The sequence below is a fragment of the Tachyglossus aculeatus genome, chromosome 6 (genome assembly GCF_015852505.1).
Source record: "Tachyglossus aculeatus isolate mTacAcu1 chromosome 6, mTacAcu1.pri, whole genome shotgun sequence".
Taxonomy (NCBI): domain Eukaryota; kingdom Metazoa; phylum Chordata; class Mammalia; order Monotremata; family Tachyglossidae; genus Tachyglossus; species Tachyglossus aculeatus.
This window is the reverse complement of record NC_052071.1, coordinates 45,933,005-46,054,105: the sequence shown is the minus strand read 5'-3', so window position 1 is coordinate 46,054,105 and position 121,101 is coordinate 45,933,005. Positions and strand designations below refer to the sequence as shown.

The following is a 121,101-nucleotide window of genomic DNA, read 5'->3' as shown; positions in this document are numbered from 1 at the left end:
CCGGGCAACCGCCCTGCGGCCGCGCGGGAAACGGCCTTCCATCCATTCATCCATTCATCCATTCATCCATTCACTCAATCGTCTTTATTGAGCGCTGACCGCGTGCAGGGCGCTGGACTAAGCGCTTGGAAAGTCCAAGTCGGCAACAGATAGACATGGTCCCTACCCAACGACTGGCTCACAGGCTAGAATCTATCTATCTGTCTATCAATCAAACAATCAATCAGTCGTATTTATTGAGCGCTTACTGTGTGCAGAGCGCTGTACTAAGCGCTTGGGAAGTACAAATTGGCAACATAGAGAGACGGTCCCTACCCGACAGTGGGCTCACAGGCTAAAAGGGGGAGACAGAGAACAAAACCAAACATACTAACAAAATAAAATAAATAGAATAGATAAGTACAAGTAAAATAACTAGAGTAATAAATATGCACAAACATATATACATATATACAGGTGCCGTGGGGAAGGGAAGGAGGTAAGATGGGGGGATGGAGAGGGGGACGGGGGGGAGAGGAAGGAAGGGGCTCAGTCTGGGAAGGCCTCCGTCATTCATCCCTTCTCTCCCCCCCATCATCATCATCATCAATCGTATTTATTGAGCGCTTACTATGTGCAGAGCACTGTACTTAAGCGCTTGGGAAGTACAAGTTGGCAACATAGAGAGACAGTCCCTACCCAACAGTGGGCTCGCAGTCTAAAAGAAAACACTGTTCTAAGCACTGGGGAGGGGAAGCAAAGTAATGAGGTGGTCCCATGTGGGGCTCACAGTCTTCATCCCCATTTTCCAGATGAGGTAACTGAGGCTCAGAGAAGTTAAGTGACTTGCCCAAGGTCACACAGCAGACTTATGGCGGGGCCGGGATTCGAACCCACGACCTCTGACTCCAAAGTCCGGGCTCTTTACACTGAGCCACACTGCTTACCCCCTTCCCTTCCCCACAGCACCTGTATATATGTATATATGTTTGTACATATTTATTACTCTATTTATTTATTTATTTTATTTGTACCTATCTATTCTATTTATTTTATTTTCTTAGTATGTTTGGTTTTGTTCTCTGTCTCCCCCTTTTAGACTGTAAGCCCACTGTTGGGTAGGGACTGTCTCTATATGTTGCCAACTTGTACTTCCCAAGCGCTTAGTACAGTGCTCTGCACATAGTAAGCGCTCAATAAATACGATTGATGATGATGATGATGATCACCTCGCCCCCTCCTACCTCACCTCCCTTCTCTCCTTCTCCAGCCCAGCCCGCACCCTCAGCCCCTCTGCTGCTAATCTCCTCCTCCTCCTCATCATCATCAATCGTATTTATTGAGCGCTTACTATGTGCAGAGCACTGTACTAAGCGCTTGGGAAGTACAAGCTGGCAACATATAGAGACAGTCCCTACCCAACAGTGGGCTCACCGTACCTCATTCTCGCCTGTCCCGCCATCGACCCCCGGCCCACGTCCTCCCCCGGGCCTGGAATGGCCTCCCTCTGCCCCTCCGCCAAGCTAGCTCTCTTCCTCCCTTCAAGGCCCTACTGAGAGCTCACCTCCTCCAGGAGGCCTTCCCAGACTGAGCCCCTTCCTTCCTCTCCCCCTCGTCCCCCTCTCCATCCCCCCCATCTTACCTCCTTCCCTGCCCCACAGCACCTGTATATATGTATATATGTTTGTACCTATTTATTACTCTATTTATTTTACTTGTACATATCTATTCTATTTATTTTATTTTGTTAGTATGTTTGGTTTTGTTCTCTGTCTCCCCCTTTTAGCCTGTGAGCCCACTGTTGGGTAGGGACTGTCTCTATATGTTGCCAGCTTGGACTTCCCAAGCGCATAGTACAGTGCTCTGCACACAGTAAGCGCTCAATAAATCCAATTGATGATGATGATGATGTCTATTCTATTTATTTTATTTTGTTAGGGTGTTTGGTTTTGTTCTCTGTCTCCCCCTTTTAGCCTGTGAGCCCACTGTTGGGTAGGGACTGTCTCTATATGTTGCCAGCTTGGACTTCCCAAGCACTTAGTACAGTGCTCTGCACACAGTAAGCGCTCAATAAATCCGATTGATGATGATGATGATGTCTATTCTATTTATTTTATTTTGTTAGGATGTTTGGTTTTGTTCTCTGTCTCCCCCTTCTAGACTGTGAACCCACTGTTGGGTAGGAACTGTCTCTATATGTTGCCAGCTTGGACTTCCCAAGCGCTTAGTACAGTGCTCTGCACACAGTAAGCACTCAATAAATCAATAAATCAATAAATTCAATTCAACGAGAAGCAGCGTGGCTCACTGGAAAGAGCCCAGGCTTTGGTGTCAGAGGTCAGGGGTTCAAATTCCGGCTCCGCCAACTGTCAGCTGTGTGACTTTGGGCAAGTCACTTCACTTCTCTGGGCCTCAGTTCCCTCATCTGTAAAATGGGGATGAAGACTGTGAGCCCCCAGTGGGACAACCTGATCACCTTGTAACCTCCCCAGCGCTTAGAACAGTGCTTTGCACATAGTAAGCGCTTAATAAATGCTATCATTAATAAATACGATGGATTGATTGATTGATAGATCATTCATTCATTCACTCACTCACTCAATCGTCTTTATTGAGCGCTGACCGTGTGCAGGGTGCTGGACCGTCTCTATATGTTGTCGACTTGTCCTTCCCAAGGGCTTAGGACAGTGCTCTGCACACAGTAAGCGCTCGATAAAGACGATTGATTGAGTGAACTTTATTGGGAAAATGCAGATCAAAAAGTTTGAAGGTTCCCAAAACAGCATTCGGCCTTCTGTACGCATGGAAAAATAACTGCTCCTGTATATATGTATATATGTTTATACATATTTATTACTCTGTTTATTTTATTTGTACATATTTATTCTTTTTATTTTATTTTGTTAATCTGTTTTATTCTCTGTCTCTTCTAGACTGTGAGCCCACTGTTGGGTAGGGACCGTCTCTATGTGTCGCCAACTTGTACTTCCCAAACGCTTAGTACAGTGCTCTGCCCACAGTAAGCGCTCAATAAATACGATTGAGTGAATGAATGAATGAATGGACAAAGCGCTTCGAAAGTACACGTTGGCAACAGAGACGGTTCCTACCCAACGACATTGTAAAATGGGGATTAAGACTGTGAGCCCCACGTGGGACAACCTGATCACGTTGTAACCTCCCAAGCGCTTAGAACAGTGCTTTGCACATAGTAAGCACTTAATAAAATGCCATTATAACGACAGGCTCACAGGCTAGAATCTATCTATCTATCTATCTATCTATTTTTTCTATCCGTGGCTCAGTGGAAAAAGCCCGGGCTTTGGAGTCAGAGGTCAGGGGTTCAAATCCCGGCTCCGCCAACTGTCAGCTGTGTGACTTTGGGCAAGTCAGCCACTTTGTACATATTTATTACTCTATTTATTTATTTTGCTTGTACATATCTATTCTATTTTATTTTGTTAGTGTGTTTGGTTTTGTTCTCTGTCTCCCTCTTTTAGACTGCGAGCCCACTGCTGGGTAGGGACTGTCTCTATATGTTACCAACTTGTACTTCCCAAGCGCTTAGTACAGTGCTCTGCACACAGTAAGCGCTCAATAAATGCGATTGATGATGATGATGTAAAATGGGGATTAAGACTGTGAGCCCCACGTGGGACAACCTGATCACGTTGTAACCTCCCCAGCGCTTAGAACAGTGCTTTGCACATAGTAAGCACTTAATAAAATGCCATTATAACGACAGGCTCACAGGCTAGAATCTATCTATCTATCTATCTATCTATTTTTTCTATCCGTGGCTCAGTGGAAAAAGCCCGGGCTTTGGAGTCAGAGGTCAGGGGTTCAAATCCCGGCTCCGCCAACTGTCAGCTGTGTGACTTTGGGCAAGTCAGCCACTTTGTACATATTTATTACTCTATTTATTTATTTTGCTTGTACATATCTATTCTATTTTATTTTGTTAGTATGTTTGGTTTTGTTCTCTGTCTCCCCCTTTTAGACTGCGAGCCCACTGCTGGGTAGGGACCGTCTCTATATGTTACCAACTTGTACTTCCCAAGCGCTTAGTACAGTGCTCTGCACACAGTAAGCGCTCAATAAATACGATTGATGATGAAGTCACCACTTCTCTGGGCCTCACTTCCCTCAGCTGCAAAATGGGGATTAAAACTGTGAGCCCCCCGTGGGACAACCTGATCACCTTGTAACCTCCCCAGCGCTTAGAACAGTGCTTTGCACATAGTAAGCGCTTAATAAATGCCATCATTATTATATATATATGTATATGTATGTATATGTGTACGTGTATATATATATATCTGTACATATATGTATATGTGTGTATAGGATCACCTGTATATATGTTTGTTCATATTTATTACTCTATTTTACTTGTACATATTTACCATTCTATTTATTTTATTTTGTTAATATGTTTGGTTTTGTGGTCCGTCTCCCCCTTCTAGACTGTGAGCCCGCTGTTGGGTAGGGACCGTCTCTCTATGTCGCCGACTTGGACTTCCCAAGCGCTTAGCCCAGTGCTCTGCGCACAGTAAGCGGGCAATAAATACGGTTGAATGAATGAGCGGGTGGGCGTGGCCTACGGCGGATTAGGGGGCGTGGCCTCGGCGGTGGGCGTGTCCAGGGCGTCGGGTCCCCCGGCACGTGGGGCAGCTGTTTCCATTCCCCCCACACACACACTCGGCCGCTTCGGAAGAGGCGAGGCTGCGCCCGCGGCGCGTGACCTCAGACCGCCCCTCCCCCACCCCCGCCCACGCTCCGCGTCACAGGCGTTGCCGGGCAACCGCCCTGCGGCCTAGCGCGAAACTGCCTTCCATCCATTCATCCATTCATTCATTCATCCATTCATCTATTCACTCAATCGTATTTATTGAGCGCTGACCGTGTGCAGGGCGCTGGACTAAGCGCTTGGAAAGTCCAAGTCGGCAACAGATAGACACAGTCCCTACCCAATGACTGGCTCACAGGCTAGAATCTATCTACCTGTCTATGTGTCTGTCTATCAATCAAACAATCAATCAATCGTATTTATTGAGCGCTTACTGTGTGCAGAGCGCTGGACTAAGCGCTTGGGAAGTCCAAGTTGGCAACATGTAGAGACGGTCCCTACCCAACAGTGGGCTCACGGTCTAAAAGGGGGAGACAGAGAAAAAAACCAAACATACTAACAAAATAAAATAAATAGAATCATCATCATCATCATCAATCGTATTTATTGAGCGCTTACTATAGATATGTACAAGTAAAATAAATAGAGTAATGAATAGGTACAAACATATATACATATATACAGGTGCTGTGGGGAAGGGAAGGAGGTAAGATGGGGGGGATGGAGAGGGGGATGAGGGGGAGAGGGAGGAAGGGGCTCAGTCTGGGAAGGCCTCCTGGAGGAGGTGAGCTCTCAGTAGGGCCTTGAAGGGAGGAAGAGAGCTAGCCTGAGCTTAGCTATCTATCTATCTATAATGATAATAATAATAATGATTGTATTTGTGAAGCGCTTACTATGTGCAAAGCACTGTTCTAAGCGCTGGGGGGATACAAGGTGATCAGGTTGTCCTACGTGTGGCTCACAGTCTTAATCCCCATTTTATGGGTGAGGGAACTGAGGCACAGAGAGGTTAAGCGACTTGCCCAAAGTCACACAGTTGACAATTGGCAGAGCCGGAATTTGGACCCATGACCTCTGACTCCAAAGCCCGGGCTCTTTCCACTGAGCCACGCTGCATCTATCTATCTATCTATCTATCTATCTATCTATCTATCTATCTATCTATCTATATCTATCTATCTATCTATATGTATATATGTATATCTATGCATATATGTATATGTCTGTTTAGAATCACCTCTATATTCATTCAATCGTATTTATTGAGCGCTCACTGTTTGCAGAGCACTATACTAAGCGCTTCGAATATATGTATCTATCTATATAGATATAGATATCTATAGATGTAGATATAGATATGTCTATGTATACACACAGATATCTATGTGTGTATATATATATATATATCTATAGATAGATAGATTCATTCATTCAATCATATTTATTGAGCTCTTACTGTGTGCAGAGCACTGTACTAAGTGCTTGGGAAGTACAAGTTGGCAACATACTGAGAAGGTCCCTACCCAGCAGCGGGCTCACAGTCTAGAAGAGGGAGACAGACAACAAAACAAAACATATTAACAAAATAAAATAAATAGAATAAATATGTACCAGTAAAATAGAGTAATAAACATGTATAAACATCATATATACCTACAGGTGCTGTGGGGAGGTGAAGGCGGTAACGCGGGGTGAATGGGGAGGAGGGGGAGAGGAAGGAGGGGGCTCAGTCTGGGAAGGCCTCCTGGAGGAGGTGAGCTCTCAGTAGAGCCTTGAAGGGAGGAAGAGAGCTAGCTTGGCGGATGGGCAGAGGGAGGCCATTCCAGGACAGGGGGAGGACGTGGGCCGGGGGTCGATGGCGGGACAGGCGAGAACGAGGCCCGGTGAGGAGATGAGCGGCGGAGGAGCGGAGGGTGCGGGCTGGGCTGGAGAAGGAGAAAAGGGAGGTGAGGTAGGAGGGGACGAGGGGATGGATGGACAGCCTTGAAGCCCAGGGTGAGGAGTTTCTTCCTGATGCGTAGGTTGATTGGTAGCCACTGGAGATTTTTGAGGAGGGGAGTAACATGCCCAGAGCGTTTCTGGACAAAGACAATCCGGGCAGCGGCGTGAAGTAGGGATTGAAGTGGGGAGAGACACGAGGATGGGAGATCGGAGAGAAGCCTGATGCAGTAATCCAGACAGGATAGGATGAGAGCTTGAACGGGCAGGGTAGCGGTTTGGATGGAGAGGAAAGGGCGGATGGTGGCAATGTCAGCTGTGTGACTTTGGGCAAGTCCCTTAACTTCTCTGGGCCTCGGTTACCTCGTCTGTAAAATGGGGATTAAGACTGTGAGCCCCACATGGGACAACCTGATCACCTTGTATCCTCCCCAGCCCCTTGTATCCTTGTATCCTCCCCAGCCCCTAGAACGGTGCCTTGCACATATCAATATCAATAGAACGGTGCTTTGCGCTTATCAAATACCATCATCATTATTATTATTATTATGCCCAGAGCATTTCTGCAGAAAGATATTCCGGGCAGCAGAATGAAGTATAGACTGAAGCAGTGAGAGACAGGAGGATGGGAGATCAGAAAGCAGCATGACCTAGCAGAAAGAGCATGGTCCTGGGCGTCAGAGGACCTGGGGTCTAATTCCAGTCCTGCCAATAGCTTGCTGTGCAATCTTGGACAACTTCTTTTTGCCTCAGTTTCCTCAACTGTAAAATGGAGATTAAATCCTATTCCCTCCTACTTAGACTGTGAGTCCCATGTGGGGCAGTGACTAGGTCCAATCTGATTAACAGTAAACGCTTAACAAATAGAATGACAGCAAAAACAGTAATAATAACGGGTATCGAATCTCCAGTTTACAGATGAGAAGACAGCACCGAGAAAATTAAGTGACTTGTCAAGGTCGCACAGCAGGTGAGTGGTAGAGGCAGGATTAGAACCCAGGTCTTCTGACTCCCGGGCCCCTGCTCTTCCCACAAGGCCAATTCTTCTAATTTTTTTTCTTATGATATTTGTTACGGACTTACCTTGTGTCAAATACTGGTCTATGGTCTCAAATAGATGCAAGTTAATCAGGTTGGACAAAATCCCTGTCCCACATGGGACTCAACGGCTTTGCCACTTGCCCACTTTGTGACTGGGCAAGTTACTTAATCTCTCTGTGACTCAGTTTTCCCATCTGTCAAATGGGAATTAAATGCCTGTTCTCCCTCCCATTTAGACTGTGAGCCTCTTGTGAAATAGGAATTGTCTCATATGATTGTGCCATAAATGCCCCAATATTTAGCAAGGTGCTTTCAACACAATAAGATTTAAAAACTATTATTAATTATTGTTACTACTACTATTATTACAAAAATTAATTCTGCAGAAGAACATGAAAATCCTATATCACTTCATTTTGGGGGGATCCCTAAGCAGTCAGAGGATGGACCGAAACCAAGTAAAAAATCATGGGCTAAATGTAATATTAATGAATGCTTAATATTAACATTATTAATAACACCATCGGTAAAGTAATATTAATTTTTTTTATTTTCTGTAGACTATATCAGCAAATATCTAAGCTCTCTGAATTAAATTCATATTAAAGAGCACGAATGAGGAATTTCTGATAATCTGAAGAGGTAAACCAATTTAGGACTCTTGCAAGTCGCTAGTATTTCTCTTGAGGAATTACACTGTGGAATATGGGAGGCGGTGTCACAGAAAGGCTAACGGCTAAATCTCAAACAGCACGTGATCATCTTTTTCTAGAGCCAAAAATAATTTTAATTTCCCCTTTGTTCAATCCAAAACAAAAACACCCTTTAACCTTTGCAGTAAATTACTTATTCCTTCCTGTGGACATGGAGAATTGTGTGCCGTCACAGTCTTCTCTTGGAAGGGATGCTAGTGATCACTTCTTATCAGGAACGTGATCCACAGCACATAGCTTGCCTTGAGAGATGATAAGCTAAAAGGGAATCTATAAAAAGAACCAGGGTATTTCACATCTGATGCACGTCTGATGAAGAGCAATAATAATAATGGCATTTATTAAGCGCTTACTATGTGCAAAGCACTGTTCTAAGCGCTGGGGAGGTTACAAGGTGATCAGGTTGTCCCACGTGGGGCTCACAGTCTCAATCCCCATTTTACAGGTGAGGTAACTGAGGCCTAGAGAAGTTAAATGACTTGCCCAAGGTCACACAGAAAAGTGGCAATTATAAAGGACAGTAAAAATAATATTACTGCATCTGAAAGTTGTCGTTCTGCAGACACTAAATGATACGTGGTGAGCTGCATAGCAGAATGAGCACGGGCCTGGGAATCAGAGGACCTGGATTCTAATTCCCGCTCCACCATTTCCCTAATGCATGCCCTTGAATGAGTCACTTCACTGCACCTCAGTTTCCAGGTCTTTAAAATGGGTATTCAATAGCTGTTCTCCCCTCTACTTAGACTGCGAGCCTCATGTGGGACAGGGACTGATCTAATTATTTTGTATTTATTGCTGTACTTAGGTTAGTGCTTGGCATGTAGTAAGCACTTAATTGAACAAATATTATTATTATTATAATGATGGTATTTGTTAAGCGCTTACTATGTGCCAAGCACTGGTGACTGATTGTTTTTTGGGCCAATCACTTACCTAAACCCAAGAACAAATTAGTGGAACATCAGAGACACTCCATAAATCTAGAAAGACTTTTTAATAGTTGAACTTTATTCACACCAACTTCTCAAACACCTTTTGAAAGAATTGTTAAGGGACTGCTAAAGAATGATAATATTCTTAAGCAAAATATCAATAATTATTAGAATGATTAGGTTAGGAGCAAAATTTCTTCTCAAATCAAGTGGTAAAGAGACAGGCAGGGAAAAGCATCCTTTTGTGTCCACACCTAGGGGTCTTTGTTGGGTTTTACAAGACTCAGACTGCCTGAGTACAGAACAAAAGAGATTCCACATTAGGAGCCCAATTCTTTGCAGTTTAAGAAACTGGGATTGGTAACTGATAAATCAACAATCTAGTTCACTTGGAATCACTCATTTGGAAGCAAAGCATCCATGCTGGGGCATTGTTTCCTTGGATGCTTTCTGGTTGGCATGGGACTATAATAATAATAATGATTGTGGTATTTGAGCAGCGCTTACTATTTGCTAGGCACTGTACTAAGCGCTGGGGTAGATGCAAGCTAATTAGGTTGGACACAGTCCCTGTCCCCCATGGGGCTTACAGTCTCAATTCCCATTTTACAGATGAGGTAACTGAGGCAAGGGAGGTGAAGTGACTTGCCCAAGGTCACACAGCAGCCAAGTGGCAGAGCCAGGATTAGAGCCCAGATTCTTCTTTCATTCATTCATTCAATCATTCATATTTATTGAGCGCTTACTGGGGGAAGGGCACTGTACTAAACCCTTGGAAAGTACAATTTGGCAATAGATAGAGACAATCCCTGTGCAATAACATGGGCCGTGTCCACTAGACCACGGAGTATGCGAAATTGGGAGCGGTTGCCAGCATTCCTCTTCTCTCCCTGTTTTTCCCACCAGCTCCCAGGATTCTTGGGACTACCCTGAGGATACCTAGGCCGACATTATGTTTGGAAGATGGACCTGGGGTGGAAGATTTGTAACTCAGGTTTCTTTGCTGACTTCAAGGTTCAGGGCATATTGGCTCAGGTGTGAACCTAATTCTCCACCCCTTGATAAAATTGTGTCAGCAAGGTGATCGATCTACCCAATGCAGGTATCCGGCTTGGAATGGGCAGAGTGGATCCGTGGCAAAATCTGGTGTAGATGATGAAAATTCACGCAGCAAAGACAAATTCACCTTGTGTCGTTAACGTTAATTATGTTTACTCAATTATCCCTCTACCACGCTAATGAACACCCAGCGTGACTAAATATTGTGACTTCAGAACTAGAAAATGGTGTTACCAGATTGAAGAGTATCCCAACAAAGACAAATAAAGAGTAAATATTTTTCAGTTCACCTGAGCTACAAGGAGTGTAATGTTTATTCACAATACACAGAGCATCTGGTCACATATGTTCTATTTTCCTTAGTGAAAGGAGATGTACCAGGGCTATTCAGACCCGAGAATACCAGCTGACGTTGAACAGCTCACTCCAAGTTGCTACTGCAACAGTAATCATCGGCTGTTTCAGGTGGGACATTCTTCCAAGTTCCGTAGGAGTCGGCCTTCCTTTGGAGTATACAGGTTCTTTTCAAATTTATCTTCAATAGTTTCCAAGTTTCCCCTGACTCCTTTTTCCCCTGGGTTTTGGAGTCCATTGTTGTTTCTTTCTCGGGTTGGAGGAAGACTCTTTCCTTCCTTCCTCTTCCTTGAAACTATTCATTCATTCATTCATTCAATCGCATTTATTGAGCGACTGTGTGCAGAGCACTGAACTGTGCTTGGGAGAGTACAGTATAACAATGTAACAGACACATAATAATAATAATCAATCGTATTTATTGAGCGCTTACTGTGTGCAGAGCACTGTACTAAGCGCTTGGGGAGTACAAGTCGGCAGCATATAGAGACGGTCCCTACCCAACAACGGGCTCACACTGTAGAAGGGGGAGACAGACAACAAAACAAAACATGTAGGCAGGTGAACATGTAGACGGGTAAACATGTAGACATGTAGACACATCAGCCCTCCCGTGCCACTCTGACCACCTCGTGACTTTGGCATAACATCAAGGTGCTCGTTTTGCCGACATAAAGGGTGCTGGCAGGTTGACTACGCCATCCTGTAAATACAGCACAACATACCTTACCCTTTAGAAACAGTGAAGAAGCTAATTCATATATGGTGGGGAAAACGTGAACAAAAAGGACAGCGCACCTGCTCAAAGAAAGCTAGGCAATTGAGGAAATTCAGTGAGGTAAACTCTTACTTCCGAAAGACGTGAAGTCAATCAATCAATCAGTAATAATAATGATGGCATTTATTAAGCACTTACTATGTGCAAAGCACTGTTCTAAGCGCTGGGGAGGTCACAAGGAGATCAGGTTGTCCCTCGGGAGGCTCACAGTCTTAATCCCCATTTGACAGATGAGGGAACTGAGGCCCAGAGAAGTTAAGTGACTTGCCCAAAGTCACACAGCTGACAATTGGCGGAGCTGGGATTCGAACCCATGACCCCTGACTCCAAAGCCCGTGCTGTTTCCACTGAGCCACGCTGCTTCAATACAATACAGTACAACAGAGAACAATATAACAGAGTTGGTAGACATATTCCCCGCCCACCAGGGGTTTCCAGTTTAGAACGGGAAACAGACATTAAAATAAACTATGGATGTTAAGCGCCGTGGGTGGGGCTGAGGGTGGGGTAAATATCAAGGACTGAACACCTGCAGACTCAAGTGCATAGGTGATGGAGAAGGCAGAGGAAAGAGGGCTTAGGAAGGGAAGGCTTCTTGGAGGCGATGTGATTTTAATACGGCTTTGAAAGTGGGGAGAGTGATGGTCTGTTGGATATGATAGGGGAGGGAGATCCAGGCCACAGGGAGGGTGTGGATGGAGACTCAGTGGCAAGATAGACGAGATCAAGGTACAGTGAGTAGGTTGGTGTTAGAGGAGTGAAGTGTGCGGGTTGAGTTATAGTTGGCGATCAGCAAGTTTAGATAGATGGGGAAAGCTGACTGAGAGCTTCAAAGCCGATGGTAAGAAGTTTCCGTTTGATGCGGACTTGGACTGGTAACCACTGGAAGTTCTTGCGTAGTGGGAAGATGTGAGTGGAATTTTGTTTTTTAGAAAAGGGATCCTGGCAGCAGAGACTGAATGAGGGGATATAGGAGGCTGGGAGCTCAATGAGGAGGCAGAGGCAACAGTCATGGTGGGATAATAATAATAATAATAATAATAATAATAATAATGGCATTTGTTAAGCGCTTACTATGTGCCAAGCACTGTTCTAAGCGCTGGGGGGATACAAGGTGATCAGGTTGTCCCACTTGGGGCTCACAGTCTTAATCCCCATTTTACAGATGAGGTAACTGAGGCCCAGAGAAGTTAAGTGACTTGCCCAAAGTCACACAGCTGACAAGTGGCGGTGCCGGGATTTGAACCCATGACCTCTGACTCCAAAGCCCAGGCTCTTTCCAATGAGCCACGCTGGGATAGGATTTATTACTCTATTTTATTTGTACATATTTATTCTATTTATTTTATTTTGTTAGTATGTTTGGTTTCGTTCTTTGTCTCCCCCTTTTAGATTGTGAGCCCACTGCTGGGTAGGGACTGTCTCTATATGTTGCCAACTTGTACTTCACAAGCACTTAGTATAGTGCTCTGCACACAGTAAGCGCTCAATAAATACGATTGATTGATGATTGATTGATTGATTGATTGATAAGTGCTTGGAACAGCAGAGTAGCAGTTTGGATGGAGAGGGAAGGGAGGATTTTAGCGATGTCTTGAAGGTAGAACCGACAGGATTTGGTGACAGGTTGAATGTGTTGGTTGAATGAGAGAGATGAATCGAAGATAATAATAATAATAATAGTAATGATAATAGTATTTGTTAAGTGTTTACTATGTGCCAAACACTGTTCTAAGCACTGGGGTAGATACAAGGTAATCAGGTTGTCCCTCGTGGGGCTCACAGTCTTAATCCCCATTTTACAGATGAGATAACTGAGGCACAGAGCAGCTAAGTGACTTTCCCAAAGTCACACAGCAGACAAGCGGCGGAGCCGGAATTAGAACCCACAACCTGTGACTCCCAAGCTCATGCTCTTTCCACTAAGCCACACTGACTGGCCACTTTCTGTGCCCCTGAACGTTTTTCACAATCTGGAATTCAAAGTTGGCTTCACAAACTCCGTCCTCTCCTGGTTCTCCTCTTATCTCTCCGGTCGTTCATTCTCAGTCTCTTTTGCAGGCTCCTCCTCCCCCTCCCATCCCCTTACTGTGGGGGTTCCCCAAGGTTCAGTGCTTGGTCCCCTTCTGTTCTCGATCTACACGCACTCCCTTGGTGACCTCATTCGCTCCCACGGCTTCAAATATCATCTCTACACTGATGGCACCCAGATCTACATCTCTGCCCCTGCTCTCTCCCCCTCTCTCCAGGCTCGCATCTCCTCCTACCTTCAGGACATCTCCATCTGGATGTCTGCCCGCCACCTAAAGCTCAACATGTCCAAGACTGAACTCCTTGTCTTCCCTCCCAAACTCTGCCCTCTCCCTGACTTTCCCATCTCTGTTGACGGCACTACCATCCTTCCCGTCTCACAAGCCCGCAAACTTGGTGTCATCCTCGACTCCGCTCTCTCGTTCACCCCTCACATCCAAGCTGTCACCAAAACCTGCCGGTCTCAGCTCCGCAACATTGCCAAGATCCGTGCTTTCCTCTCAATCCAAACCGCTACCCTGCTCATTCAAGCTCTCATCCTGTCCTGTCTGGACTACTGTATCAGCCTTCTCTCTGATCTCCCATCCTCGTGTCTCTCCCCACTTCAATCCATACTTCATGCTGCTGCCTGGATTGTCTTTGTCCAGAAACGCTCTGGGCATGTTACTCCCCTCCTCAAAAATCTCCAGTGGCTACCAATCAATCTGCACATCAGGCAGGAACTCCTCACCCTCGGCTTCAAGGCTGTCCATTACCTCGCCCCCTCCTACCTCACCTCCCTTCTCTCCTTCTACAGCCCACCCCGCACCCTCTGCTCCTCTGCCACTAATCTCCTCACTGTGCCTCATTCTCACCTGTCCCGTCTTCGACCCCTGGCCCACATCCTTCCCCTGGCCTGGAATCATCAATCATATTTATTGAGCGCTTACTGTGTGCAGAGCACTGTACTAAGCGCTTGGGAAGTACAAACTGGCAACATATAGAGACAGTCCCTGCCCAACAGTGGGCTGCCCTCCCTCTGCCCATCCGCCAAGCTAGCTCTCTTCCTCCCTTCAAGGCCCTACTGAGAGCTCACCTCCTCCAGGAGACCTTCCCAGACTGAGCCCCTTCCTTCCTCTCCCCCTCGTCCCCCTCTCCATCTCCCCATCTTACCTCCTTCCCTTCCCCACAGCACCTGTATATATGTATATATCTCTGTACGTATTTATTACTCTATTTATTTATTTATTTATTTTGCTTGTACATATCTATTCTATTTATTTTATTTTGTTAGTACGTTTGGTTTTGTTCTCTGTCTCCCCCTTTTAGACTGTGAGCCCACTGTTGGGTAGGGACTGTCTCTATATGTTGCCAACTTGTACTTCCCAAGCGCTTAGTATGGTGCTCTGCACACAGTAAGTGCTCAATATATACAATTGATTGATTGATTGATTGATTGAGCCCGCGAAGGAGACTGAGAATGAACGGTTAACGTCTCTGTGCTTCAGTTATCTCATCTGTAAAATGAGGATTAATACTGTGAGCCCCTTGTGGAATGTGGACTGTGTCCAACCTGATTAGCCTGTGTCTGCCCCAATATTTAGTATAGTGCTTGGCACATAGAAAGCATTTAATAAATACCATTAAAAATGTTGCAGATGGTATTACTATTGCTATCACTACTATTATGTCCCTCCTAGTAGAATTGAAGAGATGGGACAGAAGGTCAGAAAACCTGGGTCTCCACTTAGGAGACATATGAAAAACATTTCCTCCTTGGGTGGGGTGCTTTCTGTGCTGACACCACATTAAAATTCCCGTGCCAAAGAATGAGAACATCAAAAATTAGTTCTTAGCAACCATGGTTTAGAAAGGAAAGAGTAAAGATATGTGTAGTTGCACTGGAGACTCTGATTTTGTTGGTAATAAAATGATAATAATAATAATAATAATGACAATAGTAGTATTGTTAACTGATTACTATGTGTCAACCATCATCATCATCATCATCAATCGTATTTATTGAGTGCTTACTATGTGCAGAGCACTGTACTAAGCGCTTGGGAAGTACAAATTGGCAACATATAGAGACAGTCCCTACCCAACAGTGGGCTCACAGTCTAAAAGGGGGAGACAGAGAACAAAACCAAACATACTAACAAAATAAAATAAATACCAGTTAAATAGTTCAGATAGTAGTCCCTGACTCATGGGGAACCAGGGGGTGTGGCGGGAGATCAGAGTTTAAGTAGTAGGGAGAGCACGTATTGAATCCCTATTTAACAGATGAGAAAACTGAGGCATAGAGAACTTAAGCTACTTGCCCAAGGTCTCACAGTAAACAATTGAAAAATCCCTAGGCCATGCTCTTTCCACTAGGCCATACCGCTTCTCTATTCTCAGACATTTTTGATGGCGAGCAGGGAAATAGCACATGAGCCACTAGAAGAGGATTGTAGCCAATACGTGGAGAATCTCCAAATGCTCAAATCCAGAGAGATGGCTCTTTTGGAGGGACAAATACCATGTTGCCAGCTTAGAGGGTGTGGGGAGCTCTCCTTCCTTTTCTTCACAGATTGTGCTCAAGTCCCTTGTCACATACCTGAATTCTCCTCCCACCAATCAATCAACTAATGATATTTACTAAGCACTTCCTGTGTGCAGAGCCCTGGGCTAAGTGTTTGGGGGAGTACAGTACAATGGATTTGGTAGACACCATCCCTGCCCTCCAGGAGCTCACAATTGACCATGTTTCACAAATGAGTTCTCATTCAGAACTCGGGGGAAGAGACTGGATATAAGTGCAAAGGAGCTCTGAGGTTGGTTCTCCAGCAAGCAGGGAATTTTTAAAAAGTGGGGGGGTTGAATCGTGATATTTTGGGGTACCGCCCAGATTTGTGTGTGTGTGTGTGTGTGTGTGTGTGTGTGTGTGTGTTGTGTTGTGTTTTTCATGCATGCACTCTCTTGCCCAAGTCCTGCCTCTGTCCTGGAATGCCCTCCCTCCTCTAATATGACAGACAAGTACTCAAAGCCTTACTGAAGGCATATCTCCTCCCAGAGGACTTCCCTACCTAAACCCTCCTTTTCTGTCTTTCCACTCCCTTTGGCGTCACCCTGACCTGCTCCCTTTATTGATCACCCCCCAACACCAACCCCACAGCACTCATGTACATATCGATCTCCCTCCCAAATTGTAAGCCCATTGAGGACAGGGAATGTGTCTGTTTATTGTTGCATTGTACTCTCCCAAGCGCTTAATATAGTGCTCTGCACACAGTAAGCGCTCAATAAATGCTACTGAATGAATGAATGATTTGAAGAACCCAAAGGAGGGAGCAGAGAAAGAGTCTCCCCCTGGAATAACTTCCTTACTAATATCCCAGACTGAGTCCCCTTTTTCCTCTCCTCCTCCCCATCCCCCCACCCTCTGTCCTACCTCCTTCCCCTCCCCACAGCACTTGTATATATTTGTACAGATTTATTACTCTATTCATTTTACTTGTACATAATTACTATTCTATTTATTTTGTTAATGATGTGCATATAATAATAATAATGATGGCATTTGTTAAGCGCTTACTATGTGCAAAGCACTGTTCTAAGCGCTGGGGGGGGGGATACAATGTGATCAGGTTGTCCCACATGGAGCTCACAGTCTTAATCCCCATTTTTACAGATGAGGTAACTGAGGCTCAGAGAAGTTAAGTGACTTGCCCAAGGTCACACAGCAGACTTGTGGTGGAGCCGGGATTCGAACCCATGACCTCTGACTCCAAAGCCCGGGCTCTTTCCACTGAGCCACGCTGCTTAGCTATAATTCTATTTATTCTGACGGTTTTGACACCTGTCTACATGTTTTGTTTTGTTGTCTGTACCTTCTAGACTGTTAGCCCGCTGTTGGGTAGGGACCGTCTCTATATATCCAGTGCTTAGAACAGTGCTTTGCACATAGTAAGTGCTTAATAAATGCCATCATTATTATTATATGTTGCCAACTTGTACTTTCCAAGCTCTTAGTACAGTGCTGTGCACACAGTAAGAGCTCAATAAATACGATTGAATGAATGAATGACTCACATGCTGCAAGCAGACCAAGCACAAAAACCTGGAACAGGAAAGAGGAGGGACTGGGAATTCAGTTGTCGAAGGAGCCGGAGACCGTAAAATAATACTCGTATTGTTCTCAAAACCAATTATCTCAGAAAATAAAACAACTTGCCAAAATTTTGTCCCCCAAAATCCGGCTAATGAACAATCTGGTTTTGTTTGATTCTTACCACAAAAACTCTCTTCCCGCTTCGACCCCACCTCCGTAGGTGTGTTCAATAACAGTAGCTCTTTCAGAGCCTGGTGCACAAACACATATGTTTCCTGTGCTGATACAATTAAAACCAATAAATGATTAGGGGGTGAGTTGGGAAGAGGTGGAAGCTGGGAGGGATAGCAATTTGTTAGAGGAGAAGCGGCATGATGTAATGGATAGACCACAGGCTTGGGAGTCAGAGGATGTGGGTTCTAATCCCGGCAACGCCACTCGTCTGCTGTGTGACCTTGGGAAAACCACTTAACTTCTCCGCACTTCAGATACCCATCTGCAAAATGGGGATTATTACTGTAAGCCCCACATGGGACAACTTGGTTACCTTGTATCTACTCCAGTGTTTAGAACACTGCTTGGCACATAGTAAGTGCTTAACAAATACTATTTATTATTATTATTATTATCTGCAAAATGGAGATTAAGACTGTAAACCCCATGTGGGACAGGAACTGTGTCCAACCCAATTTGCTTGTATCCACCCCAGCGCTTAGTACAGTGCCTGGCTCATAGTAAGCACTTAACCAATACCACAATTATTCAATCAATCAATCAATCGTATTTATTGAGCACTTACTATGTGCAGAGCACTGTACTAAGCGCTTGGGAAGTACAAATTGGCAACACATAGAGACAGTCCCTATCCAACAGTGGGCTCACAGTCTAAAAGATTATTATTATTATTATTATTATTATTATTATTATTATTAGAGCCTGCCTTGTACTGGATTGGCTATGGCAGCTATACCTTCTTAGTGAAGGACTTTGGCCTCCTTAGTCTTAGAAGCGTGGCAGAGAAGCAGCGTGGCTCAGTGGAAAGAGCACGGGCTTTGGAGTCAGGGGTCATCGGTTCAAATCCTGGCTCCACCACTTGTCAGCTGTGTGACTTTGGGCAAGTCACTTAACTTCTCTGTGCCTCAGTGACCTCCTCTGTAAAATGGGGATTAAGACTGTGAGCCCCCCGTGGGACAATCGGATCACCGTGTAACCTCCCCAGTGCTTAGAACAGTGCTTTGCGCATTTATTAAGTGCTTAATAAATGCCATTATCATTACTATTGTTATTATCAAGGTCAACTTTGGAAAGCACTGGACAATTAAGTCATTCGTTGAAAGCTGAACAACTAGTTAGTGGACCAAAGAATCTTTGTGCAAGTCATGCTAATGCGAATTTAGTGAACCTTAAGTGAATTTGGTAAATACACATACCACTCCTTGAAAATGGATTCTTTAATCTTCGGCAAAGAAACTACAGTAGCATTTGCTTAATCGATCCAAATATTCTATGTTTAATGCTTCTGCGTCTGTTTTACATGCTTCATCTTCGCCTACATCACACAGAGAATTGTGATACTGCTCCTGGGATTTATAACACCCCGTTGTTGGGTAGAGACCGTCTCTATATGTTGCCAACTTGTACTTCCCAAGCGCTTAGTACAGTGCTCTGCACACAGTAAGTGCTCAATAAATATGATTGAATGAATGAGTAACAGAGGAAGATAGGCAAGAGGGCAAAGAGGCATAGGTGAGCCAGAAGTCTCCAGGAACAGTGAAGCAGTCTGGCTTAATGGAAAGACCAGGGGCATGGGAGTCAGAAGACCTGGGTTCTAATCTTGGCTCTGCTACTTGTCTGCTGGGTGACCTTTGGCAGGCACTTAACTTCTCTGTGCCTCAGTTACCTCAATTGTAAAATGGGGGTAAAGACTCTGAGCCCCACGTAAGACACAGACTGTGTCCAAGCTGTTTATCTTGTATGTGCTCCAGGGCTTAATACAGTGCCTGGCACACAGTAAATGCTTAACAAATACCATTAAAAAAAAGTGAGCTTATGTAGATGAGTCAGGTCATTTTAGCATTGAATATAATCAATTCATTCATTCATTCACTTATATTTATTGAAGCTTACTGTATGTAGAGCACTTTAGTAATCACTTGGAAAAGTACAGTACAATAATAAACAGACACATTCCCTGCCCATGATGAGCTTACAGCCTAGAAGGGGGGAAACAGACATTGATATAAATAAATAAATTACAGATGTGAATATAAATCATTCAATTGTATTTACTGAGTGTTTACTGTGTGAAGTGCACTGTACTAAGCGCTTGATAGAGGACAATATAATAGTTGGTAGACAAGTTTTCTGCCCACAACGAGCTTACAGTTCAGACAGACATTAATATAAATAAATTATGGATACGCACATAAATCCTATGGGGCTGAGGGAAGGGTGAATAAAGGGGGCAAATCCAAGTGCAAGAGTGACACTGACAGGAATGGGTGAAGAGGAAATGAGGGCTTAGTCAGGAAAGCCTCTTGGAGGAGATGTGCTTTTATAATAAGGCTGTGAAAGTGGGGCGAGTGATCATCTATAGGATATGAAGAGGGAAGACCTTGCAGGCCAAAGGTCGGTCGTGAGTGAGAGCTCGGTGGCGAGGAAGACAACAACAACGAGGTACGGTGAGGAGTTCGGCATTAGAGAAGCAAAGTTTCCAGGCTGGATGGTGGAAGGAAATCAGGGAGGTAAGGAGGTAGGAGGGGGCAAGGTGATGGAGTGCTTCGAAGCCTACGGTAAGGAGTTTCTGTTTGATGGGGAGGTGGTTGGGCAATCATCATCATCATCAATCATATTTATTGAGCGCTTACTGCGTGCAGAGCACTGTACTAAGCGCTTGGGAAGTACCAATGGGCAATGACTGGAGGATCTTGAGGAGTGGGGAAACGTAGAGTGAACATTTTTGTAGAAAGGTGATCTGGGCAGGAGAGCGAAGTATGGACTAGATTGGGGAGAGACAGGCGGCAGAGAGGTCAGCCAGGATGTGAAATAGTAATCAAGGCAAGGATTTGTTTTGTTTTGTTGTCCGTCTCCCCCTTCTAGACTGTGAGCCCGTTGTTGGGTAGGGACCGTCTCTGTACGTTGCCAACTTGTACTTCCCAAGCGCTTAGTACAGTGCTCTGCACACACTAAGGGCTCAATAAATGCGCTTGAATGAATGAATGAATGAAAGGCAGGATTGGATAAGTGCTTGGGTATACTGGGTTTTGTCTGTTACGATCTCTTTTATCAGCCCTGTTTTATCTTTTTATTTTCTTTCTCTTTTATAAGGACAGGTTTTGCTCCTACAGGAGAAGGGTTTTTGGGAGTTTTTTTAAAAGCAATTCACTTGAGCTATTTCAACCTCGGGGACATGATTGTGTTACTTGGTGACCTGTGGCCTCATCAACAAACTGTCACTTCAGGGACCAATGTGTCCTTACCACACCATCACTACTTCTATTTGTGGGTGAAGCAGAGAAGCCGCATGCCTTAGTGGAAAGAGCCCGGGCTTGGGAGGCAGAGCTTGTGGGTTCTAAGCCCAATTCTACCACTTGTCAGCTTTGTGACTTTGGGCAAGTCACTTAACTTCTCTGGGCCTCAGTTACCTCATCTGTAAAATGGGGATTAAGACTATGAGCCCCACATGGGACAGCCTGATTACCTTGTATCTACCCCAGCGCTTAGAAGCACATAGTAAGCACTTAACAAATACCATTATTATTATTATTATTATTATTATTATTATTATTATTTTCAGGGGGTAGGGAGAGGTTTTGGAGGGACTGCTGGTTTCATTCCCTCTCTCCAGGGAGCTACAGAGTTGTAGAGAGCCAAATCTAGCTCTGGGTACAGTATGGTATAATGGATAGAGCATGGGCCTGAGAATCAGAAGGTCATGGGTTCTAATCCCAGCTCTGCATTTGTCTGCTGTGTGACCTTGAGCAAGTCACCACACTTCTCTGTCCTCAGTTACTTCATCTGTAAAATGGGGATTGAGACTGTGAGCCCTACATGAAATAGGGACTGGGTCCGACCCGATTTGCTTGTATCCACCCCAGCGCTTAGTACAGTGCCTGGTACATAGTAAGAGCTTAATACCACAATTATTGGGTGCCTCCAAACTCAAATAAATCTGCCAGGGTCCTACAGGTTCTGGACTCCAGCGGGATATGGAGAGAGGAAGTGGTTGAAATCCTCCAACATTCTCCTTCCCTGGAAAGGAGCATGGATGGAGACCTTTAAGTCACAGCCTCTCTGGCCTCTACGAAGCTAAGGCTCCTCAGACTTGGAGCTGCACTTCAATCTGTGATCTTTGAGCATCTGACATTCACCCCACTCTCAGCCCCAGTGTATCTGTCTACCAACCCGATTACCTTGTACCTCCCCCAGCGCTTAGAACAGGGCTTGGCACATAGTTAGCACTTAACAAACACCATCACTATTATTATAAATGATGTGTTATTTATTTATATGTTAGATTGTGAGCTCATTGTGCGCAGGGAATGTGTCTACCAACTCTGTCATATTGTCCTCTCCCCAGGCACTTAGTACAGTGCTCTGCACACAGTAAGCACTCAATAAATACCACTGATGATGATCACGGTAACTCCTTAGGAACAAACAACTGAGGGAGGTTATGGAGGTTTTTTTAAAAATCTCAGTGCACAAAAAGAATAGACAATCATTTATCCTGAATGACTTAGGAATTCGTGTGCCTAAAGGGAGGCAGGGACTTAAACCAATTGATTTTTTGGGGTAGTAGCTCTATGTTTCTATATTACAGGACTATGTGAGGGTAATTTTTAGATGTTACACACAATCCTGTTTTCAGCGTTAAGAGAAGTAGCTTCTAAGGGCAATTTTCTCAAAATGTATTTCCTGCTCTGTCCTCTACCGTAGCTTCTGTTCCTCCATTATTGAAGGAATGTCGGGAGATTGCCAAGTCAGAAGCACTTTGATTCTTACCCCATCCCTACAGCACTTATGTATATATCTTTATATTCTACTATTTCCTCTCTCTGTAATTTATTTTAATTCCTGTCTGTAAACTGCAAGTTCCTCGGATAGCATCCGCTAATACTACTGTATTGTACTTTCCCAAGTACTTAGTATCTTACTCTGCACATAGCAGTTTCTTAGTAAATACCTTTCATTGATTCATAGAGATTTGGGTCCCCCAGTGGAGCTGTATTGAGAACCTAATCCCAGATTTTAAGGCCTCAATCCATATTGATTCATATGCTTTGATGCATCCATTCAGTAGGGAAGCAGCATGGCCTAGTGAATAAAGCATGGGTTTGGGAGTCAGAAGGACCAGGATTCTAATCCCGGCTCTGCCTCTTGTCTGCTATGTGACTTTGGGCAAGTCACTTCACTTCTCTGTGCCTCAGTTACCTCCTCTGTCAAGTGGGGATTAAGACTGTGAGCCCCATGTGGGATAGGGGCTGTATCCCTAATTAATTAACGTAATTAACTTGTATCTACCCCAGCACTCAGAACAGTGCCTGGCCCATAGTGAGCACTTAACAAATACCATTAAACAATGCATACTTAATGCTTTTTAGTGAGTCCCCATATAAATATAATGATTTCCAAAGGGTTTCCCCCTTCCATGCCCACATTCTTTACCCTTTCTCATTTCTTCTTTGGAAAGTTCCAATCGGTAGAAGTTTGTTGATGCTATCGGTGACCCAGTAATCAGATGTAGCTGTTCTTTATCACGTCAGACAGATCCTACACCAACTACTGAGCAGCCAATTAGCATCTACTGTCTTGGCTTCTTCCTTCTTCGTGGAGAAAAGCAAAAAAAGAAAAGAAAAGAGCTCTCACATCAGACTGCTTTAGGGTGACCCTGGGAAAACAGAACATTGAGTGCCAAAAACCAATCAATTATCCATCAGCCCTGCAATCCCTGCAATGAATTCGATGTAGCAGTAACTAGGGGGGCATTGAAACAGAAAGGCCACTGGTTCATTTTCATGCTGCTCCACTCCCTTCCCTCACCCCTCCGTGCTGTAAAACGAGGAGTGTAATTTCGTGGTCTGAGCCTCATTCTTTGGAACTCTATGGGAAAATTCCTGCGTTGTGTCACCGAACACTGGATTTCACAGCCCAGAATGCCAGCTGGCCAGTATCGAACGCCCGCTGAATGCAGAGCACACAGAAGTGCTTCCATAAGAGAGGTGAATAATGCCATAAGCATCTGCCATCTGAGTGTGAGGGAGATCCTCAGAAGAAAGTGCTGTCATTTAGATCGGAGAGAGAAGCCCGTAAGTCAAGAAATCTGACAGAAGGAAGTAGCTTCACAGATGGCCGAGGTGATGTTTCCCCTCCAAAGAAGGGGAAACACCCCTGCCCCCATCCTCGAAATGCTTCTCGACTCTAAAACTTTCCTCAACCCCACCCAGCACCTTTTACATACCACCAACCGTGTCCCTTCCCAACACAAGACTTTCCTGCTAGTCACGCTGGATTCTTCTCTGTCCAACAACCAATCTCTGGATTGGCTTACAGGTATTGCTGTTGAATAGAGAAAGACATTCCAAGGAGGAAAGATTCAGCACAATCTCTCTTCTGGTCAAGGGGCTGATTCTGTCAGGCTGAAGGAGAGCATTGGTTGTAGCGGACAGGGCAGGGTGAGCCGGAAATCAAATTCCAACTTTTGAATGGTCTGTCTTGTGTGGGTTTAAATCAGAAGTGATGTCCAGATAGATTCTGAAGGGAGTTTACTTCATTTTCAGAATCTTCTCCATCTCATTATTATCCTCTTCAAATGGTCTTGTGTGTATGGGGCTGAGCTACACTGAGAATGAGAAATCTCTTTTCCTCCTTTTTCCCTCACATATTTTATCTGAGCTTAGTAAAGCTCCGTTTAAGACTTTGGCATTTAGAGCTTTTTCCTTCGTTGAGTGAATTCCTTGCTGATGAATAAGTCCCTGAGGACGTGCGTTCTCCATCTTCGGAACAGATGAAGCACACTGTGAGCTCTCAAAACAGTCAAGCAAGTTTCCTCCCGTTGTCCCCCATCCAGATGTAACAACCCTAAATTTGGCCTCCCTAGTCTCTTGCATCCCTCAGCTTGGCTTCAGTGGTGGATATCCAGTACCAACGTCAAGGATGGTCCCCTCCTAAACGGTTGGAATCATCAAACCAAACCAGCTTGTTTTCCCCCCATTTTTTTCCATATGCCCAAATAATTTAAACAGATCATTTAAATGGTAAACCCAAATAAGCGTGTGAATACGGTCTTATATTATGCACATTCATATGACTTCATGGACTAATTCTTTCATAAACCACACTTCACCCCAGGACTCCTCTTTTTATAGTGTTAAGTGAACACAGGTTAGTTTAAAAAGAGAGAGAAGCTTTTCCATGGAACTCCTACCACAAACTTAAATCTTGCCACCACCTAGGAAAGCTTGAAAGAAGAGAATTATATCTGTGTGACAGGCTCCTGGTCACCCCAAGTGATCAGATTTCAGCTCCAAGAGGTGAGAGCCGAGGTCATAGCCCTTTGTAAAATGTTTACTGAATTCAGAATTGCTTTTTCAAAATGGGACAAATTCCTTTACTCTTTTAAAGAAAAAAAAATTCCTAGAGCCTCTCAGAGGTCCTCGGGGATGCTATATCTTCCCAGCTGAGAATTCTGGGCCTGGAGGAAAGTTCTACTTCCTCTCCCATTCATCAATCCTCCTTGTCCGGTTCCTGTTCCTCTGGGATTCTTACAGATATCTGCTGTTGCCCTGCACTCCAACCACTGAACTTACCGGCCACCCACTATTATTTGCCTTCTAATTTCCAATCAGACCACATTCCTGACAAGGCTATTAGCATACCCTAATCCAAACAGCACAACAGAATCACCTGAGAATGGCATGACAGATAGAACCCACAACAGTGGCATGTTTTGGACTCAAAGTTGCTTAAAATGAGGTTCTGGGGTAAATTGGTAAGCAGTATCATTGTATGAGTTGGTACACTGCATTTGTATACAGACATCCTAGGTCCTTGTAGTTTACAGTCCATTAGACTGTAAACTCCTTGTGGGCAACCAACTCTATTAAGCCCACCCAAGGGCTGACTATAGGGCTCTGCACCCAGGAAGCACTCAATAAATACCATCGATTGATTGAGCTGAAAATGCTCATCTCGACATCTCTCCTCACAAAAAGTTTTAAATTCACAAAGCGCGAGGAGGCTCATACTACACCTGTACAAAAGACGTTTCAACTGCATATCCTCCAGCGTGCTGCGGTTAAACCAGTCTTCCTGCTGCCCCAAAAAGGAAAAGGCCACAAGACAAATGTGTCTTCTGAGATGCAGACAGAGCAAATGTGCAATTTCCTTTACAGTGAAGGGGATAAGAAGAGAGGGGCGGGGTTGGGAGGGAGAGGAGTGAGGGAGGGGAAACGGAATGAAACGCAAAGGTTCTTAAAGACCACATGGTGGTAACATGGTTAAAATGCTCAAATTTCAGGGCAAAGAAAAAGAGAGAAATAAGCAAAGTTTTAATGCCAACCAACCCGGGGCCAACCTGATCTCTTCACCGGCTAGTCAAGAAGGCATATCCCTAGAAATGATTTTGTATTTACTAAGAATAATAGCAGATACAAACCCTCTCTACCCCTTTTCTCTTTTCCCCCCTCCTCAACCCATACAGTTTGTTGGTATTACGAAAATAACCTTTCCGTACTTTGCATAACGAACTGCCCCGGCTCCTCACAGAAAGCTGAACTATCCTGCCCTACCTTGTGATTTCTCCCAGCTAAAGAACAACAATAAATTGGCATTTTTACAGGAGTAAAACCCAACCACCAAGTCAGCTTTCTGAGGCCGCCTGAGTAAAACCAACCCCCAAGTCAGCTTCCCAAGGCAGTCAGCACTAATTCTCCGGCAGCTCTCAATCCCGGCTTTTAGGGCTTTACATGCCAAGAAACTTACCTGGGGTCTTTCATTTCTAGCTCACCCGGGGAAGCCACCGGTCTTACAGAGGTGCAATTAAAATTAAATAGCTGGGCCGGAAGAATAAGGAAAGTGAAACTGACTTCAGATCTTTTTGTTATTACTTCCACTGGATTTAGAGCTTGAATCTGTCCTCTCCCTAGTTACTCAAGAATCAATCCAGCAAGAGATGGTTAGACCAAGAGCTGGGGAAAGAAAGGCACCGTAGCCCCATAACTTCACCTTCTGAAGTTCAGTCTCCCTTTTGGAGTTTCTTGTTTCCTTTGGAGTCCTTTCCATCTTTAGAGCTGCCTAGCCGAACGGCAAGTGAGGCAGAGGCGCCGAGGCTGTCGCTATTAGTATTGGTAAACTCGGCTCTGAATTCCCCTTCTCTCTAGCTGGGGCATTCTTTTTACTTAGTCACCTCGCCTTGGGACAGCCCCACAAGGACATTTTGGGTCTTCAGCCAACACTTTTCTCAGACATTTGAAAATGAAAATTTTCAGATTAAACCTCTCTCTCACCTTCCTCATTTTCTGCAAATGAGACCTCGACTTGAGGGCTTTTCTTTTTCATTCTCCATCAGCAGACACTGAACTACCCACTGCACATCTCTGTTTCTTGAGGCCCCCTCCTCCACCCCAAGTTATGAGGGGATTTTCCTCTTCCCATATGGTGACAGCTGAGTCCTGTCGATCTGGTTTGGTGAAAGCTGCCCAGCTGTTTTCTTGTCAGAGAAGAGTGAGGTCCCAGAAATGGAAATAATCCTTCCTCCTCCACCAGAATTCTAGAAGCAGATTTTCAACATCGAAGCCAATTACAAGAAAAGAAATGGGGCGGGGGCCACCCCTATTTGTTTCTAATTCTGTCCAGGGAATTCTCACTCACTCATTCATTCATTCAATTTTACTTACTGGGCAATTACTATGTGCAGAGCACTGTACTAAGCACTTGGGAGAGTACGCTATAACAATAAACAGACACATTCCCTGTCCACAACAAGGGGGACAGACATTAATATAAATAAATATATTGCAGAGAGGCATACAAGTGCTGTGGGGCTGAACGGCGGGATGAATAAATGGAGCAAGTCAGAGTGACACAGAGGGGAGTGGGAGAAGAGGAAAGGAGGGCTTAGTCAGGGAAGGCTTCTTGGAGAAGATGTGTCTTCAATAACATTTCGAAGCGGAGAGAGAGAAATTGTCTGTCTAGCTCGTTCCCAATGCCTGGAGTTCTGCCATCTCACTTTTCAGCTCAGAATGAGACTTGAGCCACTCTTTACTCCTGCCACACGCACACCCCACCACCTTTACTGGAGAAATCGGGGTCGTCATGCTTCCACCTTTGGGCTCTCCTTTTTGGGAAAGACAGAATTCATCCAAACAGCTCCGTTCATTGTTGTGTATTAATCTAAGACGCTCTCTCTTCAACTTTGCACATCACTTCAACTAACCAATCAATGATATTTATTGAGTACTTACTACATGCAGAGCACTGTACTAAGTGCCTGGGAGAATACAACTCAACAGAGTTAGCAGACACGTTCCCTGCCACAGTGAGCTTACGGTCTAGAGGATGCAGTCCCAAGAGCTACAGTATAAACACTCGCTTTCCAGCACTGTACAACAATGAATGCCAGCCGTGAAGCAGTGCTTCAGAATAGACCCAAATTCCACTAAAAACCAGTTGCAGTTAAACAACATCCAGCTCATGTAGGATACTAGTAATTCAGTTATCACAAAGTAATAGACTATGGATGCTCCCCAACTCTGAGGAAATATGATGGGATGCTGAAAGGTTTCTGAACCCAGAATCTTACGTTTCAGCTCTGTTTAAGACCATTGCCTTGTAATACGCCTTCAACTCCTGGACAATCTCAGTTTCTTCATCTCTTCAATGGGTCTGATCTCCAATGCCACTGACCTCCAATTTGGCCTTTATTTTTTTTTTCTGCGGAAATACAAGAAAACAGAACGTGCCTCTGTTAATGGGGAAGATGAAAAACCCAAAGCGAGCATCCGATATAGGTTAGTAGATCAGGAAAGTAAGCATTGAAACCACAAAAAAGATAAAATGTAGGGAGGAGGTTGGGTTCATGTTGTGATCCAACAGCTGTTCAGACCCCTAAAGCTTCAGGCTCTGGAATTGATATTACTCCCTTCTCTAAACTCGGCACCAAGGTCAATTTTTTTTTTGGGGGGGGGGGAGAAAAAGCGTTATGTGTAGATACTGTGAGATCCTTGTCAAGTTCTCCGAGATCCGAGGAAATGATAATCCTGTATTAACAGGAGATAGATAAGTAAAAAGACATCATGAGCATTAGTAACCCTCTGGATTCCCCATTCATAAATGAGATCCCTTTTCTTCTCTGTGATAGAGTCACTGGATGTTCAAGTGGTCTTCTTGAAACCTCTCCTTTCCTGCCTCCAGTAAGGGGCTACTGATAATTGGGATCTCATGAACTTCTCTCAGAAGTGGACAAAGAGTCATCAACATATTTGAACATGTTCTGAACATTTCAGGTGGCAAGTTCTACTCAGATAAATTAGCTTCTCTTGTTCTTGAGGGACCAGGAACAGAAAATAAAAGTAGAAAATAATAAAAATAGAGAAAAGCGCTGATATTCACTGGCTTTCAAGTTTGAACCATACCCAATGGGAACGATTTGGGTGAGTTTCTCGATGGAACTATAAAAGATGGTGTGAAAAATGACTTCTGGCATGCAGCTGGAGCTCAATAAATATACTGATTGGCTGACTGACTTGCTTGCATTCACAATGACAGACCTGTGTTCACATTATTTGGACCCCATGATGTATTCCAACACCGACCCACCAAACTTGAGTGGCAAAGCAGATGCATAACACAAGTAATTTTTTTTCTAAGCTTCTGGGGTCTATGGCTGGCTTGGAAGGATGGACTGGGGCCCCAGGGCAGAGGAGGAGATTAGATAAGAATCCTCAATAATGTTGATCTCAGAGTTTAGAGAAAGGATAATAATAATAATAATAATGACATTTGTTAAGCACTTATTGCATGCAAAGCACTGCTGTAAGCGCTGGGGAGGATACAAGGTGATCAGGTTGTCCCACATGGGGCTCACAGTCTTCATCCTCGTTTTACAGATGAAGTAACTGAGGCACAGAGAAGTTAAGTGACTTGCCCAAGGTCACACAGCTGACAATTGGTGGAGTCGGGATTTGAACCCATGACCTCTGAATCCCAAGCCCATGCTCTTTCCACTAAGCCATGCTGCTTCTCTGAAATGCAAGGATGGATAGAAACCTCTGGAAGCAAATTCCAATAAAAGAAAAGATCCCTCCATTTCTCTTTCTCTAACGTAAGTGTTTTCACTCCTGAAAATCTTAATTGAATATTTATTATTATTAGCTTAATCCTCCCTCTCTCCCTCCTGAAAATGTTAATTGAACATTTATTATGACCTTAATCCTCCCTCTCTCCCTCCCTCCCTAAATTCCCCCCATTAACAGAGGTGCCAAAAATGCCCTCCCTGAGTTCCTCCAAAACAAAAGATCCAGGAACATAGTGTTTTCTTTGATGTGTTTAATTTTATGAGCTGCAACACAGTACAGGGGAATTTAAGGGAAGTCTTCTTTTTTGAAGCTTCTACTGGGTGATTTAATTTTATTCATTTATTATTGGATTTTCATCTCCTGCTCCTTGAGCCAGAAAGCAAGTACCAAGACTAGAAAACAATAAAATTTGGGGGAGGTTTTGTTACAATCCAACAGGACACAGTATTACTTCTACTACCACCACTACAATTACTACTACTACTAATACTACAAAATATAAATACAGTTCTCTTCCCTTAGGCATATGGCTTTATGAAGAGCAGAAAAGAAAAAAATAAACATTTTTCTTGATACTAACAGAAAAGTGTGATTTTGGTTAGCAACATAAAAGGAAAAAAACTACTCGCTCTTCTCTTATATGTTTTGTTTTGGGATATTTTGGAATAATGTTTTGTTTTTTGTCCTCTCCCCCACCACCCAAAGTTCATTTTTAGTCTTTTGATCTGAAAACTGTATGGTGGGGTCCCTAATTGATCTTACTTGGACACTCTTTCAATGTGCTATATGGAAATTGCTAAACAAATTCCCTCTTCTTCATTGCCCAGGTTTGACAAAGGACCATCAATTATCCAGAGCACTTCTAAAACTGTTTTCCATGACCTGTTACTTAAACACTAAGTCCTACTCACATCCACTTTTCTTTCATCCTCCTATCTGTAAATTATTTTAGTGCCTCTGTGGATTGCAAAGCCTTTAAGGTAGGCAAAGATCACTAAATGCACATTAAATGTGTCTAATACAGACTATTGACTGACTGCTTGACTTTTTCAAAATCCTCCTGTACATTGCTTAAAGACACATAAAACAACACGAATCAACCCTTCAATCAATCAATCATATTTATTGCATGCTTACTGTACACAGAGCACTGTACTAAGCACTTGAGAGAGTACAGTATGTCAGAGTTGGTATATATGTTCCCTGCCCAGAACGAGCTTACAGCCTAGAGGGGGAGACAGACATTAATATAAATGAATAAATGAATAAATTACAGATATGGACATCAGTGCTGTGGCATTGAAGGAGGGATGAATAAAGGGGGCAAATCCAAGTGCATGAAGAAGGCTTAAGGTAGCATCTCACACAGGGCTGGATCAGGGAATGGAATACTGGGTCAGAGAATAATAATAATAATAATAATAATAATAATAATAATAGCATTTGTTAAGCACTTACTATGTGAAAAGCACTGTTCTAAGCGCTGGGGAGGTAACAAGGTAATCAGGTTGTCCCATGGAGGGGCTCACAGTCTTAATCCCCATTTTACAGATGAGGTAACTGGGGCACAGAGAAGTTAAGTGACTTGCCCAAAGTCACACAGCTGGCAATTGGTGGAGCCGGGATTTGAACCCATGACCTCTGACTCCAAAGCCCAGGCTCTTTCCACTGAGCCACGCTGAGAAAGCAGCATGGCCTACGAAAGACCAGGACCCTGGGCACCAGAGTCTGGGTTCTAATCCATGACCCACCACTTGTCTGCTGTGGGACTTTGGGTAAATTACTTAAATTCTCTGGAACTCCATTACCTTATCTTTTAAATGGAAATTAAATCCTCTTCCCTCTGACAGACCACGATCTCCATGTGGAACGGGGATTGTGTCCAATCTGATCATCTGATTATCTACCTCAACGCTTAGTACGGTCTCTGGCACATAGTAAGGGCTTAACAGATACCTTTAAAAAAACAGAGGATTAAAGTTTCCTGGAAGAGCCTGGGGTAAGATCCTGGCAAAAGTTGGGGAAGGACCAAGGAGATACAATTCTGGTGGATATCAATGAGGCAGAGAACTATTCCCATGGATAGAGTTTTGTCCCCAAACACTGACCTAGAGAAAAGGGGAAACCTTCTTTTGGGTAGGACTTGGGCAAAAATAAAAGCCAGTTCGACTTGGGGAAGGCACCTGAGAACAACGGTCATCAGCGCTGGGAAATGAAGACTTTCGTGGAAGAGCAGCATCCAGTAATTCTTTGTATTCCAAAGATGCACTGAGTCATTGACCTACCTAGAAAGTCCCAGGAGAACATTAGGCAAATTTCATTCTTAGTCATTTTTTTCTTTTGAAATCTATCTCCCCCCACCCCAAAGAAAAAATCCCTCAGCCAAACTATGAACACTGAGTGCTCTGGAATCAGAGGGTTTTTTCCACAAATGACACTGGGGTAGTATGTGCATTCACAACAAATGCCAGTCTGTGTATATGTAGGTGTCACCCCTTGGCCTGTGCCTGGAAGGCATCACGTCAGCAGCAGGTTTCCCCACAGGGCTACTGGCTTGTTTTTCTGCTTCCGAACTTGCTTTTCCTTTAAGAACTCCTCGAAATAACAAGGTCTGAGGCTTTGGGCTCAGCCCCTCATCCCCTTCCCAGAGTCCTGATGCTTCTTCCAAGTTTGCAGAGGCCCATCTTTCAGTCTCGTTAACCGGCCCTTGGTAGAGGTCTGCTGACTCACAAAAAACTCAACAGAACAGGCTTCCGTAAATTGCTCCAGGTCTCTTTGATTTGCTGCAGGGCCTGTCAAGGGCAGGAATGAGTGTGTTTGCTTTCCTTAGAATGCTAGAAATTCATTCTGCCACAGAACTGCCAGCAGAATTCATTTGTGGCACCTGGACTTTCTGACACCTGTAAAAAAGATTAGCTTAACTCTGCTTAGCTAATCAATCAATCAATCAATCGTATTTATTGAGTGCTTACTGCATGCAGAGCACTGTACTAAGCACTTGGGAAGTACAAGTTGGCAATATATAGAGACGGTCCCTACCCAACAGTGGGCTCACAGTCTAGAAGGACTGTGACTGAGCTAATGACTCTCAGGTCATACTAATTCTAACATTCTCTTCTTAAATGTGCAGAGATACCATGTTATGTTAGAGGCGTAGAGCTACATTGAGTCTCTTAACTAGGGGTAGGAGTCGTATTTATTTTCACTATTACACAGGAATGATCCTTATAATAATTCATATAAGTGGTATTTGTGAAGCACTTATTCTGTGCCAAGTACTGTACTAAGTGCTGGGGTAAATACAAGATAATCGGGTCAGACATTGTTTCTGCCCTATATAGGGCTCACAGTCTAAGGGAAAGGAAGGAGAAGGAAAGGGAAAACTCATCTGTACAGCAGGTTGAACTAGTTTTCAAAGCTTAAGACATTTAATCAATCAATTGTATTTACTGAGCACTAACCATGTGTACAGCACTGTACTAAGCACTTAGGGGAGTACGATATAACAGAGTTGGTAAACGTATTCCCTGCCCATGATGAGCTTATAGTCTGGAGGGGGAGACCGAAATTGCTATAAGTAAATTAATTACAGATATGTATGTAACTGTTGTGAGGCTGAGGGAGAGGTGAATTAAGGGCATGAATCCAAGTACAGTGATGACCAGGAGGGAGAGGGAGAAGAAGAAATGAGGGTTTAGTCATGGAAGGACTCATGGAGGAGTTCTGCCTTCAGTAAGGCTTTGAAGATGAGGAGAGAGCTCGTCTGCCGGATAGGAAGAGGGAGGAGTTCAAAGCCAGAGGCAGGACGTGGGTGAGATAGGTGAGATTAAAGTAGAGTGAGTATGTCGACTTTAGAAGAGTGAAGTGTGTGGGCTGGGTTGCAGTATGAAATCAGGGAGGTAAGACAGGAGAGGGCAAGGTGAATGAGTGTTTAAAGTCTTTGGTAAGGAGTTTCCCTTTGATGCAGAGGCAGATGGGCAACCACTGGAGGTTCTTGAGGAGTGGGAAAATGTGGACTGAAAGTTTTTGTAAAAAAAATGATCCAGGCAGCAGAGTGGAGTATGGACTGGCGAGGGGAGAGACAGGAGGTAGGGAGGTCAGCAAGAAGGCTGATGCAGTAATCAAGGTCAGTTAGGATAACTGCTTGGATTAACATGGTAACAGTTTGGATGGAGAGGACAGGGCAGATTTTAGCGATGTTGTCAGGGTTGAACTTACAGGATTTGGTGACATTGGATATATGGGTTGAATAAGATCTATCAGTCAAGGATAATGCCAACTTATGGGCTTGTGAGACAGGGAGGATGGTGGTACTGTCTACAGTGATGGGAAAGTCAGAGAGAGGACTGGGTTTGGATGGGAAGAAGAGGAGTTCTGTTTTGAACGTGTCTCTTTTGGATATTCATTTCCTGGCTCTGTCAGCTCACAGTGAAATGACTCCTCTTGAAGTCTATTAAACTTTTTGATGATCAAATGTGTCCAGAACATGGAACACAGTCTATAATTCCATTTGGGGTGGTGAATTTGCAGAGAGGACTCTGGTATGAGACATACTGTACAAATGTCAGCTACCATTACTCCCATTAATTATGATTCTGCAAAAGAACTAATCATATCCACTGCACATTTTGCTGAGCAGAATATTCCACTCCCAATTTCTTCCATACAGGCTTTCATTTTCTTACTTCTTCCCACCACTTCTGTCTTTGGAAAAACTCCTTCTGTCACGCACATTTCCTACACTGCTTAATTAGCTATGTCTGCTCTTCCTAGAGGCAGAGAAAGGATTCTGATAACTGGACATTTGGTTAACTGGGTCCAGGGAAGTTTCTCATTTTATTTTAGAGATAATGTGGGCAATAAAACAAACACAATCTTGGAAATTAGGAGGGTTGGGAATTGATAATTTGCTGAGGGGTCTTGAGTAAGTTGCTTAACTTCTCTTTTTTTTGTTTTCCTCATTTATCTCCTTGTCGCTCTAAAATAGGGGTTACTTTGTCCCCTTGATTCTTTCTCCTACCTGTTGACATTATTCTCTACATTGGTCTCCTCTCTTTTCCATCCTATTCTTCCCATGTCAATCAATGGTATTTATTGAGCACTTCATCTGTGCAGAGCATTGTCCTAAACTCTCAGGAGAGTATAGTACAATCGAGTTAGTAAACATGATTCCTTCCCTCAAGGAACTTATAGTCCAATTGCCGATATGTACTTCCCAAGCGCTTAGTACAGTGCTCTGCACACAGTAAGCGCTCAATAAATATGATTGAATGAATGAATGAAAGTCATTCGGGGCTCATAGTCTAAGGGGGAGGCAGAACAGATATTGACTCCATTTTGCAGATGAGGAAACTGAGGCACAGAGAAATGAAGGGACTTGCCCAAGGCCACAGAGCAAGCAGGTCCTCTGACTCTCAGTCCTGTGCTCTGTCCACCAGGCCACACTCTCTCTTTGGTGTCCATTTGACGTTCAGATCTAAATCTGCATTGCACAAGTAGTCTTTCCCTCTGGACTGACTCTCGCTCTCGCCCCACTTTTCTCTCTCTTTGCCCGTTCAACCTACAGGTCTTCCTTGCTTAAACCGAAGTTGCATTCTGAGAAAAGGCAGCGAACAACAAATTCAAGAAAAGCTAAGTGAGGTTTACACCAAAAAGGGGAGGGAGGGAGGCCGTGGGTTGTGGGGGAGGGGTGAATGGGATTGGTTTCTAGCCTCCTTCAAATCGAAGAAACAATGATTCTTTCGATGCAAAAGTAAGTTCCCTTTAAACTCCCACACTCACATAGGCCTCCTTCTGTGCTTGCTCCTGGCAGGTGGGGCAGGGGAAATTCCTCCCAAGTAGGGGCAAGAGAAATAGCTCAGAGGACACAGTATGGCAGACTGGAAGACAATATGCTGAAAGACAAAAGAGTTCATGCAGAAGTGACTTCTCCTTTTCTCTACCCCAGTAATGATGATGATGATGATGGCATTTATTAAGTGCTTACTATGTGCAAAGCACTGTTCTATGCGCTGGGGAAAATAATGGTATTGCTTACTATGTGCCAAGCACTGTTCTAAGCACTGAGGGGTACAAGGTGATCAGGTTGTCCCACTTGGGGCTCACAGTCTTAATCCCTACTTTACAGATGAGAGAACTGAGGCACAGAGAAGTTAAGTGGCTTGCCCTGTCACACAGCTGACAATTGGCGGAGCCGAGATTTGAACCCATGACCCCTGACTCCAAAGCCCGCACTCTTTCCACTGAGCCACGCTGCTTCAAATATCTGATATTTGAGGATCAGCATGGTCTAGTGGATAAAGCATGGATCTAGGAGCCCGAGGATCGGGGTTCTAATCCCGGGTCCGCCGCTTGCCGGTTGGGTGACCTTGGATAATTCACTTCACTTCTCTCTTCATCATGTAACATTTGGGAGAGTACAACACAATAGAAATAGCAGACATATTCTCTGAACATAATGAACTTGCAGTCTAGAGGGGAAGATGAACAATAATATGAATAAGTAATTTATAATAAATAATTTAAACTCTGTGCCTTGGCTTCCTCGACTGTAAAATGGGGATTCAGTACCTGTTCTGCCTCCTACTTAGACTGTGAGTTCCATGAGGGACAGGCCTATATGTGGCCTGATTAACTTGTACCTACCCTGGTGCTCAGAACAGCACTTGACACAGTAAGCACTTTAAAAATCCCAATAAAAAAAAGACAAAGGATAACCTTCTATTTCAGAGTTGTTTCACATCAAGTACCCAAGCAGAACTCAAACACAAACTTGCACTACTAAGGGAAAAGCAGTATATTGTGTATAAAGCAGGCAATATATATATATATATATATATATATAATGAGGTGGTTGACAATCAGATACATATAAGTATGTCTATAATATACAGGCACATATTTGTGCCGGCCCCTTTCGCTGTGAATTTTTAGGGTAACTCTCCTGCATCCCCTCTCCTCCAACCCTTCAACACATAAGTGTAAATCCATGCAGAGAAAGGTAGTGTAAACTGAGGGAGAGTTGGCCTTTATATATCTAAATCACTTTTTACGTATTTGTTAAGCCTTTACTATGCGCGGAGCCCTGGTCTAAACATTTGGGAGAGTACAACACGATAGAATTAGCAGACACATTCTCTGAACATAATGAACTTACAGTCTAGGTGGAAGATAGACAATAATATGAATAAGTAATTTATAATAAATAATTTAAAGATATGTACATAAGTGGTGTGGGATTGGGGTGGAGAAATTATCAAACGTCCAAAGGTTTGTTGCTGAATTGTAGTTCCCAAGCCCTTAGTACAGTGCTCTGCACACAGTAAGTGCTCAATAAATATGATTGAATGAATGAATAAATATGATTGAATGAATGAATGATACAGGTCCAAGTGCATAAATGATGAAGAAGAGAGAGTCAGGAAAAAGTGGGTTTAATTAGAACCCAAGTCTTCTGAATCCAAGTCCAGGCTCTTTCCACTAGGCCATGCTGCTTCACTTAATTTTTTCTGCTTCTAGTTTTTTCTTCTGTTGAACTTCATCCCTAATTTTTTCATCCCTATCTTCCCAGGTGCCTTAACTGTCTCAATAAAGTGGGCACCTCTATTTCAATATGTTTTACACTGAACACATCTTTCCCCTCAAATCCTTTCCTCCTCCTGACTTCCACTTCACAGCTGGCAAAACTACCCTCCTCTCTGCCCAAAAAGTCCCCACAACCTGGGTTATTATCTTTGACTCTCCACTCCCTTTCAAATCTCACATTGAGTCTAGTGCTACATCCTGCCAGTTTTTGTCTCTACCATCTTTCCCAGATCTGTTCCTTTCTTTAAAAAAATGGTATTTATTAAGTGCTTATTATGTGCCGGGCCCTGTATTATGTAGCCTCTTCATGTCCCAGCCTCCTCAGTGGTCTTTCTGACTCCAGCCTCTTCCCTCTCCAATACTTATCTCACTCGTATCCATCTCCCCACACTTTATAAACTTTCCATGGTTACCCATTCTTCTCCACATCAGACAGAAACTCCTGATGACTGGTTTGAAGGCATTCTAATAGCTTTTTTCCTTTCATTTATCCTCTCTCTTCTTCCACCACACCCCAGATCACACTTTTCACTCATCCCAAGCTAACCTTCTCTTTGTGCTTGGTTCTTGACTCTCCCACCTCCAACCCCTTGCCCACACCCTTCTTCTGACTGGAACTCCTCCCCTATCAAATCTGCAAGACCACAGCTCTCCCCAACTTAGTCCTTCCGAAAACCCACATGCTTCAGGAGGCCTTCCTCAATTTATTCCCCACCAGAAAGAGTCGAGGGTGGAGACTCAAATTGACTGCATGGAGGAGGCGATGGTAAGCCAATTCCATATTTTTACCAAGAAAACTCTATGGATACGCTAACGGAACGATTGGAGGTGGAGGTGGCGCATTCAAGGAGAGATGCATCCATGGTATCACTATGAGTTGGTGACAACTTGACAACATAAGACAAGACATCACCTCATCACTTATAAACTCACAGCCATGCTTAGCACTTCTGGATATATCCATTCCTATTCTCTGCTACTCAAACACTTATTTGTTTTCCTATACATCTTTCTATTCCTTATTCCTCTTACTGGCAATTCATTCTGTGTTCTGTCTTCCCCGTTACGTTGTAAATTCTTTAAGAGCGGCAATTATACCTCTATTTTTTTATGGTGTTCATTAAGCGCTTACTTTGTGTCAAATACTATTCTAAGTATTGAGGTAGGTACAAGTTAATTAGGTGGGACTCAGTCCCTGTCCCATTCAGGCTTCACAGTCAAAGTAGGGGGAAGAACAGGTATTGAATATCCACTTTCAGTTGAGGAAACTGAGTCACAGAGAAGTTAAGTGACTTCCCCAAGGTCACACAGTAGCCAAATGGTGGAGCGGGGATTAGAACCCAGGTCCTCTGGCTCCTAGGTCTTTTGCACTCAGTGCTTTGCATCTTACAGGTGCTCGTTAAATGCTAGTTATTAAGTTACTGCAATGTAAAATGGTACTAATCTGTGACACAGCCTCAGACTCCAAGGCTACCCTGGAGCAGATCAGCCCTTTCACTGACACTCAGCTAGGGGCTTTCTGACAATGATCCCACACCATACCAGCATGGTTTAGTGGATCTAGCACGGGCCTGGGAGTTGGAAGGTCATGGGTTCTAATCCCAGCTCCACCCCTCGTCTGCTGTGTGGCTTTGGGCAAGTCACTTCAATTCTCTGTGTCTCAGTTCCTTCATCTGTAAAATGGGGATTAAGACTACAAGCCCCATGTGGGACAGGGACTGTGTCCAACCTGATTTGCTTTTATCCACTGCAGCACTTAGTACAGTGCCTGGCACATAAGGGCTTAACAAATACCATAGCTATTATATTATTATTATTATTATTATTATTATTATTATTATTATTATTATTATTATTATTATTATTATTATCACCTCTGACTTACTCTGAGGCTGAATGGATTCCTTCAAACCTTCCATAGTCTAGACCCACACCCCCAGCCTGGCACTAAGACCAACTAAGACACTGCACACAGTAAGTGCTCGATAAATACCATCATCAATCGTATTTATTGAGCGCTTACTGTGTGCAGAGCACTGTACTAAGCGCTTGGGAAGTACAAGTTGGCAACATACAGAGACAGCCCCTAACCCACTTACTGATACTAACCCTTGAATTCTTCCCTCAATGAAATTTCACCCTTGTTGGACGATTGTCTGCTTTACAGTTCAGTTCATGAAAGTTGCCTGAAAATCAGCATTTTAAGCAGTTCTACTAATGACATCTTTGAACTCTAGACTGTAAGCTCATTGTGGGCAGGAAGTGTGTCTGTTTATTGTTGTATTGTACTCTCCCAAGTGCTTAGTACAATGCTCTGCAAAGAGTAAGTGCTAAATAAATACGATTGAATGAATGAATGAAACCAAAAGGAAGCTACATACACTAAGCTTCTTCTAGACCCAACACTGAGCAAACACTTCCAAAAACTCTTTGTAGGGAAAGCTCCAGATGAAAGGAAGGTGGGCTCAGGCTTTGGTGAGCCCAGGAAAAGATCAAAGTTCGTGTTTCTTTTGCCTAGCATGATGGCTGAGATGAGGTTTTCACTCTTCTCCAAACAAAAAGAAGGAAGTGAGCTGGCCAGTTTGAATTTTCGTTTTGAGGGATTGCCCCCTGAAAGTTTTGCATTGCATCTGTGGTGTGAGCTCCACAATGGCATCAACTGAAAGATCTTCTCCTAAACCCTCATAGTGCAAATGACATCATCCTCAGACTAAGAAGATGTTTTTCAGGGGTTTACTGGCTATATTCCTGAGTGAGGAGGCCCATCATGGTGAGCCTGAAGAGAGATGCCTGGATATCCAGAATGGACTGGATCTGGGGTGGAGGCTTTTAAAGTAAGGTTAGGGGCAGAGTAGGAAAGAGGGAGGTAGGAGTGAAAAAGAGCAAAGAAATAGGCCAGCCTTAGGCTCAGGAAAACCCAGGCCCACATAATAATAATACTAATAATTATTGTTACAGTGTTTGTTAAGCACTAATAATTATAGCTTTTGTTACGCACTTACTATGAGCTAAGCACTGTTCTAAGCGCTGGGGTAGATACAGGGTAATCAGGTTGTCCCAGGTGGGGCTCAGACTTTTAATCTCCATTTTACAGATGAAGTAACTGAGGCACAGAAAAGTTAAGTGACTTGACCAAAGTCACACAGCTAACAAGTGGTGGAGCCGGAATTAGAACCCATGACCTCTGACTCCCAAGCCCGTGCTCTTTCCACTAAGCCACACTGCTTCTATGTGCCAGGCACTGTATTAAGTGCTGGGGTGGATACAAGCAAATCATGTTGGACACAGCCCCTGTCAAACGTGAGGCTCACGGTCTCAATCTCCATTTTACAGATGAGGTAACTGAGGCACAGAGAAGTGAAGTGATTTGCCCAAAGTCACCCAGCAGGCAAATGGCAGAGCTGGGATTAGAACCCATGACTCTCTGATTCCCAGACCCATAATGATAATAATAATTGTGGTACTTGTTAGAGTCCATGCTCTATCCACTATGCCATGCTGCTTCTCATATCTTCAGAGCATTTGTGAGTGATGAGGGGGAATGGGAATAGGGATCAAAGGAGTAAGGGTCAACTCTGTTATACTGTACACTCCCAATCAATCAATCAATCAAATTTATTGAGCGCTTACTGTGTGCAGAGCACTGTACAAAGAGCTTGGGAGAGTACAGTCTAAAAGAGGTGGTAGATATGTTCCCTGCCCACAACAAACTTATGGTCTCGGTGGGGAGAAGCACTTAGTAAGTGCTCAGTAGATACCACTGGTTGTTTGATCAAATCTTATGAATCCTGACCACAGGAACAACGAACTGCCTTGTGCCACCCTCTACAAGATGACTGAACATCTGGAAAAAAAAATCCCTGGACTCTAAAGAAATAGCTCCCACAGAGGCCGGCGATCTAAATTGGTTTTGATCCCCACTGTTGCTGCGTAATTTGGGTAGTCATTTCATCTCCTTGTGCCTCAGTTTCCTCATCTGTAAGATCAAATTCATAATGCTCAGCAACTCATGCCTGTGAGGTAAGGCTGAGTTATTTAACTTCTCTGCACCGCAATTTCCTCATCTACAAAATGGGTATTTTCTGTTCTCCCTCCCCTTCAAACCCTGAGCCACATGTGGGACAGGAGCTGGGTCTGACCTGATTGCATTTATCTACCCCAGTGTGAAGTACAGTGCTAGACACATAGAAAGCACTTTAAAAAATACCAGTTATTATTGTTATTAGTATTATTAGGTACTTATTGAACTAGATGCCCCTAGGGAATTTACTATTTTTAATAAACTACATAAACGTTCTGGGGATACTCCGGAACTATCACTGTTGCAGTCCACCTTCCTCTCTATAAAAAGCTCAGAATCACGGGCAAGATTTAGAGGCAATAGGAGTCTCACTTGGGGCTCACAGTCTAACTAGGAGGAAGCAGATGAGAAAACTGGGGCACAGAGAATTTAAGTGATGGGGCACAGAGAATGTAAGTGACTTGTCCAAGATCACACAGCAGACAAGTGGTGGATCTGGAATTAGAACCCAGTTTCTCTGATTCTCAGGCCCAGGCACTTTCCACTGAGCCATGCTGCTTCTCCATTCATGCCTAATAAGTTCTTGGCTCCAAAAGTGACATGGCAAACAAAGATTTCCAGGTCTGGCCCTGACAATTCCTTGTGAATTTGATTTTTCCCTTCCAGATTGGCAGAGCTCTGGGAGCGTGGCTTGTCCACTGTAGCTGTGCTATAAAATCTGCAGCGACTGAGAGGGAACCTTCTATACATCACATCTACACTGTAAGGTGGACCTCTAGACTGTAATAATAATAATAATAATTGTGGTATTTGTTAAGTGCTTATTATGTTCATTCATTCATTCATTCATTCAATTGTATTTATTGAGCACTTCCTATCATCATCATCAATCGTATTTATTGAGCGCTTACTGTGTGCAGACCACTGTACTAAGCGCTTGGGAAGTACAAGTTGGCAACATATAGAGACAGTCCCTACCCAAAAGTGGGCTCACAGTCTAAAAGGGGGAGACAGAGAACAAAACCAAACATACTAACAAAATAAAATAAATAGAATAGATATGTACAAGTACTTACTATGTGCAGAGCACTGTATTAAGCTCTTGGAAAGTACAATTCGGCAACATAGAGAGACAGTCCCTACCCAACAACAGGCTCACAGTTTAGAAGGGGGAGACAGACAGCAAAACAGAACAAGTAGACAGGGGTCAATACCATCAAAATAAATAGAATTATAGATATATACACATCATTAATAAAATAAATAAATATGTACAAATATACACAAGTGCTGTGGGGAGGGGAAGGGGTAGGGCAGAAGGAGGGAGTGGGGGCTATGGGAGGAGGAAGAGGAGAGGATAAGGGGGACTCAGTCTGGGAAGGCCTCCTAGAGGAGGTGAGCTCTCAGTAGGGCTTTGAAGGGAGGAAGAGAGTTAGTTTGGCAGATGTGTGGAGGGAGGGCATTCCAGGCCAGAGGAAGAACATGGGCCAGGGGTCAATGGTGGGACAGGCGAGAACGAGGCCCAGTGAGGACGTTAGCGGTGGAAGAGGAGCGGAGTGGGCGGGCTGGGCTGTAGAAGGAGAGAAGGGAGATGAGGTAGGAGGGAGCAAGGGGATGGAGAGCTTTGAAGCCAATAGTGAGGAGTTTTTGCTTCATGAGAAAGTTGATAGGCAACCACTGGAGATTTTTGAGGAGGGAAGTGACATGCCCAGAGCATTTCTGTAGAAAAATAATCTGGGGAGAGACAGGAGGATGGGAGATCAAAGAGGAGGCTGACGCAGTAATCCAGTCGGAATAGGATGAGAGATCGAACCAGCAAGGTAGCAGTTTGGATGGAGAGGAAAAGGCGGATTATGTGCCAGGCACTGTATTAAATGCTGGGTAGATACAAGATAATCAGGATAATCACATAGGGCTCGCGGTCTTAATCCCTAGTTTACAGACGAAGTAACTGAGGCACAGAGAAGTGAAGTGACTTGCCCAAATTCACACAGTAGAACTTCTAGACTGTGAGCCCGTTGGTGGGTAGGGACCATCTCTATATGTTGCCAATTTGTACTTCCCAAGCGCTTAGTACAGTGCTCTGCACACAGTAAGCGCTCAATAAATACGATTGAATGAATGAATGAAATATGTGGCAGAGCTGGGATTAGAACCTAGGTCCTCTGACTCCCAAACCTGTGCTCTTTCCACTCGGCCATGTTGGGGACAGGGAACATGTCTACCAATTCTGTTAAACTGTACTTTCCCAACTGCAAAGTACAGTGCTCTACATACATTAAGCACTCAATAAATACAATTGATTGAATGATTGATTGGAAAAAATCCGTGTAGAAAGTGGTGGAGCATCCTACCCCTAAAGAGTGGTAATGCAATCCAGGCCACAACTCTTGGGAAGCAGTGTTGTCTAGTGGATGGAGCATAGGCCTGAGAGTCAGAAGGACTGGGTTCTAATCTCAGCCCCATCACTCTTTTGCTGGGTGACATTTTCACTTCTCTGTGTCTCAGTTAACTCATCTGTAAAATGGGGATTAAGACTGTGAGCCCCACGTGGGACAGGGACTGTGTCCAACCTGCTTAACTTGTATCTACCCCAGCAGTTAGTACAGTGCCTGGCACATAGTAAGTGCTTAATGAAGACCATAAAAAAAAAAAACCCTCTCTCCTAAGAGCAGGCACTGGGCATCAGGATTCAGAGACAAAGGCCAATTAGAGCCAAGATGCCTCTGGATGGAGAAGCAGTGTGGCTCAGTGGGAAGAGCATGGCTTTGGGAGTCAGAGGTCATGGGTTCTAATGCTGGCTCCACCACTTATCAGCTGTGTGACTTTGGGTGAGTCACTTAACTTCTCTGTGCCTCAGTTACCTCATCTGTCAAATGGGGATTAAGACTGTGAGCCTCACATGGGGCAACCTGATCACCTTGTATCTACCCCAGTGCTTAGAACAGTGCTTTGCACATAGTAAGCGCTTAATAAATGCCATTTAAAAAAAAAATAGTGCTTGGCACATAGAATATGCTTAACAAATACCATCATTATTGTTGTTGTTATTATTATTATTATTATTAGAAGACTTGTGCCCTGATTACTTATATATTACTTATAATAATTGTGGTATTTGTTAAGTACTTACTATAATAATGATGATGGTATTTGCTGCTTAGAGAATTAGAGAAGCAGTGTGGCTCAGTGGAAAGAGCCTGGGCTTGGGCGTCAGAGGTCATTGGTTCTAATCCCGGCTCCGCCACGTGTCTGCTGTGTGACCTTGGGCAAGTCACTTAACTTCTCTGTGCCTCTGTTCCCTCATCTGTAAAATGGGGATTAAGATTGTGAGCCTCACGTGGGGACAACCTGATCAATTTGTATTCCCCCCCAGGGTTTAGAACAGTGCTTTGCACATAGTAAGCACTTAACAAATACCATTATTATTATTATTATTATTATTACTTGTTAAGTGCTTACTATGTGCTTAGTATGTTAAGCTTCTACTATGTGTCAGGCACTGTTCTAAGCGCTGCGATAGATACAACCTAATCAGTTTGGATACAGCCCCCGTCCCACATGGGGCTCATAGTCTTAATCCCCATTTTATAGATGAGATGACTGAGACCCAGAGAAGTTAAATGACTTGCCCAAGGTCACACAACCGACAGCTGGCTGAGCTGGAATTAAAACCAGGAACTTTCTGATTCCCAAGCTCTCTCCACTAGACCACACTGCTTCTCTATATTCCATGGGATTGCTTCTCTGTATTCCACGGAGTTACCCTGGCAGATGCTTCCAGTCCTAGGAGATTTAAATCAGGATCTATAGGAATCCTTCCTGTCTACTACTTATTGCCAGACACATCCCCCTGGGAAGATTTATCCCTTTGATTTGGGCTTTTCATCACACAAACAACAAAAAAACCACACACGCACACACATAAAAAATTAATCTTTTTTATTTTTGCTTTCAAGGAGAAAATGTGTGCCTATTTTAGAGTTGATCGTTTGGGGTTTTTCCCTTTTGAGCCTCCCATCCAACTTCTCTGCAACCCACGTGGGTTTGTTTCAGAGAAAAGCCTCCATCAGAGTGACTAATGGGAAATTTTACACACCTCCCCTGTTTTGCATGGCTGTGAGGGCTTCCCCTCCGTCTAGGCATAGACCAGTGGGTGGTAAAGGGGGATTTTTAGAGTCATTTTCAATTATGCCCTAACGTATGGGAGGGAAGCAAGCAAAGGGCGAGGAGGAGCTCAGTTCTCTCCAGATCATTTGTCTCTGGTGCAGTTGGTGAATCATTTTGGAAGGCTCTTCCTAGCACATCTCTTCTGCTGGCATTGTGCTGACCTTGTAGGAAGTGTCCAGAAACAGGGACATTTCCTCCTCTGCTTTTCCTATTCCGTTTTCATTCCACCCGGCCTGATCCCCGGTCTCGTATGTCACATTCACAGTGGGTTTCTTGAGGCCGATTCGCTTTATGGGAAGTGGCCTAGGCTAGAATTACGGGATGGGGGCAAAACCGGTGGGAGAAAATGAAAGAGAGATTTCAGCAGATGTGCATCTTTTTTTTTTTCATTGCTCTCTGGAACAGGCCATGAGGGGGTGGGCCCAGGGTAGAAGGGAAGGGTAATTCCCGCTCAGAGAATTGGAGAGTCATTGATGGGCTTCATTCATTCATTCCACCATATCTCTTGAGCATTTACTATGTGCAAAGTGCTGTACTAAACACTTGGGAGAGTGCAATGTAACAATAAACAGACACATTCCCTGCCCACAATGAGCTTGCAGTCTAAAGGGGGAGACTTAAAAGTGACCTTTCAAGATTTGGTCAATCAATCGATGGTATTTATTGAGTGCTTACTATGTGCAGAGTGCTGTGCTAAGCAGTTGGGAGAGTACAAAACAACAGAATTAGCAGACACATTCCTCACCCGTAAGGAGCTTACAACCTAGAGAGGGAGACATTCCATCCCCATCCTCCTTCTGCCCCATCACCCTTAAAAAATAACAATGATAGCATTTGTTGCCAACTTGGACTTCCCAAGCGCTTAGTACAGTGCTCTGCACACAGTAAGCGCTCAATAAATACAATTGATTGATTGATTGATTTACTCTATATATGTATATATGTTTGTACATATTTATTACTCTATTTATTTTACTTGTACATATCTATTCTATTTACTTGTACTTCCCCAGCGCTTAGTACAGTGCTCTGCACACAGTAAGCGCTCAATAAATACGATTGATTGATTGATTCCTTCCTCTTCCCCCTCCATCCCCCATCTTACCTCCTTCCCTTCCCCACAGCACCTGTATATATGTATATATGTTTGTACATATTTCTTACTCTATTTATTTATTTATTTTACTTGTACATATCTATTCTATTTACTTGTACTTCCCCAGCGCTTAGTACAGTGCCCTACACACAGTAAGCGCTCAATAAATACGATTGACTGATTGATTCCTTCCTCTTCCCCCTCCATGCCCCCATCTTACCTCCTTCCCTTCCCCACAGCACCTGTATATATGTATATATGTTTGTACATATTTATTACTCTATTTATTTATTTATTTTACTTGTACATATCTATTCTATTTACTTGTACTTCCCAAGCGCTTAGTACAGTGCTTTGCACACAGTAAGCGCTCAATAAATACGATTGATTGATTGATTCCCAAGCGCTTAGTACAGTGCTCTGCACACAGTAAGCGCTCAATAAATACGACTGATTGATTGATTTGTTACTAGCTTACTATGTGTCAAGCACTGTTCTAAGCGCCGGGGTAGATACAAGCTAATCAGGTTGGACACAGTCCCGTCCCACATGGGGCTCACAGTCTTAATCCCCATTTTACAGAGGAGGTAACTGAGGCATAGAGAAGTTAAGTGACTTGCCCAAGGTCACAGGGCAGACAAGTGGGGGAGCCGGGATCAGAACCCAGGTCCTTCTGACTCCCATCTCATACTGAAGAGAATCTATTATGTTTGTTTAGACAGCCTATATCTAATAATCTATCAATAGTATTTATTAATATTATTCACTGTGTGGAACCCTGTACCAAGAGTTTGGGAGAGTACAGTAGATGAGTTGGTTGACACGCTCTCTGCCCTCAGGGAATTTACAATTTAATCGTTGCCAGGAAGTTCTTCTTTAAAACTAACCTAAATTGCTCTTGCTTCAGTTCTCTTTGTTCTGGCCTCGGGGCAGAAGGGGAACAATGGCATATCTCAAACGGCCATTATTCAATCTCCCCTCTTCTCTCGACAAATTTTCGGTTCCTTTATTCATTCAATCGTATTTATTGAGTGCATACTGTATGCAGAGTACTATACTATTCTACTATATTCTATATATACTATATACTATATATATACTACTATATACTACTGAGCCCCTTCCTTCCTCTCCCCCTCGTCCCCCTCTCCATCCCCCCCATCTTACCTCCTTCCCTTCCCCACAGCACCTGTATATATGTATATATGTTTGTACATATTTATTACTGTATTTATTTATTTATTTATTTTATTTGTACATATCTATTCTGTTTATTTTATTTTGTTAGTATGTTTGGTTTTGTTCTCTGTCTCCCCCTTTTAGACTGTGAGCCCACTATTGGGTAGGGACTGTCTCTATATGTTGCCAATTTGTACTTCCCAAGCGCTTAGTACAGTGCTCTGCACATAGTAAGCGCTCAATAAATACGATTGATGATGATGATACTAAGCGCTGTGAAGAGTACAATACAGCAATAAGCAGACACACTCCCTGCTCACAACGAGCTTACAGTCTTTAGCTTTTAGAAGCAAATTGGGTATAGAACTGGACCTATAATCATTCCCTACTGGTCTCCCAGGAAGGCCTTAAGGAGCAGCATGGCTTAGTGGAAAGAACACAGGCTCGGGAGTCAGAGGTCATGGGTTCTAATCCCGGCTCTGCCACTTGCCAGCTGTGAGACTTTGGGCAAGTCATCTAACTTCTCTGTGCCTCAGTTACCTCATCTGTAAAATGGGGGTGAAGACTGTGAGCCCCACAAGGGACAACCTGATCACTTTGTAACCTCCCCAGCGCTTAGAACAGTGCTTTGCACATAGTAAGCGCTTAAAAAATGCCATTATTATTATTATTATTAAAATGAGGAGTAAGACTGTGAGCCCCGCGTGGGACAATCTGATAACCTTGTGTCTAAACCAGCGATTAGAACAATGCTTGGCACATAATAAGCAATTAACAAATACCACCATCGTTATCAGCACTTAGAACGGTGCTCTTAACAAATGCCATTATTATTATATAATGAAGTCTGCACTTCATTATATTGTTATAATGAAGGTTTTCTTTCCGATTTGGAAGACTGGTGTTGGGATGGGTTTTTTTGTTATGTTTGGATTTGTTTTGCCTTGTTTCTTTTAAATGGTATTTGTTATTAAACTCCTACTGTGTCAAGCGATGTTCTAAGCGCTGGGGTAGATACAAGTGAATCAGGACAGACACGATCCCTGTCCCACATGGGGCTCACAGTCTAAGTAGGAGGGAGAATTGGTATTTAATCTCCATTTTACAGTCGAGGGAACAGAGGCTCAGAGAAGTTCATTCGTTCAGTCAGTCAAACGTATTTATTAAGTGCTTAATGTGTTCAGGGCACCGTACTAAATGCTTGGAAGAGTACAATAAAGAGCTAACAGATATCTTCACTGCTCAGGCTCACATAGCAAGCAAGGTGCAGAGCCCAGATCTCCTGATTCCGAGGCTTGTTGCCACTGTTTTCCTAACCCGCTGCTGGTTCTATTCTGAAATCATATAATGGTGGGAGTAGGTTGTCACAAACCAGCTGTGCTCCTCACTGGCCCCTTGATGGGTCAATCAATCAATCAATCAATCAATCAATCAATCGTATTTATTGAGCGCTTACTATGTGCAGAGCACTGTACTAAGCGCTTGGGAAGTACAAATTGGCAACACATAGAGACAGTCCCTACCCAACAGTGGGCTCACAGTCTAAAAGGGGGAGACAGAGAACAGAACCAAACATACCAACAAAATAAAATAAATAGGATAGAAATGTACAAGTAAAATAAATAAATAAATAAATAAATAGAGTAATAAATATGTACAACCATATATACATATATACAGGTGCTATGGGGAAGGGAAGGAGGTAAGATGGGGGGATGGAGAGGGGGACGAGGGGGAGAGGAAGGAAGGGGCTCAATAGTTAAGAGTTAAGAGCAGGAGGGAGTGGAAAGAGCATGTGAGGGGCATCTGGAGACCTGAATTCTAATCCCACTTGCCTGCTGTATGACCTTGGGCAAGTTACTTAAAAACTCTCTGAGCTTAAATTAATCAATCAATCAATCAATGGTATTTATTGAGTGCTTACTGTATGCAGAGCACCATACTAAGTGCTTGGGAGAGTACAGTACAATAGAGTTGGTAGACCCGTTCCCTGCCCACAAGAAGTCTCATAATAATAATAATGATGATGGCCTTTGTTAAGTGCTACTATGTGCCAAGCACTGTTCTAAGCACTGGCGGGGGGATACAAGGTAATCAGGTTGTCCCACATGGGGCTCATAGTCTTAATCCCCATTTTACAGATAATAATAATAATAATGGCATTTATTAAGTCCTTACTATGTGCAAAGCACTGTTCTAAGCGCTGGGGAGGTTACAAGGTGATCAGGTTGTCCCATGGAGGGCTCACAGTCTTAATACCCGTTTTACAGATGAGGTAACTGAGGCCCAGAGAAGTTAAGTGACTTGCCCAAAGTCACACAGCTAAGTGGTGGAGGTGGGATTAGAACCCATGACCTCTGATTCCCAAGCCCGTGCTCTTTCCACTGAGCCATGCTGCTTTTTGGTAACAGTCTGGTCCAATTTTCTGAATATTTCACAGGACTCACCCTTAATTAATTTATTAATTATAGTGCTTGTTAAGCCCTGCATGCTGAGCACTCTTCTAAGCACTGGAGGAGGTACAAGTTAATCAGATTAGACACTGCTCCCTGTCCCAATTAGGGTTTACAGTCTAAGTAGAATGGAGGAGGATGTACCTCAGTTGACAGATGAGGTTACTGAGGTACAGAGAAGTTAAGTGACTTTCCCAGGGTCACACAGCAGACAAATAGTGGAGCCAGGATTAAAATCCAGATCCTCTGACTACCACGGCCCAGGCTCTTTCCATCAGGCCACACTGCTTCTTTTAGGCTCCCAAAATGCTCTCTATGTCATCATCAAACAGAATAAGCTCAGTGCAAGTGAGTCGCAGAGTAGGTGACAAGTTAAGAAATTATGAATGATCTGAGACGGGGAATTTAGAGACAGAAGAGGAGAGTACCATGATGGTAATTTCAGAGGGGGATTATTGTACTGTACTGAGGTTCCAAATGTTTCAATTAATGAGAAACAGGTGAAGGATGGAGTAGGTGGTCAACAGAGTTCAGGAGAAAAATGAATCATGATACCAAGTTATCCAAAAGATCACCACAGTGGATGGTGAAGTCATAGATGAGGATTATAGGAAGCAGAGTGGAATATTGGGAGGAGGGTTTTGAAAAGCATCTGCAGGTATGCAGGTGGATTCAGTCATTCAGTCATTCACTCATTCAATCAGATTTATTGAGCACTTACTGTGTGCAAAGCACTGTACTAAACACTTGGGAAAGTACAACACAACAATAAGCAGTGGAATTCCCTGCCCATAAGGAGTTTACAGTGTCTTGCCAACAACATCATCTCGGGATTATATCAGGTGGAAGAGGTGGGCGATGGGTGTTTCAAATGAAGAAATGAGCAGGAGTCACCCAGATTGGGTGAAAAGGAGTTGGTCAAGTTGTTGAGTCATGGTGGGGTGCTGTTCAGGGATTGAATGGGACAGGGTGACATAGGATGGTCATTGAATTGAGAGGTTTAGGGTGAGAGCCAAAGGTTGTTGAGGAGACAATCAGACATAGAGGAAGGACTTCTGGGCTAAAGCCAATCAATCGTATTTATTGAGCATGTACTGGATGCATAGCACTGTACTGAGCACTTGGGAGAGTACAACATTCATTCAGTCATATTTACGGAGGGCTTACTGTGTTCAGGACACTGAACTAAGAGCTTGGGAACTGCAGTTCAGCACTAGAGACACACAATCCCTGCCCACACCAGGATTACACATTCCCTACCCGCAACAAGCTTACAAGATGAGGTGATCGAAGACTAGCAGCAGAGCATGATAAGCGAACTTGACCCTGAGGACAGAGAGATTGGTGGGGCTTTCAGAGGGAACTATACAAAGGTGGATGACTGAGAAAGAAGAGTAAAATAGGGAAATAAGACCCACAAACCTCAATCGTCTCAGGTCTACATCTGCTATTGGGAGATCTAGGACTGGTTGATCTTTCCACAGAGGAAGCTCTTACCCCTCAACCTTACCCAACCACCCCAGAATATAACTCCCTCTTCTTGCTCTGGTGGCTTCTTCATCCCCCTGGGAGCCTTTGTCCCCTACTTCACTCAAACCTCTATTTCTTCATCCATCTCATCGCTTAGCTTCTCCAATCCTGCGGGTATAGAAACACGCTCTGAGGAAGTCCAGGAACCAAGCCAGCTTAATTCATTATAAACTCTCATGCTTCAGCTCCGCCCTAACTTCCAGGAAATATTGTTTTATCATCTTCATGCAGTGCCGTCCTTGAGCCTCCAACCTCATCTAATCTTCTCCCAGTGGCCTTTGCTGACCAGAGCAAGGCCAAATCCCCCCTGCTGCTCCCTTCCCTCTTTGCAGAAGCTTTGGGGCTGGGGGGACTGGAATCTTTGCGGCTTTTCTGGGACTCAGTTTGTAAATACAGGAAGAAAGGATTAGAGTAACAAGACTATGGGACAGTCACATATGGGGTGTGGCTGTCCCATGGTCACTTTCTCCAGAATCCTCAGAGGCTACTACCCCTAAACATCCCACCCGGGCCTGAACCACAGGAGCCCCCCGCCTAAGTCTGCCCTCCTTTCCACATTAGGAACTGTCTGAGTGGGGTTCCGCCATCCAAGCAACCCAACTAATGGTGTTCGTTCATTCATACAATTCTATTTATTGAGTGCTTACTGAGTGCAAAGCACTGTACTAACCATTTGGTAGAGAACAATAGAACAATAAACACACATTCCCTACCCATAGTGATCTTATAGTCTAGTTCTGCTAGGAGCTCGGTCCTTCTGAATACCAAACAAGGTTTTAGACATTCCAGAGTAGAATAAAGACTCCTATGCCTTTTAACGTTGGCTCTTATAGAAGGTCTGCTGGACCTTCCTCCATTAAACCCTCATTTCTTCTTCTCCCACTCCCTTCTGCATCACCCGTGCATTTGGATTTGTTTCCTTTATTCACCCATCCCTCAGCTCCACAGCGCTCATGTATATATCTGTAATTAATTTACTTACATTAAATTAAATATATTCAATTTAATAATAGTTTAATTTATTGTTATAATAACAATAACTTTATGATTAAATTAATGTAAGTAATTTACTTACATTAAATTAATGTAGAAGGGAACTATCTCCCCCTCTAGACTGGCTCCTTTTGGGCAGGGAATGTGTCTACCAACTTCACTGTATTGTACTCTCTAATCCCGGGTTCTAATCATGGCTCCATCACTTGTCTACTGCGTGCCCTTGGGCAAGTCACTTTACTTCTCTGTGCCTCAGTTACCTCATCTGTAAAATGGGGATTGAGACTATGAGCCCCACATGGGACAGGGACTGTGTCCAACCAACCCGATTGGCATGTATCCACCCCAGAGCTTAGTACAGTGCCTGGCACACAGTAAGTGTTTAACAAATACCATAATTATTATTATAATTACTGTCCCAAGCACTTAGTATGGTGTTCTGCATACCATAAATACTCAGTAAATATGGTGAATCGATTGGGAGAGTAGACTACAGTAGAGTTGGGAGACATGATCCCTGCCCACAGTGATCTTCCAGTCCAGAGGTGGAGATCTCTCCAAGACCTCCTGTGGAAGTTGGACATGTATGATCAATTGACTGACTGATTGTACTGATTAGTACAGTGCTAAGCGCTTAGTACAGTGCTCTGCACTGAGTAAGCACTTAATAAATACGATTGAATGAATGAATGATTGATCCTTGCTTCAGCATTAGTGAATAGTCAGCCACACAGGGCCTGAGTCCTTCAATGCTCCAGCCTCTTTTCCAGATGCTTTTCAGGTGGAAAACCTCCAGCCGTGCAGAGCCTGAATTGGCTAGCAACCCACGTTTCAGAAGAAAATTGGTTTATCCACTAAAATAAGGGTAAAATGTATCCTATGGTGAGCCTCAGAGTTGACTAATTATTAACCTGAACCACCAGGCCTGGCCTGAACAGGTAGAGTAAAAGCAATATACCAAGCTAATGCAGATGAGCATTGAAACAGCTAGGTTTGGACAGAGGATAAAAGAGAGCCGGTTAGAATCTGGAACTTTGTCTTAGTGCTCCCTAAGAGGAAGAAGGTGGCAACAAGTAGAGTGATCTAGTGGAAAGGGCATGGGCCTGGGAGCTTGAGACATGGCTTCTAATCCTGGATTTGCTGCTTTTTTTTATAAATGGCATTTATTAAGCACTGACTATGTGCAAAGCACTGTTCTAAACGCTAGGGAGGTTACAAGGTGATCAGATTGTCCCACGGGGGGCTCACAGTCTTCATCCCCATTTTAGAGATGAGGTAACTGAGGCCCAGAGAAGTTAAGTGACTTGCCCAAAGTCACACAGCTGACAATTGGTGGAGCTGGGATTTGAACCCGTGACCTCTGACTCCAAAGCCCATGCTCTTTCCAATGAGCCATGCTGCTTTTCTGCTGTGTGACCTCGACCAAGTCCCTCACTTTCTCTCTGGACCTCATTTTCCTCATCTGTAAAGTGGGGGCTTAACACCGTGAGCCCCATGTGGGAGATGGATGGTGTCCAGCCTGATTAGCTTCTATGAGCCCATTGTTGGGTAGGGACCGTCTCTATATGTAACCGACTTGTTCTTCCCAAGCGCTTAGTACAGTGCTCTGCACACGGTAAGCTCTCAATAAATACAATTGAATGAATGAATGTACACCAGTGCTTAGTACAGTGTCCAGCATGTAGCAAGTTCTTCAACACATACCATTAAAAAGAGGCTAAATATAGCAGTTCTCATTTCCTATTATTTTTCCCCACTTCCTGACCTCCTTCTGAGGCTTAGATGGTACTGATGCAAAGTAGCTTTCCCTTTTTCAAAGAAGAAAACTCGTGTTGATCTTAACGGGTTAAGCCTGGGCTCACCGCCCCCACCCATACCCCCCCTTTCCTTTCCTTTCTGTGACTGCTGCTCTGTGCCTAGAAAAAGCAATCCTGACTGTTCTTCCCTCTGCCCAGATCCTGAATCCTTCTCCAGGGTGAGAGTTCTGCTTCCTGAATTCCCTGGGAAAGCTCAGAAACCTTCCCAGGAACCGGCAGAGTTCCTTTGCCTCCCGTGGATGAAAGCTGCCTGGCGGGAGAATAACATCAGTTACAATAACCTCAGCATGAAGAAGCATTGGCAGGGACAAGTTGTCTGCTGCTTTCTCTTCTGTTTTCTGAAAGTGAGCCTTGGTATCACCAGAAGATACTACATCAGTGCCATGGAGAAGTACTGGGATTACGTGAACAGTGATCTGCCCAAAGTGCCACTTCCAGAGATGGGGTAAAGTTATCTGAGGGGTATTTTCTCTGCTTAGGGGTCAGATTGAGGTGGTCCAGGGCTCTGGCAGCATAAGTTGAGGGTTGACAAAGTGTCTGCCCTCAGGGTCATGGAAGGTACTCCACCTTCCACTTGCCCCAAGAAAAAACCCAAGCGCAGGTGATGTTTTTCCACCGGGTGGGTTATGTTGTGGGCAACTCCATTATATCAACTCTTTTATACTGTACTCTCTCAACCGCTTAATAATAATGGCATTTATTAAGCACTTACTATGTGCAAAGCACTGTTCTAAATGCTGGGGAGGTTACAAGGTGATCAGGTTGCCCCACGGGGGGCTCACAGTCTTAATCCCCATTTTACAGATGAGGGAACTGAGGCCCAGAGAAGTTAAGTGACTTGCCCAAGGTCACACAGCTGACAATTGGCAAAGCCGGGATTTGAACCCATGACCTCTGACTCCAAAGCCTGTGCTTTTTCCACTGAGCCATGCTGCTTCTCTATTCTCTATACTGCTTAATACAGTGCTCTTCACGCAGTAAGCCCTCAGTAAAGAGCATCGATTGATTATGTCTGGGCTGGAAAACTAAGGTAGGTGGAAGGTTTTGCTTTGAAAATGTGGGTGTTCGTGAAGCTTCATCATCTCCCTTGGTTTTGCTACCCAAGAGCTTTCTCTCCCGGTAAGTCATTCTTCAATAGCTCCATTTCAACCATATGTCTGACACCTCTTTGATTTTTCTGTTGTAGTCATTCATTCATTCATTCAATCATATTTATTGAGCACTTACTGCGTGCAGAGCACTGTACTAAGCGCTTGGGAAGTACAAGTCGGCAACATAAAGAGACGGTCCCTACCCAACAACGGGCTCACAGTCTAGAAGGGGGAGACAGACAACAAAACAAAACATGGAGACAGGTGTCAAAATCATCAGAACAAATAGAATTATAGCTATATGCACATGTTTAACAAAATAAATAGAATAGTAAATATGTACAAGTAAAAAAAATAGAGTAATAAATCTGTACAAATATATACAAGTGCTGTGGGAAGGGGAAGGAGGTAGGGCCGGGGGAGGATGGGGAGGAGGAGAGGAAAAAGGGGGCTCAGTCTGAGAAGGCCTCCTGGAGGAGGTGAGCTCTCAGTAGGGCTTTGAAGGGAGGAAGAGAGTTAGCTTGGTGGATGTGTGGAGGGAGGGCATTCCAGGCCCGGGGAAGGACGTGGGCCGGGGGTTGACGGCGGGACAGGTGAGAACGAGGTCCAGTGAGGAGGTTAGCCATGGCAGAGGAGCGGAGGGTGCGGGCTGGACTAGAGAAGGAGAGAAGGGAGGGGAGGGAGGAGGGGGCGAGGGGATGGACAGTCTTGAAGCCGAGAGGTTGACAGACAGCCACTGGAGATTTTTGAGGAGGAGAATAACGTGCCCAGAGCGTTTCTGTACAGAGATAATCCGGGCAGCAGAATGAAATATGACTGAAATGGGGAGAGACAGGAGGATGGGAGATCAGAGACGAGGCTGATGCAGTAATCCAGTCAGGATAGGATGAGAGATTGAACCAGCAAGGTAGTGGTTTGGATGGAGAGGAACGTGCAGATCTTGGCGATGTTGTGGAGGTGAGACCGGCAGGCTTTCGTGACGGATTGAATGTGTGGGGTGAACGAGAGAGTGGAGTCGAGGATGACACCAAGGATGCAGGCTTGTGAGATGGAAAAGATGGTGGTGCTGTCTATAGTGACGGGAAAGTCACGGAGAGGACAGGGTTTGGAAGGGAAGATAAGGAGCTCAGTCTTAGACATATTGAGTTTTAGATGACGGGCAGACATCCAGAAGGAGATGTCCTGAGGGCAGGAGGAGATACGAGCCTGGAGGGAGGGAGAGAGAGCAGGGGCAGAGACAGATCTACAGATCTACAGATTTGTTGTAGGCAGTAGCAGGTGGGTTTCATCTTTTTAAGGAAGGTCTACAGTCTGACAATTTGATAAAATCTGGGATTGCAGCTCATTCTGCACCGTCTACAATTCAATACCTAGAAATTACATGCCTAAAAATGCAATAAACATTTACATGGTGATCTTCAATTTGAATGAGTTTCATAGATACAACAGCTGAATGAATGGGGGCGGGAAGGGCCTATATTGATGATGTTTGCATTAGAATGTTTTTCTTCTTCCTGTTACTTACCCTTCTCAATTTGCTCCTACTCTTCCAAAGAAATAATTCTCCTCTATCACCAGGATCATATGACCTCCTTTGGAAATCTCTTAATTTCCACATCATACTTGAATTCCTTACCTTTGACTTTCAATAACGCTCACTACCTTGTCTCTGACTAGAACATTTCTCTCTGCTCTTTAGCTTGTCCCCTAATCTTGTGCAACTACAACTTTTGTCTTCTTCAACCCCTCCCAATCTCTCCTTAATACCTTCTAGCCCCTAAATTCTGTGCTGGAAAATTTCTTGCTATCTGCCTCCAAAGTAGTCTTTATTCCTCATTTTTCATGAAGCCTTTCTAGAGCCACAAGAAATATTCTTTCTGATATTGATAGTCATAATAACTACGGCATGTGCTATGTGCTGAAGGAGATACAAAGTTATCAGACCACTGTTGGCCAACAATAAACTATAAACTAATACATATTCAAGCACCATTCATTACTTCAAGCTGTCCCCTATCTTCTCCAAGGGAAAGTCCCGGAGTCCCACTCTATCTTCTGACCATTGCTTTTCTGCCTGCATTTTTGGCCTGGTCAATCTAACTTGTATTTTTGTCCCCCAAACAGGCATTCTTGTCCATTTTCATATGTCCAGAAGTGGTAATTAAAGAATAAATACTGCAAAACTCTGAACAGCCTGGATAGTGTTCTATTAAACGTAACATTTAGGCATATCAGTGTGTGTTCTCAGGGATTACATGTTTAGACTGTACCTGCCATTTGTAAAACTACAGGGTTTTTTTCCATATGAGGATCAGGGGCTCTGTCTTAATTGACCAATTGCTGAGAGAGCCAAAGAATACCCTCCAGCTATTTTGAAGCCATGTTGAATTCCAGAATATTAAATTTCTCCCTTTTTTCAATGGTATTTGTTAAGCACTTACTATGTGCCAGGGACTGTACTAAGCACTGGGGCAGATACAAGCTAATCAAGTTGGGTACAATCCATGTCCCACATGGGGCTTGCAGTCTTAATCCCCATTTTAAAGATGAGCTAACTGAGGCCCAGGGAAGTTAAGTGACTTGCCCAAGATACAGCTGACAAGGGATGGAAGCAGGATTAGAATCCAGGTCCTTTGGACCTCCCAGGCCCCTGCTTTATCTACTAGACCATGCTGCTTTTCACTGTGCTAAACTTCCAAACGCTTGTGTTCTTTTATAAACACAAGCTGCTTCATGGGAAGCAGTGTGGCTCAATGGAAAGTGCCTGAGCTTGGGAGTCAGAGGTCACAGATTCTAATCTCGCCTCCGCCGCTTAATAGCTGTGTGACTTTGGGCAAGTCACTTAACTTCTCTGGGCCTCAGTTACCTCATCTGTAAAATGGGGATTCAGACTACGAGCGGCACTGGGGACAACCTCCCCAGTGCTTACAACAGTGCTTTGCACATAGTAAGTGCTTAACAAATGCTATTATTATTATTATTATTATTATTATTATTATAAACATGTTTATCCTGCCTTCCAGGGGGTTAAATATACATAAAGAATAAGAGGACCAGTCCAATTTTTTTTTTAACTTCAGAGGATACATTCCTTTGTCACCTTTAGGCTATGTGGAAGGAAAGTGAGCTACAATAGAGCAAAATGCCCTATTCCAGTATTCATTCATTCAGTCGTATTTATTGAGTGCTTACTGTGTGCAGGGCACTACTAAGCACTTGGAAAATACAATTCAGCAATAAAGAGAGACAATCCCTGCCCAAACCAGAACTTACAGTCTAGCAATGCCACCTAACGAACCCCTGTCTTCCAATTACCTCAAAGTATTGATTTAATGTTCTCTGACCTCATAGCAGCCAGGGAGTCTTGTCCCATTTTCAAAATGGGAAACCAAAATATTGGGAGATTATGTGACAGCAGAAGGACTTGGACTCAAGCCCCTCTTCTGCTTGGATCACACTGCTTCTATCTCTAGCATTTGTCTGATAACAATAATTGTATTTAAGCACTTACTATGTGCCAAGAAGTGGGGTAGATACAATACAAGCAGATCAGATACAGCCCCTGTGTCATGAGGGGCTCACAGTCTAAGGGGCTGAAAGAACAGGTATCATTCCCAACTTACAGATCAATCAATAAATAGAATTTATTTAGTACTTACTGTGTGCAGAACATTGCTCTAGAGCATTGTTCTAAGACAGAGCAATACAATTGAGTTAGTAGACACGATCCCTGTGAAAAAGGATCTTACAGACTAGAAGGGGAGATACACATTAAAATAAATTAGATAATGGCATAGTATCTGGATATGTACATAGGTGCTGAGGAGTTGGGTTGAATATCAAACTGCTTAAGAGGTACGGACTCAAGTGCATAGATGATGCAGAAGGGAGGGCAAAGAAGGGAAATGAAGACTTAGGGAAGGCTTCTTGGTGGAGATGTGATTTTAGGAGGGCTCTGAAGTTGGGAAGAGTGGTGGTCTGTCGGATGTGAAGAGGGAGGGAGTTCCAGAAAAGAGGGAAGAAGTGGACAAAGGATCGGCAGCAAGATAGATGAGGAACTGAGAGTAGGTTGGCATTAGAGGAACAAAGTATGCAAGTTGGGTTAAAGTAAGATATCAGTGAGGTAAGGAAGGACAGGCAGATCTGACTGAACATCTTAAAGCTGACAGTAAGGAGTTTCTGCTTGATGGCAAGGTGGATGGTCAATCACTGGAGGTTCTTGAGGAGTGGGGGGATGTGGACTGAATAGTTTTGTAGAAAAATGATCCAGACAGCATAGCATACTGAAGTGGGGAGAGATAGGAGGTGGGGAGATCAGCACGGACCATTACTAAGCATTTACCGTGTGCAGGGACAGTACAATATAACAGAGTTAGTAGATGTGTTCCCTGCCTACAAGGGCCTTGCAGTCAAGAGGAGAGCCGGGATTAGAAACCAGGCCTCAGGAGTTCAGAAAAAAACTTACTACTATGACCAGAGAATCCGGTATTTACTTTGGCCGTCTCGGAGCAGTGGAGCAATGCGTGAACAAGGAAGCATACCAAATGACAAAATGTTCCAGGCACTCAAAGTGTTATCTATTTACCTTATTTCTGCTCTTTGTGTGGGAACTTCCATTGTCATCGGATATGCAAATGTCCTGCCAAAAAGATTTGGATCCAATGGCTTTGATCCAAGTTTTTATTTCATATCCTATCTGAAATGAATTGGAATTCTCATTAAATCCCCTCGCCCTTCCCTACTATCAATGATAACTGCATGAAGAAGCTGACTTGTGACCTTTCATTCAATTGCCAGACTAGGTATTGCCTAGCTGATTTTTTCCAGATACTCTTATTTCCAAAACTTTGAACCCAACCTGATTACCTTGGGCAAGTCACTTATCTTCTCTGTGCCCAAGTTACCTCAGCTGTAAAACGAGGATAAATACTGTGATCCCCCTGTGGGACATGAACCATGTCCAACCCGATTAGTTTGTATCTACCCCAGGGCTTAATACAGTGCCTGGAGCATAATAAGTGCTTAGCGAATACCATAAAACAAAAACAAAAAGCCCAGCTTGTCCCAAAGTCAGTCCTCCCTGATTTTTGGAATTAAAACAATCTGGCCTGTTGAAGTAGAACAATTCAGAAAAAAAATAAAGAAATCTCAGTGTCTTCCTGCAGGCAGAGTGGGAATCCAAGCATCCTGCATTGGCCTCAAGTCTTCATTCTGCAACTCTGCTCTCTCCCTAACTCTGATTTTCAGTGCCAGGTCTCCCTGAGGAAATTCTGGACCTTTCTCCCTCTGCCTGGAGTCAGAGAACCAAGGTCCTAATCTCAGCTCTACCACTTATCTGCTAGGTGACCTAGGGCAAGTCACCTAATTCTGCTGTGCATCAATCAGTTTTCTCATCTGCAAGATGGGGATTCAATCAATACCTGTTCTCCTTCTTACTTATACTCTGAGCCCCATGTGGAACCTGATTATCTTGTATCTACCCCAGCACTTAATACAGTGCTTGGGACATAGTAAGTGCTTAATAAAAACCACTATTATTATTATCTCCTTTTCTACTCTTTCTCCACATGTGTGCATTAATCTGTGGAATTTAGGGACATTTGCTCTGGTGTAAAAACCTTAAAAGATCCCCGCTAGACTGTAAGCTTGTTGTAGGCAGGGAACATGTTTACCAATTCAGTTATTCTGTACTTTCCCAAGTGCTTAGTACAGTGCTCTGAACACAGTAAGCGCTCAATAAATGTGATTAAGTTAGATCAGAAGTCTACTTGCGTGGCTCAGTGGAAAGAGCACGGGCTTTGGAGAAAGAGTTCATGGGTTCAAATCCCGGCTCCACCAATTGTCAGCTGTGTGACTTTGGGCAAGTCACTTAACTTCTCTGTGCCTTAGTTACCTCATCTGGAAAATGGGGATTAAGACTGTGGGCCCCCCGTGGGACAGCCTGATCACCTTGTAACCTCCCCAGTGCTTAGAACAGTGCTTTGCACATAGTAAGCACTTAAGAAATGCCATCATTATTATTATTATTACTTGCAGGGATCATCACCATGCCATATTTACAGTAGAAGAGAAAGAGGAAGGCAGGGTCCTTTCTAAATGAAATGCCTTGATGGGTGAAAAAGTGAATTCTCAAAATTAATTTGTTTTCATTTCTTCTTGCAGATTTCCTCCTGGTGTCCCAAAGCCACACACCTCCAACAGCTCTATCCTGTATAAGAAAGCGGTGTTTGTAGAGTTCACAGACAGCTCCTTCACACAAGCCAAACCCAGCCCAACCTGGATGGGTAATGATATGAAACACTAATAATAATAATAACTTCTTGTCATCCTTCTTGGAGATCTCCAGCTACTTTATAAAATGGGGGAGAGTTTGAGAATCACATACAAATTGTTTGCTCGTCCTAGGGAAATGTGTGCAGTCAGGATGACCTCAAGTACATAGAACTCAGAAGCTCCAAGTCCTTTTTTCAGTTCTGTGTGATTTTAGCCATGTGATTTGATCTCTCTCTGCTTGGATTTCCCATCTGCTTAATGGTAATAATTATGCCTTGCCTGCTCTGCAGGTGAGTTTATTGGAGAAGGAAATTATTTAAATAAACCATATCATTATGTTAATGTTTATATACATAAATACATAGGAAATGATTAATAAACTAGGACCTCTATTCCAAACTCTAACTGGCCCCTGTTCAGTTCAAATGAGAGATCACTTAGCCACAAAGCCTATGTGTCCCCTTTCACTCTATTCTACTAAAATCACATCTCCTCCAAAGAGGCTTTCCCTAAGTCCTCATTTCTTCTACTCATCCTCCCTTCTGCATCATCTCTGTATCAGTCCATCAATTATATTTATTGAGCACTTACTGAGTGCAGGGCACTGTACTAAGCACTTGGGAGAGTACAATATAACAATATAGCAGGCACATTCCCTTCCGGCAATGTAACTTGCCCAAAGTAACCTAGCAGACAAGTGATAGAGCTGAGATTTGTAACTATGACCTCATGGTACTACCAGTCAGTGGTATTTATTGAGTGCTGGCCACTGTACTAAGTGTTTGGGATAGAACAACAGAGCAAACCTAACCAACTGGTGGGAACGATAATATGATATTACCATTTTTCTTTGATGGTTAAGCGTTTAGGGTTTAGTTCTGTGTCCTTGGCCTTCATTTCCAGGCCCTGGTTTAAAAAGCTCTTGGTTTTCAGGTCTTTTGGGGCCCACCATCCGGGCAGAGGTCTTTGATACAGTGGTCATCACGCTGAAGAACATGGCCTCCCATCCCGTCAGCCTACATGCTATTGGAGTGTCTTACTGGAAGGCATCGGAAGGTAAGTCTGTTTCCTGTTTCCTGGATGAAGACTGGCCCCACTCCTGGTCTATTTAATCATAAGCTAGAATTAATCGATCAATCGATAATATTTAAAGCAGCATGTGGCTAGAGCAAGGGCCTGGGAGTAAGAAGGATCTGGGTTCTAATCCCTGCTCCTTCATTTGTCTGCTGTGTGACCTTGGGCAAATCATCTCACTTCTCTGTGCTTCAGTTTCCTCATCTGCGCCTGGGGATTAAGACTGTGAGCCCCATGTGGGTCAGGGACTGTGTCCAACCTGATTAGCTGGTATCTACTCAGTGCTTAGTACAGTGCCTGGCACGTAGTAAGCGCTTAACAAAGACCACAATTATTATTAGTATTATTACTGTGTACTAAGCTCTTGGAAGATTGTCTTCTAGATTGTGAGCCCACTGTTGGGTAGGGACCGTCTCTATATGTTGCCAACTTGTACTTCCCAAGCACTTAGTACAGTACTGTGCACACAGTAAGCGCTCAATAAATACGATTGATTGATTGATTGATTGATTGGAAGAGCACAGTATAATAGAGTTGGTAGACCCATTCTGGTATTCATTGCGTGCTGATTATATGCAGAACAGTGTACACTCAGAAGAGTTCCCACCCTCCCTTCTGCATTGCCTATGCAGTTGGATCTGTAGAGAAGCTACACGGGTTAGTGGAAAGAGTATGGGTTTGGGAGTCAGTGGTCATGGGTTCTAATCCTGGCTCTTCCACTGATCAGCTGTGTGACTTTGGGCATGTCACTCAACTTCTCTGTGCCTCAGTTACCTCATCTGTAAAATGGGGATTAATACTGTGAGCCCCATGTGGGACAATCTGATTACCTTGTATCTACCCCAGCGCTTAGAACAGTGCTTGGCACATAGTAAGCACTTAACCAATACCATCATTATTATTATTATTTCCCATTAAGCACTTACTAGTCACCCAACGCCACAACACTTATGTACATATCCTTACACTCTGCCATTTCCTTTAACTGTAATTTATTTTAATCTCTTCCCCCTCCTTGGTCCTGTAAGCCCCTTGTGGGCAAGGATTGAGTCTATTACTCTATTATATTGTGTTTTCCTAAGCACTTATTACAGTGCTCTGTGCACAGTAAGCACTCAGTAAATACCATTGATTGATTTATTGGTTACAATACAATAGGGTAAATGGACATCATCACTGCCCTCAAAATGCTTAATGTCTAGTTGGGGAGAGAGACATTCAAATAAACTAAAGATACCAGAAGAGGCAGAATATAGGGATTTATACGTACATTCTGGGGGTAGAGCGAGTATGGAAGTGCTTAAAAGTTGTCCTGGCAAGAGCATAGATGTCAGGTAGAATGTGTTTCTCATCCTCTTTCTCCAGCACTATGCCAAGCGATAAATTAGAACTAATCACTTTTCCAATGAATAGGTGACTTCTTTTGCTGCTTTCAAACCTTTCCATTGTGAATTCTTTCCTGGAGGCAGTCAAGTTGCTAGAGCTATCTTGGAAAGTTCCCAGGTCTTTGGCCCACATCAGTCCTTCCACTCACGAAGCATTCCATATTTTTCTTCAAAGTCTTACACCTTCTCCAAGAGGCCTTCCCTGACTACACCCTCCTGTCCTCTTCTCCCACTCCCTTCTGCATCACCCTGACGTGCTCCCTTTATTCATCCCCCCTCCCAGCCCCACAGCTCTTATATACATGTCTGTAATTTAATTGATTAAATTAAAATTAAATGTCTGTCCCCCCTCTAGACACTAAGCTCACTGAGGGCAGGAAATGTGTCTGCTATATTGCTATATTATACTCTCCCAAGCGTTTAGTACAATGCTCTGCCCCCAGTAAGCTCTCAATAAATAATAATAACAATTATGGAATTTGTTAAGTGCTTACTATGAGCCAGGCACTGTTCTAAGTGCTGGGGTAGATACAAGTTCATCAGGTCGGATACAGTGTCTGTCCCACATGGGGCTCACACTCCTAGTCTCCATTTTACAGATGAGGTAACTGAGGCCCAGAGAAATGAAGCGACTTGCCCGAGGTCACACAGCAGACATACGGCGGAGCCGGGACTAGAAACCAAGTCCTTTTGATTCCCAGGCCTGTGACCTATCCACTAATAATAATGATAATAATAATAATGGTGGTATTTGTTAAGCGCTTACTATGTGCAAAACACTGTTCTAAGCGTTGGGGGTGATACAAGGTGATCAGGGTGTCACACTTGGGGCTCACAGTCTTAATCCCCATTTTACAGATGAGGTAACTGAGGCCCAGAGAAGTTAAGTGGCTTGCTCAAGGTCACACAGCTGACTAATAATAATAATAATAATGGCATTTATTAAGCACTTACTATGTGCAAAGCACTGTTCTAAGTACTGGGGAGGTTACAAGGTGATCAGGTTGTCCCACAGGGGGCCCACAGTCTTAATCCCCATTCTACAGATGAGGTAACTGAGGCACAGAGAAGTTAAGTGACTTGCCTAAAGTCACACAGCTGACAATTGGCAGAGCCGGGATTTGAACCGCGGACTTCTGACTCCAAAGCCCGTGCTCTTTCCACTGAGCCACGCTGCTTCCCCAACGTGGACTAGTGGCGGAGCCGGGATTTGAACCCATGACCTCTGATTCCCAAGCCCGCGCTCTTTCCACTAAGCCACGCTGCTTCTCGTATGATTGACTGACTAACGTCAGGAAAGTTCCCACAGGTCGCTGGGACCGGGGCTGGGCTTGGAACACCTCTGACCATTTCAGCTGCTCTGCCCTTAGGGACTGCATATAATGACCAGACGAGCCAGCGGGAGAAAGAAGATGACCAAGTGGCTCCCGGTGGAACCAGAACTTACGTCTGGCAGGTCCTGCCGGAGAACAGGCCGATGGACTATGACCCACCGTGCCTCACCTACTCATATTTCTCCAACGTTGATCCTGTGAAGGACATTAACTCGGGATTGATCGGGGCCCTGCTGGTCTGCAGAGAAGGTAAACTGAGCAAGGGGAACCGAGGGATGTGGCCAATCGTATTTACTGAGTGCATACTGAGTGCAGAGCACTGTACTAAGCACTTGGAAGAGGACAGCACAACACTAAACAGATACATTCCCTACCCACAATGAGCTTACAGTCTAGAGGTACCACTGTTTGCTTAGTTGAAGGTGAATGGGCCCTCCCTCTGCCCATCCGCCAAGCTAGCTCTCTTCCTCCCTTCAAGGCCCTACTGAGAGCTCACCTCCTCCAGGAGGCCTTTCCAGACTGAGCCCCTTCCTTCCTCTCCCCCTTGTCCCCCTCTCCATCCCCCCCATCTTACCTCCTTCCCTTCCCCACAGCACCTGCATATATGTATATATGTTTGTACATATTTATTACTCTATTTATTTATTTTACTTGTACATATCTATTCTATTTTATTTTGTTAGTATATTTGGTTTTGTTCTCTGTCTCCCCCTTTTAGACTGTGAGCCCACTGTTGGGTAGGGACTGTCTCTATATGTTGCCAATTTGTACTTCCCAAGCGCTTAGTACAGTGTTCTGCACATAGTAAACACTCAATAAATACGATTGATGATGATGATGAAAGAAGATTGTAAAATAAACCTACTAGCAGTTATCCACTGAAAGGATCACCTCCTTCTTAATATTGTTTCCTCTCAGCAGTAGAAACAATCACTCAATCAATCAATCAATCATGTTTATTGAGCACTGTACTAAGCACTTGGGAGAGTACAATATAATAGAGTATGTAGACATGTTCCCTTGCCCACAACACTCAGGCATCTATGACCTAAGACAGGGCTGGAAATAGCTGAAAACAGGAAATGGACTCTTTTTTCCAGTCATCTGTCTGCAAAGCACATCCCAAAAGAGTCTTAGCCAATGGTTCCTCAACTTCTCCCTGTCCTTTGTGGACTTGGGTCCCCTCCTCTGCCAAGGAGACATGAAAGTCCTTAACAGGAAGTAGGAGGCAGGGATTGGTCCCTGTTTAAATAGACCAAGGAATGGTTTGTTGAAGAGCCATATGGAAAGAAATTTGTATTTCCCTGTTCCTTTCCATAAGAGTTTACAATCCCCCAAAGGGCCTTTGAGTCCCTTTGGGCTCGCTGTTCTTACCCTGATATCCTGGACACCTTCTAGGGAAATGCAAACCTGTGTAAAAGCGATGAAGGGGTCAAGAGGTGTTCCAGGATGGCCTGTTTGCTGCCTCATTCATTCAATTGTATTTACTGAGTGCTTACTGTGTGCAAAGCACTGTGCTTGGAAAGCACAATTCAGCAACAAATAGAGAAAATCCCTACCCAACAACGGGCTCACAGTCTAGAAGGGGGGAGTGAAATTTACTAATTCTTAAAGCAATGATAATAATAGTAATAATAATAATAATAATAATCAAAGAAGCAGCGTGGCCTAAGTGGAAAGCACATGCGCCTGGAAGTCAGAGGCCCTGGGTTCTAATTCAACTCTGCCAATGGGTTGGGCAAATCACTTCACTTCTCCTGCCTCAGTTATCCTGTTCTACCTCCTATTTAGAATGTGAGCCCCATACAGGACAGGGACTGTGTCCAACCTAATTCACTTGTGTCTACCCCAGTGTTTAGAACAGTGTTTGATACCTAGTAAGTGCTTAACAAATACCATAAAAATGGTGGCATTTGTTAAGTGCTTATTTATGTGGCCAGCTCTATACTGAGAGCTGAGATACATATAATAATAATAATAATGATGGCATTTGTTAAGCGCTTACTATGTGCAAAGCACTGCTGGGGAGGATACAAGGTAGATACAAGGTAATCTGTTGTCCCATGTGAGAGTCACACTCGTAATCCCCATTTTACAGATGAGGTAACTGAGGCCCAGAGAAGTTAAGTGACTTGCCCACGGTCACACAACAGACAAGTGGCGGAGCTGCGCTTGGAACCCACGTCCTCTGACTCCCAAGCCTGGGCTGTTTCCACTAAGCCGTGCTGTTGATGTAGAGGGCTCATACAAGATAATCAGACCAACCTTGTCCCATATAGGGCTCATAGTCCAAGTAGGAGGGAGTAGGATTTAATCCCCATTTTACAGATGAAGAAACTGAGATCCAGAGAAATGTGCCCAAGGTCACACAGCAGACAAGAAGAAGAGACAGGTGTAAAACCCAGATCCTCCAACTCCCAGGCACAGGCTCTTTCCATTAGGCCAAGCGGCTTCTCTACAAAAATACAAATTATTTGTCCATATGAGTGTTTACCTTTGAGCCTACATTTTAGAAAAACTTTTTTCATAAGACTTCAGCAGTTTATGGAGGGGAATGCCATCTCCTCACTCTTCTTGATATTTCTTGATGGAGGTTTTCTCTTCTCATTTCCAGGGAGTCTGACTGAAGATGGGACCCAGGATTTGCAAGAATTTGTGCTTCTCTTTGCTGTCTTTGATGAAGGTTAATAAACTTAAATCTGATTTTCTTGTTCCTGCATATGAAGGAGGCAGAATATGAATGACCAAATGGATATGTGTATATATGCACAATATATATGCACTATGTTGTATTTGCATGTATATGTATATATATACACTATATAGTGCATGGATATAATAATAATGGTATTTGTTAAGCGCTTACTATGTGCAGGGCACTTTACTAAGCACTAGGATGGATTCAAGCAAATCGGGTCGGACACGGTCTCTGTCCCATGTGGGGCTCACAGTCTTAATCCCTGTTTTACAGATGAGGTAACTGAGGCACAGAAAAGTTAAGTGATTTACAGACTTAAAGAGAATATTGGAGAAGCAGCATGGCTTAGTGGAAAGGTCATGGACTTGGGAGTCAGGGAACCTGGACCTAATCCTGGCTTTATCCCGTTCCTGCTGTGTGATCATGGTCAATTCACTACACTTCTTGTGCTTCAATTTTCTCATCAGTAAAATTGGTATTAAATAACTGTTCCCCCTTCCCCTTAAACTGCGAGCCCCATGAGAGACACAGACTGCATCCAATCTGATTATCTTGTATTTACCCAATACTTAGTACAGTGCTTCGAACATAGCAAGGACTTAACAAATAGCACAGTTACTCTCCGCCACTTCAAAGCCTTATTGAAGGCAAATCTCCTCCAAAAGGCCTTCCCTGACTAAGCTCTCCTTACCTCTTCTCCCACTCCCTTCTGCATCACCCTGACTTGCTCCCTTTATTCATTCCCCCCTTCCAATTCCATTGTACTTATGTACGTATCTGTAATTTATTTATTTTTATCAATGTCTGTCTCCCCGACTGTAAGCTCATTGTGGGCAGAGGATGTGTATGTTATATTGTTATAATTGTACTCTCCCAAGTGCTTAGTACAGTACTCTGCACACAGTAAGCACTCAATAAATACAATTAACTGACACAATCGTTATTATTTTTAGCCAGCTATTTTCCAGATTCCTGCTGAGCTTTTCCAACATGCACGAAGCCCTAGATGGTTTTTCAGTCAGAAATCTTCACCATTGTTGGCAGAAACCCTGCCTTACTTCAGACTGCTTCATTCCTCCACCCCAGTGAGGAGTGGATGGGATGGCGGGGGGACTTGGTCCCCAGACTCTACTTGCGAATGATACTTCCAAGCCAGACTTCTCTGCTGATTGGCTCAAGGGGAGAAGAGATAATAATAATAGTGGTATTTATAAAGTGCTTACTATGTTCCAAGCACTGTTCTAAGCACTGGGGTAGATACAAGGCAATCGAGTTGTCCCATGTGGGGCTCACAGTCTTAATCCCCATTTTTCAGATGAGGGAACTGGGAAATACTGGGGCACAGAGAAGGGACAGAAGGCAGAGAGTTGAGGGGAAGAGGACAGTACGATTCATTCATTCATTCATTCATTCATTCATTTATTCATTCAATCGTATTTATTCATTCATTCAACCATATTTATTGAGTGCTTACTGTGTGCAGAGCACTGTACTAAGCACTTGGGAAATACAAGTTGGCAACATATAGAGACGGTCCCTACCCAACAACAGGCTCACAGTCTGGAAGGGAGAGACAGACAACAAAACAAAACATGTGGTCAGGTGTCAAGTTATCAGAATAAATAGAAGTAAAGTTAGATTTACACAGAGGACAGAGAGCTGAGGGGCAGAGAGCTGAGTGGTGGGGGCCAGAAAGCTGAGGGGCAGAGCCCAGAGAGCTGTCGGGAAGAGGCCTAGGTCACACAGCAGACAAGTGGCGCAGCCAGAATTAGAACCCACAACCTTCTGACTCCAAAGCCCATGCTCTATCCACTATGCCATCCTGCTTCTCCACCCATTGAGCAGTTGATTTTCTGCCTCCTCTCTCCTCAGGGAGAAGTTGGTACTCAGAAAAAGATGGCTTACCCACTCCAGACCAGGATTCACGCTCCTGGAATTTCCGATCAAACCTGCACACCATCAATGGCTACGCGAACGGCTCCCTGCCGGGTAAGTTCAGCTGTTCCAAGAAGCCCCGCGTGTCTGTGGAAGGGAAAGGCCAGACTTCTTGAAGTGACGTGAGTTGGAAATTAGGGACATGCGAAACTGAACTGGGAAGCACCAGAGAAACTTTAACCAGAACAGGGAAAGGAATGACCAAGTGCACTCTTATCCATGCTGGCCGCGACTTTCTGGTAGACTCCAGCTAATCAAACAATAGTATTTATTAAGCGCTAACTCTGGGCAGAGCACTGTACTACGTGCTTGGGACGAGTAGTAGACATGATCCCTGCCCTCTTTCAGTCAGCCATGAGTATGCTGTGGTTTCTGAGTCATTAACATGGGACACCCATGACCACTGACAATGTGATTCTTAGTTGTGTCACTGGAGTTATTTCCGAATTATTAGCTCATTAGAAAAGGCCTGAGGACTATGTTGAAATTGATAGTTATGTACTTTAAAAATGAAAATTGCCCAGTATTGTGGTTACAAAAAGCACCACAATAAGGGTCAGGTTTTACCCTTATCCTCCTCAACACATTTTTACTAACTCACAGGGAGCATTCAGGTTTAGGTTTTTCTAGAGTGGATGGCTGTTAAGGTTTTCAGTCAGAGCTGTGAACTGAGCACTAGCCTGCTGTGGTGGGGGGTCCTTCCAACCGCAGCACTGTTCTAAGTGCTGGTGTAGATACCAGCTAATCAGGTCAGACACAGTGCTTGCCCCATGTAAGTCCTTGCCCTTACCCATTTGACAGATGAGGTAACTGAGGCACAGAGAAGTGAAGTGACTTACCCAAGGTCACACTGCACACGTGGCGGAGTCGGGGTTAAAACCCACATCCTCTGACTTCTAGGCCCAAGGTTTTCTACTAGTCCACGCTGCTTTCTGGTGGAGAAGAGGCAGAGGTGCTTAATCATCATCATCATCATCACCAATCGTATTTATTGAGTGCTTACTGTGTGCAGAGCACTGTACTAAGCGCTTGGGAAGTACAAGTTGGCAACATATAGAGACAGTCCCTACCCAATAGTGGGCTCACAGTCCAAAAGCTTAGTGTATGTCAGCTCGCTGTGGGCAGGGAACGTGTCTGTCATATTATTATGTCCTACTCCCCCAAGAGTCATAGGGACTGAAAGATGCCAAGCAGAAGACTGACTCTCCCGCCTGACATTGGCCCTGCTAACCAGCCTCCAGTGGAGCAATGCTAATCAATCAATGGTATTTATCGAGTGCTTATTGTGTGTAGAGCACTGTACTACACAATACAGTAGAATTAGAAGACAGGCTCCCTGCTAACTAAATAACTAAATTCTAACTGAGTATAAAGTCCTGAAAGAGTTGTGAATTTGCTTTGGTTTTTTGGGTTTCTTTTCCACAGAGGCCAGGCCAAGTTGGGAAGGAAGTGAAAGCCTTGATGGTACAACAGGTGCCTGGCTACCTCTCAATCCTCTGGCCCCGATCACAGCTGTCTCAGAAGGACCTGAGTTCTAATCCCAGCTCCTCCATTTATCTGCTATGTGACTTTGGGCAAGTCACTTCACTTCTCTGGGCCTCAGTTCCCTCATCTGTAAAATGGGGATTAAGACTGTGAGCCCTACATGGGACAGGGTCTGTGTCCAACCTGATTTGCTTGTATTCACCCCAGCGCTAGTACGGTACATAATAAGCATTTAACAAATACCACAATTGTTATTAGTAGCAGTATTGTCGTTCTTACCTGCAGATCTGAACGTGTGCAAGCAAAAACCAATCCATTGGCATGTGATTGGAATGGGCACTGCCCCAGAAGTGCACTCTATCGTCCTCGAAGGGCACACATTTCTAGTGAGGAATCATCGCCAGACCTCCTTGGAAATCTCCCCGGCCTCCTTCCTCACGGCCCAGACAGTGCCTATGGACCAGGGAAGGTTCCTTATGTCTTGTCAGATCTCATCTCATCGGAATGGTAATATCCGGGATGCGGCCGGGGGGCTGGGTGGGGATTGGGAGCATGTGAGTGGAGGGAAAGACTGAGACAAGGGGGCACAATTGAGGATCAATTCCACCAAGAAATCCACATTTAGTTCTGGCATTGCCTTTGCACTTGAACCCATACCCAATAAGACCGTGATATTTACCCCACCTTCAGCCCCACTGCACTTATGAACACGTCTGCAAATTTATTTTAATGTCTGTTTCCGCCTCTAGACTGTAAGCTTCTGGTGGACAGGGAATGTTTCCACCAACTCTTTCGAGTCATTCACTGCCAAGCGCTTAGTACAGTGCTCTGCATGCAGTAAACACTCAATAAATACTGCTGATTGATTTCAAGATGAATCTCTGAGTCTGACAAGTTGGGAGCTTGAAGGGAAGATGTGGAGTGGACAGTAGTTGGGGTGGGGAACGAATTACTATCGCCGTTAGGGAATTTTCATCCCTGGTGCGGGTTCCCAGGGCTTCTCATGGAGGACCGGGGCTTGGTTATTTGATTCTAGATGGCATGGAAGCGTATGTCAACATTGAAATTTGCCCTGAGGAGCCCAAGAAGCTGATGAAAGATTTGGAGCATGATGACTTTTATGATGATGACGAATTGTACGATTCAGAGGCAGAGGTGTTCATATTCGATGATGAAGACTCCCCTAACTCCATCCAAGTCCGATCCGTTGCTAAGAATCACCCTAAGAAATGGTTTCACTTTATTGCGGTTGAGGAGATGGACTGGGACTACGCACCCACCAAAAATACCTTCTCTGACAGGTGAGAACGTGTACACGCATATGCACGTGTCAATGCTAAGCAAACAGTGAACTTACAGACCTCTAGACTGTGAGCTTGTTGTGGTGGATAGGGAAGTTTCTATCAACTCTGTTAGGGTATACTCTCCTAAGCACTTAGTACAGTGCTCTGCACACAATAAGCATTCATTACATACAATTGATTGAATAAATATCACTGAGAAAACAAACCTCCACAGAAATCAACCTCTGCATTCTTTCCATTTCTGTCTTCTCTTCTTCCCACCTCCCAAAGGCCTTTCTGTCCTGTTTTTGAAACAAGAAATTGGATTCTCCTCTCAGTGAGAGAGCAAGCCGAGAGTCGAATTTAAAGACAGGTATTCATATCTCTGGGATGCCTGCTTTCATGCTTAGCAAATGTGGTAGAACATCTGGAAGCTAACTGAAGTGATGTTCCACATGGGGTGAGCTGTGTCACCTAGGCATATCACTCTGTACCTCTTAAGCACCTGATTCTCACCCCAACCTCCAGAATTTATACTCTGCTACTTCCCCTAACTATAATTCACTTTCGTCAGTCTTCCCCATAGACTGTAAGCTCCTCGTGGGAAGGGATCACATCTACCAACTCTGTTGTATTAGACTCTCCCAAGCGTTTAGTACGCAGTGCTCTGAGCACATATTTTTTCCACTAGATTGAAAGTGCACTGTGGGCCGGGAATGTGTCTGTGTCGTTTTTATATTGCACTTTCCCAAACATTTAGTACAGTGCTCTGAACACGGTAAGTGCTCAATGAGTACAATTGACTGACTGACACAGTAATTGCTCAGTACATTCCATTGATTGATTAGTCATTCATTCATTCATTCATTCATTCAATCGCATTTATTGAGCGCTTACTGTGTGCAGAGCACTGTACTAAGCGCTAGGGAAGTACATGTTGGCAACATATAGAGACGGTCCCTACCCAACAGTGGGCTCACAGTCTAGTCAGAGAAGGCTTCCTGGAGGAGATGTGATTTTAATGATGATGATGATGGCATTTGTTAAGCACTTACTATGTGCAAAGCACTGTTCTAAGCACTGGGGGGGATACAAGGTGATCAGGTTGTCCCATGTGGGGCTCACAGTCTTCATCCCCATTTTACAGATGAGGTAACTGAGGCACAGAGAAGTTAAGCGACTTTCCCAAAGTCACACAGCTGACAAGTGACAGGGTCGGAATTAGAACCCATGACCTCTGGCTCCCAAGCCCCGGCTCTTTCCACTGAGCCACGCTCCTTCCCTTTAATAGGGCTTTGATGACGGGGAGAGTAGTGATCTGTCCGATACCACCAACACATCCAGTTCAGAAAGTCTCCAGCTTGTCTCAGCAGAAAGCAGGGATTCTACGCTCTTCTCCATTTCCTCAGAACTAACTTCCCGGCTGCACAGCTTTCATTGTATTAAGTGCTGATAACAATAGAGGATTTCCTGCAACAATCCCTGGTTCACAGGAAAAAAAAAAAAATTCCAAAGGAGCTATAGCTCGAGCCCTCTTCTCTTTTTCTCCCCTGTAGAAGTTATGAAAGTCAGTACTTGAAGCCTGGTCCTCAACGAATTGGCAAGAAGTACAAGAAAGTTCGATTTGTGGCTTATACAGATCAAACCTTTAAGACCCGCATGTCTTTGCCACGGGAATGGGGAATCCTGGGACCTCTGCTTTATGGAGAAGTTGGGGATCAACTTTTGGTAAGGCAAACGGAAAGCTGGTAAGAGGAGTCTGGAAAGTCAGGTGAACTTCCACCGAACTTACTGCCTTTCTAGCTCCTGGCTCATGCTCAGACCGAATGGATTTTACCACTGTCTCTTCCTGCCATAGCACAGTTTGAGGCAATAGGTTCTTTTCATTCTGAATTTGGTAAAGTAGATTTCTTTTGTTTATAAAATGGATGGACACCCACCTCAAGTGCCAGAAATATTCAGTGGCAAAAGTCACTCACCTCCTTGCACCTCCATAATAATAATAACAATAATAATAATAATGGTATTTGTTAAGGGTTTACTAATAATAATGATGGTGTTTGTTAAGCACTTACTACATGCAAAGCACTGTTCTAAGTGCTGGGGAGGTTACAAAGTGATCAGGTTGTCCCATGGGGGGCTCACAGTTTTAATCCCCATTTTACAGATGAGGTAACTGAGCCACAGAGAAGTGACTTGCCCAAAGTCACACAGCTGTCAAGCACTGTACTAAGAACTTCAGGAGCTACAAGACTCTCTAGAACTGCAGTGGTCTTATATGCTAAGGGACTCAGGCTGACAGAAACACGTCGCCTGGCTGTATCTTCTCTCCTATTCATGCAGAAAAATCCAAATTTCCCCTCCACCTACACTAGTAGGAAGAGGGCAGGAGATGAAAGTGGGTAAGCACAATCCCATTCAACTTTTCTGGTTTAAGAAAAATTAACTTTGGGACATTTTAAAGAGGCCTTCCTGGTAGAAGTGGGGAAATTTGTTTCCCTGTTTTCTTATAAGGAGGCAGTTTTTCACTGGGCTTTCTTATCCAAGCCCCTCCGTGCCCTTGCCTTTGTCTTTGAGTGGTTGCTTTGTTTTATCCTTTAGATCGTATTCAAGAATCTAGCCAGCCGACCCTACAACATCTATCCCTATGGCCTCAGAAGCGTCAGTCCATTGCATTCACGGGGGAAGAATACAGGTACGAATTGGCCGAAGATAGTGAATCAGATATTTTGACAGGTCGGCAAGGTGATCTGTGAGATCTGATGAAACTTGGTTTTTATCACGTTCCTTCTAATTTAGAAGTTTTCCAGTAGTTCGTAGGTAGAGGAGGTATTTATTTGCTCCATGCCTGGCAGCTTTGCATCTGTGATAGCTTTTCTTCTTCATGATCTCTTCATCTTCCCTCACAACTATAACTGGGAAAAACCACAGGATCCTAGCTCAAGGTGGCCCAATCTTTCCAGGGCAAATAGTGGAGCAGGAGGTAGGAAAGAGTAAGTAAACTCACAACATCTTCCACCCTACACCCACACACTTATTATAGTCCGACCTCTCTGTAGAAGAACTGTGCTCCAGAGGGGTTTGCAATCAATAGAGGTAATCTCTGGAGACCCCAGAAAAAGAAAAAAGCAAGCTGGCAACTTTTCAATCATTCCCTTTATTCCCAACTTGACCATTCCATCTGGGGTAGAGGGATTTTGTTCTTTCCCCCCTTTTCTCTCCATGTTTTCCTTTCCTTTCATTCATTCATTTTTATTGAGAGCTTACTGTGTGCAGAGCACTGTACTAAGCACTTGGAAAGTGCAATTCGGCAACATATAGAGACAGTCCCCACCCAACAACAGGCTCACAGTCTAGAAGGGGGAGACAGGCAGCAAAACAAAACAAGTAGACAGGTGTCAATACCATAAAAATAAATAGAATTATATATATAATTAATTAATAAAATAAATAGAATAATTAAATATGTACAAATATACACAATTGCTGTGGGGAGAGGAAGGGGGCAGGGCAGAGGAAGGGAGTGGGGGAGATGGGGAGGGGAGAGGAGCAGAGGATAAGGGGGGCTCAGTCTGGGAAGGCCTTCTGGAGGAGGTGAGCTCTCAGTAGGGATTTGAAGGGAAGAAGAGAGCTGGTTTGGCAGATGTGTGGAGGGAGGGCATTCCAGGCCAGAGGTAAGACATGGGCCAGGGGTCGATGGCGGGATAGGTGAGAATGAGGCCCAGTGAGGAGGTTAACGGCAGCAGAGGAGCAGAGGGTGCGGGCTGGGCTGGAGAAGGAGAGAAGGGAGATGAAGTAGGAGGGGGGCGAGGGGATGGACAGCCTTGAAACCGATAGTGAGGAGTTTTTGCTTCATGAAAAGGTTGACAGGCAACCACTGGAGATTTTTGAGGAGGAGAGTGACATGCTCAGAGCGTTTCTGTAATAATAATAATGATGGTATTTGTTAAGCGCTTACTATTTGCCAAGCACCGTTCTAAGCGCGGGGGGGTGGGATACAAGGTAATCAGGTTGTCCCACGTGGGGCTCACAGTCTTAATCCCCACTTTACAGATGAGGTAACTGAGGCCCAGAGAAGTTAAGTGACTTGCCCAAAGTCACACAGCTGACAAGTGGCGGAGCTGGGATTAGAACCCATGACCTTTGACTCCCAAGCCTGGGCTCTTTCCACTGAGCCACGCTGTAGAAATGCTTTCATTCTGTGATTGTCTCGTTATTCTCCTCTTCTACCCATACCTTTCGGTCTTTTCACTCTCATGATCCTTAGAAAAGCAGTCTGGCCTATAGGAAAGAGGACAGGTCTGGGAGACAGAGGACCTGGGTTTTAAACCTGGCTCTGCCATGTGTCTGCTGTTTGACCTTGGGCTAGTCACTTCACTTCTCTGTGCCTCAGTTCCCTCATCTGTAAAATGGGAACTAGGACTGGGAGCCCCATATGGGGCAGGGACTGTGTACAACCTGATTAACTTGTATCTACCCCAATGCTTAGCAAGGTGCTTGGCACAAAGTAAGTGCTTAAAAAGTATCATAATTATGATCCTCAAGTCCCCAATAGGTCTCCTGCCTCCATTTGCACATATCTGTACTTATAACTTTTAGACTGTGAGCCCACTGTTGGGTAGGGACTGTCTCTATGCGTTGCCAATTTGTACTTCCCAAGCGCTTAGTACAGTGCTCTGCACATAGTAAGCGCTCAATAAATACGATTGATTGATTGATTGATTGATAACTCTCTCTGTCATCAAGCACTGCAAATAGAGCACTGGATTAGGTGTTTTTCTTCCTTCTTAGTCAGTCAGTCAATCATATTTATTGAGTACTAATCATGTGCAGAGCACTGTACTAAGTGCTTGGGAACATACAATGTAAGAATGAACAGACACATTTCCTGCCCACAATGAGCTTACAGTCTAGATAGGGAGACAGACACTAATATAATGCCTTCCTTCTTCCCTCCCTCCCTCCTTATCCCCCTCCCTCCCTTCCTCTCTTCCTTCCTCCCTGCCTCCTTCCCTCCCTCTCTTCCTTCCTTCCTCCCTTTCTTCTTTTCTTCCTCACTTCCTTTCTTCTTTTCTTCCTCCCTACCTTCCTTCCTTTTTTTCTAGCCCCACCTCAACAATCCAATGGGTGATCAGCAGTTCTGCTTATAAGAAGGAGTTCCCAGCAGCTATCCTGTTGCTACAGTGTTGTATACTGTTGCAAAGTCTTGCCTGTGTTTAAGGAGGAGTTTCCAGGAGCTACTTGATGTTGCAATAATAATAATAATAATGATGGCATTTATTAAGTGCTTACTGTGTGCAAAGCACTGTTCTAAGCGCTGGGGTAGATACAAGGTAATCAAGTTGTCCCACGGGGGGCTCACAGACTTAATCCCCATTTTCCAGATGAGGGAACTGAGGCCCAGAGAAGTGAAGTGACTTGCCCAAAGTCACACAGCTGACAAGTGGCGGAGCCAGGATTTGAACTCATGACCTCTGACTCTAAAGCCCGAGCTCTTTCCACTGAGCCACGCGGCTTCTCTAAGTGATGCTATGTGATTTGACTGGATGGAAGGTGAGCAGTGAAGGAAATTCCTGTTCTATACTAGTACTTCAGCGCTTAGAACAGTGCTTGGCACAGAGTAAGCCCTTAACAAATACCATCATCATTATCATCAAACGGGAAAAGCACGCATGAAGAAATGAATCCCAACTATGTGGTATCAGAAGTGATACAATTCTTTCTCTTCCTCCTCTTCAAGAAAAGACTAGGTAAATTAATTCCTCGAATTTAGAGCAAATTTTACATGAAATTCTCACGGTGCCTCTCATTTAAGAGGGCCACGGGCAAGTATTTTATTTTTTCCACTCAGGCGAAGAAATTAAGGAGTGAGGAGTAAAGCCCATGGTAAATCTGTGTCAGAAATAGAACTTGGGTTTTCTCCCACACTCTCTGATTTGTCTTGTAATGGTATTTGTTTATTATTATTAATAATAATAATGGTATTTGTTAAGCACTTACTATGTGCCAAGCACTGCTCTAAGAACTAGGGTAGGTACAAAATAATCAAGTTGTCCCAGGTGGAGCTTAAGAGTTTTAATCCCCATTTTTCAGATGACATAACTGAGGCACGGAAAAGTTAGTGGCTTGCCCAAGGTTACACAGCAGACAAGTGGTGGAGCCAGGATTAGAACCCCCATCCTCTGACTCCCAAGCTTGTGCTCTTTTCACTAAGGCAGGCTGCCAAGCACTGTTCTAAGCACTCGGGCAGATACAAGCTAATCAAGGTGGACACAGTCCACATCCCACATGGGTCTCACAGTCTTAATCCCCATTATACCATTTTACAGATGAGGTAATCGAGGCACACAGAGGTGAAGTGATTTGTCCAAGGTCACACAGCAGACCAGTGGCGGAGCTGGGATTTGAGCCTAGGGCCTTCAGACTCTCAGGCCTGGGCTCTATCCATTAGAATAAACTGCTATTCCCCTGAAGGCTACTAGGAATACTGGGAGGAGTGGGACTTGGGAAACGAGAGTTGCTAAAATGCAGATGGGATACCAAGGAATCGCCTAGGATGGCAGGGTTTGGTAATTGGTAATTTTTGCTTGATATGAAGGTTGATAGGCAACCACTGGAGATGTTTTAGAAGCGGGGGTCACATGCCCAGAGCGTTTCTCTGAGAGAAGCAGCGTGGCTCAGTGGAAAGAGCCCGGGCTTTGGAGTCAGAGGTCGTGGGTTCAAATCCCGGCTCCACCAATTGTCAGCTGTGTGACTTTGGGCAAGTCACTTCACTTCTCTGGGCCTCAGTTCCCTCATCTGGAAAATGGGGATTAAGACTGTGAGCCTCCCGTGGGACAACCCGATCACCTTGTAGCTCCCCAGCGCTTAGAACAGTGCTTGGCACACAGTAAGCGCTTAAAAAAACCCACAAGAGAATTTGGTAAGGGTTACCTTCAAAGGGCTGTTGCTGCCATCTGCTGGGACCTATTGAACCATTCTTTACTTAGAAATATCTTAAGTTTCCCGCTCGAACTCATTTTCTCTCCTGCGTAAAATCACTCATCCTATCCCGACTGGATTACTGCATCAGCCTCCTTTCTGATCTCCCATCCTCCTGCCTGTCCCCACTTCAGTCTATACCTCACTCTGCTGCCCGGGTTCTCTTGTACAGAAGTGCTCTGGGCATGTGACCCCCCTTCTCAAAAATCTCCAGTGGTTGCCTATCAACCTTCATATCAAGCAAAAACTCCTCACTCTCCTCTTCAGAGCTCTCCATCCCCTCGCCCCCTCCTACCTCACCTCCCTTCTCTCCTTCTCCAGCTCAGCCCACACCCTTAGCTCCTCTGCTGCTAACCTCCTCACTGGGCCTCAACTTCGCCTGTCCCGCTGTCGACCCCTGGCCTCTGGAATGCCTTCCCTCACATCTTCCAAACTACCTCACTCCCCCCCTTCAAAGCCCTACTGAGAGCTCACCTCCTCCAGGAGGTCTTCCCAGACTGAGCCCCCCTTTTCCACTGCTCCTCCTCCCCTCCCCATTCCCCCAACTCCCTCCCTCTGCTCTACCCCGCTCCCCACCCCTCAGCACTTGTGCATATTTGTACATATTTATTGTTCTATTTATTTTATTACTTGTTTTGTTTTGTTGTCTGTCTCCCCCCTTCCAGACTGTGAACCTGTTGTTGGGTAGGGATTTTCTCTATTGCTGAATTGTACTTTCCAAGCACTTAGTACAGTGCTCTGCACTGTAAATACAATTGAATGAATGAATGAATGAATGAAGGGAATTGTGGTGGAGTTAAAGATGGGAATTTGGGGCCCCAGTATATTTTCCTTGGACTTCCCCAGAAGCCATCCTAAACTTCCCCTTTTTCCCATTTGTTGCTATAAAGATTAGTGTTAAGCCATAAATAATTTAATCTTGACTAGGGAAAAAAATGGACCGGGACTTTATTTAATACGCATTTGGGAACTCTGAATTTTCCTGAATGATCTCTTCCTCTCCCTGTACTTGTGGAAAAATATGCTATTTCTCACTCAGATCTAGAATAATGTATATTTCCTCAGACTTGCAATATCCTGTAGACTTTAAGCTCACAGTGGGCAGGAAATATATCTACCAACTCTATTGTATTGTACTTTCTCAAGCACTTAAGTATTGTGACAGTAAGTGCTCAATAAATAACACTGATTGATATTCTGATAAGGAAGATGGTCTGTAGACATGTGTGTGTGTGCATGTGCATGTGTGTGTGTGTGTGTGTGTAGTTGACAATAACAATGGTACCAGCTACTGAATAGCTCATGAGTGCAATTGTGGCTGAAAATATTTATTTATGCCCAGCTAACAATCCATTCCACAGCGGATGCATATAAAAATATGACTTTTATGGGACTGATTTGCTTGCATTTTTCGGTCACAGTCACCCCTTTGACAGTCACCGCTCTTGGTATCCCAATCAATCATATTTAGTGAGCACTTGCTATGTGCAGAGCACTGTACTAAGGGCTTGGGAGAGTATAACAGTTATTTCAATCACCCCCACACCTCTGCTCAAAGACAACATTCCTGCTCTCCATTTTTGCCAGCCAGCAACTTCAACAACTTCCAACCATACACCTCTCTAGCCCACTGTCTGAGACTGTGAGCATGTTGATGGAAGTGTGCCTCACCCTGTTATCTTCCCTTCTTGGAGTTCGATTAATACTTAGTCAGTTCCCCCCATCATGAGCTATCAATCTTCAACTACCATCTCTACGCTGATGACACCCAAATCTACATCTCTGCCACTGCTCTCTCTCCCTCCCTTCAGGCTCGTGTCTTCTCCCTCCTTCAAGACATCTCCGTCTGGATGTCTGCCCGCCATCTAAACCTCAATATGTCCAAGACTGAACTCCTTATCTTCCCTCCCAAACCCTGCCCTCTCCCTAACTTTCCCATCACTGTTGACGGCACTACCATCCTTCCCGTCTCACAAGCCTGCAACCTTGGTGTCATCCTCGAGTCTGCTCTCTCGTTCACCCCTCACATCCAATCCATCACCAAAAACTGCCAGTCTCACCTCCGCAACATCGCCAAGATCCGCCCTTTCCTCTCTGTCCAAACTGCTACCCTGCTGGTTCAATCTCTCATCCTATCCTGACTGGATTACTGCATCAGCCTCCTCTCCAATCTCCCATCCTCCTGTCTCTCCCCACTTCAATCTATACTTCACGCTGCTGCCCGGATCATCTTTGTGCAGAAATGCTCTGGGCATGTTACTCTACTCCTCAAAAATCTCCAGTGGCTACCAATCAACCTACACATCAGGCAAAATCTCCTCACTCTCGGCTTCAAGGCTGTCCACCACCTCGCCCCCTCCTACCTCACCTCCCTTCTTTCCTTCTCCAGACCAGCCCGTGCCCTCCGCTCCTCTGTCACTAACCTCCTCACTGGGCCTTGTTCTCGCCTGTCTTGCCGTCGACCCCCGGCCCACGTCCTCCCCCGGGCCTGGAATGTCCTCCCTCTGCCCATCCGCCAAGCTAGCTCTCTTCCTCCCTTCAAAGCCCTACTGAAAGCTCACCTCCTCCAGGAGGCCTTCCCAGACTGAGCTCCCTCCTTCCTCTCCCTCCCATCCCCCTGCCGCACCTCCTTCCCCTCCCCACAGCACTTGTATATATGTTTGTACAGATTTATTACTCTATTTATTTTACTTGTACATATTTACTATTCTATTTATTTAATTTTGTTAATATGTTTTGTTCTGTTGTCTTTCTCCCCCTTCTAGACTGTGAGCCCGCTATTGGGTAGGGATTGTCTCTCTATGTTGCCAACTTTTACTTCCCAAGCACTTAGTACAGTGCTCTGCACACAGTAAGCTCTCAATAAATACGATTGAATGAATGAATCAATTAATCAATCATTACATCACATTTATTGAGCACTTACTGCATGCAGAGCACTAGGCTAAGTACTTGGGAGGGTACTTCAGAGGGTGATAGACACGTTTCCTACCCACAGTGAATTTACAGTCTAGAGGGGGAGACAGATTAAGATAACAAATAAATTACGGATTGGTACATAAGTGATTTGGGGCTGAGAGAGAGGTGAAAAACTGGAGCAAGGGCAACGCAGAAGTGAGTGGGATAAGAGGAAATGAGTGTCTAGTTGGAAGAATAGTGCTTTGCACATAGTAAGCGCTTAATAAATGCCATCAAAAAAAAGAAGGCTTTGAAGAGAGGAAAGTAATTGAATATGAAGAGTGAGAGCATTCTTTTACGTAGGGGCTCTCTGAGGGCAGGGAATGTGTCTGTGTATTGTTATATTGTACTCTCACGAGTGCTTAGTACAGTGCTTTGAACACAGTAAGCGCTCAATAAATACAAATGAATGAATGAATACGGGCATAAGGACTCCATTCCTGCATGCCTAGCCTAGGGCAAGGCCTAAAGTAGAGCTGGTGGTTTCTCCTGGCAGTTATACTACTTCTTTAGAATGGGTGGTGGGGGGAGGGAGTGTAATATTTGTTAAGCACTTACTATGTGTCAAGCACTGTTCTAAGTACTGGGGTAGATACTAGTTAATCAGGTCAAAAGCAGCTCCTGCTCCCACAGACTTGGCAGTCTAAGTAGGAAGGAGAACAGATTTTACAGTTAAGGAGACTGAGGCACAGAGAAGTTAAGTGACTTGCTCAAGGTCAAGCAGCTAGTAAGGGGTAGAGCTGGGATAAGAACCCAAGTCCTTTGATTTCCAGGCCTGTGTTTTTTTCCGCTAGGTCATGCTGCTTCTGGGCTAGTTGGCATCATAGTCGTGATGTATCACCTTAGCTTCCTGATGTCGACACCCTTGCATCATTTTTCAAGTAGCAGTGTTGTGGAGCTAGGAGGATATATTGCTTGAACACTCACTTCTCATCACGCTTTCCCTTTTTCCCCCATCCCAGTTCAATCATGGACTTCTGTTTCAGGGACTTCTCTCTCCACAGTTTCTATTTCCTTGCTTTCTTCACTTCAGGAGAGATTCCTGCATCACCGCCTAATTCTTGTTCTCTGTTCTCTGTGTCCCCCTTTTAGACTGTGAGCCCACTGCTGGGTAGGGACTGTCTCTATATGTTACCAACTTGTACTTCCCAAGCGCTTAGTACAGTGCTCTGCACACAGTAAGCGCTCAATAAATACGATTGATGATTCTTTAGGACACAGCAAACTGTGTCACTGACTAGTTGCTCCACTACTGACTCTTAGTTTAGATGAGAGATCATATTCCTTCCAAATACTCCAAAAGAACAATAATCTCATGTTCTTAAAGTCTTCCTGGGGAAGCAATGTGAGTCAGTTTAGTGCCCTGAAGATCCCGATGAATGAAAATAGTTTCTCCTTTTCCCAAAAGGAGATTTATTCATTGAATCGTATTTGTTGAGCACTTACTGTGTACAGAGCACTGTACTATGCGCTTGATTCTTTTGTTGATTCTATTGAATCTGTTTCGAGAGGGCAGGGATCATGTCTAGCAATCTATTCTACTCTCCCAAATACTTAATACAATGCTCTATACACAGTAAGCGATCGGTAAATTCCATCGATTGTTGGTCTGACTGATTCTGGGGCAGGAGCAAGTTTTAAGGAGCTGAAGGATTTTCCGATTTCTCCTGGTGAGACGTTTAAGTACCTATGGACCGTGACTGCAGAGGACGGGCCAACCAAGTCTGATGCCCGCTGCCTGACTCGCTTCTACTCCAGTTCCATCGACCCGGAGCGAGACCTGGCCTCCGGGCTCATCGGCCCACTTCTCATCTGCTTTAAAGGATCAATGGATAAAAGGGGAAACCAGGTAAGTCTCCCCTCTCCCTCCCCTCTGCTTGCCCAAAATGGTGCCCAAACTGGGCCGAATTGGGGTGCTGGCCATGGAACCCTTACAACAGTAAGTGCTCAGTAAATAATAATTTAATGATAATAATAATTTTGATATTTGTTAAGCACTTGCTGTGTGCCAAGCACTGTTCTAAGTGCTGGGGGAGATACGAGGTAATCAGGGGCTCACAGTCTTCATCCCCATTTTCCAGATGAGGTAACTGAGGCATAGAGAAGTTAAGTGACTTGCCCAAAGTCACACAGCTGATAAGGGGCAGAGCTGGGATTAGAACCCACAACCTTTGACACCCAAGCCCGGGCTCTTTCCACTGAGCCACGCATGCCATCGGTTGATATCCTGCTAAGGAACGTTGGTCCGGAGACACACGTGTGCGTGTGTCTGCAGGAATCCCTTGAGGTACATTCTAGCAGCTTCATTCCTTGCTACAGAGAAGCACTGTTGCCTAGTGGGTAGAGCCCAGGCCTGGGTGTCAGAAGGACCTGGGTTCTAATCCCGGCTCCGCCACTTATCTGCTGGGTGATCTTGGGCAAGTCATTTCATTTCTCTGGGCCTCAGTTACCTCATCCATAAAATGGGGATTAAGAGTGGGACAGGGACCGTGTCCAACCTGATCTGCTTGTACCCAACCCAGGGCTTAGTACAGTGCCTGGAACATAGAAAGAGCTTAATAAATACAACATCATCAAGCTTGTTGTGAGTAGGGATTGTCTCTCTTTATTGCTGTATTGTAATTTCCCAAGCGCCTAGTTTAGTGCTCTGCACACACTAAGCACTCAATAAATATGATTGAATGACTGACCGGATGGAGCGCTCTATAAATTTGATTGATTGAATGAATGAATGAATGAATTAGTAGTAGTAGTAGTAGTAGTAGTAGTAGTAGTAGTAGTAGTAGTAGTAGTATTTATTTTATTTTCTTAGTATGTTTGGTTTTGTTCTCTGTCTCCCCCTTTTAGACTGTGAGCCCACTGTTGGGTAGGGACTATCTCTATATGTTGCCAATTTGTACTTCCCAAGTGCTTAGTACAGTGCTCTGCACACAGTAAGCACTCAATAAATACGATTGATGATGATGATAGTAGTAGTAGTAGTAGTAGTAGTAGTAATAATATTATTATCATCATCATCATTATTGCCACACTGGAAAGAGATGTTGTTGCCAAGCAGCACAGACCCCTTTAGTCTTGCAACACAGCAGGCACTCATGCCCCTTCCTTGCATTTTTGATTAGACGCTCCTCACAAGTCACAGTCAATCAATCAATCATATTGATTGAGAGCTTACTGTGTGCAGGGTAATAATAATAATAATGATAGAATTTATTAAGTGCTTACTGTGTGCAAAGCACTGTTCTAAGCACTGGGGAGGTCACAAGGTGATCAGGTTGTCCCACGGGGGGCTCACAGTCTTCATCCCCATTTTACAGATGAGGGAATTGAGGTCCAGAGAAGTGAAGTGACTTGCCCAAAGTCACACAGCTGGCAATTGGCAGAGCCGGGATACTGTACTAAGCACTTGGGAGAGTTCAACCCGACAACATAACAGACACATTCCCTGCCCAAGATGAGCTTACAGTCTAGAGGGGGAGGCAAACATTAGTATAAATAAATTACGGATATGTACATAACCGCTGTGGGACTCGGGGGCAGGATAAGTGGTGAATAAAGGGAGCAAGTCAGGGCAACACAGGAGGGAGAGGGAAAACAGGAATTTAGGGCATAATCAGGGAAGGCCTCGGAGGAGATGTGCCTCTTGGAGGTGGGGAGAGGCTGAGAAAGGGAATACTAGGATTCCTGTGTAATATATAATGAGTACCCACAATCTACTAGGTGTTGTATAGAGCACACCCATGCACTGTCTCTGTTCTTCTAGATGTTTCTGTTTTAAGGTACAATGGTACATCTATCCTGTTGGCTGCCACCATATAGTAAATTATTTATAATTCTGGGGACAATAATACCAAGAAGGTTTAAGCTTAGTACAAGTTAATATGAGCTTTTAGTCTGCTCATTCATTCATTCAATCATATTTATTGAGCGCTTACTGTGTGCAGAGCACTGTACTAAACACTTGGGAAGTACAAGTTGGCAACATACAGAGACAGTACCTACCCAACAGTGGGCTCACAGTCTAGAAGGGGGAGACAGAGAACTAAAATGATATTCTTAGTGAGCCACATGACTTAGGTGGGCACATCCTAATGCAGCAATTACTTCTTTTGGCAGTAGCTGGCTAGAGTTTATATCTCTGATCTCACAATATATACTATCACATTAGGGAAAACAAGATATTTATGTTTCCCCAAATAGCCAGCTACTTCTCACCTCTTAGAAAAACAACTCTATGGTACCCTAAAGTTGCATTTGAATTTTGACTGAATATGACTGTTATAAATGCATTTATCATTTTTCAGTTATAAAGAAATTCCTATAAAAAGTTTATAGTGAAATACAATGTATTTTCTATAGTTTTGGTCTTTGGGGGTGTAAGATGAAAGACCATGTTCAATTAATTCCCTTTCCCCGCCCCTCGAAACAAATTTTAAATGTTTTGGTGAGGTAGCTTTTGAAATGGCCTAACTGCTAGGTTTCAAAGAGACATTCTGATGAAGGACTATGGAAACTATCAGCAAGCTTAATGGCACTTTAAGGAAAGTGAGGCATCAGAGCCTGTGAATGGCCACTCAACCCTCAATAACAAGTACCTTATTGCTCCAAACCAAAATGCAGATTTTTCTTTTTCTCAATTTTAAGCGTTTGAAAAGATCACTTTAAGCTACGACCTAAAGCAATTATAGCCAATTCTCCATTATTCATGTTAATGGAAGAGAGTCGTTGGAATTGGCAATCCAAAGAGTCACTAACCTCTCTGAGTTTTTAAAAGCTTCCCTAGCAGCCTTGAATCCGATGAGGTAGATTTTGAATCACTGAGGCACTTGCAAAAAGCTGGGGGTGTGAGCGGGTGAATTTCCTCAAATGTTCAGCTGGAGCCATTTCTCCCCTTGAGGGGAGAATCTGTGAGCAAAATATAATGTTGGATTTTACTCTCCCAAGGGTTTAGCTCAGTGCTCTACACAGAGTAAGCACTCAATAAATACCACTGATCACGTTGGAGAACCAATCCAGTTTAATGCCATTTTTTGGTCATTTTCTGAGAGGTTTTAAAAGTAACTTGAGAGCCTGAATTTGGAATTTTCCTTTTCCCCTGAGAGGAAAATGTGAGTCTGTGAGTTTCTTTTCTATTAATGGGTGTGAGTAATAATAATAATGGTATTTGTTAAGTGCTTACTATGTGCCAAGCACTGTTCTAAGCCCTAAGAGGAAGTAATGGGGAAATGAATGAATGTCTCTGAGATTGTGAGTGCATATATATTTATATATATATAAAAGGTGGGAGCCTGTTTTAACCTGATGCATATCTTCCCACACTCCTCCTAATGATAATGATGATGGTGTTTTTAACAGGGATAGACTGGATAAGTTTAAGATTTTGGGCAATATTCATATTCATCCATGAAAATCACAATCTAAAGATTGAATATGTATTAACTACTTGGAATTTTTTGGAATGTATTGGAATGTAAAACTAACTTTTCATTCTGAATGATCAAATTTTAAAAGAGTACTGAAGTCTCAAATTCAGATTCATTTTGATTTTACCATCCAAAAACACACTGATCACTTCCTATGGCTAGCTCTAACTTTCAGTTGATCTGATTTTCCGTTTTTAGTTTCCCTCTTTTATCTAATATGGCAAAGCTTGGTATGAATACCACGAGTAAGGGCAATTGCAAAAACCTATTAGTCCGGAAAGACGTTTTAGGATAGCCAATAAGAAGTTTTCAAAACTGAGTTCACCTTCTTTGGTGCCGTCAGTAAGCATTTCTTATCCATTCATTCAGTCGTATTTATTAAGCGCTTACTGTGTACAGAGCACTGTACAATACAACAATAAATATTAACTGACTAGTGGGGAGCGGGAACTGAGAATTGGTTTAGAAATATAAATGTTAACATAGAATTGAATACCAGCTATATGGTCTCATAGTGACCCAGAGAGTAACATAAGGGTTTAAGGACTTTATGAAGGAAGGGCTATTGAACTAATGTTCTCCTATAGTAAATATAGTCATAAAGCCTCCACCATAAATCATTATTAACCCAGTGACAGACACCTCCTTGCTCCCTCTGCTTCCCAGATGATGTCAGACAAGAAGAATATCATTCTGTTTTCAATCTTTGATGAGAACCGTAGTTGGTACCTAGCAGAGAACATTCAGCGGTTCTGCACGGAACCGAATAGCGTCGATGTCCAGGATCCGGAATTTCAGACCTCAAACGTGATGAACAGTGAGTAGACTGCTTGCTAGAGCCCAAACTCCAACTGGGAATAAAACAATTGTTTTTTGAAAAAAAAAATTGAATCTAAAAGCAAGAAGGAACCACACGAGGTCAGAGGGGCCCACTCCCTGACTCTGTTCATTCAATCGTTTTTATTGAGCGCTTACTTTGTGCAAAGCACTGTACTAAGCACTTGGGAGAATACACTACAACAACAGAAACAGTTCCTGCCCATAACAAACTCACCAGTCAGCTGAATTACTCAACTACCCTTCTTTAAGGCATCTTCATGGATGGAGAGTCCTCTTGGTTAGCACGCTTAAAGGAAAGTATTCTTCCAGATGCCTTATCAGATTTCCTCCTCTTGAAATTTAAGCCTATTTCCTCTCCTCCGGTCCTTTGTGCAAATAGAAAACTGTATGTCCTATGTCCCTCTTATTGTCCCAGTGGATAGACTTGAAGGGCATTATTAAATCATCTATCCTTTTCAGGCCAGATCATCTCAATTACTTTAATCTTTCCTTTTCTGATCTATCATTGTGATACTTTATTAGCTCCTTAATCATTTTTGTTGTATTTCTCTACAACCTTTCTAATTTTCTGTGTTCTTTTTAAAGTATGGAGACTGAAAAGTGGCCTAGTGGAAAGAGCACAGCTCTGGGAGTCAGAGGAGCTGACTTCTGATCGCAGCTCTGCCACTAGCCTGCTGTTTGACCTTGGGCAAGTCACTTAACTTCTCTGTGCCTCAGTTACCCCATCTGTAAAATGGAGATTAAATCCTCCATCCTCTGATTTACAATGTGGGCCCTCTGGGGGACAGGGACTGTGTCCAACCTGATTGTCTTGTTATCTACACACATTAAGTGCTTGTTAACTCCACACATCTGCCAAACTAGCTCTCTTCCTCCCTTCAAAGACCTACTCAGAGCTCACCTCCTCCAGGAGGCCTTCCCAGACTGAGCCCCCTTTTTCCTCTCCTCCTCCCCATCACCCCCACTCCCTCTGCCCTACCTTCGTCCCCTCCCCACAGCACTTGTATATATTTGTACATATTTATTACTCTATTTTACTTGTACATATTTACTACTCTATTTTATTAATGATGTGCCTATAGCTATAATTCTATTTATTCTGATGGTTTTGACACCCGTCTACATGTTTTGTCTTGTTGTCCGTCTCCCCCTTCTAGACTGTGAGCCCGTTGTTGGGTAGGGACCGTCTCTATATGTCGCCAACTTGTACTTCCCAAGTGCTTAGTACAGTGCTCTGCAGACAGTAAGCGCTCAATAAATACAATTGAATGAATCTACCCCAGCACTTAGAGCAGTGCTTGATGTACAGTAAGTGCTAAACAAATACCATTTTTTTTAATGAAAAAAAAGGAAACTTGATATAGTACTTCAATAAAAGTCTGACTACACTGGAATATTTCCTGATCATTGCATGTCACACTCCCATTTATATTTCCCCATTTTCTTTTTGGTTCTTAAATTACATTATATTCTTATTTAGCTTATAATCCACTAAGACACTCTGGTATTTTTCTGCTGCCCTACTGTCAGTCCATCTTTCCCCAACCAGTAATGATGGCAACTTGTACTTCCCAAGCGCTTAGAAAAGTGCTCTGCACACAGTAAGCGCTCAATAAATATGATTGAATGAATGAATGAATGGTGGAGCCTGGAGATTTCAGGCCCAAACTCTGTGGTAACTTTCATTTGTCCTTATTGAACTTCATCTAGAAGAAAGGAGTAAAGAAAAGGAAAGCATTGCATTGTGTACCAAAATTATTCGCTACTCAAGAGAATGCTTGCTACTCCTTTAGATTTTCAGAGCGATTAAGTCTTATTATTAATGGATCTTTTCTGGCAGAAAATATTTGTAAACTGGTAGTAGATCTTTAATAAACAGGAATAGAAACAGCATGGCCCAGTGGATAGAGCACGGGCCTGGGACTTAGAAGGACCTGGGTTCGAATTCCAACTCTGCCACTCATCAGCTGTGGCAGAGTTGTTTTTTTTGATGGCATTTTATTAAGCGCTTACTATGTGCAAAGCACTGTTCTAAGTGCTGGGGAGGTTACAAGGTGATCAGGTTGTCCAAGGGGGGGCTCACAGTCTTAATCCCCATTTTACAGATGAGATAACTGAGGCACAGAGAAGTTAAGTGATTTGCCCAAAGTCACACAGCTGACAATTGGCGGGGCAGGGATTGGAACCCATGACCTCTGACTCCAAAGCCGGGGCTCTTTTCACTGAGCCACGCTGCTTCTCACTTCTCGGTGCCTCAGTTACCTCATCTGTAAAATGGGGATTAAGACTGTGAGCCCCGTGTGGGACGTGGACTGGGTCCAACCTGATTACCTTGTATCTACCCTAGCTCTTGGAACAGTGCCTGGCACATAGTAAGTGCTTAACCGATACCATTTTTTTAAAATGGAGACAATCTATAAGGGGAGAATTTTATTTCTACTTGGGAAGCGTTAGTCTGCTGCTAAAACTATCACTGTCAACTAAGCTATCAAAATCAATGAATCATGGGCCTTCCTTTGCTTTTGCAGGCATCAATGGCTACGCTTTCAACAGTTTGTACCTGCCCATCTGTTTGCATGAAGTGGCATACTGGCATATCCTGAGCGTTGGAGCCCAGACAAACTTCCTGTCTATCTTCTTCTCTGGGTATACCTTCCAGCACCAAACGGTCTTTGAGGACAGCCTTATTCTCTTCCCATTCTCTGGAGACACCGTCTTCATGTCAATGGAAAACCCAGGTCAGTCTCCTATAAATCTACTGTGCCACCTTAGATGTCTCAGGAGATATTCAGATGAACGTGCTATCTCAGCAAGATATTAATACTGACGGCAATTATTCTGGTTGGTGACACTGAGTGAGAAAAGAAGTGGCTGGAAGGGAATTGAACTGTTAGATTTGATTCCCCTTGACACGATTATCATTTTTTTTTTTAATTGGGGAAAAGTTTTAAAGCTACTTTTTCTTTCTTTTCAAAGAGAGACCTGGATTCTAATACTGGCTCCACTACTTTCCTGTGGTATAACCCTGGGCAAGTCACTTACCCTCTCCGCCTCTGTTTCTTTCTATGTCAAATGGAGATAAGATGGATTGTGGGCCCCTTGTGAGATGTAGACTATGTCTGACCTCATTACCTTATATTTTCTCCAGGGGCTAGCACGTTCATTCATTCATTCATTCACTCATTCAATCGTATTTATTGAGCGTTCATTCAGTCAGTCAGTCATATTTATTGAGCGATTACTGTGTGCAGAGCACTGTACTAAGCACTTGGAAAGTACAATTTAACAACAGATAGAGACAGTCCCTACCCAGCAATGTGCTCACAGTCTAGAGTGGGGAGACAGACAACAAAACAAAACAAGTAGACAGGTGTCAATGCCATCAAAATAGAGAAATAGAATTATAGATGTATATAGATCATTAATAAAATAGAGTAATAAATATGTACAAATATACACATATGCCGTGGGGAGTGGATGGGGGAAGGGCAGAGGGAGGGAGTGGGGGCAGTGGGGAGGAGAGGAGGAGCAGAGGAAAAAGTGGGGGGTTTGGCCTGGGAAGGCCCTCTGGAGGAGGTGAGCTCTCAGTAGGGCTTTGAAGGGAGGAAGAGAGCTAGTTTGGTGGATATGTGAAGGGAGGACATTCCAGGCCAGAGGCAGGAAGTGGGCCAGGGGTCGATGACGGGATAGGCGAGAACAAGGCCCAGTGAGGAGGTTAGTGGCAGAGGAGCGGAGGGTGTGGGCTGGGCTGGAGAAGGAGAGAAGGGAGGTGAGGTAGGAAGAGGCAAGGTGATGGAGAGCTCTAAAGCCAATAGTGAGGAGTTTTTGCTTCATGCAAAGGTTGGTAGGCAGCCACTGTAGATTTTTGAGGAGGGGAATGACATGCCAGAGCGTTTCTGTACAAAGATAATATAGGCAGCAGAGTGAAGTATGGACTGAAGGGGAGAGAGACAGGAGGATGAGAGGTCAGAAAGGAGGCTGATGCAGTAATCCAGTTGGGATATGGGGAGAGATTGAATCAGCAAGGTAGCGACTTGGATGGAGAGGAAAGGGCGGATCTTGGCGATGTTGTGGAAGTGAGACCAGCAGGTTTTGGTGACAGATTGGATGTGTGGGGTGAATGAGAGAGTGGAGTCAAGGATGACACCGAGGTTGCGGGCTTGTGAGATGGGAAGGTTGGTAGTGCCGTCCACAGTGATGGGAAAGTCAGGAAGAGGACAGGGTTTGGGAGGGAAGATAAGAAGCTCAGTCTTGGACATAGTAAGTGCTTAATAACTGTCCTATTTATTATTATTACTATTACTATCACTAATAATAATCACTTCTAGACTGAGAGCCCGTTGTTGGGTAGAGATCATCTACCCAACCCAAAATGTTGCCAATTTACATTTCCCAAGCACTTAGTACAGTGCTCTGCACACAGTAAGCACTCAGTAAATACAATTGAATAAATGATTTTCTTAAACCCTCAGTTTCAAAGGGTTTTGGTCTGAATATGGGTAATCAAATCTTGTTTTGAAATGTGGTAGGGAAGAATGAGTAAATGAGCAGTTAATGTATTTCACTGCACTTGGATTTTCTCCCTTTATTCACCCCTCCCTCAGCCCCACGGCCCTTTTGTATGATTGATAATTATGTACATATCTGTATAAACATGGATTTATATTAATGTCTGTCTTCCCTTTTAGCCTGTAACTCACTGTGGGCAGGGAACGTTTCTGTGTCCCCCTTCTAGACCGTGAGCCCGTTGTTGGGTAGGGACTGTCTCTATATGTTGCTGACTTGTACTTCCCAAGCGCCTAGTACAGTGCTCTGCACACAGTAAGTGCTCAATGAATACGATTGAATGAATGAATGAATGTTATATTGTACTCTCCCAATCATTTAGTACAGTAGTAATAATAATAATAATAATTATGGCATTTGTTAAGCACTTACTATGTGCCAAAAACTGTTCTGAGCACTGGGGTGGATACAAGGTAATCAGGTTGTCCATGTGGGGCTCACAGTCTTAACGGTGAGGTAACTGAGGCCCAGAGAAGTTAAGTGGCTTGCCCAAGGTGATACAGCAGACAAATTATGGAGCTGGGATTAGAACCTATGTCCTCTGACTCCCAAGCCCGTGCTTTTTCCACTAAACCATGCTGCTTCTCAATACTCTGCACGCAGTAAGCACTCGTAAATTGATTGATTTCACTGGATTAGATAGCACATGGACTCTTAGGCAGGTCCAGGAATCCTAGGAGTGGGATGTACTTCCACAGGTCACCTGATCCATACGACCTTTCCAAAGAGATGGTTCCTTGCCTTTTTCTTTAAACTCTCCAAGGAGATTCCACGATTTCCTTCAGCAGCATATTCTAATACCCTTACAAGGGCATCCTAAGAACTAATCTAATTGAAAGCCATTCCTCTTTCCCCTGATGGAAACAGCCCAGCTGCTTCCCATTGCTCACTCAATGTCCTTTCACAGATTTGAAGACCCAGTCCCTCAAATTACTCTCTCAGTGCTGAATAAAGCCAGCTCTTCCTCAATCTTTGCTCCTAAATCCAGTTTTTGAAATTCCCGATTGTTTCAGTTGCAGTTATCAGTTCGACTAATAATTCGTTCAAACACGTTGTGCCAGTGATTTCCCCTTGGTGTTTGGCAAGTTACTGTCCTGGAGGGCCTGGAAAATGGGGGGTGACAGCTAAGAAGTCAGGAATGTAATCAGAGCTGACATCTGGGGAAACAGTTGAGAGCTCTGAGCTTCATTCTGGGTGTCTCTTCGACAGGCGATGGATGCCCATCATAAATCACCCTGCCGCTGTTGTCAGGCAGTTTAGACCGACTTTGCTTTGAACTCTCTCAGTTCGTTTCAGAGCTTTTCTGGTGCCAACAAGCCCTGGGCTCCTTTTCTTTCAGCATCTCTTCTCACGGAACGGATGCCAGGGAACAACAGTAAAGAGCTGCAGTAGTATCCCACATCTCTCAAAGAGCTCCACAAATACTACATTCCTCTGACAGATGGGTCCCTGACATGCAGTGTGCAGATAGGGAAATGGAAGCATATAAAGGTTAAGTGACTTGCCCAAAGCTACAGTATGGGACACAGGGATTCACTGGCAGAACCTGAATGAAAACTCAGGTCTTTTGAATCATAAGCCAAGGGCTAAAACATTCACTACTGCTTCTAATATTCTTTGATGGTTTGAGATTTGGACTCATCAGAAATGTGTTTATTATTATCCTTGGACAGTTCATTCTTGGTCCCTTTATTCACAATGAGAGGGGGGTGTTTTTATTTTCTTGAGGTCACTTTGTATGGAGAAAGGTGCAGAACTGGCTGCCAAAGAGATGCAAATTCTCTGCATATCTCCAAGACAGACATCAGTCCAAACTTTTCTTTCCCCTCCATCACTGACCCACGCAAACTGCCTCAGCTCTGATTTAATGGGATCCTTTCTATCTCATTCAAGCTCTACCACCTTTTGACCAGTCTCTGCCTTAAGGGACCTCTTTCTTCATAAAGATTTTGCAGGTCTACTTTGCTGCAGTGGATGGTGAAGCTGGGAAACTGTTCTTCAACAGTGGCTGAACCTCCAAAATGAGTAGCAGGAGATGACGTTTGCTGTGAGAAGCAGGATAGTCTAGTGGGAAGACCACGGGCCTTGCAGTCAGAGAACCTGGATTCTAATCCCGGCTCTGCCATTTGTCTGCCGTGTGACCTACGGCAAGTCACTTTACTTGTTACCTCAGTTACCTCATCTGTAAAATGGGGAATTAAGACTGTGAGCCCTATGCGGGACAAGGACTGTGTCCAACCTGATTCTCTTGCATCTACCCCGACACTTAGTACAGTGCCTGGAACATAGTAAGTACTTAATAAATATTATTTTAAAAAAATACATCAAGCAATGTTCAAGTCAACTTCCCCCTCAGCTCATATTGCCTCTGGACCCTAATTTCACACCTCTTATAAGAAGCATGCATCTTTTGAATTCAGTCTATGCTCTACATAGTAGTTCTAGGAACAGGATTCTTCTTACCCCCTCATCAATCAATCATCCCATAAATAAATGGTATTTATTGAGCATTTACTGTGAGCAGAGCATTGTACTAAGTGCTTCTTAGATAGTGATCCCCATGTGCACCAGAAAGCACTTAATAAATAATAATAATGATGGCATTTATTAAGTGCTTACTATGTGCCAAGCACTGTTCTAAGCACTGGTGGGATACAAGGTAATCAGGTTGTCCCCCGTGGGTCTTACAGTCTTAATACCCATTTTACAGATGAGGTAACTGAGACACAGAGAAGTTAAGTGACTTGCCCAAAGTCACACAGCTGATAATGCCCCTAGACTGTAAGCTCATTATGGTCAGGGAACGTGTCTGTTATTTTTATTGTATCATACTCTCCAAAGTGCTTAACACAGTGCTCAGAGCGTGCTTAAATGGTACAGATCCAAGGGCACAGGTGACACAGAAGGGAGAGCAAGCAGGGGAAACGAGGCCTTAATCAGGGGAAAGCCTCATTTGTAAGACCTTGCCACAGAAGGAATGCAATAGCAACGTTTGCCTGAGACACGTGTTGGTTGATTGATTTACCGGCTGCCATTCCTTCTTCCTCACTCTTAGGTGTGTGGATGCTGGGCTGCCACAGTCCTGACTTGAGAAACAGAGGCATGGTGGCCTCACTGAATGTCTCCAGTTGCAAAATGGCTGACGAGTATTACGAGAGTGAATATGAAGAAATTCCAATCTTAATGACTGAGGGCAGCTTCATCCAGCCCAGAGGCTTCCGAAATAAGAAAATGGAGCTGGATCCATGTCCCGGGGGGTCACCAACTGAAGGGGGTCACCAATGCCAGGAAACCAACCAAGTGCACACGTTTGAAAGACTCTCTGGGAAAACTACAATCCCAGTTGGACAGAATTCCAACCTAAACCATCCTGCTCTGGAAGATACAACTTATGAGTTCTTACCTGATGATTTTTCAAATGAAGCAATGAAGAGAAAGGAAGAAGGAACGTCCAAAGAGTTCAGTCCCTGGCAAAAGGCTGGAGCAAGCTCTCTAAATTCAAGTAAAGAGCTCCTGCAGAGAGAGAACACCTTACCAGAAACCAATGCTCCTTCTGCTCGAGAATTTAGTGCAATGACAGAAATTGTCACTACTTCACCCAATTCTGGAGCAGACCACAGGGAGAAGGCTCCCTTAGGACAATTAAGGGAGCCGGCACCTGGCAAACTGGCCAGCATTTTCTTGAGCAAAAAGGGATCGCCTCCTACCCTACCGGTGCAGTTACAAGAAACGGACAGCAAAACCAAATCTTCAAATGCGGCGTCATTGGATTATAATGAAACTGTGATGGAAAGGGAGGAAATACTGCTGAAGAAGGATGGGCCAGCCAATGAAACTATGACTCCAGGTCCTGCTTTCCTCAAAAACATTGCATTGGTCCTACCGAAAGAGGCAAACGACAATTCCAAACATCCAGGAAATCATGAAAGTAAACCTGTTAATGACCTGCCAACATTACAGAAAGAGAATGGAACATTGGTCAGCCTAGATGCTATGATAGGAAATGATGCAAGGTCTCAAGAAATGAAGACTCTAGATGACAGTGAAACTTATCGGGACATTAGTACCACTGCTCCGGCTCTAAGCCATGTATCACGTCATGTGATGTTGAAGGAAGATATTCCACCAGAAAAAGAAGAAATGGCTCCTAAAAGGAAAGTGAGAGCTTTAGCGCTTGGTTCCAGGAATCTTGGGATGGTCGCACCTTCTCTGGATGACTCCCCTCTCTTTAGGACTGGGTCACCATCAGCATTAGCAAAATATCAACAGAGAGACTCAGGGGCTGCCATATCTCAACAAGAACCAGAAGGACCTGCACAAAGCCTTATCTTTTTGGACAATAATGACACTTTCCCTTTAAAGAATAAGTTGACACCAGAAGTGGGTGAATTTACAGATGGCACAGAACTCAAAAAAATGGCATTTAAGGACAGCCTTTTCCTACCTAGTTTGGTGACCGATCACGAAGTTGACAAATTGAGGCAAGATAGAAAATTTCAGAAAATGGTTGAACGCGAGGGATCACCTGATCAAGGGGAGACGGGTTCACCTGAATTGCGTACAGTGTCTACCCTCGACAACCTCGTGGAGCCGTCTTTCTTACTAAGCAGAGAGGGGGACATTCTTCGAGAGAATACAGCAGTGGAAAGATTAGTTGAAGGGGCCCACAGCCCCAAACTTCAGGATACCAGGTTACTGGGCAGGAAATCTGATGAGCAAGCAAACAATTCAAGGCTTCAGAAGGACCCAGTCTTTCAAGAAGATGGAAAGAAAGTGAACACGGTGACTCAAACTCTGGAAAATCCATGTGACCCAAACAATCACATCTGCAGGGCCCGATGGGCAAAGGAGACCCTAAGATCCCCGGGAACATCACTGGAGGAGACTGAGAAGGGGCATAAGCTAAGTGAAAATTCCACCACATTTCAGCAAACAGGAAAGATGAAATCTAGGCTCCAAGACACTATCATCAAAGTGGGATATGAGGGAAGAGGGGAAAATTCCATTGCCAACTCCCCATCCCCCAAATCAGCTAGCAGAAGCCAAGGAGTCTCTGCTACAGACATTACCTCAGTGCCTATTGAAAAGTCTTCAGCATTTTCCCAATGGACCGGAACCCTCTTTAGCTCCCCAACTTTGGATCAACCACAATCAGGAGACAATGGCAGGCTCAAAAAAAGAGGTAGCCTGGAGGAGGCTGGAAGTCATTTCTTCCGAAAGGCCTCTCTAAACATGGAGAAAGCAGAAGGTCGGGAGGCTGATTCTCAAGGGGAAACTCGCCCTTCCATTCACACGGAACCCCAAAGCCTGAGGGAAAAGTTGGTCTTCGCCACCATCTTGGAAACAATTGAAGCTGAAATACTCCCTGGTGGCACTGCTCATCTAGTCGACCCACTCAAATCAGAGAGCAGCAACGAGATTAGGATCAAAGATCATCTGAGTCCCACTGGTCACCAGAATCTCCTGGAAGAGTCCATCCATCCCAAAACCCAGGAGGATGTTGCACCCGATAAAATGGACGACCGTGAATCGGAGAAGATTCCCACTCTGGAAAGGGCAAGCCAGATTATGGCCAACAGAATGGAGGAGTGGAGGTCACAAGATAGTCAGCCAGAAAATAATTTCCTCCCCATTCTCATCCCCAAGGAAGGAGGGAGAATTCTGCCAGAGGTCTCAGCTGGGGAAAAAGATGGGCGTCAAGTAGTTAAAACCCAAGGTGGCAAAGGAAGGCTCCCAAACTCTATCTCTGGACTTGATTCCCTGGAGAGGCCTCCAGAGACATTAACCTTGAATCCCAACCCTGGGGAAAGTGTATTGACCTCCTCCTCCTGGCCCAAGATAGAAACGGTTGAAGATGACTACCAGATAGAAACGATACCGGAAGATTTCGACATCTATGGGGAGATCGAGGAGCAAGGACCCCGGGGCTTTAATCAGATAACCCGGCATTATTTCTTGGCTGCAGTCGAGGTGCTCTGGGACTACGGGAAGCAGAAATCCCCCCACTTTCTTAATGACAGGTATGTTTTCCAACAAATGACTCTCCTGACCCATTGGTTTTTCTCATGGTCTCAAATTGTGACTTTTGACCTTGCTCATGCTTGACTGGATTTCTGAAACGAAACCAGAGGTGCCTACAAAGAAGGAATCACGTATTTGAATCTCAGATTTAACTTCTCCTGCTTCCTAGGTCTGTCACGAAAATAAGTATCGGGCCAGGTTCCCAGGGCCTAAAAGAAATCAGGCTGGAAGTAATGAAAGGCAGGCCACATTTTAAAATACAAAATGACTCTTTCTCTTTGTCGCCTTACCAGCCTGCTTTTCTTTGTTTTCAAGGGAATCTTCCTGGGGAGAGGGAAGTGGGTATCTTCTCTTTATGCTTTCATGAAGTTTTGGAAAGGTTGTGTTGGTTAGGTAGTGTTGGAAAGAAGGAGGCAAAGTTTAATAAATGTGAGAGACTTCAAAAATGTTTTTTCAATCAAATTACACTTGAAAATGATTTGCAAGTCTGAGCCCGAACTTGCAATACTGGACTTAAAGAAAGACCGGTACTACATAAATCCAAGGGGAGGGGGCATCTAGTTGTTTAAGGAAATAAATCCCTTTGGTTATTTCTTCTGGATCAAAGCTTAGAGAAGATCCATGAAACCTCTCTATTCTCTCTCTGGTCCAGTCTTATAAATTGGTCATGAGACCTCCTTGCGGGAGTACTTGTTTGGACGTTAGAAATCGATTAGTTCACACCCCAGAGCAGTGGACCCCAGACTCCAGAGAGGAAGGTTCTTTGACAAGATGTCATTTTGGTCCTCAGCAAGAGAGAAATCAGACTGTGGGGATCTTAGGATATAGCCACACCTCTATTTACTGCCTTTTTCTTCTTCTACCAGGGAGCAGGGTGCTGGAGGCTGGCAGTATAAGAAAGTGATTTTCCAGGAGTTCGCGGACAGCTCTTTCACTCAGCCACTACATCGTGGAGAGTTAGAGGAGCACCTAGGGATTCTCGGACCATACATCAGGGCGGAAGTTAATGACAACATCATGGTATGTTCCAAAGGCACCGTTGGACGGAGGTGAATTTCAACAGGTCCTGATCCATGAGTCCTCAGAGATTGTGAGGCACTGAAGTGCTTCTTCATACCCCAAAACCCTGGAAGGCTTAACATCACTTCCAGAGTGCATTGGGGCAAAGCCGGGGAACTAGTTCTGGGAGAAAGGAGAACAACTTCATGGCACTGAATCCATTTAAGGGCAGGATATATGAACAGGAGAAGCAGCATGGCATAGTGGATAGAGCCCGGGCTTGGGAGTCAGAAGGTCATGGGTTCTAATCCTGGCTCTGCCGCTTGTCTGCTGTGTGACCTTGGGCAAGTCACTTCATTTCTCTGTGCCTCAGTTACCTCATGTGTAAAATGGGGATCGAGACTGCGAGCCCCACATGGGACAACTTGATCATCTTGTATCCACCCCCAGCACTTAGAACAGTGCTCTGCACATAGTAAGCACTTAACAAATGCCATTATTATTATTATGTGGGACAGGGACTGTGTTCAAACTGATTTGCTTGTATCCACCCCGGTGCTTAGTACAGTGCCTGGCACATAGTAAGCATTTTAACAAATACCATAATCATCATCATCATCATTATTATTAAAACAGGGTGGGAATGAATCAATCAATCAATTGTATTTAATGAGTACTTACTATGTGCAGAACTTGGGAGAGTACAGTAAAACGGAGTTGGTAGTCACGTTCTCTGCCCTCAAGGAGCTTACAGTTCAGAGGGACTGTGGAGAAGGACCAGAATAGCTTACTTGGAGGAGGGTCCATTGGCCCTTGCTGCCATCTTCCTAAAGCAGGATGACCATGTGTCCAGTTTTCAGCTGGTCAGTCCTATTTGGAAATAACACCAGTCAGTCAATCATATTTATTGAGCGCATACTGTGTGCAGAGCACTATGCTAAGCGACTAGGGGAGTACAATATGCCGGACACATTCCCTGCCCACAATAAATTTACTTTATATCCAGAATTTCCATTTTCAATATCCAGCCTCCCTCCACCTTGGTTCCTGCTGCCAAGTCCACTGGCTCGGAAGTGTCAAATCATTCTGGAGCCAAAAGGCAGGGCAAGGAGTCCTCCAGCCACACATTTTAAATTCTGCTCATTCCCATAACCAATCAATCCATAAATGGTATTTATTAATCGTTTACTGTGTGCAGAGCACTGTAAACGCTTGGGAGACTACAATGCAACAGTGTTAGTTGATACGCTTTCCCTGCCCACAATAATAATAATGACATTTATTAAGCACTTACTATGTGCAAAGCACTGTTCTAAGTGTCAAGTCCCACAGGGGGCTCACAGTCTCAATCCCCATTTTACAGATGAGGTAACTGAGGCACAGAGAAGTTAAGAGACTTGCCCAAAGTCACACAGCTGACAATTGGTGGAGCCAGGATTTGAACCCATGACCTCTGACTCCAAAGCCTGTGCTCTTTCCACTGAGCCATGCTGCTTCTCTGAGCCATGCTGCTTCTCTGCTTCTCACTCTGTAAGTGCCCACAAGGCACTTACAGTCTATAGGAAAAGCTCATGGCCCTTTCCTGAGTCCATTACATCACGTAGTGTATCTTACATATCAAAATGTTATGTCTGTTCCTTTCAGGCTGATAAAGTGATGCCTGTGATTCTAGCTCCCCTAAACTGTAAGCTTATTGTGGGCAGGGAATGTGTCTACCAACTCTGCTGTATTGAACTCTCCCAAGTGCTCAATACAGTGCTCTGCACATGGTAATAATAATAATGGTATTTGTTAAGCGCTTACTATGTGGCAAGCACTGTTTTAAGCATTGGGGGGGATACAAGGTGATCAAGGTTGTCCCACGTGGGGCTCACAGTCTTAGTCCCCATTTCACAGATGAGGGAACTGAGGCCCAGAAAAGTTAAGTGACTTGCCCAAGGTCACACAGCTGACAAGTAGCGGAGCTGGGATTCGAACCCAACTCCCAAGCCCGTGCTCTTGCCACTGAGCCACACTGCTTCTCTAATAATAATAGTTCTCTAATAATAATAATTATGGTGTTTGTTAAGCGCTTACTATGTGCTTTGAGACTGTGAGCCCACTGTTGGGTAGGGACTGTCTCTATGTGTTGCCAATTTGTACTTCCCAAGCGCTTAGTAGAGTGCTCTGCACATAGTAAGCGCTCAATAAATACGATTGATTGATTGATTGATTGCCAGGTACTGTTCTAAGCACTGGAGTAGTTACAAGATAATTGGGCTGGACACAATCCCTGTCCCACATAGGACTCACAGTCTTAACCCCCATTTTACAGATGAGGGAACTGAGGCTTAAAGAAGTTAAGTGCCTTGACCCAGGCATACAGCAGATGAGTGGCAGAGCGGAGATTAGCACCCATGACCTTCTGACTCCCGGGCCCGGGCTCTATCCACCAGGCCACGCTGCTTCTCAAGGGCTGAATAAATACCACTGATGGATCTAGTGCCATCAGAGATCGCTTTTCTGTTGTTTGTCCCTTCCTGCAGGTGACTTTCATGAATCGGGCTTCTCGGCCTTACTCCTTCTATTCTAGCCTCATCTCCTACGGGGGGGATCGGGGCCAAGAAGCCAAGCCCAGAAGGAAGGAAGTGAAGCCCAATGAAATCCGGCAATACTTCTGGAAGGTTCACCATCAGATGGCTCCCACCGAGAACGAGTTCGACTGCAAGGCCTGGGCTTATTTCTCCGACGTTGATCTGGTGAGCGGATACTGTTATATTACACTAGCTGGGCTCGTACTGTTTACACTTCTCTCAGGAACAATGTACTCCTAGACCGGGGCAAATGCAAACCACCACATTTGTCGAACACCTACCGAGGAAAAAGCATGGTTTCTAAGTGGTTTGGAGAGTAAAACAGAATTAGTAGACACTATCCCTGCCCTTAAAGACCTTACAATCTACCGGGGAAGAAAGGCACTAAAATAATTTACAGGTAGGAACGTGAGGAAACGAGGATATGTTGTGTGCATGGTATATTAATAATAATAATGATGGTGGCATTTGTTAAGTGCTATGTGCCAAGCACTGTTCTAAGCACTGGGGGGATACAAGGTAATCAGGTTGTCCCACATAGGGCTCACAGTCTTAATAATCCCCATTTTACAGACGAGGGAACTTAGGAACAGAGGAGTGAAGTGACTTGCCCAAAGTCACGCAGCTGACAAGTGGCGGAGCCGGGATTAGAACCCACGACCTCTGACTCCCAAGCCCGGGCTCTTTCCACTGAGCCACGCAGGCCTTGTACGTATGTACACACATGCACACACATGCACACAGAGAAGCAGCGTGGTCATTCATTCATTCATTCATTCAATTCAATCGTACTTATTGAGTGCTTACTCTGTGAAAAGCACCGTACTAAGTGCTTGAGAGATCACAATATAACAACAAACAGACGTATTCCCTGCTCACAGTGAGCTCACAGACTAGAGGGGGAGGCAAACATTAATCTACATTAAAAAATTGCAGATATAGGATTTGGCTAATGACCAGGTCAGGGTGGTGTTTTAAATAATGTTCCTTCTTTTACATGTCTCTTTCTAGCCTAGGCTCTCCATCTGTGACTACTGATGTCCACTGAGTATAATAATATTTATCACGACATCAATTGGCCACTTCTTTTGTGATAAATGCTGGGGCAGGTACAGAGTTACAAGAGCAGTCGCAGTCGGTGTCCCCAGAAGGCTCACCATGTAATTTCCATTTTATAGATGAGGAAACCAAGGCCCAGACAGGTTATGACTTTCCCAAGGTCATAAAGGGGTCCAGAGGCACATCTGAGCCTCAAACTCCGGTCTCCTGACTCCCAGATATGCTCTTTCCACTAAACATGCTGCATCCCCTGAAGTTCTCTCGGGGAAACAAAAAATCTAATTACAATAGTCCCTCTCTAATGAAAATGTTGTTTAAATAGGAAATAATCAATCATATGCATTAAGTGCTTACTGTATGCAGAGCACTGTACTAAGTGCTTGGGAGAGTACAATTTTAACAGAGTTGGTAGACACTGCCCACAAAGTTCCAGTCTAGAAATCAGGAGCTACATTCTAACCCCTTCCTCCAAACTCCCTATTGCTGCTTTTTATAAACTTTTTCATGGAGTTAACAAGTTCTTCCTAGATTCAATAATTAATGCCGCTTTTGGGGGTATCTTTCCTAAAATGCAGCATTGCAATGCTGCGTTCTATAAACGTTTTCATGGAGATGACAACTTCTTCTCTGTTGCAGTAGTGCTCCCTTTAGGGGATGTTTTTCCTAAAATGCAGTACAGGTTTTGAAAGCAAAAATGATCTCCAGGGAAGACATGTATTTCAGACCTCTCTGATTAACTGAATTCTCTTTTCACCCATTGTGGGGAGATGCCCCCCAAGTCAGCTGGGGTTGCCGACCAGAGGGCGGCTCTGGGTTCTTTTGACTGGGCGACGACGAGCCAAAGACCAGACACTGAGCCAAGGTGATCAGTTCTGCCTCTTTATTGGGTTTTCTGACGTAGCTGTAGAGCAGCAAGCAAGCCAAGGAAGGGGGCCGAGTCCTAATCAGCAGGGCAGGCTCTCCAGGGCTCAGTCTAAATGCCTCCAACTAAAAATAGCAGCAATGCCTCTTATAAACGAAGCCCCCTCGTACTGGTTAGCCCTCCCCGTATTCCCAGGATGTCTGTCTGATTGGGACAGTTCCAGCTCCGCAACCTTATAGTGTAGCAGTTCTGTGTCCTTGCTGTGGGTTGCTCAGGCGGAGAAAGGGGGTGAATTCACAGATAGGGGACTCTTCCCACCCCCATGTTTATCAAGTTGGCTTTCCTAGGCAAAAGTCACATCTGAAACCCTTCTGCCCCCTCCATTCCACTGAAATTGCTCTCTTCAAGCTCACCAATCAGTCATATTTATTGATTCATTCATTCAATCGTATTTAGTGAACGTCTATTTAGCACTTGCTGTGTGCAAAGTACTGTACTAAGAGCTTGGGAGAGTACAAATACTAACGAGTTGGTAAATACTTTCCCTGCCCACAAGGAGTTTACAGTCTACAGGGAGGGACTGTCCCTCCCCAGTCTACACTTTCTTAATCCTCCTTGACTCCTTTGGCACTGTGGACCAACCTCCTTCTCTTTGAAAAACTATCTAACCTTGGTTTCTGAACTAGTCCTCTCCTCGTTCTCCTCCTTAAATTCTGGCCACTCTGTTCTAGTTCCCTTAGATAGATCTTCCTCTGCTCCCCTCTCCCGAGCTGAAATAATAATAATAATAATGATGGCATTTGTTAAGCGCTTACTATATGCAAAGCACTGTTCTAAGTGCTGGGGGAGATACAAGGTAATCAGGTTGTCCCATGTGAGGCTCACAGTCTTCATCCCCATTTCCCAAGTGCTTAGTACAGTGCTCTGCACACAGTAAGCGCTCAATAAATACGATTGATTGATTGACAGGTGAGGTAACTGAGGCACAGAGACGTTAAGTGGCTTGCCCAAGGTCACACAGCTGACAAATAGTGGCACAGGGATTTGAACCCATGACCTCTGACTCCCAAACCTATGCTCTTTCCACTGAGACACACTGCTTCTCTGCTGTAGGTGCCTCAGCGCTCAATTCTGGGTCCCTTTAATAATAATAATAATAATAATAATAATAATAATAATAATAATAATAATAATAATAATAATATTTGTTAAGCGCTTACTATGTGCCAAACACGGTTCCAAGCACTGGGGTAGATACAAGCAAATCGGGTCAGGCACAGTCCCTGTCCCAGACAGGGCTCAGAGTCTTCATCCCCATTTTACAGATGAGGGAACTGAGGCGCAGAGAAGTGACTTGCCTAAGGTCACACAGCAGACAAGTGGCGGAGCCCGGATTAGAACCCAGGTCCTTCTGGCTCCCAGGCCGATGGTCTTTCCACAAGACCATGCTGATTCTCTACCAAAGACTGTTCTCTAATTGGCTAATTGGCTAATCCTCTAATTGGGAAGCAGTATCCACCCAGCGCTTAGTACAGAGCCTGGCACATAGTAAGCGCTTAACAAATACCACAATTATTGTTATTATTAATAATAATAATTGCACTAGATATTTGGTTATTGGATGGATGGTGTCTTCTCTTCCCAGGAAAAAGATCTGCATTCAGGTTTGATTGGCCCCATGCTGATTTGCCATACCAATAAGCTGAGCTCTTCCTACGGGAGGCAACTGGCAGTACAGGAATTCACTCTCTTCTTCACCATCTTCGATGAAACCAAGAGCTGGTATATCTCTGACAACATAAAGAGGAACTGTGGGCCACCTTGTGCTGTCCAGATGGAAGACCCTGTCTTTAAAATGAGCCATCGCTTCCACGGTAACATATTCCAGCCTTGCAGCCCTGGGGAAGTGAATATAGTGTTCGTTAAGGGCTCACTATGTGTCAAACACTGTGCTGAGCGCTGGGGTAGGCACAATGCAATAGGATTGGAAGCAGTCCCTGTCCTTTGTGGGCTCACAGATCAAGAAGCAGGGAGAACCATCAATCAACAGAAGCAGCATGACAAGCCTGGGAGTCAGAGGATCTAGGTTCTAATCCTGGCTCCACCGCTTGGCTACTGTGTGGCCTTGGGCAAGTCACTTAACTCCTCGGTGCCTCAGTTATCTCATCTGTAAAATGGAGATTAACCCTGTGACCTCCTTGTGGGACATGGACCGGGTCCAACCTGATTATCTTGATGGTTGAAAGGACGGTCTGCAAAACTGGCCACAGTATTGAATAAGATTCTGGCCAGTGCAGGAAACAGTGAAATAATTACCTCCTGACTCATATGCATGTCAAATTTCTATTATTATGGTCCAATATCATGTGCTTTTTTCATTCACTCATTCAATCGTATTTATTGAGCATTTACTGCATACAGAGCACTGTACTAAGCTCTTGGGAGAGGACAATAAAACCATAAACTGACACATTCCCTGCCTGTTTTTAATAATAACCGAGACTACTGATTTCTATTCATCTCTCATATTTTTATTATGTCTTTCTTCCCCTTTAGAGCGCAAGTTCCTTGTGGGTAGGGAATGTGTCACTTTGTATTTCCCCTAGCTCTTAAAACCAGGGGGCGGGGGCCTAGTATAGTGCCTGGCACGTAGTAAGCACTTAACAAATACCATTAAAAAAATAATCAAGATAGTCAGTGCTGCAGATGGGGAGGGGGTAGATTTAAGGGTGAGTCCAACAACTTGGCAAAGTGGAAAAGAGACAAGAATTGAAGGATTTGAAGTATTTGGCACTAGGTGAGTAATGTGAAAAATAGAAGGCAAATTTACAATTCTTACTCAAATCCCTAAGGACTGCAGCACTGAAAATCATCCCTAGATACCCCCTGCTTAAACTTGTGGTTTTGCCATTTCCTTCAATGCAGTGCAGTCGTCAAGTATTTTTATATAATAATGATGGCATTTATTAAGCCCTTACTATGTGCAAAGCACTATGATTTTATAAGGCCCTATACTCCTCTTTCCTTTAGCCATTCTACCAACTCCATTGTACTGTTCTCTCCCAAGTGCTTAGTACAGTGCTCCGCACACAGTAAAGGGCTCGGTAAACACCATGAATTGATTTGACATGTTCTCCCCACCCTCAGCAATCAATGGCTATGTGATGGATACGCTGCCTGGGTTGGTAATGGCTCAGCATCAGAGGATACGCTGGTACCTGCTCACCATGGGGAGCAATGAAAACATCCACTCCATTCAGTTCCACGGACACGTTTTCACCGTGCGATCCAACAAGGAGTACAAAATGGGAGTCTACAACCTCTACCCTGGTAAGAGCTGATTTGACTGAAATAAACACACACACATCCAATGAAATCCTCTGACCCCAAGGATAAGAGCAGAATGAGTAAGCACTCAATAAATTCTACTGATTGATAATGTACCCAATTAGTGTCACCCAAGATGCTACTCTTGTAGAGAAGACCATCTGTGGTCAGATCTCCCTATGGACACTTGTCCACATTAATGGAGAATCAGCTGCTGATAACAGCCTTTATGTTCATAGCAGGGTGGGGAAAAAAGTGTGTGCTTTTTTCCAGTGGAAAGAGAGGTAATCAGTCTTTTTCCTCTAGACCGTGAGCCTGTTGTGGGCAGGGATTGTCCCTCTTTATTGCTGTTTTGTCCTTTCCCAAGCACTTAGTACGGTGCTCTGCACACAGTAAGCACTCAACATAATTGAGTGAATTAATTTTTCCTTTTGTCCCTGAATTAGGTATTTTTGAGACAGTGGAAATGGAGCCATCCAAAGTGGGGATTTGGAGAGTAGAATGCATAATCGGAGAGCACCAGAAGGCTGGAATGAGAGCTCTCTTCTTGGTGTACAACAAGGGTAAGGGGCTCTGATCATAAGGGTAACTGTTGACCTCACCTACACTCTTTTCACCTGCTTGGAATTGATTGTCTCCTAAAAATCCCTCCTCCTCCATGATGCCCTTCCGGATTAGCTGATTGAGCAGGATTCCTCCCATACCTACCCTCTCTAAACATGCCCATTCTTCCCCATTTCACACATCTCCCACATAAGACATTTATTTGTTCCTTTGCATCTGCTTTATCAAGAAGCAGTGTGGCTTAGTGGACTTCTCTGTGCCTCAGTTACCTCATCTATAAAATGGGGATGAAGACTCTGAGCCCCACATGGGACAACCTAATTACCTTGTATGTACCCCAGTGCTTAGAACAGTGCTTGGCACATAGTAAGCGCTTAACAAATACCAATATTGTTATTATTATTATTATAGAGCACAGGCCTGGGATTCAGAAGGACCTGAGTTCTAATCCCAGCTCTGCCGCATGTCTTCTGTATGACCTAGGGCATGTTACTTAACTTCTCTGGGCCTCAGTTGCTTCATATGTAAAAGGGAGATTAAGAGTGAGAGCCCCATGTGGGACAGGAACTGTGTCCAACCTTAAGTAACTTGTATCTACCCTAGCGCTTAGAACAGTGCTTGGCACATGATAAGCACTTAACGAGTCCCATAATTCTTATTATGTGATCCTTCCTTCTGTTGAAGGGGGAGTTCAGCTCTGTGGTTTTGCCTGGTGCTAACGGGTAGCAACGCTCACAAATTCTAACCCCATTCAATCTGGGACCTCACTACCTATGTTCCTGGCCTTAGAGTCCAGCCCCGCGCTCCCCTCCCTGCCGTCTTTCTCCTCCAATTGGGTTCCTGGGTAAGCCAAAAGGGTAACAGGACAAGCACCCTTCAGACTCAATACAATATTTTTCTCTCTTTCATTTTGATTGCAGAGTGTCTGAATCCACTGGGAATGGCCTCGGGACGAATTGCAGATTCCCAGATCACTGCCTCTGGGCAATATGGTAAATTTTATTCTTTCTCATAAGATGCAAATTGATCATGTCTGGTTTTCATCTCCAGAAGGTCAGGGCTCTCCTACTCTGAATCTCTGCAGGCACATCATGTCCCATATCACTTATGCTTCACCTAGCCCAAATCCCCAGGGCCTCAGTCCAAGAGACCTGTCCCTTCACACTCCCAACAGAATACTGAGTGGTTTTAGAACTGCTCAGACGCTCCTGCCCTGCTCCTTGTGAGACTCTAAGAGATTCTCCAGTCCTCTCCACCAGTGTTTGGGATTAGGGAATGTTTGTCCAGCAATGTGCATTGGTCTGGATTTAGCCAGCAGTCTGTCAATCATGTTTATTGAGCACTTACTGTGTGCGGAGTACTGTACTAAGCATATAAGAGAGCACAATAGGCACATTCCCTGCCCACAAAGAGCTTACAGTCTAGAGGGGGAGTTGTAGTGTGGTGTTGGGAGAAGCACATTACGAGCATGTTTGTATGCATGGATTGGACACTGGGAGTCCTATGATGTGAGTTTTCCTCGATACAGTATTTTGGAAGAGAGCAACTCCCGTGTTATAGGAGAACTGGGTGTTAATAATAATAATAATAATAACTGTGGTATTTGTTAAGTGCTTATTAGATGCCTGGCACTGTACTAAGTGCAAGGGTAGATACAAGTTTACCAGGGTGGGCACCGTCCCTGTTCCCTGTGAGGCTCACAATCTCAATGCCCATTTTACAGATGAGGTAACTGAGGCACAGAGACATGAAGTGACTTGCCCAAGGTCACACAGCATACTACCTCCAGTGGTTAATCTCTATGCTATGGAAGGACAGAGGAGTGCAGATAAATGACATTCATAGATGCTGTTTTCACACATCCCTAATTTAGTTATTAGTCATAAATACTAACTCCAGGGGGGTGAATGTTCTCACAGCTGAGTGAGCTCCCAGACCCCTTCACTCCAGGTGTCTGACAAGACTGAGTACTTCCAGTCAGGGCTGAAAAGGCTGAAAATGGTGGTTTTCAGAATGGTTCGCTCTCTGAAGTCTGTCCCCTCCAACTCCCTGCCTTCCCTAAAATCCTTGCCCCCTTTCTGACCCACACTCAAAATGAAAAGTTGCACCCATGGTATTCATTACAGCCTTTCCCTGCACTTCTTTTGTCAGGGCCACTAATGAATAATAATGAATGATATTAGCTGATTTGAATTTCATCTCCCCTAGTGAATGAACAAATCAGCAGCACAATTGCCAAATGGAAGGCAGCTAGAGAGAGAAGGGAAGTACTAAAGGGACTGAATAAGCCATAAAATGAACGATCTGCTCCTTTTTTATGGTTTCGTTAAGCCCTTAGGATGTGCCAGGCACTGTACTAAGCACTGGAGTGGATGCAAGCTAGTCAGGTTGGACACAGTCCATGTCCCACATGGGGCTCTCAGTCTTAATCCCCATTTTACAGATGAGGTCATTGAAGGACAAGGAAATGAAGTGATTTGCCCAAGATCCCACGCTCTTACTATGTGTCAAGTACTGTGCTAAGCACTGGAGGAGACACTGTACAATCAGATGGCAAGCAGTCCCTGTCCCACATGGGGCTCACAGTCTAAGGGGGAGGGAAAACCAGCCAAACTGGACCCCCCAGTCCTTCTTCACTGTCCCCTCAACAGGAGGCCGAATGAGGGGAGGGTCTGACCTCTTTTTTTTGCACTACTTAAAAACCCACCCTAGATGTTGCTTCTTCAGAGACCCCTGAGGAACTCTTTCCTGCATCCATCCTTCAGCTTCTTAAGTCTCTGAAAGCCCAACCTCCTTACTTTCTTTCATTCATTCATTCATTCAATCATATTTATTGAGCACTCACTGTGTGCAAGCATGGTACTAAGCACTTGGGAAAGTACAATCGAACAATAAACAAAGTCCCTGCCCACAATGAGCTTGAGACAGGAGATAGACATTAGACTGTGAGCCCACTATTGGGTAGGGACTGTCTCTATATGTTGCCAACTTGTACTTCCCAAGAGCTTAGTACAGTGCTCTGCACACAGTAAGCGCTCAATAAATACGATTGATGATGATGATAAATAATTAGACCTTGCTCTCTCTGCCTCTTAGATTATGAGCCCCACGTGGGACAGATATAACGTCTGACCTGATTATAGTTGTATCTACTCCACCTCTCAGCAGAATGCTTAATAATAATAATAATAATGACATTTATGAAGCACTTAGTATGTGCAAAGCACTGTTCTAAGAGCTGGGGAAGTTACAAGGTGATTAGGTTGTCCCACGGTGGGCTTACAGTCTTCATCCCCATTTTACAGATGAGGTAACAGGCCCAGAGAAGTGACTTGCCCAAAGTCACACAGAGTAACACAGAGTAAGTGCTTAAAACCAAAATAATAATTACAGTAATGGTAGCAGCCCCCAAGGCCAACCTTTTTCTATCAAAAGACTGGGCTGGCAAAGAAACACAACCAACTGGACTGTCATGGCTGACCCGAGCCATTCTCCCTCTTGCTTTGAAAAGGAGAGTGGGCCCCAAAGCTGGCGAGGCTTAACTACCCGGGATCTATCAATGCTTGGAGCATCAAAGAATTCTCCTCCTGGATCCAGGTAGGTCTAATGTATTAGTTGTATGTCAGGAAGAGTAATTGTGCTTGTAATAATAATAATAATAATGGGGCATTTATTAAGTGCTTACTATGTGCAAAGCTCTGTTCAAAGCACTGGGGAAGTTACAAGGTGATCAGGTTGTCCCACCTGGGGCTCACAGTCTTAATCCCCATTTTACAGATGAGGGAACCGAGGCCCAGAGAAGTTAAGTGACTTGCCCAAACTCACACAGCTGACAAGTGGCAGAGCTGGGATTTGAACCCATGAACTCTGATTCCAAAGCCTGTGCTCTTTCCAGTGAGCCACGTTGTCAGGGCTCTGCACATGTTAATGGCTTATTAAATACCACTGATTCATCCTCTAAACTGTAAACTCATTGTGGGCAGGGAACATGTCTGTTTATTGTTATATTGCACTCTCCCAAGCAATTAGTACAGTGCTCTGCACACCGTCAGCACTCAATAAATACGACTGACTCCAAGACACTATAGGAGACCTCTTGAGTTTGGGCTTTAGAGGAGCCTGGAAAAGAAAAGTATCAATCAGTGGTATTTATTGAGTGCTTCCTGGGTGCAGAGCACTGTACTAAGCACTTGGGAGAGTACCAGATATCAGAGTTGGCAGATACGTTCCCTGACCACGGTGAAATTGCAGTTGAGAGAATGAATTCTTAAATGGAACTAAAGGGCCAGGAGAAATCAAATCCTTTCTTCATGGGTAGGTGGATCTGTTGGAGCCAATGATTATTCATGGTATCAAGACCCAAGGGGCCCGGCAAAGGTTCACCAGCCTCTACATCTCTCAGTTCACTGTCTCCCACAGCCTTGATGGAGAGAACTGGAAGAATTACAGAGGAAATGCTACCAGCACAACCATGGTGAGTGAGCTAGATTGATTTTTTTGCCTCTGGGGAATGGAACTAGCCTTGACTAGGCTGTTGAAAAGGAGCTCCAAACTTTTTAGTGGGTGGCAAGTCCTATCACACTTAGCAGGTTAAGCCCTCTGGGTCAGCTTTCTACTCTAAATGGGTGGTGAGATGGGCCAAAAGGGAAAAAGCTGAAGATTGTGAGGGATCACTCAGTCATTAGGGGTGGAGAAGAATCAGCAAAGTAAAGGGATGGAAAGGACACAGAGAATTCATCCACTCCATCTCTCTGACTTCAGGAAGCACAATACCTGCACCATCTAAAAATCCACTTTCCATAATCCATTCCAGGCCCTAACAACCCTCATTTTTAGAAAACTCTTCCTTGATGCCTGATCTTAAACTCATGCTGCAGCTACTTAGCTCAATGGAGTCGTGTGAGGAGGCAGAGGAAGACAACGGTGAAGAGTTTTCCCAGGAGCCATGTGACCCTGAAATGGCTTTTCCAGTAATGATGGTATTTGTTAAGTGCTTACTATGTGCAAAGCACTGTTCTAAGCACTGGACCGTTCTTAAATCACCCTGCATTTACTCTAGGAAGGGAGACATAATGGAAGATGCCTTCTCTATCATTCCAATATCTGGACCAAGAAGGGTTTTTTTGATGGCATTTATTAAGCACTTACTAGGTGCAAAGCACTGTTCTAAGCGCTGGGGAGGTTACAAGGTGATCAGGTTGTCCCACGGGGGGCTCACAGTCTTAATCCCCATTTTACAGATGAGGTAACTGAGGCCCAGAGAAGTGAAGTGACCTGCCCAAAGTCACACAGCTGACAATTGGTGGAGCCGGGATTTAAATCCATGACCTCTGACTCCAAAGCCCATGCTCTTTTCCATTGAGTCACGCTGTTGAGAGCCTGGGAAGAGATCCCCCATCCCCAAAACCTGGTTTGGAGACATTGCAGGATACAGAGAATCGTGGGCTGATAGATTCTGAGGCAGGAAAGATTGATATCCTTTCAGAAGACGGGAAGTGGCCGGGATGTTTTCTCTTTTACTTCTACTCCAAGTCCAAATAGTCTGACCTTAATTTCTCCAGGTCTTCTTTGGCAATGTGGATGCATCAGGGATAAAAGAGAATAAATTCAACCCTCCAATTATAGCTCGATACATCCGTCTCCACCCCACCTATTTCAACACCCGCAGCACTCTTCGCATGGAGCTGATTGGCTGTGATCTCAATAGTAAGTCACTCAGGATCCCCCTCTTTTGGAAACATTAGTGGCATTCTGCAGTGGCGACCGGTCCCTACTTGCCCCAAAGCCAACCCATATAACAGAAGCGAACTGATCGGGGGATCCAAAGATTCAGCGCTTAGAACAGTGCTTTGCACATAGTAAGCGCTTAACAAATGCCATTATTATTATTATTATTATTATTATTATTATTATTATGTGATTAAAATTAGCAGCTAAGGGTTTTTCTCTTCCACCTTGATTCTAATAATAATAATAATGACGATGATGATAGTGGCATTTGTTGGGCATTTATTATGTACCATGCACTGTGGTAAATGGTAGGGAAAATTCCATACAATTAGACCAGGTACAGTCCCTCTCCTACATGGGGTTCATATCCTAAAACCAACATTTAATCCCCAGCTCCAGGAAACTGAGGAAATTGAGGCAGGGAAACTGAGTCAGAGAAGTAAAGTGATATGCCTGAAGTCATTCATTCATTCAATCATATTTATTGAGCACTTGCTGTGTGCAGAGCACTGTACTAAGCACTTGGGAAGCACAAGTTGGCAACTAGGCAAGCTAGGATTAGAAACCAGGGTTCCTTACTCCCAGTTCTGGACTTTCTCCACTAGACCACAATGTTTCTTGGCTAGGGATTTTATAATAATAATAATAATGATGATGATGATGGTATTTATTAAATATTTACTATGTGCCAAGCACTATTCTACGCACTGGGGTAGATACACCGTAATCAGGTTGTCCCACATGGGGTTCATCCCCATTTTACAGATGAGGTAACTGAGGCCCAGAGAAGTTAAGTGACTTGCCCAGTTGTCCCGAGTAAGACCTATTCCCACTACAGGAGGGCCAACGTGAAGAGGAAGGTGAGAAGGTCACTGATGTTACCATCCCCATCTCTGCTTCTTTTAGGCTGCAGCATGCCATTAGGCATGGAGAGTGAAGTCATCTCCCACATGCAGATCACAGCCTCCTCCCACATGAGCAATATGTTTGCCACCTGGCTTCCTTCGCATGCCAGACTGAATCTTCAGGGGAGAGTCAATGCCTGGAGGCCCAAGGTCAGCAGCAGAAGCCGCGTGTACCTCTTGGAGGGGAAGAGGTTCCCATGGAGGATCAAAAAAGAGGGAGAAGAAAGGCTACTCCTGGCCCCCGGGCTCTGTCAGTAGAAATCCCTTAGAATGCCACCGGTTATTCCACACTGACTCCCAGCAGCTGTTCCCACAGCAAGGAATGGGAATGACAGCTGTGGAGAGCTGCCCATCCATGACTTTAAATTCAATCTGTCGAGTAGCCACCTGGGTTGACCTAGGCTCGTTATACGTCAGAGGGCTTGGAGGCAGGGAGATCCTAGAATTGGAAATCTTGGCTTCTCCAAGGCAAAATTCTGGGAAAGGGTGGGCAAATCACCACAGTTTGCCCATCCCAGTTTCTTAGGAGGCTGTTAGGGTATTTTTCTTGGTCCCAGGCCCAGCCTCCCTCCCCAGGCCCCTTGTTTCATGGAGGTCTGAGGGGAAGAGGGACAGCCTTTCCCCGAAGGAGAGCCCTTTGGGAGATCTCAAAATGGAGGCTGCGGGCTAGTTCCTGGGAGGTTACCCTAACTGAGACTGTGCTGCCATTCTTCCAGGTGAATAGCCAGAAGGAGTGGCTGCAGGTAGACTTTAAGAAGACCATGCGTGTGACAGGCATTGCCACCCAGGGGGCAAAAGTCATGCTCACCAAAATGTACGTGAAGGAGTTCACCGTTTCCAGCAGCCAAGATGGCAAACACTGGACTCTGCTTCTTCAGGACGACAGACCAAAGGTAAGCTGGGTTCCCTGGGAGGAGAAAGGCAGAGATCTCTCCTAGCCCCGGCATCAATTGGCTTGAATAAAACCTAACTTGGGACTGGGTTGACTTTTCACCTGGGCTTTACAAAAACCAGAAAACCCCCAAACGGCCTTCGTTTCTAGCATCCCAATGGGACTCTGTTGTTTTGGAGCCAGCACAGTGAAAGCAGCATTGTTGATTATTGTTTCCTGACTCTATAGTAGTTGGATGTTTCCGTCATTTAAAGAATCTGTGGTTGGTGCTGAGTTAAAGGATTGTTCCCTCTTCACTGTTAAGCTCCTTGTGGGCAGGGAACATGTCTCTCAACACCTTTATATGATACTCTCCCAAGCGCTTAGTACAGTGGTCCATAATCAATCAAGCATATTGAGCACTTACTGTATACTACTTACTGTACTAAGTGCTTGGTATAACAGAGGTGATAGAAACATTTCCTGCCCACAGTGAGTTTACAGTCAAAAGAAAAGCTCACAACCTGGAGACAAGCTTACAGTCTACTGTGTACATTTTGTACACAGCAAACGTTCAATAAATCCCATTGACTGATTCATCATTTTCATTCTTTCTGCTCTCTTTGCCTGGGTGATGAGTTCAGATCTAGTTAGATGTTTCCCATCTCTCTGTCAGCTTTCTAGCCACAAAACTAATCCCCACATCATCCACTATTCTGCTCATTCTATTTTTGGTTTGTTACATCACTTTCTAAAAGAACACTGCTCAAGGAAGCCTAGTTCTCCAATCCAGCTTTTCTTCCTCCTGGGAAGAAAAGGATGAAAGGTTTTTAGAATGTAGGGTTTGTTTTTTATAAAAAGGGGCTTAATGATATTTACCATTCATTCATTCAGTCGTATTTATTGAGCGCTTACTGTGTGCAGAGCACTGTACTAAGCGCTTGGGAAGTACAAGTTGGCAACATAAAGAGACGGTCCCTACCTGATTATTGCCCATAAAGCAATGTGGTTATTTGTTAAGCACTTACTATGTGCCAAGTACTGGAGTCGATGACAAAATAATCAGATCAGACACAGCCCCTGTCTCATTTGGGGTCTGAGAGGGAGAAAGAACAGGCGTTTTATCTCCATTTTACCAATGAAGAAACTGATGCACAGAGAAGGTAAATGACTTGCCCGTAATCAAGCAACAGCACAACTCCTGACAAATAACAATTAAGAAATTTGGTCTTCTAAAACCACTTTCTTCCTGATAGCACAATAATTTCTAAAATTATTGAAATGCTATTTGAGAGCTCCATATCTTTTACATTGAATGAGGGGGTGTGAGCAATGTGTTGGAAAAGTGGTATATTTTTAGAAAGGAATCTGATATTTTTGACTGCTCATTTATTAAATTGCTTTCTTGCCTCTCTTGGCTTAATGTTTGTGGAGGTGAAAAGGTTTGTTCCATTTCACTCTGGCTTCCATAAGCACCTCAATTAAATCCACTGAATTTTGTTGTTTATAATGATGCTCTCTGGACCACAGCCATCCCTGTACATAGTTCAGCAGGACACTTACGGGGGAGTCTTCCTTTTCCTTCCTGGTAAGAGACCCCAGGATATCTCCTAAGACTTATAGTGATGGTGATGATACAATGACAATAATAATAATAATAATATTTGTTAAATGATTACTGTGTGACAAGCACTATACTAAGTGCTGGGATAGATACAAGATCATCAGGTCCCACATGTAGCTCACAGTCTAAGTAGGAGGGAGAACAAGCATTGAATCCCCATTTTGCAGATGAGGGAATTGAGGCACAGAGAAATTAAGTGATTTGCCCAAGTTCACACAGCAGATAAGTGATAGAGCCAGGATTACAACCCAGATCCTCTGATTCCCATGCACATGCTCTTTCCACTAGAACACACTGCTTCTTCAGATCACCCCACAGTCCTTATTTCACACCCTTTCAGTCTACCTTTGAATTGAAGGCCATTTACTTTGGTTCATTCAGCATAATAATTGTGGTATATGTATATATGTTTGTACATATTTATTACTCTATTTTACTTGTACATATCTATTCTATTTATTTTATTTTGTTACTATGTTTGGTTTTGTTCTCTGTCTACCCCTTCTAGACTGTGAGCCCACTGTTGGGTAGGGACTGTCTCTACATGTTGCCAACTTGTACTTCCCAAGCGCTTAGTACAGTGCTCTGCACACAGTAAGTGCTCAATAAATACGATTGATTGATTGATTGATTGGTATTTAAGTGCTTACTGTGCACCAAGCACCGTAATATGTGCTGGGGTAGATACAAGATAATCAGATTCGACACAAAGTCCCTATTCCACCTTCATCTCGCAATCTAAGGAAAAGAGAGAACAGATACTGAATTCCCATTTTACAGATGAGGAAACTGAGTTACAGAGAAGTTTCATGACTTGCCCAAGGTCACACAGCAGGCAAATGGCAGAGCTGGAATTAGAATCCAGATCCTCTGACTCTCAGGCATGTGTCACTAGGACACACTGCTTCTCTGATTCGGTATCAGTGAGGTGTTTTCTGTGGCACTTTCCTGACATGGGGCAGGGCCATTCAGTGTACAGTGTTCTGCACACAATAAGCGCTCAATAAATACGACTGAATGAATAATTCAGGGACTGTTTCCTGACTGTTTGTTTCCTGACTCTATAGTAGTTGGATGTTTCTGCCATTTAAAGAATCTGTGGTTGGTGCTGAGTTAAAGGATTGTTCCCTCTTCACTGTTAAGCTCCTTGTGGGCAGGGAACATGTCTCTCAGTACCTTTACATGGTACTCTCCCAAGCGCTTAGTACAGTGGTCCATAATCAATCAAGCATATTGAGCAAGCAAGCAATTGAATCAAGCAATAATTCATTCAGTCGTATTTATTGAGCGCTTACTGTGTGCAGAGAATTAGCTTGGAGTAGTATGAGCAGAGGGGTGTGGGTTGAAGAAGTGATGGATGAGAATTCTAACCAGGACATAGACACACAATGAACATCATGGCCCTGAAAAAAGAATCCAATCTAATTCATGCCTCTGAAGCTCCCCGGAGGGCATGGCAGGTAGCTGGCATCAGAGGAGGTTCATGAGTAAACAGGTTAATAAGCCCCTAGTGCATTATCATTCCCAACCAGAGTTGCCTACTCAACTGACCCTTGTTCCTAGCATCCTGACTCAGTATGATTAAGAACTCACAGAGCACGACAAAGGAAGGGCTCTTGGGAAGGATGGAAAACAGCATTGTTCTCCATGGACACAAGTCCCTGTCTCTAAAACCAAGAGATTGTGTTTCTGGAGGATGCCAATGGCTAGAGAAGGAGCAAATAACTTCTCAAGTCATCTGAGACAATGTGGGAGAATTTGCTAAGTGGATCTGGAGTGGGGGTCTACTACAGTCTAGGCTCCATTGCCTTTTTCTTGGCTGGTAGCTCTGCTCTAAATTACACTGTTTTTTTCCTACTTGGCTTTCCTCTCTCTCACCCTGGGGAGCAGTTGGCAATCCTCCCCTCCCCAATTTACCTTGGTTGTCACTTGGCTATGATCTAGCATCATCGACGAGTTACCATTTTTCCTCGACAGCAGCAAAGGACGGTGAGTAAATAGCATCTTTCTCCTTTCAGATTTTCCAAGGAAACCGAGATCATGACACACCCGTGGTGAACTCTGTGGATCCTCCCCTGTTTGTGCGATATCTGAGGATTCATCCCTACAGCTGGGAAAAGGACATTGCTCTGAGGACTGAGTTCCTAGGCTGTGACACCCAACAGGTGTACTGAGTGAAGAGCCGGGGGCTGGCTCACCTCAGTGAGATTGAACGTCCACTCACTTGGGTCACCAAGTCTTCTGTCGCCTGGAGAAGGCAGTTCCCACTACAAGCATTTATTATATTAATGCCTGTCTCCCCCTCTAGACTGTAAGCTCACTGTGGGCCGGAAAGGTGTCTACCAACTCTTGTATTGTACTCTCCTAAGCCCTAACACTGCTCTGCACACATTAAATGCTCAATAAATTCCACTGATTGGTAGATTGAAAAGCATTCTGAACATGGAATGAGAGCCAATTTATCTTCACTTGCCCTCCTCTTTGGTTCTGGAGAGAACATCTCTTCTCCTTTGCATACCTTTTATTATGTTATTTGTTGATGATGGAATTTATTAAGCTCTTACTATG

General features: G+C 44.2%; 1 protein-coding gene across 1 annotated transcript; it reads left to right on the top strand.

The window, feature by feature from the left end:
- Positions 1-54,863: 54,863 nt before the first annotated feature.
- On the top strand, positions 54,864-120,880 carry F8 (coagulation factor VIII). Its single transcript, XM_038748136.1, has 26 exons — positions 54,864-55,117; positions 61,926-62,047; positions 62,970-63,092; positions 65,866-66,078; positions 68,444-68,512; positions 70,400-70,516; positions 72,233-72,454; positions 72,984-73,248; positions 74,787-74,958; positions 75,832-75,925; positions 84,798-85,018; positions 89,259-89,409; positions 91,961-92,170; positions 97,054-100,018; positions 100,886-101,039; positions 103,544-103,756; positions 107,158-107,386; positions 108,660-108,842; positions 109,286-109,402; positions 110,324-110,395; positions 112,915-113,000; positions 113,722-113,877; positions 114,965-115,109; positions 116,040-116,188; positions 116,755-116,931; positions 120,552-120,880. Exons 1-26 carry the CDS (start codon positions 54,912-54,914, stop codon positions 120,705-120,707), a joined length of 6,987 nt encoding a protein of 2,328 aa, XP_038604064.1. The 5' UTR covers positions 54,864-54,911; the 3' UTR covers positions 120,708-120,880.
- The last annotated feature ends 221 nt before the right edge of the window (positions 120,881-121,101 follow it).

Excerpts from the sequence above, each read along its gene's own strand:
- F8 (XM_038748136.1), top strand. The coding sequence starts at position 54,912 with ATGAAAGCTGCCTGGCGGGAGAATAACATCAGTTACAATAACCTCAGC. Across the intron at positions 73,249-74,786 it reads AAAAATACCTTCTCTGACAG|AAGTTATGAAAGTCAGTACT; the intron begins GTGAGAACGTGT and ends TCTCCCCTGTAG. Across the intron at positions 116,932-120,551 it reads TTCAGGACGACAGACCAAAG|ATTTTCCAAGGAAACCGAGA; the intron begins GTAAGCTGGGTT and ends TTCTCCTTTCAG.